This window comes from Scomber scombrus, chromosome 19 (assembly GCF_963691925.1).
Source record: "Scomber scombrus chromosome 19, fScoSco1.1, whole genome shotgun sequence".
Lineage (NCBI taxonomy): Eukaryota > Metazoa > Chordata > Actinopteri > Scombriformes > Scombridae > Scomber > Scomber scombrus.
In genome coordinates this window covers 24,067,970-24,212,148 of record NC_084988.1, presented here as the reverse complement: position 1 = coordinate 24,212,148, position 144,179 = coordinate 24,067,970, and the positions used below count along the sequence as shown (strand labels likewise).

Genomic DNA, 144,179 nt, shown 5'->3' with positions numbered 1-144,179 from the left:
GTGTGTGTGTGTGTGTGTGTTTGAGAGACAGTATTTACCTCTGGTGATGGGCGTCAGCGCAGGACTCTGGGGTCCCAGGCTTGGGCTGCTGGTGTGGTTGTTATGGTTACTGTGGGCATGGCCGCTGTCTAGGGAGTCGCTTCCTGTCCTCTGTAGCAGCGGGGGCGGGGTTTCAGGGAGGAGGAGAGGAGGCGGGGCGGGTAGGGGGATGTCTGGGGCGCATTTAGCTCGTTCTTTCTCTTTGCCCCCTTCCTTGTCTCGGTCGGGCCCCCTCTCCCTGCTGCTCTCCTTTCTTGGTTTGATGAGTTTGGCTAAAGCTTTGGCTCCGGACCACTGACTCCTCCTGACAACACACAGCAACACTTACTGTACAACTGTCATCACTCTCTGCTACATTAAATCCTCACACTGCACCACATGATGTACTTTTTATCTAAAAAACAATGGAGGTGTTGATAAAAGCATTACTTTTTAGGTGTGGGGTCGTAGAACTTGTACTGGTCCATGATCTTCTCCTCTAGTTTCTCTTTCTGACGACGGAGAGCATTCAGCTTATCACTGAGGCAGAGGGACAAAAAAATATGATGTTATGTATTGCATGTATTTATATGTTATAGATAATCAAATATTAAGGGTGGTGCCAACTCTGTAGCTACATTTCTACCATATAAATACAGGTGGTGTGTGGATACTTACATGTATAGTTTCTGTTCCTGGTGATAGAGCTCTTTGCTCTCCATGCTTCTCTCCAGCAGAGAGTGGTTCTGCTGACTCAGCAGGTTGATCTGACTCAGCAGGTGGTGGTTTTCTTCTTCTAGGTTCCCCTTCAGTCGACTCAACAGCTAAACACACACATGTGTACAGGAAAATGGCAAAGTTAATGATTTTGTTTGACTCCAGCAATAGAGGTTGTAGTGTAAGGAGTCAAAAGAAAGAATGCTATTAAATAAGTTAGTAATAAAACAATTCTTTAGGATTACCTCACAGTGGTTGTCCAGTTTGGTCATGTTCAGATCCAGGCCCTGGTGTTGCTCATTCAGCGCATCGTATCGTGACATCCATCGACTGGCCTCCTGCTGGGAGGAGCTTAACGAGCTCTTTAGTTCAATCAAGCGCTGCTGGAAGCCGTCGCATTGTTCCGACTGCTGTGATTGGTTCTCCTTCAACCTGGAGGGTGAACATGAAAGAATTTAGATAGAATGGAAGACTGTTGGGACAGATCTGAGAAAAATCAAGTGACCACAATACTGGTGATCCTGGATAACTGGTATCATGAAGCCAACTATCAACTGGCTCTGTTAACTCTCCGCTTACTGATCCAGCTACACAAAAATTCATGAGAAAGAGGCAGAGTTGTTGATAAAATAGTGATATTTGCAGGTAAATGTGTAACAGTGACACATAACTTTCAACATAATGGTGAAATGAATACAATATAATTACACAACTAGAATATAATAAGAAGCTGAAGAAACACTGCAATATTTCTGGAATATGTAATTTTCTGAACTTACCAGACTGTTTTAGCTGTTCTGTTATTTACTTTTTACCCACTTTTTCATTATATCCACATTACTGATGATTATTTATGAAAGATTTCATAGTGTAAATATTTTTGTTCTATTTTTATCTCTACAATATTGTTGTAATATCGATATCGAGGTATTTGGTCTAAAATATCGTGATATTTGATTTTGTCCATATCGCCCAGCCCTATTATTATATATGATATTTATTATATACATCTTTAAACAGCCTGATATATGTTTAGTATGTTTTTCTCCAATCAATCGCCCTTCCTAAACTAACATTAACGATTTCTTCTTCTAAACCTTCAAACTGTGTCTTAGATCACAACTAAGATGCTTAGAGAAGTTTAACCTTAATTAGCTTTAGTTTTTATTTATTTTCTCTTTGGTGTTTGACAGTACAACATTTAACATTGTGAGACAATTCCTGTTATACACAGAACATGGACCATCAGTGGCATAAAAAAAAAAATCAAACAAGAATAAAAATAAGAATACAGTATAAATAAATGAAACCCCTCGTATAAAGGGCATGTTGATAGTTACATAACTAGGTAGAATATCCACACAGCAGATTATAATGTTAGATATACTCAGAGGAAAGTAATCACACTACAGGCTCATCAGGCAGTGTGATGTGAGTCCTAAGCAAGTCCCAGATCGGTGCCTTATTCTTGTTTCTATTGTTCATCCGGTCTTAATTAGCATTTCTTTATTAGATAAGAAATTATAGATCAATCTGTCTTTATTACCATAGTCCTTTAAAGTATCTACAATTATTTTTTTCAGGTATTTTAGCCTATTACAGACCAACTGTGTACTTAAAATGCAACTATAGTTATTATTACAGCTGACGCTTAAATCTCCTGGCCTCAGCTTTGGTTTTGTTACTAGAGGATGAATTATGTCCTCTTATTCTGACATGAATCTGTAACTTAGTACATGTTACATTGAGGATTTTTTATTGGGTTAGGGTTAAGTGGTTTTCTTCTTCTACTCTTTGACTGTTCTATATAAAGTACAAAGTTTGCCAGACAGGAATTCTGTGTTCTTCCATACTATTGATTGCTAATCTTTACTTATGTCTTAATATCCAAAGCATAAAGATATCATTAGCATACTTGTAGCAAAATTTGGTAATCTGGAAATCTAAACAAACCATCTCTTTTCCACTGTCTGACGGTGTTTTTCTATACCTGTCCACGTCTGTTTTTAGCTGCAGATTCTCTTGCTGCAGTAGTCGATTCTTCTGGACCTCCTGGTTTAGCTCCTCTTTATCCTTCTGACCACGCTCCTCCTGCTCCTCCCATTTCTCCTTCTGCTGCAGCAAAATGCAATGCCTGCAGACAGAGACGAAGGGTGCAAAAGAATTACTTCTATGTGATAGACATTCCTATTTGAGTGTCACACTGTCATACACCTTTGATACCACACAACTGTGTATTTCTGCTTTCTACCTACTGTTCTACACCTGCAACTGTGAATAATACGTTTCCTGGAATAACAGCATTTATTAGAATTCTAAAATATATAACACAGTAGTCAGTGACAGTATGAACCTGCTGATTAAATGTCAGTGTTTGAGGAAGTGTTACAAATCATTACAGTTAATTGAGTGTGAAGCTGTGGTTGTATGGTGGTGGTGGTTGTGTGTTGGTTGATGTTCCGGTCACTGATCAATGAGACTGTGACCTACTGGTCCTGGTACAATACAGTGTGTGTGTGTGTGAGACGTCAATAATGAACAAAGTGAAACAGAGAACAGACTGTATGTTTCATGTGACCCCCTGCATGTCTTTACATTCAGTGTGTAATGTCTAAGGGAAATTTCTGTTTCAGTCCAAGTGGAAGTGCCTTAAACCTGCATTCTCTCTAAAGGCCAGCAGGGGGCGACTCCACTAGCTCCAAAAAGAAGTTAAAATGTATTGAGGTCTATAAGAAAATGAGCCCACTTCTCACTTGATTTAAGACATCAGTAAACAGTTTCCTAATAACTTTATGGTCTCCATCTCTAGTTTCAAGTCTTTTCCATACAGCATCATTTTCTAATTATGGTCCCATTTATAGTAAAACAGAATATAAAGCAGTGTATGCTTTATGGCGTGGCTGTGTTGTGATTGACAAGTCGCTAGACTGTAGCCTTTAAATCAGGCATATTCAAACTATTCCATTAAAGGCTGTGAGCCTGCAAGTTTTTGTTCCAACCAATCTAGAGCACATGATTCGACCAATCAGCTGTCTGAAGACTGAGAGTTGATTAAATGAGTCAAGCCTGGTGTGCTCCTGCTTGGCTGGAATGAAAACCTGCAGCCACATGAACCTTTATGGAATAGTTTGAACATCCCTGCTGTAAATGCACTGTGCTAGCCCAGCTAGCAGGTAGTGTTATGGAACAGTAGTTCACAAACCTGCAGTGTGTTAGGAAAGGAACATCTTCATCAGTTGATTTGTTATCTTAACACACAATCTCAACCACAGTCAAAGACGAGTAACATTACACGCAGTTTATAAATATCAACCTTTAGCTTATTATCTGCTATATTTTCCTCCCTGACAAGTTTCTGGTCATGAGTTGATCTCTCAGTAGTCTTTGTAATGTTATAAACTTACTTGCTGTGCATCGTCCTGAGCTCGCTCTCTAGCGTCCTCTGCTTGCCTTTCAGCGCAGTTTGCTGACTGATGAGCTGCTCGTATTCGTGCGCTTGCCTCTCATGAACGTTCAGCAAGCGTTCGTGGTCGCTTAGCACGCCTTCTCTGGCTCGCCACTCCTCGTCACGCTGCCGCTGCCACGACTCTACCTCCGTTTCCAAGGCGGTGACTTGGCCCTGCAGCACAGCATTCTGGGCCATGAGAGATGCGCTCTGAGACGAGAGAGTAGAGTTCTCCACCTAAGACACAGAAAGATCCATTAGAATTGAACTTGAAATACTTTTTACATCACCAGGGCAAGAATAATATTACAAAAGTTATCATTCCTGCTAATTAGCACTGTGCACCTGTAATTTAGCAGTCTGTGTGTGTAAGGAGGAATTCTGCTCCTGCAGGGTGTTGGTGTGCCGCTGCAGTGACACCATCTGGTTGTTGAGAGAAGTGTTCTGGTTTTCCATCTTTTGGAGCTGCTCTTTTATTAAACTGCTCTCTGTCTGTAAGGAGGAGTTCTGGAGAAAACAGTGACACCGGAAACTGTTACTAACACAACACTCAGGAAGAGAACATCCAAACATTTGAGTAAAAAATACATTTACAAATAGTCATTTCTGAGGTTGCTGCTCCAGTAACTGAGAGATTAAACATTATTGATCAGTGTAGGAGAAACTGAAACTTTGCTCCAGATTAAAAAGTAAATATAATACAGTTCAAATTAGAATAAATGAGTACGTCAAATGATCTACTTATGTACAAATGCAAAGTATTATAAATACAGTATATGCATGATGTGGGGAAATATTGTACATTACACATTTTATTTGTATTCAGGGGTTCATAAATTAGAAGAAAATCTTACATTCTTCTCTACATCAATGAGATGATCTTTGATGCGGAGCAGCTCAGCAGTGGCTGACCCATGACCATGATTTCCCCCTGACTGCTGCTGCGAGTGGTTTTCTTCCTCCTTTTGCTGACGCAGGGCAGACAGTGTCTGACGAGCCTGCAGCACAAAAAAAGTAGTAGTACATCATTATTTTTATTGCATCCATGTTTCCTTCACTTGTGGAAAAGATGTGAGAAAAAAGACAGTTCTGTATCTTCACTTGGATAAAAACAGCAACAGAGTGTGTTTTTGGTAATAATTTGTGTCGTTACGTTGGTCAGTTCAACACGTAGCATGGTGCTCTGTGTGTTGCTCTCTTCCAGTTTCTTTTCCAGAGTGGAGATTTTCTTCTCTTTAAGCTTCATTGTCTGTTGGACTGTTTCCTCCAGCCGGGACTCAAGCAGCCTGTACCTGCTGACATATATACACAGAAGGGAAATCAGTTCATTTCTACATTCTAAATAAGTTCTGCATATCAAATCATTTAAACCTGATTAGTAACCCTGGAATGGGATTGAAACATCATTTTGCTATGTGAGAGGAAGCTACCTGTCCTCCAGTGTGTGCTCTTGCTGCAGTAGTTTTTCTCTGTTCAGTCCGATCTTCTCCAGTTCTTCATTGAGTGTCTCTAACTCAACGCTCTGCTGCTGAACACTCAGCTTCTCTGACACCAGATCCTGCAAAAACAAAGCTCCATGTTACACAACAACAACAATCTATACACACATCTATACTTTCATACAGGTGATAGACAGTATATCAGGGTAGGTTAGTCTGAATACTGGCTTATGAGTGTTTTTCCTCTCACCTCTCTCAGTGTAGCCAAAGTTTTCTTGTCAATGGTCGCCTGTTTCTGCAGCTCCTTGTTCTCTCTCTCCAGCTCCTTGGCTTTGACTGCCACCTCCTTCAGCCTATCCACCTCCTTACTCACAGCCACGCCTTCCTTCTCCACCGTAGCTAGTGTCGTTGCTTTCTCCTCCAGTTCCGTTTCTTTCCCCTCCAGCAGCGTTCTGATCCTCCAGGTCTCCTTCTCCAGGTGCTTCCTGCCCTTCTCCGACTGCTCCAGGTCCAGTTGGAGCTTCCTCCTCTCCTCGTCACCGTCCTCTCTTCTCCTCCTCTCCTCTTTCAGTTCCTCTACTTCCCTCCTCAGTTCCTCCTCTCTGCTCTGCACCTCATGCCTCTCTCTCTCCAACTCTTCCCTCTCCTCTTTGCTCTTCTCTATCTCCTCCTCTAAACGATGCTTCTCCTGGTTCATGGTGGCTGCGTTCACCTCCAGCCTCTCCACCCTCTTCCTCTCTCCTTGTGCCTCTTCTCTTGTCTCCTCCAGCCTCCTCTGCAGCTCTTGCGTTTTGCTCTGCGCTTCCTGATGCTCCTCCTGCAGGGTGGCGAGGCGGGCGGTCGAGGAGCGCAGGTTTTCCAGGGAGCAGCGGAGGTCTAGGTTCTCCTTGGACAGCAGGCCGTTATCTGCTTCCTGCCTCCCCAGCCGCTGGAGCTCCTGCTGGGCTTCCTCTGTCTCTCTCTTCAGCCTGTGCACCTCCTGCTCAAGGGAGAACACCTGCTTCTCTAGAGCCTCTGACCGCTCGCTGCACGCACGCAGGGATGCCACCTAGAGGCCAGACAGAGAAGTATAAGTATAAGTATAAGAGTCATTTTTATTTGCCATAAACCGCACATCATAAATAAAACCTGCATTACCTCTCTGTTCAGAGCGTCCCTGCTCCTCTCCACCCTCGCGGCCTCCCTCTCCGCCTCCTCGCACCGTCCCGCTCTCTCCCTCAGCCTCTCCGCCTCCTCGCTGGCTTGTTTGAGTTGAGTCTCCAAGCTGACCAATCGGGAGGTGGTGTCGGTGATGTTCTGGTGCATGAGGCGGTTCTCTGCCTCCGTCTCGCGCACCCTCGCCTCGCTGTTGGACTGAGCGCGCTCACGGAGGGACTCCACCGCGTCAGACAGGTGCTGCTTCTCACTCTCCAGCTCTGAGATCTGATTGGAAGGTAGAAGTAGAAGATGATGTCAGGAAAGGCCGCAGTTTGGTGTCTTTATAAGTAGTATTAATGATTTAAGTGTGTGTTTTCTACCTGTCTGTCTTTCTCTGCCCTCAGAGTGTGCAGATCTCTCTCCAGACTCTGTTTTTCCTTCAGTATTTCCTCTCCCAGAGACTCCATGTCCTGATTGGTCAGCCTCTCCTGGTCCAATAAGCCTTGGAGACGCTCCAACTAACAAATAAACAAAACAAAGTGTTATATAAACTTTAAGTCTTCTCTGTAACAATTCAAATATATATTGTATAGAGCCAATTAGATAGTCAAATGGCTCTAATGCATCCTGGTCTCTTGCCTTCTTGCCGAGACCCTGGTTCTCCCTGTCCAGCTCCTGTGTGTGGAGCTGCTTCTCCTGCAGGACGTGACTCTCATCTTTCAGTCTCTCTATAGAGGACTGCAGCTCCCGGTTCTCCTTCTCCAGCTTCAGCACCCGACTGGAAACGCACTCGTTCAGCTCGTGGACAATCGACTTCCGAGCTGCAGCACAGGAGAAATTAATGGGTTGGGGAAACTCGCAGATAATAATAAGACAATAGAATAAACAGAGCAGAAAAGCTAAAAAAAAAAAGAAAAAGAAAAGAAAAGAAAAAAAGTGGGTCTTACTCTCTGTGTTAGTGTTGTCATGGTTCTTGGTCAGCTGTTCCAGTTCCCAGCCCAGATGAGCCGACTCGTTCATGCTCTGTTTCTGTCCGATCTCCAGCAGCATGTTCTCCTCCACCAGCTCTTCCAGCCTCCGACGTTCGTTGTCCCGCTCCTGCACAACACACACACACACACACACACACAAGCTTAGCAAACTCAAAACACACGTCTACAGCTGAAATACATAAGTGGTTAAACAGACATGTACAGGTATAGGTGGCTACCTCAGAATTTTGGTCTTTTTAATGGGAAAAGCCTTTAAAACAGAATAAACATAAAATTCTGTCTTATATAATAATACATTGTTGATATTGAAAAACAAATATATTACTTAATGAACATGATAGGTGTGTAATACCATTTCCAGGTCCTGTATTTTAGCTCGTAGTAACAGGTTGTCTTTCTCGAGCGTGTGCAGTTTATCACAGCGCCCTCTGGAGGCCGACAGCTGCTCCTCCAACAGCACCTTTGTCTCCACCAGAGTCAGGTTGTCCTCGCGGAGCTCCTGAATGACCACACAAACACACACACACACAAACACACATTTTGAGGACTGCCATAAGCAGCTGACAGGTTTGTCTGGCTTCATCGTGCATTTGTTTCTCCTCTATCAGCTGGAAGATTTACGAAGGGGTGTTGTCATGCATATTAGAGTCCTATAATCACCCTTATTATTATGCCTTAATGTAGATTGAAGTAGATAATAACACACAGATAATGAAAAATATGAACTTTAAAATAAAACATGAAAAGCCCTGCAGTAATAAAAATGAATGTGTCTAATACAGTACATACAGCAGTCTCACACAGTCAAATAGTGTCAGAACATGATGGTTAGGTATAAATAGAAGCTGTGTTTGTACCTCCACTCTAGTCTTGTAGAAGTGAACGTCATTGAGCTTCTCTTTACATCGGGTCAGTTCCGTCTCCAGTCGATCGACCCGGGACGCTCTCTCTCTCAGCGAGTCTACCTCGTCCCGGTACGCTCGCACCGACCGAGCCTCACAGGACAGCGACTGGTTCTGAAACACACACACACACACAAATTGCCTTTTCACTTTCAATTTCATTTGTTCCCTAACTCTAACCTCAGCCTAATATTCACTTTAATATTGATGTAATGTTTTCTGATTGAAATGTGAGCAGTTTTGGAGTTAAAATTAAAGTGTAGATTCATGATTTACATCAGTTGATTTCCACGAGACGCAGTGTGTACCCATCTCATTTTAACATCAAAACAATGTCAGCTCTTTGATTTAGATAATAAACGTATGTATGTTAACACTTCTTCTTGTGTGTGCTTTTTTTTGGTACTAATTAACCCTTAGGAAAGTTCTGGCTTTTCAGTTTTATATTGGGCTGTGTTCATGCATATTTTTTTCACCCAAATCACTCAATAAAAAGGTCTATAATACATATGTTGTAACTTAGTCTAACTTCAAAAATGAAGATGAGATAATGATGAGATGTGTGTATGCATGTTCTCTCACATGCATACACTCACACATGTATGTATGTGTGTGCACACACGCAGGTCATCAAACTCAGTAGAATATAATATATAACACTTCAAACGTGCAGTACATTTACTGTTTAAGTTACAGTCAGTTATTGTGCTTTGACTATTTGTTTAAAAACAGTGTAAACAAACTGGCATTTAAAGGGTTAAAATCCTGAAAATGAATGAATAATTGATATTTATCAGGACTGATGTTAAAATAATTCAGTGGAAGTGGAAAATAATATTAATTTATCATATCTTATCATCTTTTAATGTGAACATTTTTGTCTGTAATGAGCCATATGTAAGACTTTATAAAATAAGGCAAAAGGGTTAATAAAATAGTATTAAGATACTGAAATACAATCAGGATTAAAGAAGGACGAGGATCAGGGGCAGCTGAAAACTGTCACTAAATGATGCCAAACCCCGTCTAGATTCTTAGACACCACACAGTCCAATCTGCTTTTTTCCCCCCTCTGATAAAAACACACTAGTAAAACATATCTAACATCACTAATGATAAAGTGGCACTAACCTCTTGTTTCATTCTCTGTAACTCCTGATCCTGACGCTCCACTTCGTGTTTTGAATCCATCAGCTGCTCTGTTTTCTCCTCCCTGCACGCACACACACACACACAAAATTACAGGTCAGCTTCAATTAAAATTTTTTACAATCCATCATTAAGTTACATAATCGGCCCCACACCCTGGTAATGTGTGGATAAGTTGACAGTAATTGAAGAGTTTGACGAGTTTGATCATAACGAGGTTGGAGAAAGGTAGCGTAGACTTTGTTGTACGGTACAGTTTATCTAGATAAACAAATCTAGACAGTAAATTGAGTAAAATGACTTTCAGTTGTTGTGTGTGCAGTAGGTGTTTATAGTTAATCTCCAAATAGATGGATCCTCTATGTGATTTGACTGTAGATTCATCTGAAGTAGACAGCATAAAAGGCTGAGCTGGTTGTATAATGACTTCCAGCTGCAGCTTGTATCGCCACAGTTCAGCCTTTTACCAGCAATACCCACAGAAACATTTTGGGCAACACTAACCGGGCAACAGTAGGTTTACAGTAAGTTGTAAAAGACTCACAGTTCCTGTCTGTATCTACGGAGCTTGGCTTTGGTATCAGCGAGCTCTACAGACAGATGCTGCTTCTCCTCTTTGGTCAGCCCGGCGACGTTCAAAGTCGATCCTCCGTTATTCAGCGCCACACCTCCAGAGGTCTGCCCACGCTCCGGGCTGCTCATGCTCAGGGACCTGCACCCTTCCTGGGGCTGCTGACTGGACAGGTAGTCCCTCTCCTGGGTCAGATCTACAATCACCTGGAAGGCAATACAAAAAATACAGTGTGTATTCTCTGTTTGGTGCTTTATCATCCTTACATTTTGCTCTTAACAATTCTATCAACAGAGAATATTTAATATCCTTCAAATTCATCCATTTATAGGCAAAAATGTCACATATTCATTCAGTACTTCCAACAGAATGATGTGTTAGTTTAAAACAACATCACAAATCTGCATATATAACATCCTATTATCTGAATTATCAAACATATGTGACCAAACCAACTGCATCAGACAGGAAACAGACAAGTGGATGGGCTTTTATTTGTTTATAGGTATTATGAGCCAAAATGTCCCTGGTTTACGGTCAGTCCGAAATAAAGGCACAAAACTGCCCCTAAAAAACCCAAAACAAAGACTAAAAGTGGATATGTCATACTGAAAACCCCCCCCAAAAAGTGTACATTAAAGCTGGAGTGCTGGACATTTGTCTCCTCCTTCTGGCAGCTAGAGTAATTGCAAAAACACAGTTGACACATGCTCACATCATAGTCTCAGCTGTAGCCTACTCTTTCACTACTGTTGTGGCTGTAAAACAGTGGATATGTTGTTTTGAGGTTCAAATAACATGAAATCACTTGTTTCATGATCTGAATTTGATCCATTCAGTCCAATAACATCTGGAAAGTCTAGAAGAGCAGCATTATGAAATTATTTTATGCTTATTCAAGTTAGCAGAGAGCTAATTGTAAGTTATCCAGCACGGCTGGAGCAAGTCTTTATTGTGTCAGTATGCGTTCATCCAGCTGACACCACATTATAAACTCTGGTATACTGTGCAATAAAGAGATTGATCTGGTGGTGAAAGGCTTAATCAGCATTGTGTGAACTCATTTGGCGAGGGCGGGCCTTCATTTATATGTACAAGTTCCATATTGCAGGTTTTGTGGGTTTAGTGACATGACAGTATCAGCCACATTAATTGGGGAAGTGGTTGTCGTGGAGTCCCAGTACCTCGCCTGCTTTGTCTCTCTGGTCAATCAGTTGCCGTAGCGACACAGCCATGCTGCGGGACAAAGGTTCCAGGTCGTCCTGTGCGAGCTCGGCTCCTTCCTCCAACCAGGACAGGTCAAGAACGTTCATCTGGTTATGAGTCACCTGAGAGCACACACACAAACACACACACACTAAATATAATGGTATCAAATGTGGGACACATTAAATATAACAGTTGGGCTACATACATGTCATGTTACCTACTCTATATGCTAATTTTACCCCCTTCTGTCTATGAGTGAACTATTAAAACCAGAGAAGTTAAATAAGATGTAACAGTTTAAGTAACTGTCATGTTTACACTCATTATTCTATAATTCAGCTTGACTTATTTGACATATTTGGAAACCCCGGGATCTTTCCAGCAAGTTAAAATAATTAAGTTCTGTGAATTTGAACAATGCTGGTCCACATAGTGAGTAGTGATGGATTCTTTAAAGTGTCAGTGACCTTAAAGAAGTTAACTAGCACGGTGACACCATTAACCTGATGGATGCTTTCAAATAAATAAGCTTTGTGAAAATAGGAAGTAGCTTTATTAACTGTCACATTCACAATGCATGGCCCTTAAATTGATTACTGCTGACCAAGCTGTTGTTGTTCTCTGATATATGTCAGCTGATGACAAAAGCATTACGCTTTTCAAAGAGTTTTCAACCATGTTTCACAGTCTTCATGTGCTGATTAAGTTTTGACCAAGGTACATGACCTAAATATGGAACTGGTGACATGTGATAACAAGTGACACTACAGGGTATCTGCACATTTTTTTAACTACAAATGTAATGACTTTTAAGACCTCTTTAAAACCTCTTTAAGGAAAAAAATAACACCACTGTGTCCACAAAAGAATACGACAAATTGCTGCTGTATACACAGTAATAAGCTCTCGTATTAAAATGACTTGGTAAACAGTGGTGGAGGGTTTCAATTAAGTACTCAATGCAGAAAAGTGTCACATGTGATTGTTGTGCTCATATATAATATATAATGAGACATATAATAATGCAAAAGCAGGACTTTACTGTTTACTCATTTCCAAGTCATTTATATAGTACTGTTACTCATGATTAGTTTCATTAGTTTTAATAGTCTAACTGATGATTATTTTTACTTTGATTAATAAGTTGATTGGTTGGTTATGTAAAATAATCAGAAAATAATGATAAATAACATAAACTGAACAAATATAATTAAACTCAAATCAAATGTAATGTATTAACTCCTATAATTCCACACATTTTAACACATTTTTACACCTTGAATATCAAAAACTACATTTCAGAGGAGTCTTGATTAACTTGTACATGGAACAGCTGGTATCAGTGGGGGTCTGGTGGACAGCTACCATATATCAAGCCCACAGGTGTACAGGAAGAGGATGTTTAGCTGCCACAGTACGCAGGAAACACACAAATAGAGAGACATAAACTAACAGATAGCAGTGGTGATGAGCCTCCTACACAAAGCAGGTATAAGGAGCTGTGATTTAAGGAAGGACACTGATTAATCAACAGGGACCTTATTAATTTAATTAAATGAAATGAAAGGCAGTTTAAGATTATTTTAATACCACACAGGATGCTATTTTATACCATTTTCATGGTCCTATTAGCCAAAAGATGATGGACAGCAACGAGAGACAATTATCAATACATGAATTTATTGATATAAATGTCGCATTTCTGTCACTGCTTCTATATACAGTACCCTACCATATAACCACCTGTTATAATAAGACACCAGTTCCATATTTAGGTCATGTCGTGACAAGTGAACGATCTCTATTACATCTGAACAAACTGTAATTGCTGATGAAGACCACAGGATGCGGTTGACGGCCCCAAAAAAGCACGCAAGAGTGCCTTGAATTGAGATTATTCAGTTAAATTACTGCCAGCCTTTCAGTTTAGATCAGAGTTGAGGTTGAATGCAAAGTGAAGGATATTCATCATCATATACGATGCCCATACTGATATTATGGAATTTAAAAATTCTGATATCAATATAATCCGCCGATAATCTTATACATACAGAATATATACATTTTACATTATAGTTTTCCAAATGTGGTTACCAAACACTTGTGACAAAGACATGTATTAGAAGCATGATATTTTACAGTTTAAGAATAACCTTAATTTTTATTTTAAAAAGTGTGTTCTGTAACAGTAAACTTCACTGGGAGTTTAATATGTATATATTAGTTTAATATGTATATATTAAACTTGAATAAGAAATAAGGATTAAATATATAATAAATAATCAAATGTGGCCTATATATCTATAAAAAAATATCAGCACATATCGGACGGTATAATCACTGATACCGATATGTCTGTGATAGGCCAATATCGGCCAATAATATCAGTTGACAGATATACGGTCGGGCTCTAATATCTGTTTATTTCTATCATAGATTATACTGGCAGTGTGTTCTACTGACCTCCTGGATGTGAGAGACAATGGCTGCCTGTGTCTCAATGTCCAGCAGCTTGATCTTCTCTATCATCTCCTCCTTACGCTCACACTGAACACACACACACACACACACACAAATAAATAAAGGAGGAAATTAAAAAAAAGTCACAAAAATGTTTTTTCAAAATAAAGATAAAGCATAAATGTGCAAGTTGTTCACGTATCAGGATTTTTTCATTCTGCTGATGTCAGCAGAACAAGATAATGAGAAAAGAAGCAGTGTGATATAAAAAATGTGAGTTTGATTGGCAAATGTTTATCTGGCCGTTACTGGAGTGGAGACAGAGTTATTTTCAACATCAACAATATTATCATGTGGCTCTATCCACCACTCCCTCCCTCCCTCCCTCTATCTCTCCCTCCCTCTCTCTTTCAGTTCATCCCTCCCTCATGACCTTCCTTTTTTCCTGAAACCAGTCGAACCAGAACAGGTAAGGGAGTCAGACAAAAGAAGGAATGGAGGGGAGAGAGGGAGAGAGGGAGAGAGGGAGGGAAATGAGGAAGGATAAAGTGAGGAAGGGAGTAACAGAGCAGCCGTGGGCGACAGTGAGATGAAAAAAGTGTTTGGTGGGTTCAGACAGAGACATGAGACAAACAACAAACAGAGAGAGAGAGAGAGAGAGAGAGAGAGAGAGAGGGGGGGGGGGGGGGGGGGGGGGAGCACCTGCGCCCCCACCTCCCACATGATTGGCCCCTCCTTTTTCATTCCTACAGGTAACCTTATTAACTCTTTAACTACCACATCTGACCAAATCTCAATTGCTCCTGAACATTTCCATAAGTCAAAGTGTGTTTGAGATCTAACTGGTTGGCTCACATCCTGAACTCCGCCTCATTTACTTGTACAAATATTTAAACTATTGTTCCAGAGCTTTAAATCTTACACTGAGGTGTTCAACATTTGCTACATTTTCATTATTTAGAGCCATAAACCTGTTGGCTGTTATTGTTGTTTGATTCCACAGTTGTTTCCAGTCCCACCCTGCACCGCATCAGCAGGCCAACTGAGCAGCTGTGCTCAGACATGCAAAATTAAACAGACATGAACACACTTCCTGGGACAGACTGGGTGGTACAGTTCGCTCGCGTGTTTGGGTGTGTGAGTGTGCATGTGTGTGAATGTGTGTTACCTGGACAGCACAGCCTAGTACCAGCAACAATAGTCTTTTCAGCTCCTCCATGCTTTTAGCTGTGGGGGGTGACAACAAAACACACACACTTTAAAAAAAAATTGTTTAGTAACCATGACACCATTAATGGCGGTAAACCTACAAGGTACAACAAGATTGAAAGTTAGACACAAGGCCAATTATCACACCTCAGGGAGTGTTACAGTATATTATGCAATAGCTAACCTTTCACTGCTGACTAAACAGGCTTTTTGTTATTCACTGAACTACATTTCAACTTTGGTTAAACTCTGCAAAGATACACATACAACTGTACAGTAAAGACTAAACTATTAAACTATTACTACAAAGACACACTAAATATAGACCTAGTATTATTACACATTTATACTTCATGCATGTACTAATATGGAAAATTTGAAGCAATTTCCTCCTTCAGTTGTTTATCTAGTTTCTGGTTAGGAAAGCATGATAACATTTTAACTTGGGTTGAAGATATCTGAAACATTACACAACTATATAAGGGTCAGTGACTAATAAGGGTTGGCGAGATGAACAATTCAAAATTATGTTAAAACTAGTTTTAAAAGCAGCATCGGGTTTGTTAAAATGTACATTTATTTTTGTTGGTTTTGTGTCATTTGAAATGAAATTTGCATCATTTTTTACCAAAAGTAAGACTGAATGCTCCTGAAAATGTCAAATGGTGTAACCACAAAAGAATGTTAATATTTAAGTGGACTTATACTAATAATGACTTCATTTAAATATAAACTGAAATGGTTCCTGATTGACATGATTCACCAGATTAAATGTAATATTTAGAATAATTGTATTCCATTACATGTTTAATTATTTAGGACAAAGTTTTTATGGTTACACCACTTAGACATTTTTGGCATAATTCTCTAATATATTCAAAAAACCTCATTGACAAAATCTAACTCTAGTTACACTGTTTAATCGCTGCTTTCTTCACTTTAACAGGAAAACTGACTGATGTTAATAGTGCGTATCTTTCAAAGAGGGTAGTGGAACTATATGGGCTTGATCAACAGCAGGGCGTGTGTGTGTGGGGAGTGTGTGTGTGTGTGTGTTACCTGATATGGGATCCTTGGCGATGCAGAGAATGTTTGGAAGGGGCATGACTATTAACTGCTGTAATGTGTCCTGTAACAGAACAGAAGAGATGAGGGGGAGAAAAGACTTTAAAACAAGATACATAGATACACCGGCCAATATTTACACATCTACTTTTATTTGTGTCACTTTGAGGAACAGTTCCTCCTCATGTGACTAAGCGTAGTCATAATATGTGTAGTTGTGTTGTTCTGGCTGCTCAGTGTTGATCTAAACACATTCTGTAAAAAGGACTCAAAGTCCGGTTTCGGGCTGACCCAGACCCGTGTGTGCCTATGTGTTGTGTCTGCGCATGTGTGTGTAGGCAGGAGGCCAACAGGAAACACACGACAAAGACAAAGAGAGTGTGTGAGTGTTCTGTGCGAGTCAGGAAAGAAACCGGGCCCGCTAGGAGGGCATACTTTCCATTCCTGAATATCCTCTCCTGCTGCCTCCCAAAGAAAACCCCACACCTGATTGTCCAGAGGGGACGAGAAAATTCTACTTTTAATAAACTAAAACATTTGACTAAATCACACACACACACACACACACACACACACACACACAGAGAGACAGTGCTGGGGAGGCAGAGGTGCTGTGTCACTTGTTGTTTTGAGATGAGGGAACATGAGGGGATTAAGGTCACATAGGAAGACATTAGGTTTAGAGAAAGCACACATGGGAGGTGACATGATGGTTACCTCTTGCTGAGGAGAAGGGAAATGTACTGATGGAGGTGTGTGGAGTGTGTGTGTGTGTGTGTGTGTGCTGACTCTGTGTGTTTTGGGAGCAGGGAAGTGACTGTCAGCAGGGAAGGGCGGGCTGGAATAATGCTCATACACACCTTCCTAACATCCACACATGACCTGTAATAGTGGTATTTGGTCAGTTCAGCCATAGCTTCATGAGGTATGCTCTGTCTTTCTTTCTTTCTCTTTCTCTCTCTGGTCGAGCGTCACCTGCTAACCAGGCAAATAAACGCAGGCATCAGCTTACACCACCGTTACAGCTGAGCTGAGCTGCAGGGACAAATGTTCAGGTAGTGCAATACCTGCAGATACTGTTACACCGGTCTATACAGCAGCAGGTAAGCTGATAGCCCACCAGTCTGTCCCACACACACACACACACACACACACACACACACACACACACACACACACACACACACACACACACACACACACACACACACACACACACACACACACACACACACACACACACACACACACACACACACACACACTGTACGGTGTGAATAAAACATGTGAGCTGACTACCAGATGTCTTTAAGCCAGAGCAAGACTTCAGCTGAGACCCACGATCAGTCTGGAAGCACTGACATGAAGTTTAAGTTTATTTTCATGCAAAAATACGAGAGAGGATGAAAGAAACAGCTCTAATAGAGCAAGTGAGAGTGGAGTCTTTAGATTTGAAGCTCGAGTTGGACAAAAAGTTTAACATTTGGCCTAAAAAGAGACGCCATGTTGTAGTCCAATCAGCTTTTAGCTTGTCAGGCTCAACTCTACAGTGTCAGACTTGGTTCAAATATTTTAAGTCTTAGTTGTGTATCAACTTTAATGTTATTATAATCATGCAAATGTTGGTCATTAGTTTGAAAAGGTGCCTGCCATTAAAAGGTGGAGTAGAGTTTTGTTTGCATTATGTTTGCATATATTTTCCTTCTTCATAAAACATTTGTAAAACTGATTTTTAAACTATTTTATTTCCTTGGTAGTCAAGTAGTTACCACACATGCCACATAATAACAACATCCCTGGTTCCATTCAGGCAAGGGACTTTTGCTTCAAGTCATTCATCTCTCTCTCCCTGTTTCCTGTCGGCCTCTATGCCAGCTACTTTCAAATAGAGCCAAAAATAAATCTTAGTATTATTAGTAAGTATTTTATTTCCATATACTAGCTCACATGCTTCTATCACCAGTCATTTAATATGTATCCTCTGAGGAGCATCAAGTGTTGATTATTATTATTATTATTATTATTAATTCAAGCTTGCAACAATTAAACAGTGTTCCTACTGTTGGCTTCAGTGGTGCTGTTACCTACATATCACTCACTGGCATGGGCAGAACATTTCTGTGGTTTTCTGTCAGCTTTGTCAGCAGAGGCTGCACAGCAGGAGAGTGTTATAGAACACAGCTGCTGTAGATGCTGCAGCAAAGTTAACTGTCCTGAGGGAAACACGAGGCAGCAGGATGCACAGCAGGTTTGTGAGCAGTTAATAGTGGTAGAGGAGACTCGTAAATGACTGAACAATGGAGGAGATGTTTTTTCCCCCAGAGGATCATCTTTAACTCCTGCTGGTTAGACAATGATGTCGCCTTTAAAAATCGATGCTGCTCTACTTTATGTCGACAATAGACTTCCTAAATGTACTGTAGTTTTACTTTTAGAAACTCTTTCACCGGATGTCAACAGTGCTAAACTACTGCAAACTCAAATCGAGTATCACATCTGGAAATACACTTTGACATGTGGGGCTGGGTACCGTTTAAAAAATGACAATACCAGTACCAATCCAAGTATTAACTGGTTTTGGGGCTGCTGTGGCCCAGGAGGTAGAGCGGGTCATCCACTCATTAGGAAGATCGGCAGTTCGATTCCCGGCTCCTTCAGTCCATTGATTCGTCCTTGGGCAAGATACTTAACCCTATATGTGTGTGTGTGAATGGATGAATATGACATGTAGTGTAAAAGTGCTTGGAGTGGTCAGAAGACTAGAAAACTACTATATAGTCCAATATCCATAAGTGGTTGTTTTGACAGGCAGACTTCAACAACATTACATAATAATGATAGCGGTCAGCTGTTTCACACTGTCAATTAAACATTACATTTAAAACGTAACGAGTTTCTGAACCAAAAAGGATTCAAATCTAAATAATACTTTCCTCATTTACTGTGAGAAACCTGCACACATGCTTTGTAGTGATTGTATGACAGTCATGTTGTGTTTTTAAAGCCAGAGTTGCGTGTGGACTTTAACCAGCTCTGCTGATCTCTGAACCACATCAAAGGATCATTTTGGTGTACACTTTATTTTTCAGTCTACACGAACTAAACAAACACTTTCTCTCTTTTAACTGAGAGCGTGTAAGTGTGTATATGTGTGTGTGTGTGTGTGTGTGTGTGCGTGTGTATACAGCTTTGATCTATGGATATTCTCCTGCAGCAACATCACCAGCAGGATCTAACACTTAAAACTGACAAGAGATCAATATGTGCTGCTATGCTGACCCATTTACACACACGCATACACACGAATACACACGCACACACACAGCCTAATTCCACGGCCCACTAACACACTGGGCTCACATTTCTAATCCAAGATCAATAAAATGGTGGCAGCTAACATGAGATGTGACTTTGAGCTGCTGAGCTCCACAACTTTCTCTCTACTGGAACTGCTTTACAATTCTAATCAAACACTGCTCCTCTCCTCTTAAGAAGCCTTTTACTAGTTAACTACTTTTGATACATTTAAAAGTTCATTCTGGTTAACTCAAGAACAACTTAGAGTAGTAGTCAGAAGAGACGGTGTTCCTGATCCAGCCCAACGTCTCTGACCAGGAAGCACTTGTAGTATTTATATTTGGATAACAACAGACAGCAACTGGATTGCAACACACTGAAGAAGAAAAGCTGGAGGAAACATGTTCTTTAAAGTGAACTTTCACAGCTGTCAGGGATCCTGATGATCATGTGATCTAAGATACAGACTGTTGGACTGATACAACCCCTTTTTCATTCTGGACTGAGACCTTTATCACGTCTCTTTCCACCTTTTTTCTCTTCCCTTGTTTTTCTGTAACCATGCAGTCAAATAAAGACTTAACAGGCCAACCTACTAGATAGATACATCTGTTATTTTAGATGAAGTTTTTATTCTTAGGATCAACATCTCTTTCAAAGTATACAGTGACTGACACTGATCAGCCAACACAAGTGCATAATATTGATTATCTTATTAAAATGGCAGCTGTGAAGGGGAGGGATATATTTAGGCACCAAGTGAACAGTCAGCTCTTGACACTGATGTGTTGGAAGATGGACAAATGGGCGAGTGTAAGGATCTGAGCAAAATTGACAAGGGACCAATTGTGATAGCGTCATGACTCGGTCAGAGCATCTCCAAAACAGTAGGTTTTGAGGGGTCTTTCTGGTCTACGGTGGTCAGTACCTGCCAAAAGTAGTCAAAGAAAGGTCAACTGATGAACCTGTGACAAAGTCATGGGTGCTCATTGATGCACATGGAACTGAAGGTTATCTCGTCTGGTCAGATCCCTCAGAAGAGTTGCAGTAGCACTAACTGCAGTAGCACTAACTGAGAAAGTTCCTGCTCTGAGCGATGTTGTGCTGAGAAACGTTGGGTCCTGACATCCATGTGGATGTTACTCTGACAAGCACTACCCACCTAAACATTGTTGCACACCAAGTACATCCCTCCATGTCAACAGTATTTCCTGATGGCCTCTTTCAGCAGGAGAAACACCGGATAGATACCGCAGAAACTTTTCAAGAACGGTTTTAGGAACGTGACAAAGAGTTCAAGGTGTTGCCTTCGCCTCCAAATTCTCCAGGTCTCAGTGTAATCGAGTATCTTTGGGATGTGTTATAAAAACCAGTTGGATCCATGGAGACCCTACCTCACAACTTACAGTGCTTAAAGAACCTGCTGCTAACATCTTGGTGCCAGATACCAGAGGACACCTTCAGAGGTCTTTTGGAGTCCATGCATAAATGGGTCACAGCTGTTTTGGTAGCACGAGGGGGATCTACACAACATCAGGTAGGTGGGTTTAATGTTATTCAGGTAGAAGAAGGAGTGGTAATTACTGATGGATGAACGAAAAGGTGCTTTTACTTGCTTCACATTTCAGGAGTCAGGAGCAAATAAAGTGGTACAACTGCATGAGAGTGTTACAACTAATAACTTCTTACTTAGCTTGCATCAGATTTTATTCAATTTAGTTTTTAAAAAATGACTCCACTAACTAACAGGCAGACATGTGGGACTGAAATCAAAAATCCTTGATGGAGGTAACAATATGAAATTTATAGTTGCGACGATTAGTTGATTAGTCAATAAGTTGCCAATTAACATCTAACTAACTGACTGAAGACACTTGAAAACGTCCTCCTGGGCTTTCGGAAAGAGTGATCAACATTTTTCACCATTTCCTGACATTTTACAGACCAAGCAACTAATCAGTTAATCAATTAAATAATTACCTTCACATTCACATTATGAATCAATAATGAAAATAAGTGTTAGTTGCTGCCATAATTCCAATAGTGGTTGAATGTTAATGAAGAACAAATGAAAAGTAGCACTGGTTTGCTAGACTTAACTCAGTTTTCCTCCAGCTAAAAATAACAGTTAAAACAACAATTGAACTAATAGCTTCTTGAAGGACTGCTGTGTGTGTGTGTGTGTGTGTGTGTGTGTGTGTGTGTGTGTGTGTGTGTGTGTGTGTGTGTGTGTGTGTGTGTGTGTGTGTGTGTGTGTGTGTGTGTGTGGAAGTAGAGTTAATGCAGGTTGAATGACAGCTGCTGACACAAGTCCTGTCTGTACAGCGCTGTGCTGGGAAACAGTTAGTGAACTGTTCAGAGAGCTCCGAGTTTTCAAAGGAAGTCAGACAGAAACACGGAGACAAAGTGAAGCCTCATTCCTTCCTCCATAGTAACACCTCTTCTTTCCTTTCTTTCTTTTTTTCTCTCTTTACACAAAGAACATTAGCTCTCTGTCTCTACCCTGGAAGGCAGTTGTTGCCCTCTAACAGTCAAAGAGGTGATGACGCACACACACACACACACACACACGATACAATAAGTTAGATCAAGCCAAAAGGTAATCTCATGGTCAAGCCTCACCCTTCCAATAAACACACACACACACACACACACACACACACACACACACACACACACACACACACACACACACACACACACACACACACACACACACACACACACACACACACACACACACACACACACACACACACACACACACACACACACACACACACACACACACACACACACACACACACAGCGGCAGTCCTTCCTGACAGTAAGTTGAAGCAATAAAACACCGTCATTGAGTTTGAACAGGGTTAGTGTCCACACATTCAATATTACAGCCCACCTTGCCACCAGGGTGTGTCTGTGTGTGTGTATATGTATGTATGTATGTATGTATGTATGTATATATGTATGTATGTGTGTGTGTGTGTGTGTTGTGTGTACAAAGTAGGCCAGAGGATATGGAGTTCAAAACATCCCATGTAGGCTTGAGGCTTTGTTCCGCCGTTCCCACGGTAACCAAGGAGGCGTAAAGTGAGAGGGGGGAAAAAAGAGGGGCGAGCAAAGGAGAGAGAGAGAGAGAGAGGGGGGGAATTGTGCTCGAGTTACTACACAACAAGACAATGTGTTTCACACGAGCTTCACACACTCACACACACTCTCACTTAATAAAATACAAGTCCTGCCTCACTATTGTTGTGTGAGGTACTGGGACTGTATTAGAGCTGGAGAGCATTCCCCAAAAATGTCTCATATTCACACATATTTCTTTTTGATAAAATAAATAAAAGTGTTGCACACAGTAGAGTGGTGGGAACTAAAAACGATGGTACTTTTTAATTATGTGTTTAATTCCTGCTTTAATAATAGTGTCAGAGTGGGTACATGCAGGGCTGCAACTGACACCTTTCCTTTATCTGTGAATATACTCCATTTTTAACCCTTACATGCTGTTCAGGGTCAAATTTGACCCATTTTTACATTTAAGAGCTGTAAAAACACCATATACACATTTCTTTAAATCTGAATCTTCTTAATGTGACCCACAGTATACAAAAATGGAAATCTTTTTTTTTTTTTTTTTCATTTTTGTGAAGCTGATACACAAAAATAGCTGCTTTTTTTCTTTAATGTGACTGTAAATAAAGCAACAAAAATATAATCAATCACTGAACCCATAATGAAAATGATTGCTAGTTGCAGCGCTGTTTAAATACATGGTGATATTTAACTAAGAAAAGACAAGAAGCTGCAACCAGCAAATGTTTTTTTTAGCTGTTTAAATTAAAAGTCTGATTCATTTTCGGTTAATCAACTGATCAGCTGATTGTTACAGCTACACTGTGTCAACAGTTTAGAATTATTCAGAGAGTGATATCAGGTTACTGTGTTCTGTACAATAGAGAGGCAACAGACGGGAGGTGACTCTGACCCCCCCCCCCCTCACACACACACACACACACGGTTAGTGCTTTGTCACTGGGGAGAGTGGGAGGATTCACTGGACCGGCCTGTGTGTCTGCTGGGACATCATCTAATTAGGAGAAAGCCAACGCCTAGTGCTGTATGAACAGCTGGGTATAGTGTCTGTGTGATGAATGTGTGTGTGTGCTCTATCATAGGCTACTTTTGGGGACAGATCTCAGACTTGGGACCAGTTAATTGGTGATGGCTTGTCCAATTGGGGACAAAAGTCAAGTCCCCAGTTGGGAAAAAGCAGATTTTTGAGGTCAGTGGTTAAAGCTTAAGTTAGATTTAGGTAAGTTGTGGTTAAGGTTAGGGTTAAGGTTAGTCACCAGGAAATGAAAGTGAGTCTATGTAATGTCCCTAGAAGTGACCATGGCTTGATGTGTGTGTGTATGTGTGTGCGTGTATTTTGAGCTTAAACCTACTCACATTCTAAAGCTCATAACTCACTGACTTAATGTTATACTAAGGTGTGTATATGCACGTGTGTGTGTGTGTGTGCGTGCGTATGGGGGTGTGTTAAGGCCAGAGTATTTGACTGTGGTTAGAGATTAACCATCATGGACAGATTAACCCCAAACTGCCCAGAATGACCCACTTCACAGAGCACACACACACACACACACACACACACACACACACACACACACACACACACACACACACACACACACACACACACACACACACACACACACACACACACACACACACACACAGTAGAGGAGCAGCAGATGTGGTGTGTATTGTGTCTGACCTGCATGGTATCCATACATGATCAATGTTACACTGCAGTATTCTGTGTTATGTGGGACACTATGAACAATAATGACACTCTTTGTTTTGGTAGGACTAGAGAGATCCAGAGAAAATATCATATTGTCTTTCTAACCAATTAATACTGAGATGATTTTCTATATTATTCGTTATCATTAATAATGATCAAAAATAAAAGCATTGTACCAGTCACGCACCAAGCATAATTACAAATTGAGACCTGAGAGCTGGTTGAAAGCTCCATAAATTCATAATAAGATATTCTGTTACTATGAGTGGATACACCTCTGGTAATATTAGATCAAGCTGAATGATATCTGACTGACATTAAACTGAATAACACTATGATGCTGACAGCTCTGCACTGTAGCTGCAGTTTATTGAATGGAGTGATGGTCATTTACAGCAGACACACTGTTCATACATACTGCTAACATACTATTTCCTTCAATTAAAGCTTCATTTGAAAAGCTCTGCACACCCACACAGGTGTTTCCACCCACTTTCTGATTTGACCTCAACTCAGGATGAAGGTGGGAGGAGTTACTCTGGATAACATGTGTCTGGTGATCTGATAATGAATGTACAGCAAAGTGTCTCGAGCTGTCCACTTGTGTCCAGATGCCAGATTTGTTGTTAGTGTAATAAAAATGTTTCATGAATTAACATACATACACAAGCTATTCCAACTGTTCAGATTTCTCCTCTCCATTCTTTCATTTATTTACCAAAACAAGCACCACTTCCTGTATTGATGTATTTTCAGTTCAGTTACATCCTGGCTGGGAACGCATCAGGACACATTAGAGTTTACACTACAAGAAATATGTGGTCAGATACATCCCAGGCTACCTCGGCAAGTGGTTTAAGTGTCCACTTGTGATTGGATCACCTGAGACGCATGTTAATGTTAGGTGTAAACAGGGTCATTATGCTGAAGTCCATGGGTACATCTCCAGTCTCTTAATTGATGTTTCCTCGCTCCTTAATCCTCGCCTGAACTGGAATTTTCGCGAACCATCACTTTGACGGCCGTCCCGAGTCTCTTATTTCGAACAAGGATCAAGGAGCGAGACATATCAACAAAGTCCAGAGAAGATGTCCAGGACTTCAGTATGTCCTGTATGTATGTATGTATGCATAAGCTTAGAACAAAGGGCTTGGGTGGGTTACTTTCACAGCACGACCTAAATAAATTGGATTAATGTGCGATCGCATAGGTTAAAAATAGCAGTTTGAACTTCTATTTTTAAAGGTGCTGCACGTACGTTTTGCATCTATTCTAACTGATGAGACTGAGGTTACCAATAATGTTATTGCAACAGATGTAAACAGCTAATATTGGGTGCACAGTGTTATTTTAGCTGCCACATTAACTGCATTCAACTCCAGCTAACTGACACACATTCTACAGAAACTCGCTATCAAATTATCTTCCTCCAGATTCAAATCATCAACAACTACATGAAAGCAATATGCTCTCGGCGCTGTGTGGAGCTTAGAGGAAGTGTGTGTGTGAGCAGGACATGTCTACGAACTCTGCCAAATCAGCTGCATCTGAGCTCCTTATTGCTGATTTGTGTTGTTGCGCATTGATGCACGCAGGATTTATGCATGTGGATGAAAGGCTGTAATTAGGTGTGTGAGGACGCTCACGTTACATCACTGTTTGGCATCGGTACACACGCAAAAAACTACAAACACACACACACACATGCTACTCAGTGTCTAATCTACATGACAAGTTTTCCTGTTGTGAAAAATAACAGTACACACAGCTGGGTAATTGATTAAAGTGACATTCCACCTAAAATTTACTTTAAAAAAAACAAAAAAAAACCTCTCCCTTTTTGATGTTAATCTTTCCTGACACAGTGGAAACGACCTCTGATTTCACTCATTTACTGGCATCCTCAAACAGAAGTGCTGAACTGTATCAAACTTGATAATAATAGATGCAGGTCTCTCTAACGCATGTTTTTGCAGTGGAGAAACCACTAAAAGTAGCTCATATATCTCAGTGTGCTTCTCCTCCTGCTCGCTGTGTTTCAGTCACATTCTAAGCAGCTGATACAGCTCATACTTCATCGTTTTGGCAGGAGGATCACCAAATGATGTGCCTCTAAAGTTTCCCCACATCTACAGGCTGGCTGATAATTCTGGAAAACTGCTACTCTCTCCTCTGACTTTGTGTGTGATGACTTTTAGGATAAAATGAGACATGGAAAAATAGTTTCCGTGGAGCCCAAGATGTGAAACTGAACCCTCAATTTTAAAACAGAGACCTGAACAGAGCTAAAAATGTATTAAAGGAAGTTGGTACCAGACTTACCAGCTTGAAATGCAAAATATATGCAAAGTTATTTACAAATATAAAAACAAATCATGTCTTTTTTTATTTCTCCTGACCCACTGAGTTAAAGTACTTTAACAGAGCAGTTATTATGTTACTGGAGCTATGTTACTTCACACAACCTTCTAGAATTACAGCTCCACTTAAAAAGGAGAGCAGTGAGGGACTTTTGTAGTCTTTCAACATAAGAACAAAGTTTCAAAATGTGTCACTGAATGCCGCCTTATCTTACTACGTCTTCCTGTGTCAGCAGCTTTCATTACTGCTGCACAGAGGCTGCTTATTCTGTGCTGCTATAATCCTAAAATCTCTTTATTGGTAGAAAGCAGCATTTTCATAACTGCTTTTAGATGAAGTTAGTTAGTATCTTAATGAACCTAGATTGACACGGTTAAACTGACTTACTTCCTGGTAATATTGAGCAATGCACATGATTGGTTGTAAAGCAATTATTAAAAATGATTGGCCAGCAAGTGCAAAGCTGATCAATACTGATGTATGTCATAATCAATACAGCTGTGACTGACATGCACACAGTTATATGATTTAGGAATGTGTATGCGTGTTTGTGTGCGTGTTTGTGTTTGTGTGTGTGTGTGTGTGTGTGTGTGTGTGATTGGCTTTAGGAATATGTATGTATGTGTTGTTCTATGTATAGTTTGTTGTGTGTGTTTGCCTGCAGGGTTTGTTCAAGTATCGAACATCAAACACATGACAAGGCTACAAACAACACCCCCCTCCCCTCCACCCATCCCCCCAGGCAAAGCAAATCAGCTTAGGGATCGATGACAGTAGCATTTCCAACAGAAAGAGACAGAGATTATAAATTGTCTAACATTAAAATACCACACATCTATGAACTATGTGTGCTGGTGGGATCAATAAGTAGTGTAGTTTGACCCGTGAACGCTGCTGTAGTTTGTGAGCACACTGTTGGCACCATCTGTGTGTGTGTGTGTGTGTGTGTGTGTGTGTGTGTGTGTGTGTGTGTGTGTGTGTGTGTGTGTGTGTGTGTGTGTGTGTGTGTGTGTGTGTGTGTGTGTGTGTGTGTGTGTGTGTACCTGGTAGTACATCCTGATGTGTCTAATGAGCACAGTCAGGTTGTGAAGGCGAACCGCCATGTCATTGTTCATATTCTTGTTCAGCCTCTGATTGGTTGGGCTGGGGTCGCTATGGAGGCAAAAACACAGACGTTATTAGTGGATGTTTAAGACAAAGATCATCAAACCCCCCCCCCCCAAGTGCAGGGCAACTATTGTGCTACAGAAGGATTTACGTTCACATCCACATGTCAGCCGGTGCCACACTGATTTGCATATGAACAGAGGAGGAGGAGGAGGAGGGGGGGGCAACACTGTCTGTGTGACCTACTATGACTGTGATGACGTCAGTGTGATGTTAGAGCTCAATTCACCTCTGATGGAAAGTACTGCACATGTACAAAGGCTGGGAACCAGTAAACAGACTGTTACACCAGCAACTCAAAGTCTGTTTACAAGCCTCTTATTAACTTTATGCATCAATATATTAATAAAAGTAAAGTTCATCCTATAAATCAGCTGTCCAATCAACTATGTTAACAGTAAGTTGCACCAATCCTTTGTAACTATTGGTATTGCTTATGTTGTGTTATTCTAGTGAGCTGTCATCATTAACAGCATTTTAATTAGGAGTCATTATTTCTAGGCCTGTCACAATAATTATTGACTTATCGTACAATAACGCAATTATCAACAACATCATGTCTATATATGGACTTATCGTATGATACATGGACATGACCTTGATCATTTTTTTTACCTCAATATTGCCACACTTCACATTAGCAGCTAAGAGGCTATTCATGTCACATTGGCTAAGCAAGTAGTGTCCTCCATTCATCACTGTGTACGTCCTGGGTGAAGACTGTAGAATTTAAATGAGCAGATCAAGTGTTCTTATTTTAAAGGAACAAAACTAAAGTAAACATGTATGGAGGCCAAAAACAGTTTAATTAAATTATAAAGTCTATTAAACTTAGTGAAAAAGTATTTTAAAACATAATAACAGCATCAGGTGGGTGGAGCACCAGCTGTGTGGAAATTCAAACCTAACCTACTTATGATTTATGTTGGGTTTTTTCTGGAGGAGTTTTACATGTCAGTGAAACAGCTGCAACACACAAAGTAGTTCTCACATAGAGAGAACTGTCAGGCATAGAAGTTGTATAGATAACTGAACCAACTAACATAAGTTTGCTTTTAAGTGCACATAGACCTGTCATGATAACTACTTTTGTTAGACGATATATTGTCTCATAAATAATCGCGATAAACGATATTATTGTCATTTAAAGATCATTTCATACCACGGATATACTATATATGATAAGTTGATCATTATTGTGACAGGTGTAGTCTGAGACAGTGAGAGGGTTACAGACTGACTTTCATCTCCTGCTCTTCACATGACAATCAGCTGCTCTTCTTTGTTAACCCGTTTAATTTGTTTCATTGATTACACTAAACTAAACTAGTTCTGCTCTTTTAACTTCAGCTTTTTAATACATGATGCACTTCAACTGCTTTCAACAGCTTCCAGCTTTCACCTCAAATGATCTACCTTCACTCTGTGTCAGCTTGTTTCACTGGTTTCATTTTCACTGTCAGTTCAGCTTCTTCCATAAAAGCTGTGTAACAATACTGCTATGTGTTTACAGACTGGCTGATTTAACAGCTGACTGCTCCTCTGACTGACTGGTCTGCCAACTGTCTCTGAGTGCTTTTCCTTTAATATATCGCTCACACAGCTAGCAGCTCTTCCATCCGGGGCCCTCCTCCCTCCTTCTCTCTAACCCAATTTCTCATAAACCCCTACCAAGTCCTAATCACCCCCCACTCCCCACACACCCCCCACCAGTCAACCCCAGCCTACATTCAGTGTGCGGAGAACAATAGCATGCTTATAATTGTTTCTGAAGACAATAACTGACATATGAACATGTGGTGTGATTAGGGACAGTAGAAGGAGGAGGGGGAGGGGGGGGTCTCTGGATTGGGGTACGCAACAAGATCCAGATTGGACACATGTAGGTATGATTCATTATTATTATTATTATTATTAATATTATGGGGTTGTGTCTCAGCTCTAAAAGGGGTCTGTCACATATCTCCATCTCAAACTCTACCCGGCTCTTCTCGCTGCAGACTCGAGCGGCACATCTGGCTGAGACGTTTACGACCCGAAACCAGCGAGTCAGGATGTGGTCGCTCGAGCACGCTGACAGGCATGCACAGGAAACGCTGGATTAACTCACGTACCAGTCATACACCAGTCCACATACACTTAAGGACATTTCTGATTTACTCATGCTTGTAAAAAAAAAAAAAAACGTGGAGCTCACATGGGGACTACCTACATGTGTGTCATGATCTTGTGCAGGAAGACGCCGTCCGCCAGCTCCATGAACATGTTGACCCGCTCCTCTGAGCCCACGTCCTCGCACGGGCCCAGCGGACCCAGCGTCCTCACCTGGAGACAGAGACAGAGAGAGGAGCTGTTAATCACACCTGGAAATATACTGTTGATGTGTTTACTTTCATCTTAATATGCTGGTGACATCATGCGTTTTTAGGTAATGATATTTATAGTCATGTATTATTATTATTCAGATGTTTTTATTGGGTTTTTTATTTTTTTATTATATACTTGTCTTTCAGGTTGGCAGAGCTCAAAGGTTACTATTATATCATGTGTGATTCAGCAGTGTAACACATGGGTGTATACAGAGAGCTGGGTACAGGGTTCAGTCCTATGACAGTTGATCAGTGGTGCATGAAAAAAAAAAAAAGCCCACTTCCTACACAGTCTTCACACTATATGAGCCTCTGACAGACAACCGCTTACTCCTGGCTAACTTGAATTTGGTGAAAACAATGCAGTTGTATTAAACACATTTTGCTGGCATGGTTTAGGTCCACTTGTCCCCGTAGAGGGAAGAGTCACTGCAAATCAATACAAAGTAGTTGTGAGTGATCACCTTTATCCTATGATGGAATATTTCTATCCTGGAGTGCTCTCTTCCAGGATAACAATGCCTGCAACCATAGAGCGCGAGAGCTCACTGAATGCTTTGATGAGTATGGAAATGATGAGAATCATATGCTGTCTCAACCCAGCTCAACACCTATGGGAGATTTTGGACTGACGTGTTAGACAGCGATCTCCACCTCCATCACCTAAACACTAAATAAGGGAGTATCTTTTGGTAGAATGGTGTTCACAGACTGTAGAAACAATGCCACGGTGCATTCAAGCTATTCTGCTGCTTTCTCATCCAATCACACAGCTCTAGTACAAAGCCATAGAAGCACAACCTTAAAGGCTAAATAGTGACGGTGTAGGTTTTCTAAACAAAGACCATACTGACATCAAGTAGATGATGTCATTCAGAGGGTTTCTCTGGTCAAGTGGTTCAGGCTGCTACCATAAAACCACACTGTCCTCTATGTGATTCTGTCCACAGACTGTTTTTAGTAGGTTATAACTAGAGCCTGACTGATATGTTGGTCAGTCAATATTGGGCTTTCATAGATATTTTTAAGCTATATGGGCAGCATATATAATCCTTTTTCTTCATTCACGTTAAATATATATGTGCATGGGGTTTTTTTTTTTAATCACAGTGAGTTTCCATTACATAACTTTGTCACAAGTGTCTGATAGCCACATTTGAGGAATCACTGCAAACATTTGCATTTTATTCATTATTCTTTATATAAGATTATCAAGATATATTGATTTTTTTTGTACTTCCTAATATCGGCATCGGCCCCAAAAGTCCAGTATCAGTCAGGTCCTATTTAGTAGCTTAACTGCAGCATAGAAACATTTAAAAGAAGCTTCACAGTCACAGATAACTGCTGCCTGTTTGCAGCTGTGTTGATCTGCACAAATCAACATTATAGCCATTCAATATATATATACACGCAGCACATTAGATGTTTAAAGTTTGGACTCATTCAGAGAGCTGTAGCTGAGAGCAGTGCTCTCTTTTTCAGGAACGCCCTGCACACACTCACACAGCTGGAAGCTGCCCAGTACAACCACAGTCTGATCTGCTGGCCACTGAGCAGCTCCACTGGAGCAGTGGAGGATTAAGGGCCTTGCTAAAGGAAAGCACTGCTCTTTCATTTTCCCCAACCAGATATATCCCAAAATCCAGTACAGGGATCAAATGTGGTCCAGGGACTGTACTGGTGACCTTCAGGTCTCCAGTCTGCTTCTCTGAACCATGAACACTGAGATAAAACACACAGTCTGAGAAGGTGAAAGTTGCCCTGTGTGGCCTTTCTTGTCTGGGCCTTGTTGACTGTGTCCAACAAAGACGGGAAAAGTAGGTGGCTGACCGCTCAGGTCAACAGGATGTGAGGTCACGGGGAAACAGGAAGTACCACAGGGTTAACAACCTGTTGACTGCTCTGCTGGGTGTCACAGTCTGGGCTAACAGCCTAAACTGAGCTACAGAGATTTGAACACAAACACTGTTATCTATAACAAAGTGTGTTAGGGCTTTAAAGCTGCCTGTAAAACAAATGGAACACACCACACAGTGATAAAGGTGCATGAGGAACTGCTGCAGTCTAAAAAGTAATTAGAGGTTTACACTCCCTGCTTTAACTGTGCTGTGTCAGTGAATGCAGCACAGACTCAGAGCCTCAGTGGCAGGTGATTCTTCAGTGAACACATTGATCATCAGCAGATCTGTGCAGACACATTCATGAATAACATCAACATGTTCATGTCCAGAAGTGATGGAAAGGCACAGAATGATGAGCTGAGCTGCAGCACATGCATTCAGTGAAGCAGGAAAAACAGTTCAGCTTTTTTTCTGTTTGACAAAGTGAGAATTAAATATGGAAAGTCCCACAGATACCAACAGAAGCCTTTCTACTGGTCACTAGGAAGAATGTCACTCTCACTGCACACACAGAATGAAAACACAGTGATTGCATTAAAGCTGCAGAAGAGAAACTTATTAAAGAATGATGCATTCAGGGTCAAAGTGCTTGGTTAGTTATGACACTGAACATGTGTGTAAATGTATGGAAATTGAAAGCAGCAGAAAAAAAAGACCCCCACTCACCCAAACCACGAGAGGTGACTCCATGAAAGAAGCCAGTAACTCGGACACAGTCACATCCATGGCTGCTCGAATGGCTTCCGATCAATCAATCAATCAATCGATATCCGCAGCAGGCTCGCGGTAGGTCTCCACACCGGACAGAACAAAGCCCCCGCGAGGCATCGATCCCCCCCCAGCACGAGCTCTCTCTCTCTCTCGCTCTCACTATTGTCTCGCGCTGCCCCGTTTCCCTAAACACTGGGTTTAAAATAAATAAAAAAACTATTTTAAAATGAACTAAACTTATTCTAGAAACTTCCAAAAGTAGCCATATGCACCCAAGGGTGAGTTCCAGTCCGTTAAAGCGGGTAAATATCCAGTTCGTTTCTCGGCTGAAGGTAAAAACACTTGATCCAAACTTCGCAGGACAGTTGTTCACGTTGCCAAGGATACAATGCCTCGGACCGTAAAGTAGCAAGGGCGACGTGAAAATAAAACAAAAAAATAAACAAAGTGTTAAAAAGTCAAATGCACGATAGAATAAAAAAGTAAAACTTTCAATTGTTAGCTGCTACATCTCCATGTCTCTTTTTTTACCTCTCTCCTCTCCGTCTCTGCATCAACCTGACTGTGAGACCAGAGGAGGAGGAGGAGGAGGCGGGGGGGATTGACTGACAGGCGTGCCGACCAATCCGCTACTGCAAGAAGTGTGATTCCCGCCCTTTCCCAATAAATTAACCAATTAAAGTTCTCCAATTTGGAAGCGTTTCTATGAGGCTGACGTCACCGTCAGACTGATTCAGGCAGCCAAAGAGTATTAACGGAGCAAGACAGTTACCGTCCTAGCGAGGGGTCTCCAAAATACAGTTTATGGCTTCTTTTTGTGGAGTTTTGTGAGCTAAGTGTTGGAGTCGGTGTACTAATGTTACTCCGTAATAGTAACGTTATTAAAGAATCGTCTTATAAAACGGACTTTTTTTGAATTGTTTATCTTCAGAACTGAGCTTCTATAGGCAGGATACAAAAAATGACCATAGCAAACCATAGTGCATCATAACATTGGTGCAAAACTATTGACAGTCACTGCAAGAGAAAATATTTCTCTATTAATGAATAAATACCAAAATATCTATAATCTGTGCTTTTGTACGTTACCTTACTAGTACGTCAATTTCGCAAATTGGCTATTTGACAATACAACAACCAGCAGCTGCTCAGGCTTCTGCTTTGTATATTAAATATGAATAGTGTATTACGTTAGCTTGCCAAATGCGTAGTTTATTTGCCTGTAAAACACTTTCCTTATTGGAGGTCATTAGCTTAAACTTAATATTTATATTAATATAATGTTTCTGTAACAATTTATTTTATCAAACTTTTAGCCCCATTAAAACATTTCTAAATTATGTTTGAAGGTGTTTTAAAAAATAAATAAATGAATGGCAATATTAGAACAGAATAGGCCCAGAAATACATCTTTGTTATTCGTATTGTTTATAAGTGTTTGAAATATTTCCGTTAGTCGACACAGATGTGAATTGGGGGGTAATGATCTTGCTTTGACTTAACACTCTCTGATCGCTCTTAGAACAGGTTGAAAGGAAACCAAAGATCAACTCTGATCTAAGGACACAAAGGCCAAATGCAAAGTAGCTTGTAACTGATGACATGAAATACTAGAGCTGAGGAAGTTGCACAAAAGAAAAAAATAGATAATGATGATAAAGTTGTACTTCATCAAATATTATTTTATGAAGCTTGTAACTGTTTATGAAGGCTGCTGGCTACCGTGAAGATTGAATTTGCTGGTGAAAATGTTCCTGACTCTTCACAGAGGAATTTAACAGGAAAGTGAAGGCAGGTGTTTTGATGCCGATCCCAGTGCAGTTTGGCTTCATCTCATGTGGAGGAGTTTGCAGTGAAGTCTGGGTCATTTCTTTGGAAGATTTCAAATCCAAAGTGTACTTTTGGTTTGGCGTGATCAGACAGGAAACAGTCTTTACATCACCATATCAAGAACCAGACCAAACATGTAGCACGCAAACAAAAGTTGCAAAATACAAGTAACGCTTCGGTGCATAAAGGTTGTTGCCTTTGGGGCGAAAGTGCATGAGTACAGTGTTAGTGTGGTTTCTTTGGAAGTATTGGAGATGAGTAACAGAAGCATGGCACTGCACATAGTAAGTGTACAGTGCTCATTCAATATGTGCCTGTTCAGAGGCAGCTGCAGGGCTCAAGACTATGAAGGAGAAATGTTGCACTTCAGGTTTGTCACATCACCTGATCATTTCAATTTTGGATGACGAGTTGTTGGATGGTAACAGTTTGTCTTTAATCAGGAGGTCACTTTGAAGACAGACAGAGGGAAGGCACAGAGGAAAAAGCAAGAAAATAAATCTAAGAAGGAAACAGAAAAGAGGCTGAGGAAGGAGAGGGAGTGGAAGGATGAGAGAGAGAAAGAGAGGAAGAATCTGAGGAGAGGAAGGAAAAGGAGATGAAAGAGCCAGGAGAGAAGAAAGAGAAGAAGAGGGAGGAGTAACATCCTTTAAACCCTTACCCTCTCACTCCTTTACCCCCTTACTTCTTACCACCTTCACCCATCCCTTTATACTGATCTATGTCTGTCTTTGTGGCAGCTGGGGGCGGCTGTGGCTCAGGAGGTAGAGCGGTCATCCTCCTAATTGGAAGATTGGCGGTTCGATTCCCAGCTCCTCCAGTCTACATGTCGATGTGTCCTTGGGCAAGACACTTAACCCCTAATTGCTCCCGTTGCTGTGCCAACGGTGTATGAATGCGAGTGAATGGGTAGTTTCCTCCTGATGTGCAGGTTGGCACCCTGCGTGGTAGCTGCCTGCCATCAGTGTATGAATGTGTGTGAATGAGTTGTAGTGAAAAGACTAGAAAGGCGCTATATAAGTACAGTCCATTTACCATTTGTGTAAAACTGTCATAACATAATTAAACCTGTTACTATGACAACTTGACTGCAATGTTCCATCTATTTACCCTGTTTAATTTTCTGTTAACTGACCCTTCATCTTTACTTTACCACACTAAGAGATCATGGAGCCTGGAGGCTTTATTACAGCTTTACTGCATATAGTAGAGACACACCGCCCTCTGCTGGTTAAGACTTAGTACTGCATCAAAGAAGATACATATTATACTGCAAAATGTGCATGCTCAGGACATTGAAAAATGAATAGAGTTGATGTGAGGTGTGATTGAGTTAATACACCAACAATATGACAGAAACTAACATGCTATTATAAACAGATGATGTAAATAAAAGGCTAACTACTCCACAGATTTGTGTTTGGTCTGTAGTGGCGCTTCACAATTAAATAATATATATTTATAACAGGAAATAAAAACCCTTCAAATTCTGAAAATGATCATCATAGACCAATAACCCCAATGTATTTTGAAGAGAAAAAAAGAGAATACATATATTCATAAATCAAATGTACTATTAATTAATTTAATATTCTATTTGTTTTTTGCTGATTTTACTTGTACTTTGAAAGGTGCTTACAAATAAAATTATTTGGTATAATATATTAATAATAATAATAATAATAATAATAATAATAATAATAATAATAATAATAATAATAATAATAATAATAATAATAATAAAAAAAATAGAATCATAAAGAGGCAGATGATCAATATTACAAAACTAATATTAGCGGAACATTACAGTTACAATATATCTAAATAATAATGATAGTAGTAGTGATAATGACTGTTCATAGCAATGGTGGTAATAAAAAATAAGTTTTTTAATAGTTTTTAATTACCAACATAACATAAATATATATATATTTCTCATCTCATTTTAAACCAACAACATCATAAAAATCTTAGTTATTTATCTATATTCTATCTTACTGTATTTTCTATGATTCCTTTTAAATGAAGTTTTAAAACTAAAATCATTAGAGGCATTTTCCATGTTCTGATTTATAACAGCAAGAGAAGCATTGAAACAGGTGTTACTAATAATATTAACAAATCCACTGAAATGTTCCAGTAGAGCCAGTAAACAGAGCAGAGAAATAGGAAGACCTGAATGGAATGCTGCATCATTAATCTTATTAGTTACAGCTCTGCTTTTCCTACTATGACTAATACGTCTGTTGTGAAAAGGTTTATTGAATGTTAGCAGCGTGTCGTGTTGGCAACTAAACAGTGACTGAAGCTTTTAAAAGGTCAGAGGTGACAGTGAGAAACATATATAAAAAGTGAGAAAAGAAGATAAACATGAAGCAGAAGGCCAGTCATTTTTCTATCAATCATCTATTTATTTATTTATTCATTCATTGTGAATATTCATACAAAAAAATGCAGATTTTCTCAGGAAGAAGTGATGATAAACAGGAAGTGGTATCAATTAACTTTACATTCAATACAGTTAATTCCACTTAGCCCCGCCCGCCCGCCCGACCCCCCTCCCTTCTTACTCCTGGACCAATGGCACGGAGGCGAGGAGGGGGTGAAACCTGCAATCCTATTGGTGCATTCCAGACTTCATAAATCTATTTTTCAATATTACAAATATATAAATCCTCTACACAGTGATAACAGTGATATGGTGTCAGGTCTACTTCAGGTCATAATAATACTTCACTGTCTTCAAAGACAGACACACACACACACACACACACACACATACATGTCCACTCACATATACACAAGCGCACACACACGCACACACACACGCACACTAAATATATAATAAATTCAGCATCACGTGCCGATCAGGTACTAAAAACTACAACTTTCACGTTTTCTTTACCCACGCGCCCCTCGGGGGTCAGGCTCAGAGATCATTTCTACTAAAAATGTGATCAGACAGGACAGAAAGAGTCAAAAACAGGCAGTAAATAAAACAATCAGCCGGTAAAAGAGATATCAAGTGCTGTGTCTTTTTCTTTTAGTGTTTATTGCAATAGTGTGCATTTTTTTTAACAGGCGAGCCGGTCAGAAACCAGCTGTTTAAACAGTCAGTCAGTCAGTCAGTCAGTCAGTCAGTCAGTGAGTCAGTGTCTAGAAGGCTGCAGCCTCAGAGCATCAATCGCTGGACTCCTCAGTACAGAGGACAGTGAGCAGTTAATGCACTGTTGTAGTGTGTGTACTCATCATAGTGATAGATGCAGTGGCTCAGTGTGTGTATTTAAACTTGTACTAAATGTCAGTGTGTGTGTGTGTGTGTGTGTGTGTGTGTGTGTGTGTGTGTTTGTTAAGAGATCTCAGCACAGTGATTTTCCCATTTGCTCCTTCCAAGAGGCCACATTATAGGTCAGTTATTTAAAAAGAACAACCAAAAGAAAAAAGAAAACAAAATAAAAGGTTGAATTCAATATCTGATGCTTATGTTGATTTTCTGCACTGCAAGAACTAAAAATCATAATTTAAATAGATTTCTTTTTAATCGTAATGGTTGAAATGATCACAGGATTTAGTCAAAGGATGCATCATAAAAGACAAACATTAAAACAAACAAAAAATAAATCTCAGTATTCCAGGTCCATGTTTGGGTCTCATCAGGAAGTATGATGATGACAGTTATATAAATGTTGCATCATGGATCAGTTAGGCACTATCCACAATCAGTTTAGTGTTTGTTTCATGACACATGTCACTCTATGTGTGTTTCTACTTGATCTATGTATTATTATCAACCCCACCAGCTGTTAAAGCCACTGTTAGGAAAAATCAATTATGAGAGTTACTTTAAAAAAAAGTTACTTTGAGAAAAAGTTGCAGTGTTGTGAAAAATGGGAATAATTCTGATACAATCATCATAATATTTGAATGGTAACGTTTTTCAAGTAAAACTAAATCTTATCATGTATATCAACTTTATCTGTCTTATTATGTATAGATAAAAGTCACACATGTATATAATAATATTAACCTTACTAATAAAATCACATTTTCTAATAAAATTACAACTTTTTACTATCTTTCTTGTACAATTATTATCAATTAATCTCATAATATTTAAACCTCTCTAGTAAATTTTAAATGTAATATAATGATGTTTTCTCATAAAGTTCTGCCTGGGTTTTTTTTCTTCTAACAGTGGCTTTAATACTCAGTTGCAACTCTCACCATAGCAACACTGAGTAAAAACACAAGTGTGGGCTCTGTATGTCTACTCTGTGAATGGTGTGAGTGTGTGAGTGTGTGAGTGTGTGTGTGTGTGTGTGTGTGTGTGTGTGTGTGTGTGTGTGTGTGTGTGTGTGTGTGTGTTTAGCGCAGCCAGGAGCAGGGCACCCACTGGGGTTCAGTGTCCAGTTTGTTGATGAGTCGTAGCAGCTCTGTGTAAGCTTTGTCCTGGTCCGTGTTGACGATGATGGCGTCGAACAGGTGACCGCAGCTCTGCTCCATCTCCCGAGCTTTCTCGATGGTGTCCCGCAGCTCCTCGGGCTGTCAGAAACACACACACACACACATTATTGAAGCAGACATTTTTGAAGGTGTCAACAGCAGTTCTATTCATCTTTGTCTGATGTAAACAGACAGTACAGACAGTCAGACCGGTACCTTTGGGTTCTTGTTGTCTTTAGCCAACAGGGCTCGGAGTCTTTCCTGGGAGGGCGGAGCTATGAAGATGATGTAAGGTTTCAGGTCTGAACTCCTGAGCACCTTTAGAGCCTGTGCACACACACAAATACATTAAATCTCCAACACCACCTTTAGAAACCTTCCTACAACAAAATTCACTAAGTTGACATTAAGATACAAACTCTTTCTCTCTTCCCACTTCGCCCTGCTAAACCTGACTTTGTGTGTGTGTGTGTGTGTGTGTGTGTGTGTGTGTGTGTGTGTGTGTGTGTGTGTGTGTGTGTGTGTTACACAAACCTGCGTGTGTAGACAGAGCACACAGATTTTGCCAGTGTTGATGACCTGTCTCACAGAGTCTGTACTGGTCCCGTACAGGTTCTTCTCAAAGTCTCCAGACTCTATCAGCTTCCCTGAGAACACAAGAGGAAACATGTCATTAGTGACGTCTGCTTATTAATATGGAATCATTTCTACAGGCTGGGACAGGGCCGGACGCCCAAATAATGACATGATGTGTATTTACTTGCTCTGTAATTGAATTGATGTGCACCACACTCTCCACCTCTATCTTGTGCTACATATCACACCCTCTTCACTTTGCACTGAAGTCCTTTGAGAGATTTACAATGTATTACCAAGTCAAGAGGCTGCATTCCTGCATTTGCATGGTGACGTCTGCTGTACAAGGAACTGCTCTACTGAGAGTCAAAATCTGATGGATGTTCCAGTGCAGTGGTGTGACTCAATGTGGTGTTTACATTAAGTTTAGGACAATAATGGAGGTCTATGGCACAGAGGAATTGTAAGTAGTTTGTTTGCTACAAAAGAGATTTCAATATTATCTATATATAATAATATTATAAAATAATAATATATATCATTCAATTGCTAGCCTTGTCTTTTAAGGTGGTTGGAATATATTCTCTAAGGACTTTCAATATCTGTTGTAAATGTCATGGCAATCCATTTCGTGGCCTGAACCACAAATGTCAACCTCATGGTGGCGCTAGAGGAAAAGTCAAAGAATCACCAGAGCTCATGAATGACTGTAGAAAAGTTTCATAGCAATCCATCTAATAACTGTGGGATGTGATCTGGGGCAAAGTTGTGGGCCAATCGACAGACATCGCCAGCCTTAAAACCATGGCAACACACAAACTGAAGGTTGTAATAGACGGTTATCAGTTTATTATATTAAAATAATAAGATAAGTCCTACCAGCTGACAGCTCTGCCTCAAACGTCTGACGAGAAACAAAGTGGTAGTCTCTTCCACTCAGCTCGCCATCTCTGCGGCTCCGTGTGGTGTCTACAACACACACACACAATCACAGGTTAGTACATCCACAAACACACGAGAGACAATGTGTGTGTGTGTGTGTGTGCGTGTGTGTTGAGGTCTTACGAGGCACGGCTCCGGCGAAGCGTTCCGGCTGGTTGTTGAGCAGTCTCTGCCTGAGCTCCGCCTGCCCGCAGCTGGTCGGCCCGATCAACGCGATGGGCCGCTTCCTATTGGCCGGCTGGTGGTACAGAGCCATCTCCTCATAGGTGAGAATCTCCTCGTTATCGATATCTGGGCCAGCGGAAAGAGAGAAGAGGAAATTTTTTTTAATAATGCGGTGCGAAGGAGACGCAGCAAGGAGACGGATGAAAAGAGACAAATTGAGGACATCAAAGAAGAAAGTGGAGGAAGAGATGACAGGTTGACTCATATCTGGAGTTTCTTCGATGGAAGCTGGCGAGACATTCATGCATAATTGAGGTCATTGATTTTGGAAAAACAACTTCTTTCATTCAGTTAGATATTACATTATATGGTGTATATTAGAAAATCATTTGTATCATATCAATAAGCCTATATTCTAAATATTAAGCATTGAATTTCATGAATATACTCAAGACTTAGTATGGAAGTGTATTCTGGCCGTAAACTATCACTACAAATAAGGGGGAAAATGTTTTTTCTCCTCAAACAACAAAAGCGCAATAGAAGAAAACAAAAAAATGAGGCTAAATCTCGTCGTCTTCTTATTGGGTCTGACTTCATCCACATCACAGTATAGTGCTTGAGCTCTGATTATCTAAACATGCGTCAGTGTGGAAAAACAACTGGCAAAATAGTGTAACAATGTAGAGACCAATGTAGCCACCCAATTTTCCCCCCCTATCTTTCCCCTAGTTGTCATGCATGACTACACCTCCATGTAGATGCTTGACTAAATGTACAGTATCAGCAGTTTTATATGGAGGCCGGAGGCCTTTTGATTATATTAATGACGTTTGGGTCGTACCATCGTTCCTGTGAGCGTTGTACAGCAGTTTCTTTCTCTTCCTCTTGTTCTTCTTTGCGCACCACAGCTTCCCTGTGAAGAAACAGATACCTTAAAAAACACACCAGGACTGTATTTACTCTACTCTATCGTTTTAATTCTAACTACACGATAAACTTTAAACTGTTTATTCTCAGGAACTAACCAGACTTCTCAGGCTCCTTGTCTTCTTCTATGGTCTGTTTCATGGCTTCTCTCTGCTGCTGGAAACTCTTCCCTGTGGAAAAAACAGTAAGAAAAATATGAGCGCAATGCAGAGTAGTCATTATATAACCAACTATGTGTTTAACTAATTCTCTCCACGTAGTACCTGGTACCAGTCCAGCGAGAGGTTGGTTATCCTCGTCTCCGTCCCTGTAAGCCTGCCACCAGTTGGGGTCTGCCTGGCTGATGATGTGGAGGATGTCTCCTTTCTGGAAGGACAGGCCCAGCTCTCTGCACGGCACGTACGGGTCGTCTGAGGGGTCGTAGTCGAAATGTGCCTTCACGTGGACCTGAAAGAGATTTCCTTTTAATTTTCATTTAAACTGCATCATCCCTGTCCAATCAAATTCAGACAATAAAGAAACTAGTTTTCGGTCTTTTGCTCTTTTGTGGTTGTTAAAGACTCACCACAGACTCTTTGACAGGAAGAGGTTTGCTCTGAGTGTTGGGGATGAGCACAAAGGTCAGGAGGCCGTGCATGTCCGCCTAAAACACAAACATACACACAAAGAGAGAGAGAGAGAAATGCCATCAATATAGAGTTTGAGTAGGATGGAGGCACAATTTACATTTTAGACAGTTAAACTTTAATGTAACATATAGAAACGCTAAAAATTAATCTAAACACATCTGATCAGCAAATGAAATAATTACAAAAAACTGAAAAACAAACTGATTGAAGAACTAACTGTGTTTAATATGTGCATGTGGGTGTACTTACAAGAATATCAAAGACTTGGTTGACATCTTTCCCTCTGATCTCTATGCCGTTTATCTCCAATATTTCGTCTCCTTCTGATAAAAGTCCGCTACGTTCGGCTGCTCCGCCTCGAACGATGCGACTGATCACGACGCTCTCCATTTCATTACGAACAGTCGCTCCCTGAAGGAAACACAGACATGGATACAAAAGTTAGTCGCTGGACGAACATGGACATGACTGCATGACTGTGTTATCAGGCCTGTGTGTTATTTATAATGTACTGTATAGAGTATAATGGAAAGAAAGATAAAGAAAAAAGCTAAGTAAAAGATGTGTGTGAGTGAGTGTGAGTGTGTTTTTGCACTTTTTTAAAAATGGCAATGCACTCATATTGTATGACATGATGGAATTAACTGCACGTTTCTTTGTTTGCTCTGTATTGTGACTACTGATTTTTTTTAAATGTACCAGCTCTTCTTCATCTGCACCCGTGCCCCCAGCTGCAGTTTCTCAAACATTTAAGTTGTTTTCTAGTATGTATCCTCTTATCTAATGCAGGGGGTGAGGGTCTGTTGATCCCAGCTCATATGAGGTAAGAGGCAGATGGACATATGGGCGGTCTGCCAGTCTTCCACAGGGCTGACAGATTGACTACCATTAAAACCAAACCTGATTAATGTAATGTGAGGAATCTGGAGCGCTTCCAGCCCTCTGTGAGGAAAATTACACCGATCAATTCAAGCTTATGGAACAGAAGCTAAACTAGAAGTTGGTTAGGATGTTAGATCTCTTGATTTGGGTGAGACGGTGTATTTGTCTTACCAGTGGTATGTCCTGGGCCTTCTCTATGCGAACTATCTTCACAGTCTCTCCTCCCCACTGGGTCAGCGTCTCTCCCTGGGTGGGCAGCGGTTCAGGCTCCATTTCTGTCTCTGCTATGCTGTCATGTGCCAGAAGCAATGACTGCAAAACACACACACACACACACACACACACCACACATAACTCAGTCACAGGGTTCAAGCAGTGACAGTAAAATGAGTCTACAGCTCTAAAGGTGTGTGATTGTCTGTACCTGGATGTGTGTGTCTGACAGCAGGCTGTGGAGTTCGAGTCCCTCTTTGTTCTGACTTGACTGGATGACATTCCTGACCTGAAACAAGAAAATATATCAATGGTATCAAATATTATCACAGCTATGACACAGTTTATTATCACATTAATGGATAAGTCCACAGTTTCTGCCCATGTGAACAGTGAAATACATGAATAAGTTTGATGAAGTTTGATGAAGTTTGATGAAGTTTGTGAAATTGTGAACTTGTCCTTTAACAGCTGTACTTATTTCTGAATCATTCTGCAGTAAGAGAGACACTTAAACAAAGACAGAGAAATGAGAGGACTTTTGAAATGACAACACAGTATATCAGTAGAGATGGAGGGAAAGCTTATCATGTGGCACATCCTAATGACATGCTGCATTTTCTGCCATTTTCAAATAAAAAGTGATTAGAGAAAAAGAATGTGTGAAACTATAAGAGGAGAAGTCATTAGCTTGACTTGAACTAAAAGGTATTTTGAGTAGTTAAAACTGTCCTGCCCACTGTGACGGTTTTCATTTCCATCATTTCTTTTCCGCTTCATTCACAAGTACAGTGTTAAACTCAGCTTTGCTTTTTTTTTTTTAAAGCCAAATACAGGGCAGGGGGGCGGAGATGCCAACATGAAGCAGAAATAATGAGATTCCACTGAAATGACCCATGAATAGCTCTGACAGCTCGCCAACTCAACACTGTAGCAAGAGAAGAAGTGCAAAAAGTGATCGTACCAGCATCCTGAATATTCACTTTCACTTTAAACTCACTTTAACTGGATACAGCCATCTGATAGCTTTCACCAGCAGCTGCTTACAAACTATCCAACCCATATTATTCTTTACAAAATAATGTATATATGTATAAGTGTGTGTGTGTGTGTGTGTATGTATGTGTACATGTACATACTGCAAGCACTTGTTTCTCTAATTGATGCTGAACAGAGCTGCTCTGTTTCCAACCTTGTTATAACACACTCGCTGACCTTAGCTTTCTCTGTCTGTCCCTCATAGGCTACTTTCAGGGACACATTTCAGACTGAAGACCAGTTAATTGGGGACAGCTTGTCCAATTGGGGACAAAAGCTGTGGCCTCAATTGGGGAAAAAGCTGATTTTTGGGTCAGTGGTTAAGGTTAGTGTTAGGGTAGGTCTCCACGAAATGAATGGAAATGTATGTAATGTCCCCAAAAGTGACCACAACCTGAAATGTGTGTGACCCAGTAAATTAAACAGGGCGTACAAGGATTGTAATGGAATATTTAAAATTGTATTAATGTGTATAAGCATGAGTTACCTCCATTGCCAGCTGCAGCGCCTGTTGTGTGTGTGGGTATGGAGGGGAGGGCCGGTGCATGCTGCTGGCCACGGCATTATGGATCTTCAGCGCTGACTGGAAGTCAGACTAGAAAGGAAAAAAGGGCACCAGCATTTAGTGTCACATGTTTCTTTCACATCACTATACCTGTGATTACTTTAATTGCAGTTCAGACATCATAATCAGTGAAATTATGACACTTTTGGTACTATTTATCACACTGTTAAAGAAAACTGTTTTTGCAGTTCACTTGGAAAAAACAGAAGAAGTGGATAGTTAACAGAAGCATAGATAACTGACCAAACGCGACTGAACAGACAAAGAAATGCTGCCGACTGAAAATTCAGAAAAAAAAAAAAACGTAACTATGACTTCAAACTTCCCTAGAAGAACATGAAGAATTACCATCACTACACTAAGCCGCCTGAGTCTGAAAATGAGTTTGTAAGTATGTGTCGGTCAGATTTATAGGTCTGGTAAGCAGTGAGACACAGTCGGACACGGGAAGTTCTGACTAATAACAGTACTGTGTTAGTACAGCAATTTGCTGTCTTGGTGGGAGTGTATTGTAATGAAATATAATACAGAAAGGCCAGCTGGAGTATGTATAAAGGTTTATTATGTGTCAAAACACTGCACAGCTGTTTATTATACTTTGACAAAGGATTTTATTACCACAGCAGCAACATTCTATCCTCTATTATAATGACTACTATAGACTAGGTGCAAGCCAAAAGTAACAATTTATGGTTTACCTTCTCAATATCAAAATGACAACTCAGCCAAACACTTGTGTCAAATACAATGGTGTTTAGTTGCAGTTTGAAGACCAATAATATGTTTGTGATAAAGTACATACATCTATTATTTTTCATGTCTGACTAGTCAGCAACATTTAGCAGTGCTAACTCCACCCAGAGAGTTCAAGAACCATCAGTATGGTAGGATTCAGGGGAAGGAATAACACCTCAGGAACCCAAATTAATGTAAAATACATTTTAAAAATCAATTAAAAAGCTACTATCACACAATATCATGTCCTATTTTACCTAAGACATGAAAATATAACATAGCAATAATGATGTTAATGTATTTTTATAACTTTATGGAAGTGTGGGGTTTATTGTATAACCATTAGAGCCACCAGTCTTCACTGCTACATCATAAAAACTACTATCTAACTATAAACTATAAACTAAGACATGTGTTTAACTAAAACACATGTCAATAGATACAGCTCAAATTTGACCCAGAAAAGCCTCAATGGACAATAATTTGTAGCACCTATAAAAAGTATAACATTTAAAAATATTTTCATTTTGGGGCCACTTCAGGAAAAGTCAGAGAAAAAGACATTTGGGGTGTTTTTACAGCTGTTAAATGTCAAAACGTGTCAAATTTGCCCGAACAGTATGTAAGGGTTAAGAACATCTAAAAGTAGCAGATAAGTGCGCATAGCAGTAGCTTTAATTCTATAAATACTGGAGTTGTTATAGTACTCCCCAGTCTTCTCTCCACACGCTGAATCATCATTCATACTGTGGACATTTCATGTAGTGATGGATGCTGCAGCTCAGACATCACAAAGACTTTTAAAACCTCACGATTACAGTAGATATTCACTCTAATCCCCTTTATATTACCTTGTTTAGTAGTGCAAGAACCAGCTCTATGTCATTCTGACTCTGCTGGTCGGACAGACAGCCGCGGACCTGCTTCAGTGACAGCAGCAGCTCCTCCAACTCTGCAATAAAACACACACACACACACACACGCAGTCACGTTAATAAGCTTTCACACAAATCCTGAGGTTTACAAATCAACCACGAGAGAGTGAAAAACCCTAACTTCTTTCTAATGACCAGAGAATGATGGTAGAAGACAGCTTGCTTGTCCTGGCTTCAGATTAATGTGTGTGTAAGAGGTGGTGTTTCATTTCTTAGTGGAGACTTGTGTGTGTTTGTGTGTGTGTGTGTGTGTGTCAACATCACCGTCCCTAACAAAGTTTTAATTAAGTCGCCCTCGAGAGTCTCTCGTGTCTCGCTCTCCCTCCCTGAGGAATTCCCTCCCTGAACGGTACACACATCTTCCTTCCTTACATTCCTTTCCCTCCCAGTTTCTCCCTCCATCCCTTTTATATTTCCTCTCCTCCGATCTAAATCATCTCTCTGTTCGTTTCTGCTCTGCCTTTTAACATCCCTATTATATCTACCTCTTTAATCTTTCCTCTTGGTTTTGTGAGTGCGTGTTTGCATGTGCGCGTGTTTTTTTTTTACCCAGCAGCGCGTGTGTGTGCTGGCTGCCGAGCGGAGGCTGCTGCGGTGAGTACGTGTCCTGCAGGAATGTGGGGTTGTCGATGCCGATGTGGGGATTCTGGGAGAGCTTCTTGAGCCGGAGCGAGGCGTTCAGGTCCATCTGCCGCCCTTCTTCCTCTCTGCGGCGACGAAGGTCCTCCTAATACACACAAACAAGTAAATGCATCACGGACAACAATACAGCTCATTCCAAGGGATAGGGTTGGGGTTTCATAGTGTTAATAACATTGAGAATGTTCCACTAAGTCATGACAGTAAACCAACATACCAAGACCCTTAAAATGAAGCAGCACCCAATGTATTATTCACACCTTTGATTTGACCTACTGTAAGAAGCCAAAATGCCTCTGTAAAAAAACAACTATAATTGTGTCTTTTTGACAGATTAAGACTCATTCATTCTTGTTGTGACTTGTGGCCTACAAGATGAGGAAGATGAGGAGGAGGAGGTGTCAGGCACTGATTTCACTGTTCCAGCACACAGTAGTGATTTAGGGGAGTAGAGCTCAAAAGTAACATAACATGGACATGCTCAAGATAAGGTAAGTACCTCAGATCTGCTTTTAAGTTACAGTAAGTCTTTAGTAATGCTCTTATGAAATCAGCAAGTGCAAAAATAAGCAGACATAGTGAATCATACTGATCTATAATTTGTGTTTTTGCACTTTTTGTACAGCTATTTGTTTGATTCTGCTTGTTTTTAAACGTACTTCATATAGAAACTTGCTTGTTGCAGCCAAATAAGTTAAATAATTACACGGTGCTGATATAACTTAATAAAAATAATTTTTCCCTCAAGGTTTTTTTCACATTCTGTAAAAGTCTGTCCATGTGGGATTAGAATTTGATGTCAGTATAGATGTTCAACGTATCTGTTTGGTTTTAAGTGCTTCAGTGATTGTAATCTCTCCAGTGAGTATGGATTTGGTACGGAAGTCCTGATAGGCAAGTGAGAACTTTTTTGCTTTTCTGGAGATGCAATTTAGAAGTCTGATCTAAATGTTTTTATTTATTTTTGATGAAAACAGGTGAGAAAAAAAAAGTTATGCCAGGATCATTTTTCATCTTTTTATTTTTTCAGATTTTGTTTTTGTGTGAACACAGGTGATTTTTTTTAATTGGCCAGGTGAAAAAACTTTTTTTTTCTTAATCTTTTTATTTTTCTTCTTGATTTTTTTGAAAACGGGGAAAAAGGTTTGCCAGGGCTTTTCTTTTTTTTTGTGAAAACAGGTAGAGTACTTGCCACTTTTCACTTACCTTTCAGGGCTTCCATAGTTTCCATGGGTCCATTTACAGGTGAAAAGATGTCTAGGCATTACACTCAGGCTCAATTAGATTTGACATCCGATTTAATCTGTGAGTGTGAGTGTGAGTGTGTGTGTGTGTGTGTGTGTGAGTGCGAGTGTGTGTACCTGATGCTGTCGTATCCTCTCCAGCTGTGCGGATCGTCTGACGGGCAGCGTCCGGCTCCCCAGCTCTCCCGGACAGTCGACGGCCATTTCCCGGTGTTGCTGTCCTCCCCTCAGCTCTTCATCTCCTCCTCCTCCTCCTCCTCCTCCCTCTCCAGCAACATGGCCGTTCAGATGGGAGGTTGTCATGAGAGCAGATAGTGTGTGTGTGTTTGTAATGGCTCAATGGGGGGCGTGCAGGTATGTGTATCTGTGTGTGGGCGGAGTCTAGGAGGGGAGCTCGGTAAACATGGCAGCCATGATACCTTCACCTGTGGAGAGAGCGGGAAAATGATGTCATTACTCTTCTTCATCCCTACATTCCTCTAACATGTAAGCTAGATAGTAACAGTAGATGTCTTTATGTGTTGTCAGCGTTGATGTTTACTGAACTACACTTTGAGATATCAGGTATTTACTCACCTGTGACTACCAGTCTGCTGTGACTGGTCAAACACAGGCTTAACAAGAGTTCTATACAACACTTAAATCAAAAAGTAGTTCATCAACTGACTGCCTTGAATATTTTAGAAATAACACATTTCAGCATAGGCAGACACAACTCCTCTTTAATAGTCTAATCAAAGCCCGAGACATTTTTTACTCGTGCTGGAAGATAAAGGAGGTCCCTAATTACAGAGTTAATTACCTTACAGTGTTAAAGAGTATTCCTCTTATTAAAGGGATTTGTACTGTTTAACAAGAAGTGGCAAGGTAAGGTGATGGGGAACAGTTCTTCAATGTTGATGTTTCTAAAAGTAATCTAGTATAACATAATAAACTTTCATGTAAAAACAGTTTAAATGTCATAACATTTTCAGCCATTATCAGATTTTATAATGGGTGTATATAGCACAGGATGTTCAGACCTACAGAGATGATGGTGATATATAAATGACTACAGCTCCTTTATTTTGAAATCATACACACATTTATACATCAGTCTCACACTCAAACTGACACTTTTTCCCCTAAATTGACTTTTAATTGTTGAGTTGTAAGAAGTTGTTTGACTCATTTTTTTGCCACAGGGTTGCACTGTCACCATAGCAACTGTGAGTCTCTGTGCAGAAACACATCTGTGTCATAGAGACTGCAATTCCAAATGTTCAAAATAAAAGCCCAAGATGATCATTTTATCATAACAGGGATAGTTGGGATGAGACAGGCTTTTCAAAAATAAAAGATCGACTATCTTCTAGATTTTCAAAATAAAAGTGCTTCTAGTTGAGCTCTTGTCAGGGCTTAGACTTCAGCTGGTGTTTTATCTTTATTCCAGCTAAGACAATTAAAGGAAACCTCAGCTCCTTCTCAGTACACTTAAGCTCATTTAAGTCTCTGCTCTTAAACTCCCATTTGAACTGCTTTGCTAAATCTATACTGTGCATTCCCTTCCCCACTTTTCCAACTCCTTCAGCCTCTTTGTCATGCTTTTTCCTCTATTATTTACTGATTCATACTTCATTCAAACCTTTACAAAATATTTCAGAACTTCCATACATTACGCGCTTTACTCAACTTTTAAATCCCATTCATTCTAATTAGACCCTTTCCCACTTTTCCAAATCATTCATACTCCTTCAGCTGCTTCTTCGTCCAAATTAAAGCCAGGAATCCAGTTCCAAATTTAAATTCTGATAGAAATGTCAGAGTCAGAGCTATAACATTTAAAACCCAGGTTGTAATAATCCAGAATCATACCTTAATGGTTGTCTAACTGGTAGACCAGCATAACACGACAAGGAGCTGCCTGGGTCACTGAGTAACTGGTCTGCTGCTTAACTGACTGGTTTAGTGACTGTTACATTGGATTAAGTGGTTAACCGACTGACCGACTAGTTTAACAGCCCAACACAAGTAGAAACACAGTCACTTTCTCTCTAACTCAGTCACCTCTACCTCTCTCTCTCTCTCTTCAGTTATTTTCAGATACCACGTCATGACAGCCCCCCACTTTCCACGTATAACCATGACAACGGCTTTGTCAGCAGCAGGGTGGTCCCCCTGCCTCTCACACACACACACACAAACACACACGCACACACTATTATGTCTGGAGGTGGTGGGAGGATAGAGTGGATGGATGAGAAAATAGAGGGAGTGACGGACGGAGCGGGGCGAACGAGGTAGAGATGAATGCGGAGATGAAGGTCTTATCTTTCAATGCCACAATAACAACAGCAGCATGTGTGATATGTTATCTCTTACCAGCAGGACTGCAGAGGCAAACACACACACACACACAAGTGCACTCACACACACACACACGAACTGCAGAGGTCCCATGATGCAGCAGCGAGGAATGCCAGGCAGCCCTGGGAACAAAATTCCACTGATGGGGGAAGGGAGTTTGTATGTATGAGTGACCAAAACACTATAGCCTTGCATTATTTCAGTATGTTTAAACTGATCACATTGAACTGTTAGGAAACTGTGATAAAAATGGGATGATGTTAAGTCAGGTGCACCAATCCCACTTCACCAATTTAACATCTGGGTGGAACATCATTCTCCTACATGAGGCTGAAACTCCACATCACATCTTTACTTTACGCGTATGAAAATCAGACACTAATAATATCTTTACACTTAAAAAACAAATTAAACCAAGCACTAAAATGGTTTAGAGATGATAGAGAGGGAAAATGAAGCCGCTACTGAACATTTAGTCCATAAAACTACTTCAAGACATCTCATCTTGTCCTTTATAATCATACTGTCTTCAAATATCAGTATAAACAACAATCCTGCCCAACAGGCCTTTTTCTCAAAGCCTTAAATCCAGCGAGACAGATATGTATGTCCAACCTACCGGGACAGCAACATAATCACATCCCAATCCTTCCGGAAATTCACATCGGACTCATTTTACCTCCATATTGCTCCCACTAAGCAGGCTGGAATATTTGTCTTTGGCTATTAAAAAAATGGGACTTCAAGTAGAGTCTATTCTCATATGCTTGTCAGATTACCTTTGTGCAGTATTAATATGGTCAGAACTGACAATCCAGATCAATACATAAAAACAATACTCTTGTGAGCGCAAATACTTGGAAGTCTTGTCCGTCTGGAAATTTTAAGTTTCATATGAGCTCAAAAGATAAATATTTTCCAGCTTGAGTCTCCAAAAATAGCACGATTGGGTAAAAAGTAAAAAGGCCCGCATTAAAGTGAGCAGCAGGTGAATGAAGGCGAAGCACGCCTCTGATAAGGTTTCTGTGTGAGAGCCAGCGGAGCCATAAAATAGTGATAAAGGGGCCGCCGGTGTGAGTAGTCGGTGTCTGATGTGCAGACATCAGTGAGTGGAGAGGTAAGTGCAGGAGGATTAGAGCAGCTCATCTGGACGGCTGGACTTCCTCCTACAACAACACACGTTAAGCTGCTGCCATCGCTAAGACGAATATAAAACACAGCGGGTAGGGGAGAAAAAACAAAAAAAACAACAAGACTGGAACTCATTCAGAGACCTCGAGCAAGGAAAACAAAAAGCACTGGAAATCATCATGATGGATTACTGCTCATTAAAATAAAAGCATGTGATTATAACTGATGATGAGGTTTGCCTGTTAGGAGCAATACAACTCTTTCATCTTAAGCTGCATTCAACTGAGCAAAAGTAGATTCATTTAAGCACACAGGAATAAAAAAGGACATTTAATGCTGCTCTGAAATTTAAGTGAAGTTGAAAAAACCTTCGCCAAAATAAAATTGAACAAACTGGTGGAAGAATGGCCAGAAAAAGCAGAAAATTCCAGCAGACAGCTACAACCAATGACTGTTTGTTCAGCTTATCTTTTAAAACTCAAATGTAGTCAATTCAAATGATGTAAACAGAGAGAAGCAGCATGTCAGGTTTTTTCACAGCAGACGTTTGGACATGTCGCAGCAGGACAAGCAATGGTATAAATAATAAGTTAATTATGGCTTAGTTCCATGTAGCTGCTTCACGATTAGGGTCGTGATATTATGCATGCTGGCTCACTGTCACACTGTCATGACTTACTGGGACACTTGAATAGAACAGAGTCACTTTATTAAGAACACCTGTGCTTTATACGTGTTATAAAAAATGGCAGATGCTCACATTTAAGAGGCAGGATACAGCAAGCTTAGCATGATTCATCAAACTACACTGTTGACAACTTCACTAATCTGATTTATCAACTGACGATTTCAGCCCTGAAGTCTTAAAAGTTGAAATGAATAGCACATGTACACACCCATTGTCCACCCACATAGGTGTGTTCACATATTTTGGTTGATATGATCTTTAGTCGGGACTGAGTGTATAATTCTACACTACAAACTAACTGTAAGCACATTTATAGACTGTAGTGTTCATAATGGAAAAGTGATGAAAGTCAATTTACAGACTAAAGAATGCAGAATGTTTGAGTTGCTGTTGATTGGTTGCACATTATTGTCCTATAATGAATTGCCCAAAGGAAGGTAGTGCTACACCCAGCTGCATAACAATTCACTGCATCGTTTAAGGTGGTAAAACGCCTCCAGCTCAATTTGATTTTATTTATATAGCGCTAAATCTGAACAAAAGTTATCTCCAGGCACTTTGTTGGCTCCTGTAATACTGTGCTGTTTCCATATTATCACAGTAACCAGCTTAATAAGAGACTATCTTAAAGCTATAACTAGAATATGAGATCTCCTTTATGATGTTACATGGGCTGTTACCTTGGTAACCTGGTCAGCGTCTGAAATTAACACTAATTACATTTACATGATAAGAGAATGGTCTAGCTATATAGAGCCTTTTTATTCCTGTTATATCACATCGAACACAACAACAGCATCTGATTGGCTGCCTGATACACTGCTATATAAAGTGGTGGTGATACAGCATTTAAAGCTCATATTTTAAACTGTGTGTGTATATGTGTATATGTAAGCTTCACTACAGCACAAGACAACAGCGATAATGACCTGAATGACTTCTATAAAAGCACACATTAATCGTGCTGTTATAGTTCTCTCTCTATCTATACATATAATAAATGGAGCCACTTAGCCTAATATCTAAATGACTGTAGAGTATTTTCTCCTCAGAGTCAGCCTCATTAAAACACACTGTCACTCTAATCATGTGGAAAGCAGGCAGGAGCAGGAGCATGACCTACTTTGAGTACTGATCCATACAGTCTGACTGAAGGCTGTCTTTTGAATCAGCGTTGCAAAGGCTGAATGTGGTGTAAATGTAGGGTGGTGGTGGTGGTGGTGGTGGTGGTGGTGGTGGAGGGGTTGGGGGTGGGATATTGAGGAAGGGTTTTGGTTTTGACACCCAGTTGGGCTGGAAAAGCCTGTTTTATGGCTGATGGAGACCTGCAGCTGTTTCCTACTGGACCGCTGCCCTCAGAACGGCCACTTAGTTCAATAAGCCTTTATCTGTTGACCTGCTAGAGCGCACACTGCTGCAGGAACACAAACAAGATGGATAAGCTAAGACCTAACATGAGGACCACCCCCCCACCCCCCCCCCCACCCCCCCACTCCCTAACACACACACATACACACACACACACACACACATATAAACACCATCTGCCGCCTCAGCTTTACCCCCTGGTGTGCATGCATGAATGTGTGTATGCATGTGTGTCCTGCTGAGGCAACAGTTCAAGGCTAAGCTATGATGGGAAACAGAGGGATCTTCCAACACTGGGGTTAAGAATGTGGCAACAGCTCTATTGATTCAAGCTACAGTTCATCTCTATGAGCTATCAGTATGTTTACTGGCCGGCCTGCTCAAAAATATTAAAAGAAAAATATATTTGGTTTTCCATTTACCTTTAATAGCTTTAATCTGAAGCAGCAGTTTCCATCACTGCTGAATAGCTAACTGGCTAAAGCGACTATTTTGCAGAAATTGACGACAAATGTGACAGTATGACTAAACTAAACTAAGCAAATCTCAATGTTGGTTAAAACTGGGTGGCAAAAGTGCTGACAGTCTGTGTACAAGCCATTTAAAGGACAAAGTTATTTAAACACTGTTCACACTTTCCTTCTTCCTTCTGTATTCCTTTATCACTGAAACGTGTCTAAGTGCAGGTATTTTAATTCATTCAATGCCAGTTAAACAATGCTACAGAACTGGTTTGTAGGTAATGGTGTCCAAAAAAAAAGCTAGTACAAGTACTTTTGTGTCAGTTTTGAATAATTTTGTGCCAATTTTGAGTCTATAGAATCTATAACCATAATCGATGTCAGAGGTAAAATCTCATTACAACTTCCTATCTCTAGCTTATGTTTCAAAACATGTTGCAATGTTTATCATCTGTATCATTCTAGCCCAAATCTAAGGAAATGAATCCGTAGCTATTTTAATAAATGAATAATTCTTTTAGTCACTTTTGTGTCAAAACATTTGCTGGTTGCAGTTTCTCAGCCAGCTTTAGTTTTTATGAGTTAATTAAATACAACAATCTATTTGAATACATCACCATAACAGGCATTTTTCTCCATTATCTGATATTTTACTGACAAAATGATTCATTGAGATAATAATCAAAAGATGTGACGGATTTATTTTTCCATTTACTAATTTGTCAAGGTTAGTAATGGACACATTTTATGGTGTCCAACTTAACACCTGCTGCATTGTGGTAAACCGATTAATTACTGTAGGAGACTTCCACTTCCTCCTGTGGTTGTCAGGTGAGTAACAGGAAGCGGAGCGTAACATGCAGCACTGACATATAATTGTAGGAAATGATAACAGGCATTTTTCGTGAAGAATAATTGAGAAAATGATCGGCAGATGTATTTTTTTGTAGAAATTACGGTTGAAAAAGTGGGATCATATAATATTTGAGGACTAGACAAATACTGTACATATTCACAACATCAGATGTTATTTTTGAACAAAGAGTGTTGCATTGTGGGTCATTTTTTAGCCTCAATCTCGTCAAGCTGCTGTGAATTACATATAGAGACACAAAATATAGACCTGTGGCAGTGTGATAAACCAATTATTAACTGTAGGAGATTTCCTCTTCCTCCTGTGGGTGTAGTAGGTGAGTAACAGGAAGTGGTAACATAATGCAGGACATGTAAATTCCAGGCTTGACGTTTACCATAGAGGATTATCTCAAGAGTGGAATTTGCTCCTTTATGCTGAGTAAGAATGACTCCTTAAAGACTGGGAAAAAAACCCGGTTAAGTGGAACTTCAACAGCAGGTACAGGTACTGGAATGCAGAGGGACAATGTGGATGATGGGAATAAACTTAAGGCATTATACTGAGTCCTGATAAAAAAAAAAAAGCAGTAGCAACAACAACAACAGTACAGTATGGTTTAGATGCTGTTGCTTTAAACATAAGAAATAGTCAACAAATAAAGTGATTGTCATAATTCTAATGAAGAAAAGAAGCACATTAGATCTTCTCAGGATGGGCAGTTTTAACTATCCCAAAAAATTGTACATAACTCGACTATGAAAGTAATGATTGGTTGCGGCGTTACCTGCAACAACTACTGAAAACTAACCAGTATCATGTGACGCAAAGTGTGAGTAAAGCTCAGTGTGTGTGTGTGTGTACTGTGAATGTCATTGAGAGCAGAAGCAGAGCCGACTCTTATCTTGTGTTCAACAGTACACACTTACGCACACTCACACACATTCTGAAAGGGGCTGTACCACCCTGTACCAGACAAAAGCGAAAAAAGCCAAAAAGAGAGAGTGAAAGAAAGAGAGAGAGAGGATAGAGACATGAGCTTGGTTTCCTTTTTAAATATCGTATCAATTATGATGTACTGAGTTAGAAAATATAAATAAAGATTGTATATTAATATATACATAATAATACAATGTATGTTAATAATGTGTCTTTAAAAAAAAACTTCTTTCAGTGGGAAAATAAAGTGGGAAAGGTTTCAGTGATGAGGTAATGGGGCAGTAAGTAGTGATGGAAACATATTTGTGGAATTATTTATGACAGATATTTGTGAAAAATGTGTCCACCACACCCTTTAAGGAGTATCATACTGCATCATATATAAATGCTGTTTCTAACGTGGCAGCACATACACATATTTCACTCTATTAGAAGCCAGACGGAGCAGCTCCTTAAGAAGATGTGACTGTGCAATCCACATCTACATATTTCACACTGACACTTGTTTATTAGTCTGAAAACACTCCAGGGAGGAAACCTGGATCATATCTGAGGAGGACTACATGATCGTCAGTCCCGACTCTGATTTTTGTGACACATTTTGAATTTTGGCTGCAGCCTCGCTTTGGGTCCCAATCAGGTCATGGAGACTTGAGTGAGAGAGGGAGCGAGAGAGCATTCCAGAGAACAGAGGACTTCTGTGTTTGGCTGGCCTGTGGCCCAGCGTGCCCATCTTTACCTCTCCGCTTCACTAGCTCACTCTGTACGTGCGTCCGTAAAAGTCGGCCTTCGCCCCGTCACCATGGCGATGTGACCTCATACCTGGGAGAAGAGCCTATGTAAAGGTCAGGTTAGAGTTTTAGAGTGGCTGGGGTTCGCACACTGACTTACATATAGGGTGCACTACACAGCTTTAGACTGATGAACAGCATGCACCTGCAGCTGAGAGGCTGGAACACAGCTCATAAATGAAAAGAAAGTGCCTTCAGTTTGTTAGCTACACATTCCCCCAACAGCTCCTAGTTTCATCATTTTGTAACACCAGATAATCAATTAAATGTTCAAAACTTGAACTGCAACACATGAAAAAGGCTCTTTGGCTAGTGTTCAAAGCACTGGGGAATATCAAAAGGGAGCTAACTCCCAAATCCTTAATTAAGTTTGTTAGTGAATCAAGTCCCGACCTGTCAGTAACATTTCAACCACTAATTTTTCTGACAAAATGCCAGCAACAGAAAAAACCCCACCTTCTTCCCACAGAGACACACGCAACAACACACAATCACACTGCGATTAATTGAAAGATACATTCATGCCACAAGTTTGAGCCAATATCGACAAAATGTGAAGATTTGAATTGTGAGTGATGAACACACACCACAAAGTTCCCAAAGAGTTCCCATTGTAGCCGATTGGTTGCTGCGCCTGCCGCATAAACCACAATGTCCCCGGTTCAATTCTAGCCAGGGGACCCTCGTTGCAAGTCATACCCATCTCTTTCTTTCCTCTTGTTTCAAGTCTGCCCACCATCCAAACGGAGGCGAAAACACCCCACCCCACCCTACAAAAAAAATACTGTAGCAGCAAAAGCATGCAGGACAGGTTTGACATGTGACAGGCCCAGTTTCATTAGGAGTTTTTTTAGCGTTAGTCATTTTCTAATGTCGGCAGCAGAGAGGCACATTTAAAACTTTGACAGCTTCGAAGACACCGACCGGAATTAAACTCAAGACCTACCATCAAAATGACGGATTCTGGTAGGAGGAGAGTAGTATCTGAAAACCGGTTTTTATCAGTTCTCTGTTTTTAACTGTGTAAATTTACTAGTACCGCTTGTTCCCTGAATTCAATACGTTATAAAGAAATCTCTACAGCTCAATAGAAGTGTATAAATACTTGTGTTTAAGTGGATAAGGTAACAAGTCTGGGTAAAGTCTGTTTAGTACACCTCAGCTGTGATGGGTAACACTTCACTCCTGAATCCTACAGTTTCGGCAGGTATTCACTGTGCTGACCCACAACATTATACCTGACTGTGCTGGAGAACAGGACCACTGTGTGACACATTCACTCTTATATCCATGTTCACACGCTCATCTTTTGTTCCTTTCTCCAAGGGCGCTTGTTTAATGGAGGTGGGGTGGGGGGGGGCAGAGAATGTAACACCCCCCCCCCCCCCCCAAACGCAGCATACAACCTGGCTTAACCGGCAGTTAAACCGTGACAATGTGTCAGATGAACTTACAAAGCAGAATAGTGTTATCATCAAATCGGCTGTGACGGATCCCAGGCGCACAGCCGAGGGGCAATCACTCACTGACATTAGCTGATTTCAGTGTTGTGGAACACGGCAGGATGGGACTGATAATATAGTCATTAAAGCATCTGTATCCGCCTTCACATCATCCACAAAAAAAGTAACCCCCCCACCCCCAAAAAAACACAACATAGGCTTTTTACCTTGAGTCACCTGCTGTGTGATACTAATCACATTTTGCTATATGGTGGCAGTTTGAATTTAGATGTAAAACACAGAACTGCCACTCATTCTGCCCCTCAGTAGTTTAGGTGTATTGTTATGCTGGTACACACAATACATACTGTTCTATTGCAGAGATAAGACGGAAGCTTACACCATTTAAAAAATGTGGCTGAACATATTTGACACAGCAGGTTAAACATTTCCCTGACGCTGTCCATCACATTTTTTCATGTAGAGCAAATCTTCAAACGCTTAATTCTTTATTCATTAACAGACTTTGGTCTTATTTAGAGGCGAGCAGTGTCTGATAGTATTGAAATCGAAACACCAGGCAGGAAACTGGTTGACAAAACTAGCATTCTATATAAGAGCGATATAAAGTTAGTAATATGATTAAAAGACTGTAATATCTGCTAATGAAAACTACACATTAACTTATCCTGACAACACAAACCAAACACAGGCCTCTAATGTAATTATAAACCATTAACACAATGTCAGAATGTAACTTCATTTATCTAACGCTGGAAGAGTTTCTTTCTGTATTTGACAGCTAACTTAGCTCGGTAACTCACTGAGAGAAATGACTGTTTTGGTTAGCCAGTATCAAAGTAACAGAAGTAGCTGCTCTAAAAGCTAATTAAACTTCATTCTCAGTTCAAATAAACTGCCTTTGTTACTGTGAACTTTTTCTATCACTCCGAGGAGAAGCCACCCTCTCACAGTCTTTACTTTATTTAGTAAGCGTGTGTTTATTTAACTTGACGTTATCAGGCTAGTGTTAGCAGCTAACTAGCCACAGCACCTGTTGATAACAAAGCCAGTCCGGAGCGACAACATTCAAATACTCACTGTGTCTCTGAGCCGCCCGCCTTCTCCGTTAGCTAATACACTCTTAGCTTGTCGGTTCACTGTTAGTTTAAATCCAACCAGTCGCAGTTCGGCTTTTAATTTTCTAATTCTCAGTTTCACTCTGACAAGCTTGTTGCTCGTTTGTCCGACACAGCAACAGCAGCAGCAGCAGCAGCAGACCTCTCCTTCCTCCTCCTCCTCCTCCTCCTCCTCTCAGACTGTCATTTCCAACGCCACACAGCGGGAGGAGAGACCGCAAGAAAAAATGACGATGATTGGATACTACGATGAAAGGAATCTCGTCTGAACCAATCAAAGATGTTGTTACATCGGCGGACTGAAACACTACAGTGGTATTATAATAGTAGCAGCTCAGCCCACATACTAAACAACCGTGGACTGTATTGTTATCCAATGTATTTCTTTCATATCTGAATGTATAAATAACACAGCTGTTGAAAGGTTTAAGCACTAGAAGCTCCACAATAGATGTATTTTATAATATGTTTCATATTTTTTGTCTTCATTATGAACGTTTTGCCCACCTGGCATGTTTGTGATTGTAAACACAAGCTTTATATACAGTGTACTGGGAGTTGTTCTAATAAAGCTGCTTAATAATAAATGACAATAAAAGAAAGAAAGAAATTCATGATATAAAAGTCTAACTTAACAACACATATGAGTGGAAACAATGAAAAAGCATCTAAAATGGCATTTGAACATTTTTGTATTGATAAGATTTAGATGTATTTAATTTAAATATTATAATTTATAAATGTACTGATATGCTTATTAAAGGTGGGTGTATTTAAACATTTAAAATAGTTCACTACTTTTTGAATCATTGTATTAACACTTTATGTAACTATAGTTGTACCAGTGGTCTTTTGGGATATTTGGAGTATTTGAAACAAAAATGTACAGGGTCTGTACCTGTGCAGGCTACACTTCATACTGAAAGAAATAAGAAAAAAAAAAGGCTCCTAAGGGCGTTTAAAACAAATCTTCAAAAAGTATTTTTTAATATAGATATTTATTTGTAATGCTGTGTCATTGTTACTATGTCATTACTTTACTCGATTCCATTAAACCCTAACCTACATATATATGGGGGCCTGAATTAAACTTTTTTTTATAAGTTATTCTTTATTTAATGTTCAGAAACGTGAAAAAACCTTTTGATTAAACAGATCTCACAATATTCAACGCATAACAACAGACAGTATTATAATATAAGTATAAGTAAGTATATATAAGTATATAGTGATGACAACATAATAAGAGGCCTGTTTGTGATCTTGGGAATTGAGTTTGAATCCCAGAGGAGCCCCCCTTTGTCAACCTGAGACCATATAGAGCATTTGTCTTTCTTACAATATGAAAAACAAGAGCTAATTTGTCACACATGCACACATATCAGGAATGATAAAAACAAATGCAAATATGCTGCCAAATCTAATGAACCAAGATGGATTCATTCATAGCCTTAAACCTTTAAATGGGATTCAACCTATATTCAAAATAATCCCCCTATTAAAGGGGAAAGTAATCTCATGAAAGAGATGCAAAATTATGAAAAAGATTATTCAAATTTCAAAATGAAGGAATAACCTATTTGGATAACGTTGAGAGTCCTGTCTTGCATGGTAGTTGTATCCAGACTCCTGTAGTTATTAATACAAAAATGGCCACTAAATATATCACTGCATATAGCTGCAGTGTTTTTAGGCTTGCTCATGGTTTCATTTCAGTTTCCAGCCTGAATAAAGGAGTGACTGAGCTGAGCTATAAATCTATAAATGACCACGGCAAAATCAGATAACAGCATGGACTATCTAATCTGCTACAATCCTTCTGTCAACATGTCTCTAATGATCATCATCCAACTCTTTGCTCACCCTGTATCATCGCTTTCCCTTCTCAATGAAACCTCCAGAGATTAAATAAAAATAAATAAAAAAAGAACTAGTCCAAAAAGAAAGTACAGAATAATCAGGATTATTTTTATTAATTCATCTTCAGTTTCAATAATATCATTACAGAAAAAAACATCCTTTTTTTCATTATATTTTATACAGTAGTAGTAGAATGCTGTGTCATTGCTTCATTACAAGTGCTGGTCATAGTTTATAGTGTGTGCAGTGTGACACTGAGTTTAAGTCCAGTGTTACGAATCACTCAGTACAAAGGCAGTTTATCAATAACCTGCTTCTTCTTACTCAAATGAATCTATCTGGGTTTGATTAGTCCTCCTTGGGCAGGTGCCAGGATTTTGCTCTGATGCTGTGTTCACGGGAAATACGAGCTGCCGAAAACTTGTGGTGTTTTAATTTTGTTGTCTTTTTTAAATTTAGATGAAGTCCTTCCAGTTACTGTCCAAACTCCCTATTCCTGTTCTTCCACTTTGCTCCTGCATGAACACAGCACGAGCCGCTGATAGATAAATGGTGCGTTTGAGGTAACTGGGAAGTTTCTGACCTCAAAGCTAGAGAGGAATAAAATGAGAAGACGGTGTTGGTAACCAGAGACTGGACTTCATTTTTTTTTTTTTAAACTCTTTTTACGCACCGACTGTTGCGTAAAAAAAAACAACTGGCAGAAACTGAAACCTTTTTTTTTTTTTATAGCCGGGGTCAGAAGTACCGCCCAGATGCTGCACCCTGGTCTCGCACCTGAAATCAAACCTGCCCAAAGAGAAAAAGACAAGCCCCTCCCCCCACATTATGGGCATGCAAGTGTAAAGGAGGGTTGGGGGGGAGGAAAAGAGGAAGATGAGGGAGGAAGGAAGGAAGGAAGGAAGGAGGGAGTTGGAGGAAGACTGCGTCAGCCTGTCGGGAAAAGAGGGGTCAAAGCTCAGAAACGCTGACTAGTGCTGCCTTCATGTCATACAGAAAGATGGTAAATGTGAGCTTCCACTTTATATTTCAAACTGACACAAGAAAATCAGCAGCAGCAGCAGCAACACCTACAAAACACATCAATCATGTCATCCTGGTGTCTTTAAGTACCATTAAATTCACACAAGTATCTGCGCCAGTTATTCCAATACGACCTGAATGCAGCATTAGACTTTGACCATGTGGGCTTGTTTGGCACTGATCACACTGATAGGAAGAATCAGAGGAACTATAGAAGTTTAAGGTATGGCGTTCTGGTGAATGCAGGGGTCTCACAGATTGCATATGATGCATTTAAATGGTCCTTGTTAATTAGTAAACAATTTAAAGTCAGTGTTTAAATCAGCAAGACACTGCTCTACTATTCTGTTCTACGCTAGAAGTAAACGGAGCTTGTAGTGGGCTAAATATCAAACGTTTATGAAACAGCAGGCCAAATATCACACGAATCTGTGTTTCCTCAGCGTTGCTCGGACTACATACAGTACATTGAGAGAAAAAGCGGTCAGACTACTCGGACGCTTTTGACTTTTAACAAGCACCTTAACACACCGTCAGTGGTAGTAAATTCACCAGTTGTGTCATTTTACGAGCACCTGAATGCGACACCCCGCTTTCACGTGATGTCGGCTCGAGCGTTTCCTCGGAGTCGGGAATACTGTACGTCACAACTCGCTGAAGCAGCTGTTTTTTTGTTACTGTTCGTGTGGTTTTAAAGGCAGAAAATTAAAAAAAAAAAAAAAAAGATGGAAGGGCCTGATTAGCCAATAAAAAGCCTGCCTTTCTGACTGGCTGTCAACTGGACAGTTCTATTTACTGATTGGCCACTTAAGAGTTTTAAAAGGTCTACTGTGGTGATATGTTAAAAAAAGGAACGGTCAAAATTAAAGCAGCAAAAGTTGAGTTAAAACACTGGATCCTACATTTCCCATAACGCAACTTAAAAGCTAAGGTACCCTGTGCAGTTTTTTAAAATAGTGGATCCTCTTTTTTTTTTTTTTTGGTTGTTTGTGAGGACACAGGACGCGATATGCAGTCGCACTAGTTAAGGTAAGTCACATGACTCGACGGTAACACGCCGAGAAACACAGTAATACTCCAACAAAGGCAGGGAAGAAGCTAACTGCTAAAACACGGATATAAACAGGTTTCAAAACATTACAAAGAAACGTGATGTATGAAAAAAAAACATCCGCCAGTCCTCGAGGATTGACACGACGCAATTTGGCGCATAACATGTATGTAAACTTAACTTTTGTATATTTGTTTATAAGACTCCACAGGGCCCTTTAACAGCGTCATTAGGTTTGTTTTTTAAGCTAAATCTTTAAAAAGCGCTAACTTTAGAGCCATAGGGAATTCCCCCCCCCCCCCAAGGCTAAGTAGTACGCTACATGACAAGTAACTTATGACTTCATGATTTAAATCAGTAGAGTGCCCTTTAAAAAAAAAAAAAACTGTACTGTACCTTTAAGGCGTACACTTTAAACTTGTGTAAATCACTACTTGAATGCAGATTTTGGGTTATACTGAATATCAGCGTGCGTGGCCCACATGACTACACATCATAAATTATGTATTTATTAATATGTTTATATTTGGAAGGATTTAACCCCGTGAGTCCTGCTTCACGCTGCTTTTACGCTGAGCCACCTCAAAGAGTTTCATGGCTTTCGCTCAGAGTCAAGATGAGCGTTAATGTCTCAGTATGATCTGAATGCTTTGATATCTTGACAAAAAAAATGTAATAAAGAAATAAATAAGAATCCTTGGATTTTTGTTCCTCTTTTTTTTCCTGCAAAAAAAGTCGTATTTAGTGTACTGGCACAAACTATATCAGCAGCTTCAACTCAATAATAAATATATATTAAAATCAGCCTTCAGTTCATATATCTGTCAAAGTCTGATGTTAGGGTCAGTGTGAGGCAGAAGGAAGTGTAGTGATACTGCAGGGAGGGGTTAATAAGGAAGTTTCTATATCTGGATAGAGGACGCAATAGCAGAAAAGAAGAAGAATAAGAGAAAAAAGGGGATAAAAGGACAGGAGGAGTGGAGGAAGGAGGGAAAAGAGTCTATATCTCTATAACTACCAGGGAAAAATGTGGAACGCACAAAGCAAATGAACAGGAGAGAAGAGGGCATGATTACTACTAAGATGATAATATTCAATCAGAACCATGATAATAATAATAAATAGAATATTAATTAAGAATATTAATAATCATTATCATCAGGATAATAATAATAATAATAATAATAATATTACAGAATAAATCTCATATTTCATATATTTTTTTCACATTTTTTTTCTCTCATTGAAATACAGTGATCTCCTCAGAGCAGACCAATGAGGATTCAGCCTCCGCTGGCTCCGATTGGCTGTTGCATATGACATCACAGCTAATGGCGACCAGGTCGACATGCATCGCTTCCTGCCCCCACGCCCGTTTCCTGTCCAGACAGGAAGTCCTGGCACTGCCATGGTAATCGGTAGCGAGTGACATTGAAGTCTGAAGAGGGAGAGAAAAAAAAGTTTTGGTTGATTTTTTTTTCTTCTTCTTTTCTTTTTCTCTGTCTTCATTGCGGAGTGTAAAACGAGTGTGAGTGCTTGACTTACCTGCATCATAGCCGTCCGATGACCATGACGTCCACGACCTCTCCCTTGTGCAGCTCCACGTACTGCTCTGTTTTAGGAGGTAACATCAGCAGGCCGTTGGCGCTACGCATTGACATGAGCCTGCTGGATACCTGGTTACCTGGAGACAGAGGGTCAGAGGTCATGATGCTCATCTGTCAGTGCTAGTGCTTGTAAAATAGATAGAAGCTATTTTAGTCATTTTTTATTCCATTCAAATAACACAAGTCCAATTACATCACCTTATACTTACAATAAAGTCCCTGCTGAACTGACACCGTCCAATTTAGGTTGATTTATAAAGTATTTCTACAGTTCTGTTGATGAATTCTGCTAACTTTCTGGGGTGTAATGGTGGAACTTGAAAAAAGTTATGTAGTAGACGTGCACATCTGGAATAAAAAGACAGGTGCTGGACACAATTTCAGTCTGCACACAATCTCATATTTGACATGTTTTATAGTATAGTGGTAGAACTGAAATAGGGTTTTTTTGGCTTTACTTTAATTTATGATGCTGTATTTATGTAATTTGTCTTGTCCTATCCTGTCTATTGCATGTCTCTCTGTCCTGTCTATCCTCTGTTGCTCTGCCTGAGGTTTCTTCCATTTTTCCTCTGTTAAAAATGTATTTTTAGGAGGTTTTTCCTTATTAGTGGATGTTGTATTACTGTATAGACTGTAAAGCTCACTGAGGCAAATTTGAAATTTGTGATATTGGGCAATACAAATAAAATTGACTTGATTTTATAACACCACAAGATTCTGATGGAGAGCCTCAAGTGAAAACTGAAAAGTAGAGCCTGTGAGCTAAACCGACTCTTGTAATGTGAGCTACGGGTCAGATTTCTGATAACTGATCTGATGTTGACACTGATAGGCTGGGGAAGATCATGTATATTAAAGCCACCTGCATGTTTACTGAATAATTCTAATAAATATGTCTTTATTGACGGTAACTGACCTGTGAAAAACACCTGTGAAACTTGATCTTTCAGTCATTTCAAACCACTCTACACTAATATCACTTGACAATACATTTATATTTATTTTTCACTGGCAGCTGGTGTGCTACCAGTGGTGGAGGTTTGTGTGTACCTGTGCTTTGTGCCCAGGGCAGTGGCTCCTGGTGGTGCCAGGTGAGAATACAGCGGTGGTACTCTGGTCTGGGATCCAGCTTCACATCACAGGAAAGCTGAAATATGTACACACATACAAACACACACATTTCAGGGTTATACTGCGTACATAACATTGTTCAGTAGTACTGCTTTACACTTGTTTCACAGCGGTTAAAGCACAAAATAAACACACCAGCTCTCTGCTCTGCGCGTGTGTGTGTCGGTCAAACAGAGAGACGCGACAAAAACAGAGAAGCACTGAATCAAATAAAAACACAGGAATGTAACCTGTTAGCTCGACCTCACACCCTGCGAGCTGTAACTGGCTGGGGGGCTACACACCCACTGCCCAAACAGTGAAGCACAAAAACAAACATACCAGTATGTATTTTAACGTAGAAGTGGAAATGTTAACTTGGTTATTGGAACAGCGACACTGGAACATGTACATATGCAGTTAGTATTTTCAAACAGCTGTTTTGCTTTTTTGGGGTATCAAAGTTAATGTATTGTGATGTAATTATGTGATATATTATTAGATAGCCTTGGATGTGTGTGTGTGTGTGTGTGTGTGTGTGTGTGTGTGTGTGTGTGTGTGTGTGTCTGTGTGTGTGTGTATGTTACCCTAGCTTTAATAATGGTAGGTCTGGGGTCCAGAATGCCTTGCATCTTCCTCAGAGCAGGAATCACAAACAGATTACACGTCACCACAGCAGACACTGGGTTCCCTAAAAAAATAACACAATGCTGAGTTACTCCAGAGGAAAACATCTGTAAACCATTGAATACACAGTCAGATAATTAGTAGATAATAAACAAAATTTATATTAGTGCATACATACAGCGCAAAGTGTCTGAACTACTATAAATGTCTGGTGTGTGTTTTATTATACTCAGTGAATACATTTATGTTGATGTTATTGTCATAACAAACACTTCGACTTACATGAAGACACACAGTTCCATCTCCTCAACCATACACACACACACACACATACATACACACATTACACGCTGCCCTATTCCTTAAAGCGGCTACGCTACTGTTGGAGCAGCAGCTTTCACGTAGATGAACTTTGAAGAATGAGGACAGGGAGGATTCTGGGATTTGACGCACTAGTCCATGACTCACGTAATTCCATGGCAACGTAGGGTGTCATCATGCTCGCACAGTGTGTGTGAGTGAAAATCATTAGTAGCCCAGTGATATTAATGATTGAAATTTTAGGACCGGCGCTCAGAATACTACAGTGGCGAAAAGTGAGTCCAAATTGAATGAATAAATGGTTTCTGGTGCGTGTACGGCCTCCTTCTACACTCATACACACACACATACACATACACACACACTACGTTATATAGACATAATACAATATGGTACCTGGTAGAGCAAAGATGAGTTTCCGTGCTCCATCAATGTCAGCTGTGGCAAAGGTAGTAGGAAGACTGAGGGACAGAAAAACACAGGTCATTATTTTCACTTTAGTGGTCCTGACAGTATCAGAGACAGTACTAGTAGTATAAGTAGTACTACTACTGCTTATACTACTAGTACTACTACTACTGCTTATACTACTAGTACTACTACTACTACCACTACTGCTACTGCTTATACTACTAGTAGTAGTACTAGTAGTATAAGCAGTAGTAATAGTAATAGTAGTATAAGCAGTAGTATTGTAGTAGTAATAGTATAAGCAGTAGTAGTACTACTTATACTACTAGTAGTAGTACTAGTAGTATAAGCAGTAGTAGTAATAGTAGTATAAGCAGTAGTATTGTAGTAGTAATAGTATAAGCAGTAGTAGTAGTAATAGTAGTAATAGTATTATAAGCAGTATTAGTAGTAATAGTAGTAGTACTAGTAGTATAAGTAGTAGTAGTAGTAATAGTAGTATAAGCAGTAGTAGTAATAGTAGTATAAGTAGTAGTAGTAGTAATAGTAGTATAAGCAGTAGTAGTATTGTAGTAGTAATAGTAGTATAAGCAGTATTAGTAGTAATAGTAGTAGTACTAGTAGTATAAGCAGTAGTAGTAGTAAAAGCAGTAGTAGTATTGTAGTAGTAATAGTAGTATAAGCAGTAGTAGTACTAGTAGTATAAGTAGTAGTAGTAGTAATAGTAGTATAAGCAGTAGTAGTAATAGTAGTAGTACTAGTAGTATAAGTAGTAGTAGTAGTAATAGTAGTATAAGCAGTTGTAGTATTGTAGTAGTAATAGTAGCATAAGCAGTTGTAGTATTGTAGTAGTAATAGTAGTATAAGCAGTAGTAGTATTGTAGTAGTAATAGTAGTATAAGCAGTAGTAGTATTGTAGTAGTAATAGTAGTATAAGCAGTATTAGTAGTAATAGTAGTAGTACTAGTAGTATAAGTAGTAGTAGTAGTAATAGTAGTATAAGCAGTTGTAGTATTGTAGTAGTAATAGTAGTATAAGCAGTAGTAGTATTGTAGTAGTAATAGTAGTATAAGCAGTAGTAGTAATAGTAGTATAAGCAGTTGTAGTATTGTAGTAGTAATAGTAGTATAAGCAGTAGTAGTATTGTAGTAGTAATAGTAGTATAAGCAGTAGTAGTAATAGCAGCAGCAGTGAGGTTAATATGAACAGTGAATGAGTTATTTCTTAGCAGGGGTCAATAATAAAGACCCCCCCTCCCCTCCATCTTACCCTGGCTTCATAAAGACTCGTCCAAAGTGGATCTGAGCATGAAGGTCAATGTCCAGCACCTGCTTTAGGTAGTCCTGATGGAGAGAGACACAAGTGGCGTGAAAAGATTGATGATTAAAGATCAGAAAATATTTCAAGGAATTCATTTGTTGGTTAGTGGAGGCTGAGTCAGAAGTCAGGGGTTACCTTCTCTCCCATGGACACGCCCCCTGAGGTGATGATGACATCAGCGCGACTGATTCCCTCATGGAGAGCTGACAGCAGGTCGTCAGGGCTGCAAAAAACAATCACATCATACTCGTTTTACTAATGAGTTGGATGTTTTCTTGAGCTTTTTAAAGTGAGAATATAACATCATAGCAGTCATCTCTTAAAACAGCAAGACTCTCAGTCACTTTGTGTATCTTGTGTTAAGTTAGAATGCTCCTACTTGTCTCCAACGATGCCCAGGTTGATGGTGGGGTATCCGTGCTCCTGGATGGTGGCCAGCAGGGTGGAGCGGTTGGAGTCTCTGATCTTCCCTGGGTTCAGGTCGTCCTCTGGATTCAACAGCTGCACGTCCAAACACGCAAACATGAATTCAGGTGGAGTCTTGATTTAGTGCAAAAGTGTGTTTGCATGTGTGTGTGTGTGTGTACCTCGTTTCCAGTGGACATGACAGCCACCACGGGGAACTTGTGCACGCTGACCTCGGTCACTCCCACTGTAGCCAGCAGGCCGATCTCTGACGGGCCCATGTGTGTTCCTTTAGCCAACACACACTCCCCTCGCCTGATGTCGTGACCTATTGGCCTGTGAAGACACGCAAACACGTTACACTCACAATTAACCGTCGGATTAATTAGCTCCCACTTAGTCCCATTAGCATATAGGATTTTTTTAAAACATTTTTTTACCTGATGTCCTGTCCGGGCCTGGCCTGGACCATAATCCTCACCTCCAACTCCTCTGTGCCCTGAAACACACCAGACAGACAGTGAATATCACCGTTACCAGCCATTGTCTCATATGTCGTCCCGCCAACCGGCCGGCCAATGATGTAAAGTTATCCTGACGTGGGGCACTCACATCCTCAGACTCCCTCAGTAGCTCTGTGTCTTCCACTTGGACCACAGCATCAGCTCCGCAAGGAATGGGAGCCCCGGTCGTCACCCTCATCACCTGACCTGGCATCACTGTATGGGTAGGCTGTACACACACACACACACAACATAAAAGGGATAAAAAAAACCTGGCAACATTAGCGGAATAACACAATCCGACTAAACAAACATAAACGCAACTTTTTAAGTCACCATCTGGCTGCAGATGTGTGCTGCTGTGTTCACACTCAGAAACCATACAGGCAACGATATGATTTCCTGGAGAACTCTATTTTCCATTTGAGCTCATCACATGCCTCACTGTGATCGACACAGCTGGTTCAGAGCTATGAAAGCAGCGATGTGACTGGCTTAGACTGTATTTATAAAATCGCCACACCTTCCATTATTCCACTTCACTCAGCCTTTTTTTCTCTTTATGCTGCTACACACAACACAACAAGTGTGCTTGGAAACGCCCATAATTCCTACCTCATTATGATGTTGTTGTGCTCCCAGCGTTAAAATAAGCTTCATAGTATAACAGTAGCAGCACAATAACTAGCAGTTTGGATAGGTAGAAGTGCTCATACTGTAGCAGTTTTTAACAGCAGTAGTAGCTGCATTGCTAAAAGTGCTACTAATAGTATTTAGTTGAATGCTATGTCTAAAATCAGGTACTTATACTGCACTGCATTTTTCCATACTTCTCAGTGTGAACGCACTTACGCACACACGCAATATTAAGTGTAAGTACAGAAGTATGATATTTGAGACACAGCAGAAGGTTCTATCATTACAGTAGTGTTAGTGTATTAGAGCTGACCTGTTGTCCAGCCTGTGATTCTCCCATGATGAAGCGATCTCCAGGGCCGTCAGCAGCTACAGGTCAATGATAATGATGTTAGTCATGTTATCTATGGATATCACACCACCTCTCACAAACCTCACCTGTTTTTTTGTTTATTTTTTTTAAGATTCAAGTGACAGCTAAGAGAGACAATTTAAACACTGTGAATAAATAAATGCATGTTAACTGAGTCACCCGTCACATTCACGTCTTTCACATCATTTTTAACCTGGTCTTGTCTAATATGGGGCGGTGTTATTGCTCTCACCTCGTACAGCATAGCCGTCTTTAACGGAGGCGGGGAATGGAGGAAGGTTGTCTTTGGCATAGATGTCCTGAGCGAGCACTCGACCCAAACCGTCTGCGGAGAAAGCGGTGTGAGCCGCTTCTATTATACAATAATGACAATATGCATGTGTAGCGGATCGCTTGGGAGCCAATATACTTTATATTATATTCTTCAGCATACTTAAAATAGTCCTAAACACACACACGCACGCGCACACACGTCTGAAGCCTCACCTCTGTAGTTAATGACTTCAATTCCCAGAATAGGCGTCATCTCCAGAACAGTGATGAAGGCTTTGTCCATTGACGTCAACGGGAACGGGGACATGCGATGACGACGCGCCACTTTACTGATGTCCACCGCGCTGTGGCCTACGCACACGCACACACACAAACAGAATTAAAATGAACAGGTAAATGTGCTACTATAAACAACACCGTTAAGTTTTCCATGTTGATGCAAGTTGCTGTTGAAGTGCTGGCATGTTAATGAGACGCGCGCACACACACACACACACACACACACACACACACACACACACAGAACTTACTGGCTCTCAGAATGTTCTCATTACTGCCACATCGTGACTGAACCTGCAGAGAGATAGACAGATATTCTATATTTGGTCATTGTTTGATGCAAACATATGTACAGAGTGATTCAAATCCCTCTCCTCCTTAACAGGACAGTCTGGCAATGCTTTATTCATGTTGATGTGTCTATGAATAGTGTTTAATACACAGGACACAGAGATGTAAATGCCATCATTTATAGCAGAACACTCAAGCTGCAGCTACACAACTGACTTTCTGCTTTTTAATCACGTATCTGACGAGTGATGGAGGTTCCTCTCATAACACAGCTTCATCAAAACAGTTTGTAAAACCTGTGATGACATTTTACTTTCTTCATGAGTCATATTTGCTGATAACGTTGTGCTTTTTCTGCATTATTTATCAATTTAAAAGCTGTGACATATCCAGTGTAGCAACAGCTGCCCAGGTGGGCTGTTGTTGGTTGGTTCATTTAAAAATGCAGCATCCTCCAGTTTTATTTAAACACACTTTTTCTCAGGCTGTGTGTCAGTCTTGAAAATGAATACTGTCAATTTTCATATAAGAGCTGGCATGAACAAATAAAGGCTGATCGCTAATAAAGGCCATGTAAAAAAAAAAAAACACTGGGGAAAGGTTGAATTACCTGAGCTGTAATGGCAAATTTAGCATAATGTACATTTCCACAACACTTCTTTAATAGCACATTCACAATCACCACTTTGCTAGATTCCACTTGCTGGCCATTTATTATTTGATAGATATTAAGTTATCATCGGCGAAACTTAACACTTTCTGCATGTTTCAAATTAAAAGTCTAAAGAGGAAATCAGAGGTAGTCTGCACACTGATTTCTGCACGTCATGTTTCACATCATAACTCTCTCTGTACTTTCCTCTTTCTCTTTGCACTGTTATCGATTAAGTAAAAGCAAAAAGGAGGTTGTAAAATATGAATTACTTCTCTATTAGACGCTATTTTAACCTGCACAGGTACTTGGGTTTCATGTGCTCCGTATCCATCCTCTTTGCTTAAGTTGACAAAGAACAGAAGTGATTATGCGCTCAGAGCCACAGAAAGGTTTTTAATGTGAAACATCTATGCAGGAAGTGTTGAGTTTTACTGAGCGCAGCTTAACAGCGATCAAAAAAATAAAAGCTAAACGGAAAAAAGTGAGAAACTAAGCTGCAGAGTGGTAATTATGTTGGTTTTTTGTAGTGTGTGTCAAGTTCCTTCAAGTTTGTACATTATACTGAATTCATCAAGAGATAAATGTGAGAGACATTAACTGGAAACAGCATCAACAGCCAATTAAAAACAGGGAACACATTAGTTAACAGGGAGGTGATCAAACATACTTATTTAACAGGGAGAATTAGAAATAAACATAAACTTTGAGGTCATTCCACTATGATTGGACTTTCTCCCCTCCATTTCCAATGCTATAACATGCATGAATTGGGACAATTATTACTTGATTGCATCACAACTAAAGGTATTTATATTTTCCTCACAGTCTCATTCACTCCCATTCAGTTCCAAACAGCACACCAGTCCCGAGACTTTTGAGTCCATTAAGTAAAAGTAATCCATCACTGCGAGCGAGAGGCCGACAGTCATGTTCTGCGAGGTTGAATCAAACTTTGACATTTTGGTTTCATGTTGATGAAGCCGTCTGAGGGCCGATTAATGGAGTTAAACTGGCAACCTCTTCTTAACTGGGAGTAGTGGTGAAAACATCGAGAGACAGTTTAAAAGTTGGGAAAATAGAAGACAGAAAAATATCCAATCATGCAAAAATTTGATGGGAGTTACGGTAACGCTACATTCAGTATCTTGGCATGCTTTAGGAGTCTTTCTCAAGCACATGCAAGGAACTTAAAATTTCAGATTATTTGTCCGTGTGTGTGCGTGTGTGAGTGTTTGTGTGTACCTTGGGTGTCGGGCATGAGGCGGTGGAAAGGCGGGAGGTAGCCTGTGTTGCCCGCGGTGACTCGGAAGGGGTGGAGCTTAAAGAGGCCGAATCTCGAGGAAGCACCTGAACGCCTCGAGAAATGATCGAGTCCGGGATCTACACACACACACGCACATACAAACAAACACGGGCACACACACACACACACACACACACACACTTAATGCTTATTTTGATGTCAGTGTTATTGTCACTGATCTTGACACAATTTAGGAAATAAATGATTATTAAATGAATTATTTTAAAAGATACATCAACTTTTTTCTTCTCTTCTGTAAAGTAAATAGCCATCACACCTACAAACTGCTGCTTTCTACCACCAACATTACCACATCGTTCAATGTTTCAGGCCCCGTTCTTCATACATGGTTCAACTAACCCAGCAACATGATACTAACCAGCTGATGAAGATGATCCTATTAACTCTCTCTCTCTTAACAACATGGTTCTTTAACAGCAGTTAGAGAAGTGGTGTCAAACTCATTTTAGTTCAGGGGCCAGGTCAGACCAGTAAAACCATTGCATAATAACTTATAAATAATATATGATATACAGTACCAGTCAAAAGTTTGGACACACATTCCCATTCGCATCAATGAGAAAGTGTGCTAACAGATAGGGCCTACTGATAAAATGTGTCCAAGCTAGGACTGGGCAATAAATCGATATTATATCGATATCGTGACATTTTATAGATATCGTCTTAGACTGTGAATATGGTAATATGGTGATATGTAATATATGTAATCTTTTCCTGCTTTTAAAGGCTGCATTACAGTAAGCAGTGAGCTTAACAGATTGTTCTATTATCTGCCTTTATCCACTAAGTCATTATATCCAAATTACAGATTTTTTCAGATTATGTATCAAAAATCTCGTCGCCATCCCTACAATATTGTCAAAATATCGACATCAAGGTATTAGTCAAAAATATCATGATATTTGATTGAGCCCATATCGCCCAGCCCCAGTCCAAAAATCTGACTTGCAATGTGATTCAGATTTGAAGGACAATTATCTCAAGCTGGACGTCCACTGGAAGATCACAAGTCTTGACTGTGAATGACGAGTGAAAATCAGCAGGAATAGCAGTTATCCAGTGGGCCAGATTGGACCCCTCGATGGGCCAATTCTGGCTCACAGGCTCTATGTATGACAACCCTGGAGTAAAATGAGCTAATATTGTAATATTGGCCATTCCTATGAATTGGTTACCATCAGTAATAACAATGGGCTGTGATGTCTACTTCTATTATTTAAATTAATTCTGACATTTCAAAACAGACAAGTTTTTTCAGTTCATTTTTGGACATGGCTCACTTGTTTAGTGACAATCACTTCCTCTAACTCACATCCCTGAGTTAGAGGATTGGCCAACTACAGCGCCTCACCAGATGGTGCTGCATGATGTGGTCCAGCATGAGCTGAGCTGTTTTCATTTCTTTTGCCAGACAACCCTGTGTTTTTTTTTAAACTAAAAACAGCAGCTGGAAACTACACTGATTCAAAGCAAAAAACAGTGAGCTGAAAGAAGCCAATTAATTATATTTTCTATCTATAACAAATAATGATCTGATAAGTGAAGCCTTAATGACACATTTCTATCAATTTTCCATAATCAAATATCATGTTTTCATTGGTATCATAACAGTCAAATAAGCTTAATTGTATAATATTAAAGGTGCAGTGTGTAGGATCAAGTGGCATCTAGTGGTGAAGCTGCAGATTGCAACCCTTCCCCTCACCCTCTCCTTCATGGTAGTAGACCGTACGGTGCCCGCAAAACCAACAAAAACACAAAACGCGCTCTCTAGAGCCAGTGTTTAGTTTGTCCCTTGTGGGCTACCGTAGAAACATGGCAGACTCTGTGGAGCAGGACCCGCTCCTTGTGTCCATATAAAGGGCTCATTGTGAGGTAACAAAAGCACTAAGCAAGTCTTATTTTCATGGGATTATACACTAAATAAAACATACTTATGAATGTTATATTCTGTTTCTGCCTAGTCAGTTCTGCTGGATACCACTAAATTCTACACACTGCACCTTTAAGTTAAATATACCAAACTATGGCACATTTGAAACCACTAAGGCATCAACAATCAAAATGACGAATATTCAGTTATCCGTGTATGAAGAACAGGAGCCAGCAGTGTGTGTGACTGACAGGCATGATGAGCTGACCAATGAGAGGAGAGGAGAAGAAGGGGGTGTGTGTGCGAGTGAGTGTCTCACCTGATGGTCATGGCTACAGGTGAAATGAGTGGGAGGGGCGGGTGTGTTGCCGGGCAGGTAGGGAGCCCCTTTAGCCATGAACAAAGCATGGCTCGTCTGATGGATACACATACACATGCACGTGCGCGCGCGCACACACACACACACACACACACACACACACACACACACACACACACACACACACACACACACACACAACACACAGACACATGTCGGCACACACAGACAGGTGAATGACATGAAATGGTTTCCACTGAGTTCATGAATGATACAAAAAGTTGACATTTGAATGAAATAGCAGCTGATTCTATTCTAAACTGTAGATTTAAATGATTTAATCAAGTGTACATGTCAATGCTTTTAAAATCCAATCATGTCATGTTGGCTTGTGTGAGTGAAGACCCCATCCCCAATTAGTATACGTACACAATCTGTATCTGAATATGTCCCGTGGATAAAAGAATCTGACTGAAGGTTCTTTGTATTCACATCTAGTATTAATAACCACAGTTGTTATCTTGATTCTGTTGAATTGTGATCAGATTTCAATAGAGTTGGAAAGTGGGAGGAACTATTTTGTGTTCCTCTGGAGGTAAAAGTCCTATTCATTATCCCCATTAACAGTGCTATATTACTCCAATTTGGAGTTAAAAGACTTTGCACCTTGAGTTGAGAAATCAACTATGTCTCCTCAGGTTCATTTTGGCAGCTAACGACGCGCAAAAGCTTAAGATTACACTATTGGCAGGTCTGTCACGATGACTGCTTTTATTGGATTATATATAGTCTAAGAAATGATCTCGATAAACGTTATTATTGTCATTTGGGATTTGAGACTGGGTGATACACTTGTGTAAAAACACAGACTGTCATTATGGTTGGGGACAGAGTTATTTACCTTTAATTCTTCTACAGTCTCCACTCAGGACGTACACAGTGAGGAATGGAGGACACCACTTGCTTAACCAATGTGACATGAATAGCTTCTTAGCTGCTAATGTGAAGTGTGGCAATACTGAGGTCAAAAAATGATCAAGGTCATGTCCATGTATCATATGATAAGTCCATATATAGACATGATGATGTTGATAATGACGCTATTGTACATCCGCAGGACTCTTTTCTTTTCCTTTCATGTTACTTATAAGAAAGTAATCAAAGCTGTGCGTTGCTATGACGTCGTAGCGGTGCATCAAGAGTCTCCTGAGGCATTTGCTGCTGTATGGGCTCTACTTTGCTGAGGAAGCATTTATCTGCAGGAAGCTTAAGAAAGCAGTGAGGAGAACTTCTTGGGCAGATTTAGATGAACATATTAACACTTCCTTCTGTCTGAGTCCTGATCACAATGCAGGTCATACCACCTCCAGATGTGGTCCAGCTGATCTGATAACATATACAGATCACGTGCTAATGCCAGGTGTAAATGAGGTCTATGTTGAGGGACTGGGACTACTTTTTCATCCCTTTCCTAGGCTCGAGCTAGACTGGTGAGATTTTTATGTGCGATGTGAAAATAGACATTCTGAAATCTCCTGCTGATGATGTGATTTTTTTTAACTGCTTATATGTGGGGGGGGGGTTAGGGTTAGGGTTTTGGCTTGGAAACCTGCAGCAGCCTATAGTATGTGAGCATTGGTTGTCTATAGTACAGTATCCTGCTGCTGCAATGACCCAATTTCCCCACAGGGATCATTAAACTTTCATCAATCCAGTTTCCAGCAGGCAGCGCTGGTCCTGGTGCGTGTCCTGTGTGCGTCCTGTCTGACCAGGTTTACCTTGGCAGCGATGGCGGCCGCCGTGATGTGGGAGGAGGCGTGCTGGTGGTGGTGGTGGTGGTGGTTGTGCACGTGTCGGCCTCCTCTCCTCCTCTCTTCCTCCTCCTCGTCCTCGTCCTCGTCCTCGCACTGGGTGCCGCGCTCCATGGTGTGCGTGTTGCTGAGCGTGTTGGTGTGCGTGTTGCCCAGCAGGGCGGAAGGGGAGGGCAGCTGCTCCAGGGCGGCGTGCGTGGATTTGACCTGGACCAAGGCCTCGCGCAGCAGGTCGATGGCGTGGGGCAGAGCGGGCAGGATGAACTGGAAACACTCCTGCAGAAGTGACAGTATGATTTACTTTAAATAAGTCAGCTATATAATGTGAAAGCTCTGATATGCTGTGATGAGCTGTAGTGTCTTATGAAGCTTTTTCATCATTGCATCGAGTCAGTATTTAACCAGAAACACATGTGACGGTAATAGTTCCATACTTTATTTCTAATTTAATTGTGTTCATTAACATACACTAACAGATACTTAAAGGAGCATTCATTCATTTTGTTTCACCACTTGGGGGCAGCAGCACAAGTTTCAAACATAACATTTATGTCAGCAAACAGGTGCCTATTTACACATCCAGCACACTCAGTTAGTTCATTTAAAGCTGAACTCATTTGATTTATTAACATTAGACTGTGTGTAATGTGAAAGGGGTCACGTCTGGAGCTTTACAGCCTCTTTTAGCTCACATTTTTGGTTTTCCAGCCTCGTCTAAAACAGCAGCAGCTGTTTTTAGCAAGAAAACGCTCATAAGAGAGGAGACCAAATCAGAGCTAAAAAGGAGAGTGACTATTACTAAAGGTAACAACATTGGCCTAGAGCTAAGTCCCTTTAAACCTGGTATTTATGAATGGAGTCTGGCTGGATGACTGGTGGAAAACTACTTTATCTCGTAGGTTAAATGGCAGCTTGCTCAGTCGTGCGGGGACCTGGGATAGTTTAAACATTTAACCGAGACAAAATGTTTAACTACTGAGTATCAGCACTGACCCTTGGTCAGCTCAACCCGAGGCCGCCTCTGTTACGAGGTCTGGGTGCTCAGTGCGGGATCCTCAGCTGTTGCTGGACTAGAACGTGGGGGCAATTTACATGCATTTAAGGGTAAAACAAGAGAAAAGAAAAACCTGAACATAGCAGTTGTGGTTGCTTGCCGTCTACTTGTCTATAGCGCAGAATTGCAATATCGCGGTCACTTGCAAAAGTCCTAATTTCAATAGCAATAAATGAAAAACAGTATGACTTACTACTTTGTCAAGTGAAGTCACTATTTATCCAAGTCCTGTGACTCTATCTGGATCAGCACATTCTAACAGCGTATAGAGGCAGTCGAGTAAACAGAATCTTACCTGAGAGCCCTTCTTGCTCCCTGGCAGGTTGATGATCAGAGTTTTACCACGGATGCCGCACACTGGCCTGGAAACAACACAGCACAAATCAGGTTAAAGCAGGAGAGGATAGCACACACGCTAATCTGGTTTGAATAAAACAGATTAGCAGATTAGTGGTGAACCTGCTCATTTAGACAGCACGGCTCACTGACTGACAGTAAACAAACAGAGCAGAATAAGAGAATAAGTCCTCACCTGGACAGCATGCCTAATGGTGTAACGTTGAGTGATCCCATCAGCATGGCCAGAGCCATACCCGGAGCCTCTCTCTCTATCACCTCTCTGGTGGCCTGCAACACAAACACCAACACTCATTCAGTCAATAGATTTAAACATTTATTACTAACAAACAGATCTAGGTGAGCACTGTTGCTATTAACAATACTAATAATAACATTTTACATTCAATTATAATAATGTCTATTGTTTAATCAAGAGTGGACATGTCCACCTCAAATCTTGTTTTGTCTCCTTGACTAACATGTCTCCACAGTGTTCTCTTACTGTCCAGCTGCCAAAAGCCAGGTTGCCTAACTGTGAATTAGGTTATTCTTTCCCTGAGTTTTGCCTCTCAGGGATTGTATTCCAAAAGTACACTGAAATTCTAATTTGTATTTTTAATGATCAATTTCATCAAAATGGGTTATTTGCTATATTCATACAAATGTACATATATTCAGGAAATACCAAAAAAAAGGAAATTCCATTGAAATACTTTCAATGAACTCTTGGACTTTATTCTGTCCCCCAGTCAAACCTTCAACCCATGTATTAAATATATTTATACTTACTCATCAGTTCATTTTTTGAATGATCTGGTTGATACTATCACTGCTGAGTTAAAGATATCTACAGACAAACGTACGACACTGACAAACATTTTATGAGGATCTTTTAAACTTGGTTATTAAACAGTTTTGACCAAAATATGTAAATATATAAAAACTGGGACATTTTTCAGTTAAAAAATGAACTTGTCAGCACTCACTGGAGTATAAACTAAACTATGGCAACACCATTTCTAAATGAATTCACATAATGAATGTCTGACATTCTATATTGTAATAACTTGTTACTTATCAGCATGCTGACACATATACCTGTGACAGCTAAAATTAGCTTATACTGTAATATATGTCATGCAAATGAATTGGTTACCATTGGCTATTGGCAAATGGGTAGTCTTACTATTTTTATATTTGAAATAAATTTTGACTTTCAAACTTTCAATACAGAGACCATTTTTTTCAGTGAATTTTCTATTCACTACTCTTTAGTGACTAACATTGTTATCAGCTTGTTCCCTTTCGATATTCAAATTCCGGTGCCTGCATGTGTGTTTACCTCAGGTGTAACATCTCGTGGTGCAAATCCAGTTCCTCCAGTAGTCAGAATGAGATTCAGCTCCTGTTCGTCACACCAGTCCAAAAGAGTGTCCTGCACACACGTAAACACACACACACACACAAAGATCACTACATCATGAATTTTCCTCACCAGGAACACTATGGCCGGATGCATGGTCCCTGCTTAATGAACTAAATTGGGCGCCTCTGTCAGTGTTGTTGTGCTTGTATCTCAGTCATCAAGTGTGTCATCTTCTATGACGTGACTTTGAGACGTCTCTGAATGCCACCAGCAAAGTGTGAAAGGTCCAGACTGTCTCTCAGCATCTGGCTGAGCGTCTGACAGTCTGAGTGATGTGGTTACTAGCGAGCTTAAAGCAGAGACACGTACCTTAATTTCATCAATCTCATCTGGAACGATCTTGTAGGCTGCGATGACTCCTCCTAGCCTGCAGTAGGTGACAGAGACACAGTTAGTGTGTACAGTGTATGTGTATGTGTGGACTTATCAGGGTGTGTTAGTATGTGTTAGTATGTGTTAGTATGTGTTAGTGTGTGTGTGTGTGTGTGTGTGTGTGTGTGTGTGTGTGTGTGTGTGTGTGTGTGTGTGTGTGTGTGTGTGTGTGTGTGTGTGTGTGTGTGTGGACTCACAGTGAGGGATCATGGACCAGGTCTTTCAGGTTGACTCCACTCCTGTCCTCAGCCAAGTTCTTGTAACAGCTGTCACTGACTGAAGAAGAGAGAGAGAGAGGAGCAGTTTACACAGGTGCTCAGGTGTGTGTGTTATGAAGTGTGTGTGGCATTTATTTATTCACTTTTGTCCAGAAGTAAGTTGGGACAAAACCTCATGATGAAACACCTCTGATGTAGTTTTACTGATCACATAGAGTAAATAGACCTGTCACGACACTTTTATTGGACGATATATTGTGTCAGAAATAATCGCGATGAACTATATTATTGTCATTTGAAGATCATTTTATACCACTGATATAATGATCATATAATAATATAATAAAGCAATGTGGGGGCAGATTGGGATTACAGACTGGGTGCTACACTTGTGTAAAAACACAGACTGCCATTATGGTTGGGGACAGAGTTATTTACCTTTAATTCTTCTACAGTCTCCACTCAGGATGTACACAGTGAGGAATGGAGGACACTACTTGCTTAGCCAATGAGACATGAATAGCCTCTTAGCTGCTAATGTGAAGTGTGGCAATACTGAGGTCAAAAAAATTATCAAGGTCATGTCCGTGTATCATACGATAAATCCATATACAGACATGATGATGCTGATAATTACGTTATTGAATGATAAGTCGATAATTATTGTGACAGGCCTAACGGTAAGACTGTTCTATATCTCTTACAGAACATGTGTATCATGGCTTTAAAGGCCTGTCTGGCAAATTTAAATATACATTTAATGACATTTGAAGACTGCAGACACTGCTGCCTGTCACTGCAGCCCTCTGACACATGGATGTATGAAATGTGGCTTATTTTGAAGCTTTGGCACACTGATATCATGGACAAAAATATCTAGAGGTCAATCAGTCTAGCTGTCTAACTTTTTTGTGTGAAGGTTGGTCAGGTGAAACCTCAGATTTGGTAAAAATGCATCTCTATCACTCTTTATGCATGATGATTTCTCTTATTTCTCCTGCTCTCTGTATCATCGGACACACTTCAACCCTTTAAAGTGCGTTTTCTGTTGTCTGTCTTGCCAACAAGCAGCGCTGAATTAAACAGAAAGTGATGCCTGTATGTTAGCAACTTACTGCATCAATATGCAGTTGGGACAGATTTCACCTCTCCAAAAACTCAGATTACAAATGTCAACAGCTGATATACTACATATATAAGAAAACCATCAGTTGAGTTCTGTATACAAAGGCAGCTCCATCCTTAAATGTATTCATGAACTCATTTAGAAGAAAACACTACTTCCACATAAATGTATAGAACATTTCCTATAATCTAATTATACATTTAAGAGGCAATTATCCCCTGACAGTAAGTCGTTATGGATTTGCTGCACCTTGAGTGACACCTCTGGCCAGTCTAGTCTGTAAACAGGGTTTCTGCTCTAATCTGCAACCTCTTTAAAACCACATAGAATCCAATTTAATACAAGTCCAAGAATAATTAACAATAAGACTTACAAATATGTATTAAGACTGAAACCGTATCCCTGTTCTAAAGATATTTCCAGAGTCCTTAAAACTCTTTAATTTGGCTGAAAAAAAAACTCATTATCAGTTACCTAGACAGGAAACAGAATTCCAAACTAGGAACCAGGTAAAACAATCAGAATTCATCCAGATGTTTAAAGGAGACTTTGAGTATTGTGGAAATCACTCTAAAACACTGCCAATAAAGCGTTAATAAACAATAATAAACAGAAACCTATGTTTAGCTCTGTGACCCAAATGTGAAGGTGACACACGTCAAACCCGTGGTTACCCTAAATTTATCTGTTCCTCCTGTAGACACACATCTTTACAAATGAATGAGCAGTGTAGTTTATTTAGTAGTTGACCATTTGGATTTGGATTTTTCAACCACTGATTAGAACACATTTGGTGCTCCTGCGAGTATTTACTGCAGCAGGACGGTGTGTGTGTGTGTGTGTGTGTGTGATTAAAAAAAAAAAAAAAAAAATAGTGTGTGTGTGTCCATGATACTGAAGGAGCATGTCAGCCAGTGCAACAGTGTGACTCACTGATGTGTTTTTAATAGTTTTCGGACAACAATTCATCGTCGGCTTAATGTAGAATATCTCCAGCCTTATGTTTGCCTTTTCCACACGCACACCTTTGTTTGATGTATTCCAGCTTAATATGCTACACCTGGGAGATGTAATAGCTCATATCAGGCTCCTTCTGCCCAGTCATCACAATCTCCTATCATTGGCTTTCCTAACATTGTTCCAACAATCAGAATAACACACACTGGCCAGCTGTGCTCATGCATTTTCCATATTTCACACTGTGTCAAATTTGAATCCTAAACCCATATTTGACCCTAAACTTGACCCATCAGCTCAGTCAAAATGTCTTCCACATACTTACACATGTACAAGACAACACACACACACACACACACACACACACACACACACACACACACACACACACACACACACACACACACACACACACACACACACACGGCGCATGGATGGGTAAGGAACGTGCGTTAACATGTGACAGGAGGTTGTGGTTGTCAGCTGGAAGGACAGCAGGGTGAGCTGCTGTTAGATGCCAGCTGCTGGCGTGCATCCTCTTTTTTAACATTACTCTCACGTCTCTCCACCGCCTTGGCGAGGAGGAGGCAACGGGGCTAACCGGTGTGACTGTATGCATACTGGTCCCGGTTCTCCTGTGCAGGCACGACTCAAGATCTGATCCAACATCAGCTGAGCTCATTAGAAACAACCTGCAGAAACAGGTTTCATCTATGGCTGCACCGCGCCTTCTAACCAAACTGCACGATTTATATGATTCACATATGTCTACGATTGTGCGTTGCATTAAAATTACACACACACACACGTTACGATTAAATGCACTGACTGTCATTTCATAATGAAATGCATGTGAGCGAGAAGCTGCCTCAACAGCGGCCAACACGTCGGATCTGCAAAGGGACATGAATAATGCAGCTGAAGTAGGCTCGGTAACGCTGCACCGCTACAAAATATATATAACCTTCCTTTTCGTTAAGTTGCAAACATTCGGTAGACGCGAACAGGAAGAACGTGCTTTTATTTCAGAATAAAAGCAGCCCCTCGTTATAGCTCGTGCTCAGCACTCTAATTTTGAAAGTATTCACCAGGCGGTTTTTGCTCGTTTTGTGTCGCTTGACGGTGATTAAAATATTTCACTACAGTAGTACAACACCGAATATGACAACCATTCACTCACATGTCAATAAACGTTACAGAGTCCGGTACAGACGACGCTTCCCGCCTCTGTCCGGTCGCTCCGAGAGCAGCCAGCTAACGTTAGCGCTACACCGATGACCGGTTAGCATGCAGGCTAACGTTAGCTAGCTCTGCAGCGGAGACAGCTCGTATCGTGACACCGACGAGCGCGGGCAACCGACGGCGAAACGACACACAGGTGAACCGTGAAGAAGCATTTTATCACATTTTATCAAACGCTCTCCTCACCTGTCAGTATCCCCACTCGAGTCTGATGGTCGTGGTTGGTGAGCACCATCCCGTCCGCCGCCATGTTTACAACCTCTGTCTGCACTGTGACGGCACATACATAGAAACAGTGTGTGTGTGTGTGTGTGTGTGTGTGTGTGTGTGTGTGTGTGTGTGTGTGTGTGCAGGGGGGGGGGGGGGTGCAGGTATTCCTCATGTTGTGTGGACTCCCTTATTGGCACAAAAAGGAATTCCCCTTAGCGTAAATCATTAATTTTGGGGTGAAGACTTTGTTTAAAGTTAATGTTAGTTTAAGGTTGGTTAAGAGTTAGACAGGCAGTGCTTATGGTTAATGTTAGGATAATGAATGTAAGTCAATGTAATGTCCTCATATGTGATGAAAACATAACTGTGTGTGCCGCACCTCCGGAGGACAACTGTATGTGTGTGTGTCTGCTTGTACTTGTGTCCTTTGGTTGTAAATGTCTTCTCCACAAACACACACACACACACACACACACACACACACTCACACACACACACACACACACACACACACACACACACACACACACACACACACACACACACACATCCCAAAAAACAGAGCAGTGCATGCGACAGCCCCAGATAGGTGACCTATATGAGAAATATATATGACATTGGCCCCAAATGTGGTCAGTGCTCCATTGTGTAGGGTTACAGTTAGTGGTTACCAAATTTAGTCTATTGGAGCAAATTTAGGAGGGAAACTTGGACAAGCTGGGCCAACAACAGCTGCAGAATGTCTTCACGGGCTAAAAAGATGTCTCCCTAAGTCATATTCAAATACAGCAAAGCAGTAAGGCAACTGGCCCTAGACCCTCAGGGGCCCCGTTTGTGGTCATTTAAGTAATTGCAGATTTCTTTGGTTGGATATGAACTGAATACATATTATTGGCCTTTAAAGTTTATGGTAGACAGTTGTTATAAGCAGTTGCACATTCATGCAGCCACACACATTTGGATATTAAAGAGTGACAGTAAGTGACAAACTCTCAACATTGTCAGCTGTTTGTTGATGGGTACAGTAGGTAGTGTAACAGTGGGATTTGATAGTTTTTTTGGGGATGGGGCTGGTGTTCTGAAAACAGCTGTATACTGTGTCTACAAAGAACACAGTGAGAGTGAACCAAAACCTCAAGCTGTGGCTCTGAAAGCCAAAACAAAGAGCTGTCATGTTCATTTCAACCATTGTTGAAAATAGAAAAAAATAGACTATAGCAGCTTTAATACACATCTGTTTAATCAAAATATCCTAAACTAACAGACATTCTGTACCCCCAACCAACAGAAGGTGATATTCCAGTTGCACTCTTTACTAATGTAACAGGATACAATACAGATAAAGTAGTAGGAAGGGGTGGTCAATAGGGGTCCACAGCTAATTTTTGTCCCCGGGGCCAGCAGGGTAATCTGGCCATGACACACACATAAGTGAACATGTGACAGGAGGTTATGGTTTTAAGTGGGATGTTAAGTCATCACCTCCTTTTATTCTTTTCATTTTTTAAAACCTTACTCTGAAAAAACAAAGGGGGACATAGGGGGTCATCTGCTCTCCAAACACCCCCCTGTGGGCTGAGATGGGGCTGGAAAAGTGGTGTCACAGTGGTGTCACATGCCTTGTGAAGAGGAACTACAGTTTGTCTCACATGATTGGTGTGTGACAGAAGATGTGAAATCAGTGTGCTGAGTTGAACACTAAATACCTTCATCACCACTGCTGAAAATAATTGATAAGCAGGCATGTGAAGGAGATTGACACTCTTCCTCTGACACTCATCCTCCTTTTGGCCTGTAAGGTCTGAATGACAACATCATTATAAGCCAAATATAACTTTTCTTTTATTAAAGCTAACTTCAATATGTGATTTCTCTTAATTAAACAAAGATTATATATGAACGTGTATGATTAGGTTGTTCATACACCCCAGGAGAGGAGAGCATATAGTTAAGATAGTAAAAAATGAATAGCAAAGTAGTTAAATAAAGTAGATCTGCTCAGCCATGTGCCCTCTGGTCCGGTTGGCCTATGTGCCCCTGTGATCTGCATCAAGTGTTCCTCTTGTTAAGTTAAGAGCCCCTCTCATCATTACAAGTGCCCCTCTGCTCTAGCCCAAGTGTCCCTTTTTGGTTCAAGTGCTCCTCACGTCGGCCCATTACTCTTTGGTCTGCCTGAGTGTCCTTCTGGGTTGTCCATGTTCCCCTCTGGTCAGACCAAATGTCTCTGTGGTCAGTGCATGTACTCCTGTGGTGAGCCTAAGTGGCCCCCAAGATCTTCTGTGCTTTTCCAATGTTCCCTTTTTGTTGTCTGAAGTGCCCCTCTCTTCTTAATATGTGCATTATTTAAACAATCTATGTTGATTAAAACGCTTAGTGTATCCATGTATCTTATATCTGGCAGTGTTTTAAGATGTCTGTGTTAGTTTAGTGATATAATAAGGTATTTAAAATAATTATACATGTGAATGAGCATGATTTGTGACATCACAACTAATTCGTCAATCGTGGTCAAATATGCAAATTTACAAATGTGTGACTTTACCTTTTAAAATGAAAAATGTTTCCGTATTAATAGATTTTTTTGACGAGAGAGAAGGAGTAGGGGTCATCTTAAAGAGTTTAACAAGGCAATTTAACTTTTTGGTGGAAAAACTATATTAGACAAATTATGTATGTATATTCCAAGACATATATTTAGGGGATCTTAAAGAACATGAAATTGTAGCTATGGTTTCTGGTTTGCACAGTTGATCAAATTCTACAATTATTTAGTAAAACGGCTCTAGATAAAATAAAAGTTAAAGATAACATGCAATTTCAAATAAAAATTGAGTAAGTCAAAACAAAAAAGGAGTGGGTATTTTTAGGCTTACGTAATAAAATTTGTAAACCTACATCCCAGTAAGTGCTTTGTGTCATATACTTGATGCCTGTCCTTGAGGTTGCAGGAGTGTGCAACATTTAGGTTAATGAACTGACAGTCATCACCCCAACCGGGCTGCCCAGAGTTAACACAGGGCAGAAAAACCAAGACAAGTATTGGCCACTGTCCCATGGGTGTTGCCCTCAGCCCTGCAGCCACCTTGTAACAGGTAATATCTACACTGTCAAAAATATGTCTTATCAAATACATTAATGCTACAGTTAATGTACGTCTTCATTTTACAGACTGGTAATCTGGCCTAATGGGGAAAAACTACATGATTTTTAATGTCAGCAAGTTCTTCAACTCAACTCACTGGTTGTCAACCCTTAGTTTAATGAAGTAATATAATGAGACTGTAGTTGAGACTGACTGATTGCTTTACATCCCAAAACTGTCTGTTATTTCAGCACAAACAGAAGCTGGAACTTAAGTTTTTTTTTGTTGTTTAGCAGATGGTGGAAGTAATGTACAGCCAATTAAATATCACCTCCACTGTGTTTATCCTCTGCAGTAAATAAAAGGGGGAAAAAACACATTTTCATGCACTGAAGAGAGGAACATGAACATCTATAACACGCAACGATTGGGCTTTGCACGTGTTGAAAACTGATACCAGTCATAACACTCAGAGCTTGAAATTCATTAAGAAAAAGTTTATCCTGAGAAGAGAAAACCTGGAATATAGCCAATGATGACCTCATTGGTCAAGGTTTGTACATTCTGATTTTACTCACATTAATATCTGTGCGATTGCAAGCATGCATCAATAATTATACCTAAGTGTAAAAGTTCATTCTTGATCATGGAAAAAGTTGATGAAATGATCTTGAGTCAAGATACACTTACTAGTTTTTCTCTATATACTTAATAATGATGAGCAAACTGGAAATAACAACTCTAGTATGTCGGTTTAATCTCCAGTGTATATGATCTTTATGGTCGCCACGTCTTGCTCCTCTGCAGGTTTTGAGCTTTTCATCTCATCGTTTCCTGTTGAGAAGAGGCTGGAGTTGACTTTAAGGACCCATTCTGCGATCCTCTGATCTGTGTAGTACTCATCATCACTGTCCTCCATCAACCTCTCTGGATGACCTTTGTCCTCAGAAACCCCAGATTCTGTTTCAATAGCTGAGTCATCGGAGCAGAAATCTCTTTGTTGCCTTGCTTTGCAGAGACTGGCATCATGTTTAACCCTGACTGGCATCATCATGCTGCTGTCATTGGCACCGGCATCACTAGCGTCATTTTTCTTTTGTCGCACTGGAGGGTCCAACGGTGCTTGAGTCAATGATGCGCCTGGCTGAGCATCAAAAGTCTGTTTAATCAGTCTGCTGGTAGTCTCTGAACTCTGGACGGCTGCTTTGTCTCCCCCTGCAAAAGCAACACTGATTTGATTATATTTCTTAGACTCCTGATTTGCCTTTCTGGATGGTGTAACTATCATGTGAAACACAGTGTTCCTCATCATGTTACCAGTTGGTAAACGGGTGCTATATCCTTTTGGTTTGGCCGACTCCTTTCTGTGTATTAGTGGAGCAACTGTGTGTTCCACTTTGCCAGAGGTGCATCTTGATCCCGTGATAGGTGGCAGAGGGATGTCACTGTGAGTTGCAGCAGGCACAGTATGTCTTGTTTTTGACCTGGTCAAGATGTGTCCATGGTAAGCAGATTTTGCGGTTTCATGGAGATTGTAGGATGATCGCGTTGGCCTGTCGATCCGATGGACACTGATCTCCAAGCTTCGACTTTTCCTTTCAGTAACATTCAACCTCCATCCTCCAGACCTTCTGCTCCTGTTTAAATCTGGCTGATCCTGTTTGTTGTGATCAGCTGTGTGGGAACTTCTCATATCTTCGGTAGCTTGTGGCATCTTCCATCAGACAAACTGCTCCATCTTTGACACGCATGGACCAGCTTGGCTCTTGGCTGTCCACTTTCTTTTATACTGCCTGCCTGTGCCTTCAAGACGCCGCCCACTCCACACACACACACACACACACACACATTCAAAACCCTGAGCAGTCACTCGATCTGTAACACTACCCTTTATAGGTTACCTGTAAGGACAGAAACCATTTTCAAGTCTTTCAAACCACTTCTAAATGCTGATATGTTTGGAGAGGTCAATCATTAATGGTTAGATGACTTTGAGTTCCCACCTTTGACGACTGTTTGGACCTACCTGCTGGCATGAACTGATAATGATGGCCATGGGTCCCGTCCTGGGCCAGAATTGCAAAGGGTGCACAATAGCATAGTGTTAAGTAATATACCTACAAGAAGTACCGTTTTTGTATTATTATGTTATATGTTAGTTCTGTTTTGCCATATGCATATTATGCACATCATACATTATGTATATCGTCAGGGGAGAAAACAAAAACCATATGTGAAGTGTAAGTGTAATCCCCACTGTAAAAGATCAAGAGTCAAGTGTGCAGAACACATAAGACATCACAGCATTACACGATTGCATTTAAAACTTTACGAAATACACATACAGGCATATAATTATATTGCATATTATTTACATGTAGGCCTATTTACGTTAAATACATATTTCTACACTTGAAAAAATCTTTAAATCCAACGGTCCTTCTTGGCTGCATGACCCTGGACCCATGCCCACCTTATCATGCGATAACCCATCTATGCCTACTGGACAATCAGTCTACTAAAAGTCCCCTTTCCCCTATTTCTCCTAAATAAATCCAACACTTCAATACACTAGCAGTTTTCTTTATGAGAGTGAGATGAGAAGAACAATATTAGTCTCATGTCACTGCATTAAAAAAAGTACACAGGTGGAGCCAGGAGACATGGGGTAACTGACTCAGGTAGAGTGGGATGTCCACTAATCAGAAGGTCAATGGTTTGATCCCCAGCTCCTTCAGTCCACATGTCGAAGTGTCCTAGGGGGAGATCCTGAACCCCAAATTGCTCCAGATGGCTGGACCATTGATGTGCATCTGTGTGTGTGTGTGTGTGAATGGGTGAGCATAGGACCATTGCAGGGTGGTATAATAAATGCTGTATCACTGGTTGGCACCTTGCATGGCAGTCTCTGCTATCAGTGTATGAATGTGTGTGATTGGGGGAACGTTGACATGAGTTGTAGAACTCTTTGAGTGGTCAATAAGAGTAGAGAAGCACTTGAAGACTATGTCATGAAGAAACAGGGGATGAAAGCAACCCTGTCCCTGTCCAAAGTTCACCTATCAACACAGCTGATGCTTACTGATTAACATTTTGTGTTTGTTTAATCTGTACATGAAGAAAAAGTATACAAAGAGAGTTACATACTGGTACTTATTCTTGACAAACAAGTCTGTTTTTTTTCTGTCCAGCACTTCTGTGACTGTAGCACAGCAAGTTTTGGTTTTGGTCTCCAAACCTGGCAACTTCTGACTCCAGGAAGATGCACAGTTACTGAGCCCAGCTTTTGTTTGTCAATTAATAGTTCCAGCCAGGGTGCAAAATTAACTTCTTTTTTCATGAGCCAAATGGCTTGTGAATGTTCAAATTTTACCAAGAACTCAATAGATTACCATTGTTCTTTTGGCTGGTGAGTAAAGCAAATCTACCAGCCTCTTGCATATTTTACCAGCATTTGGCATTTTATTGAAAGGACATAAGTGTTCCCCCAAAAATGTTGAGCTAATCTTTGAATGTAATATATTGTAAGCTTTCACCTGTGGTAGGCCTGGCCAGCACTAGGCTATCCCACACGTCTCCCACATGAACCGTCCTGTGAAATATTCACCACTAAGGGGTATCCGATCTGCCACAGTGGATATATGGGACGAGATCTTTAGAGCAGGAAATAACTAGTGTGTACTGCGAACCTAAACCTGAGGTTTCAGTTTCAAGTCACGTTCCTGGTTGAAGAGCCCCTCTGCTGCTGCATCTAAATCCACTTCCTGGTCATTTAATTAAAGCTCCATTCAAATGGGGAAAGGGAAGAGGCTGTTATTTAGCAGCTGTGTCAGACACTGCACAGATAATGCTGTGTACACTGGTTATGGTGAATGAAAGAAATGGTCAAATATAAATTTGAAGTGTCCCAATTTTGAAAAAAATTTACCAAATGTAATCAGCCTCAAACTGACAAGTAGGCCCGCTGTGCACCTCTAAATGAATGGCCGCCATTCAATCAAGATAATATCTCTCCCCTTCAGTTTGTTTAGATGTGCACGTCACTAAACATGTTAACGCTCTACACAACAATGCGCCCGGGATCGACATCAGCTATAGAGTTGCAGTGGATGTATTGTGAGCTGTGTGTTTGGGTTGGTGACACTGTACACCGCCTGCATGGGCCGGCCTGTCATGGTGAGCTCACTTCTTCCACTGACGGGTGTGTTACAAATATTCACGGTTTTCTTCCAAAATATATTTGTCAGACATATGTTTAAATCACTATTACAAATATGTAGGCACTATCAAACTGTATATCATAAGTGTCTGTCCATTCACCTTCTTCTTTCCCCATATCATTTATAATGTATAGATAATGTGTAATGTAGTGACTCATTACGTGAGTCACTGTCACTCCAAACTGTTCCTTTTCCTTCTTTGGTCTTTGAAGGTCAGTGACTCCAAACATTTAGCATGATTCATGAAACTGTTGGGGCTCACAGTGGCATTTGGGCAATTCTCATTCAAACATATAGAATTATCATTAATGGAGTAACTTTAACAAGACATAAAACAAAGATGCTCCCTTTCTGAATACAATGACATGATCTAATAGGTCAGATTTTATTGCTTTAATAGAGGCCATCATGCGGATAGATTATGTGCTGGATAAGGTTCATTATAAGAGTATAGGTTCTTGTTGAATATAGTAGTTTAAAAGGTCAGAGTTATTTTTAGCACTATCTTCTGGATGTAGTGAGTCTTCATCACAAGAATATAGTAAGCTACCTTTAGCACTGCTTCTACCTCAGTGTCCCATTGGAGAGATAGCAACAAAAAAGATTATATTGTCAAATGCTTGCTGGCATACGTATTTTACATATATTACATAGATAATTATCCTGTGGAAAATTGAGATAATCCCAGTGAGAACTGGTGTGCATGTGTTATTTTCAGCACTATCATCATGGTGTCCCGGGGTTGGAACCATGGGGTGATATTATTTGTGTGCATTGGTGTCTATCACATCTACTGTTTTTACTGATACTGCTACAGGGCGGCACCAATTTTGATTTAAACTATTAATTACTATGCAGCAACTTTAATGATCCCCTGAGATATGTTTTAGTACATATTATATAATTTCATTGATTATATAGCAGGCTATTAGATTTTTTTGCCATAATTATCTTTTCTATCTAGGAAGTGAATTACTGTATTTTCACTATATAATGAAATGGAATGAGTGTGGAATGTCCACAGTTGATTCAAGGTCAGAGTCAAGGCTTACTGTCAACAGACTGATGCAATACTCAAGTTTTATCACTGGAGGGCAGTATCGCAAAGCTATATAAAGAGGTATCAGCTGCAGCAAAGCACAAGCGCGCGCACGCACACACACACACACACACACACACACACACACACACACACACACACACACACAAACACACACACACACAAACAAATCTTTGTCCATATCTAAAGCAAAATTTGACCAGAATCACATCACATTGTGTTGGTACTGAAAGTCAAAGAAGTAATTGTAACCTTGGCTGTCAAGTTGTCAGTATAGCAGGGGATGATCCAGCTGTGAAACAGAAAGGAGTTGAACTTTAAAACACTTAAACACTAAATAACAGTATTTTATCACAGCTAAGGGAACGGTATAATATGTCCAATTAATATCATCCACATGATGAAGGCAGACAGAAACATAGCAGAGGTACATGTGACTCTTTCACCTGAAGGGGCTGCCTAGTTGCACACTTACTCAAGGAAGGTATTTCCTATAATTGTGCAGCATGCATGACAATAACACCAGCTGGGGTGGGTAGCTCCTTATAGAGAGTGGGTGCACCAGTTGTCATTATTATGGGGGAGGATTTTAAAAATATATTATTATTAACAGCAGATATAGACACATGATTATAGTAGCCTAGTACCATAAGTACGCATATCTTCTTCATCTGCAATTAAATATGTATTTTTTACTGGGTCAAACAAACCCAATCACAGCTACACCGCGCGTGCGCAGCTTGTAGGCTGCCTGTCAGTGCCATAGCAACCGGAGCAGACCATCAACATGGTGAGTGTTTGTGTTGTCGGCTCTTTTTTCGTTGCTCTTTTCAGCTTTATTTCAGCTCATATATACATTTCTTACTGTAACCAGAATTCAGAACATGCATGTGGCTTCGTATCTGGTAGCTTGGCCGACGTTACATGCGACGTTGGCGTAGCTGTGGAGCTAACACGGGCTAACTTTAATTAGCTAGATGTCAGTTAGCGTTAAATAACAGGATAATATCTGCTCTGTTGTAAACGCGTCCGGTCGTTTCTGTTACACCGTTTATCTTAAAACTATATTGTAGAAGGTGAAAGAGAAATATGTCCGACTGTCCGTGAAGTCACCCTGGTTAAGAATACCAGTCTTATCCTTAAAATAAGAAATGTAATACATGTTCACAACATATGTAGCATTGTATAATGTGTGTTTAATCATTCAGCTTCTCTCTGTTAACTGAATGTCCTGTTATGTCTCCAGGCCGCCAAAGCAACGACTGTCAGAGAAGCACTGGCAAAATGGGTGAGTGGCATGTACACATAGCTGGAAAAAAACTAAAGGACATCATTAAGGTCATGATTACTTCAATTATCAAGATAGTTGCTAATTAATTGGCAACTATGTTTTCATATGACTGTAAATAGGATTTTTTTTTTTTTTGGGGGGGGGGGGTTGGACTGAAGACATCACAGTGGTCTATGGTGTTAAACTCATTTTAGTTCAAGGGCCAGAAATAGCCCAATTCATTCTCAAGTGGAAAAAAAACTGGAATTACTTTTGTACAATTTTCATACTGCAAAATTATCCAGTAGGCCAGATTGGACCTCTTGGTGGTCTGGTTCTAGCCCGTGGGCCATATGTTTTACACCCCTGGACTAAACGATTGATCGAGACAATAATCGATAATGAAAATAATCGTTAGTTGCAGCTTTAGTTCAGTGTTACATAATAACTTTATTATCTGTTTATATAAGTATGTAGAAGTTTAGTTCACTGTGTAGTTCATTGCATCTTTTGATCTCTCTCTCTCACTCTCACTCTCTCTCTCTCTCTCTCTCTCTCTCTCTCTCTCTCTCTCTCTCTCTCTCTCTCTCTCTCTCTCTCTCTCTCTCTCTGTGTGTGTGTGTGTGTGTGTGTGTGTGTGCGTGCAGGAGGAGAAGACGGGAGAGAAGGCGAGCGAGGCCACAGCCATAAAACTGTACGGTCAGGTTCCTGCTGTAGAGAAGATGGACGCTTCTCTCTCCACACTCGCCAAATGCGAGTGAGTCCTGTAGAGATTCAGCTGCTTATTTCAACAAGTTACAGTTATACAGGGGTTGATATGTTGAGTGTGTAGTTAGAAAATATTTGAAGGCAACTTTGAACTGATTCAGCATGAAAAAACAAGTGGTGCAGTAGGAAACTACCTACATGTAAAAGGTATGGTAGGAGGCTAGCTGTATTATATTTGTTAATCTCATGCAAAATGTTTGAAACAATCATTTAGAGTTTGTCAGCTTAAAAAAATAACAGAAGTTTGTATAGATCATATTTCCTCACGTGTGCAATTGTTTTTTCCTTTTTGAGGGTCTAGAGAAATTAAACTTTATACTTCTCCTAACTTCCATTCCTGTAACTTGAATACGGCAAATGTTTCTCCTGAAGAAATAATATCATATACACACCCCAATTTTTCCAGTTTTTTATTGACATTCAAGCAGTTCAAGTCCAATGAATAGCTTGAAATGGTACAAAGGTAAGTGGTGAACTGCCAGAGGTAAAAAAAAAAAAAAAAGGTAAGGTGAAAATGATACAAAAATGTAGGTGTTTCCTACAGAGAAATTGCGAAGAAAGTCAAGTTGTCAGTGAGGACAGTTTCCTTCAACAACCACTCAGAAACTGGGGGAAACTCTGAAAGGAAGAGGTCTGGCAGACCCAACGCCACAACAGAGTCAGAAGACAAGTTTCTGAGAGTCAACAGCTTGCGTGATAGGCGGCTCACAGGACAACAGCTTCAAGCACAGCTTCATAGTGGTCGTAGTAAGCAAGTCTCAGTTTCAGTCTCGGTTTGACAGGTCGAGTTGCAGCAAGAAAGCCATTGCTAAGACGTCAGAATACGAAGAAGAGGCTTGTCTGGGCCATGAAACACCACCAATGGACTACTGAAGACTGGAAGAAGGTGTTATGGACTGATGAATCAAAATTTAAAATATTCTGTTCATCACGCAGGAGTTTTGTACGCCGTCGAGTAGAAAGGATGGTTCCTCAGTGTGTGACGTTAACTGTCAAACATGGAGGAGGAAGCATGATGGTTTGGGGCTGTTTTTCTGGATCCAGGGTCGGCTACCACAGCATTCTGCAGCACCATGCAGTACCCTCTGGTATGCACGTAGTTGGTCAGGGGTTCATCCTACAGCAAGATAATGACCCAAAACATAAGTCCAAGCTATGCCACAACTACCTTAGGAAAAAAGACCAAGATGGTAAGCTTGAAAACTTTTTTTTTCAATAAAAAACTGGAAAAATTGGGGTGTTCTAAAACTTTTGACCGGTAGTGTATATTCAGGGGTTGAACTTTCATCCAATCATTTCTGCTTTAATTTGATCAAAAGTCCTGTTTATATGTACTATGGCAGAGAAACAGTAGATACGTTTTCCCCCTTAAATGTATAGAAAAGGTTCATGATGTTTTCTCAGTCTTGGTAAATTCTGCAGAAACAGAACTTACACTTAACAAAAAGTTTTTTTTAGTTTTTTTATAGCCTGCATTCTGTCTACATTTCAGAGTGATGACACTTCATTGTTTTGTTTCCCAGAAATGTTCACACAATCAGCAGCAGCATAATTGCCTAAATTGCGAACAAATCCTCTCATCTATTGAGTGACATCAAGTGAACCAAAATAACTGCATATGCATCAGTTGACTTCTCACTGTCAAATCTAATTAGCAAGCTGTCTCTAATATGCATAATTGCCTACAGTTTAAACATAATAAACACCAGAGCCCAGATGTTTCACATATAAAACTGCACATAATTCTTTTTTTTTTGTTGTTGCCAAGAGCATGTTGAAAAAATATCTAAACGATTAATACAGACATTGTGTGTATGTATATTTTGAACCAGATCTTCCTTCAAATACCTGATATGTGATTGTGCTTTATCCCCCACAGGAAACTGTCTCTGTCTACAAACTGCATTGAGAAAATAACCAACCTTAATGGCCTGAGTGAGTATTTACTGCATGAATACACTTCAGTGAAAACCACACACAGACACACTATTCAGGGTTTCTCATGTGGTTCTGTGTTGTGTCCTTCCAGAAAACCTGAGGATATTGTCACTAGGAAGAAATAATATCAAGGCACTAACTGGGCTGGTGAGTAACATTTACACATGAAACAGCCTTTCATTCTTTCTGTCTTCCTTTATTTTTAAAGGACAGTTTTTAATCACACTTTAGATCACAATCAGGTTTATTGCCAAGCAAGTTTACACATATAAGGAATTTGTTCGATTTCAAAAATATACACAAAATGGAGTAATCTTAAATAATAAGAACACATTTACAATATAAAACATATATATAATATAAAAGATATTCTATAGTGAGAATATAATATATTTAATATAAAATATATTCTATTGTGAGAAAAGCTGCTACATGTTTTAATTTTAAATAAATATTATTGTTTTGTGTGTGTGTGTGTGTGTGTGTGTGTGTGTGTGTGTGTGTGTGTGTGTGTGTGTGTGTGTGTGTGTGTGTGATGCAGGAGGCAGTAGGAGACACATTAGAAGAGTTGTGGATCTCTTATAACCTGATTGAGAAGCTGAAGGGAATCCAGTGCATGAAGAACCTGAAAATCCTTTACATGTCCAACAACCTGGTCAAAGAATGGGGTGAGTCAAGTTGCTTTGGTCAGCCTATATTGTGTTTATTCATAGAACATGAATTGCTGATGAAATCGTCTGTATAACTTCTGTGTTGTGCAGGAGAGTTTTCGAGGCTAGCCGACCTGCCGTGCCTGTCAGACCTTGTGTTTGTTGGAAACCCTCTAGAGGAGAAGTGTTCCTCTGAGGGAACGTGGATGGATGAAGCCTCTAAAAGACTACCTAATCTGAGGAAACTAGATGGTACGTTTCTTCCTCTTTGAAATCAAAATGACATCATCGGTTTTTAAGGCACATATTTCACTTCCAAGGTAGATCATGTTAATTCAGTCCTTACTCTGTAGATATGATTGATGATCTGTTTTTCTGTTGTTTCCAGGAACCCCCGTCATCAAACAGGAAGAGGATGAAGGAGAAGGAGAGAGCTGAGAATCGTGGCTGTCTGTGAAACTGCACCCTCTTTCCCCAAGAGTCCTCTCTTTTTTAAAGGGTTCTATAGATGTTTTTTTTCTTTATATAAAATATTTTTTTACAGCAACACAATCCTGTGTTGTAGATTGACAAGCACAACGTAACAAAATACACATAGTGTGTATGGTTCATAGTTAGACTGATTAAATACTTCAAGCCTGGTGAGTTTGATACCAGAAAGATAAAAGTGACTCATAGCACATTTCCAAATGCTGTTTACAGCAATATGTTTTTCGTTGTTGTCACAATATGAAGAATATTGAAGCTAATACTAATTGACTGTGGAAATTGGTGATATGGTACCATTGAGACACCAAAACCACCACTTAGTATGTGAATTTACAATGTTTCTTATAGAACATCTTTAAGTGTATATGCATCCTTCTTCTAGGCGTAGTGTAGAGCACACACCAGTGACCAGAAACACTTGTATGGACCAGAGTTTGACCAGGTAATACTATTAACTCCACTCCTAGTCTAGTCTAATAGGAGTTGGCTGTTAATACTTAAACACTGTCTTTCCCTCCATAGCGTCACCATGGAGACATGGCGAGCCTGCTAAAGATTAGCTGGGTTGTAAATTGACACTGCATTGAACTAAGCAGTGAGACAACTTGACTTTAAAAAAAAGTGATTCAGAAGTGTTCACAATTAGTTTGAAACCCTGAAGAAATTGTGAATTTATATCTGTAGCTTTTTGCAATTGCGTATTTGTATGAATCATAAATTTCAGTGTCAACCACAAAAAAAAAAATCCAGCAATTAGTTGCATCCTGCCATGGTACCTGGACAACAAACTCTCATTCCTAGTTGTTTTCAGAATTCAGGAAACAGCTGAAATGAAGGTCTTTCACCAAGCTCTGACTTCTCAGGTAGTAAGATAACAGCAGTATGTTTAAAATGTGTTGTCTACCATACTTGTAATGGAACATGAAGGGACCACAACCAACACAACAATCTACTTTGCAAGGCACTAAAAAGCGACTGTGGGATTACTGAACAAAATATATCCACAGCTCTGTTTGGTGCTGTGTTGGTTCAAATTTTCCGTACAATATGGTCATGTAGTATAGTGCTACACTTTATTACATTCAGATCGTACATGAATTAGCATTGTAAAAAGGTGTCCTTTTTATCGTTTAAAGGGAACACACTTATCTACTGTATTTTCTTGTCGGTTTTAGGCTTATTTAGGATCCAAAGTTTCCACAATGTTCTTGTTCTTACATACCTGATACCAATGTTAATGTATGTAGCATGTTTTAATTAATTACCTATTTTAAAAGTGACTTTCAAGTTTTAAATTATTTAAGGAACGTTTGTACATAAAGTTCTGACATGTTTATGTTTTGTTTTTTTTAAATGATTTTGATAATTGAAATAAATAATATTGGAACATGGGTGTCTTATACTAGTTATTTTTATTAATTTGGCAACACATCATTTGTAAATTAGAAACTAATACTAACAGGAGTTAGTTTATTATTTTTTGTATTTTGGTTATTTATTTATTTCATGCGTCACTTTTGGGCCTCCATACAAGTATCATCGCATCTACAACACTTTTTGTACGTTTATTGCGTTTATTTAGAAACACAATATAATTGGTCAACGTAGACGTCAATCATTTTTCTATCTATTCGCTTCCTTGGCAACGGCCCGGTACCCGGAAGTTGTTGTCTTCGCCGCGAAATATCAACAGGTCCGACTTGAGAGCGGTAGAAATGTCGCCTGTTACTGACGACGTGACGTTAGAGTATTAAAGGAATTAAAAGTGAAGTGAGTGCAGTGCTCGCTGGTTGTCATGCAGCGTGGTAAAGCGGCTGTGAGTGTGGAGGTGAAGCAGGTGATAGCGGCTCTCTGTAAACTGCTAGCGGCCACCGGGCTACACGCTGTCCCCGCTCCGGAGACCTTCAGACGGGCTAAGTTCGGTGGTGAAGTCCAGGTGGTACGTTCAACACTTCCACATTTTGACTGCACTAGTTAATATCATGAGGATTTGCTGGTACATAATAGTGAAACAAGTCCGACTGGGATCGTATTGTATTCTTGTCATGTCAGTGTATTAGATGATGTACATGAAAAAGTGCCTCATTGAAGAGTCAGACACTGGGATGAAAGATTTGTCCTATAAAATGATCAAAAAAGTTATTAAAATAGTTGGCAATTCATTTTCTATTGAGTGATGAATCTATGACTTGTATGAACTTATTGTTGCTGCTCTTGTTCAGATCATATTGGATTGAGAAGTAGAATATGTTTCTATCATTCTTTTACAGCTATAGCCAAAAAGAAGAAGTGTGGCAAACTAAAAGCATGCATTTTTGGTCATGTTTTGAGGCTAAATGACTGTCCTACATTCACACTATTATACCTACAGCTGTTAAAATGTGAAGATTTGATGTTTTTGAGTCTGGTAATGACATAAGTAATGTAATTAACGATAATTTAAAAAAAGATATTGTCACACTGTGTCATGTCAGTCATCTCTCTGTTTTTTTTGCAGGAGCATCAGTTGTGGCAGTTGCTCGCTGACATGTTTCACACAACCAGCAGTGTTTCCTCTGCAGCCAGCACACAGCTGAAAGAGGGTCAGCGTCACTCTTTGTCACAATATTAATACAAGATTATGTTTTATTTATCATTTTAATATACAATAATGAAATTCATGTTCAATGTACTGAACTGTGCTCCACTGTTATTTATTATTCCACTGATAATTAATATGTGATAATACTTAATAATTGCCCATCCCTGTCATGATGACTGCTCCATCAAATTTCTAGATTATGCAATGAGCTATCTCTTGTATTATGCATTTAAATTAGTGTAAGTTAGAAATTGGTACTAGGAAAATAGGCTCAGAAGGATGCAAAAGGCTCATTATACAATACACAAGATGAATAGTCTCACATGAACTTTGCTTCATACATCATTTGATGTAATTCATACATACTCAACCTGACCTGGGCTTTCTTTTGTTTCTCCACACAATATGAGTCTGCAATGCACCATGGGACATGTGTGGTTATAAAAAACATATTTTCAGCTTTTACTCTGTGTTGGACCATCATGTCCAAACTTTCATATGTATGCATATTTAGTTCCACTGACTTTTCTTTACTGTGTTTTTAGTAAAACTGAGTGAATCAGCTCATCAGCATTACGTACTGACAGCCCTTTGCTCCCACGTGCAGGGATAACAATAGTTCAAGTGTTTTTTCCTCTGTCTGTGTGCAGCCTCTGAACACAGGAAGCTGGTGGCTGCAGGTCTATGGCAGTCTGGCTACCACGCTGACTGGATGTACGTGAGGGAGGGAGGAGAAGGAGCGGAGGAGGTGGGGTGCTCCAGCAGAGACCTCCTCCTGGCGTTAGGCTGGCTGCTCGCTATGGGGACCCTGGAAAAACTGCTGACTCAGCGAGTCCAGCAGCTGGACAGAACACTACTCACACCTACACCTGTAAGGCTGGTAGCATGTCTACCCTGCTGCACTACTGACAATCCTAATTGAGTCATTTCATATTTTTAATCCTAATCTCTGTGTTTCAGGTTGACCCTCACATTTCCCATGAGGTCCAGTTAGACTCTGCTTCCCTCAGGAGACTTCAGTGGCTCATTGGCTGTCTGAGACACCAGGGGCGGACAATGCTGTCCATGCAGGAAGAGAGAGCTGGGCTGCTTCACGCTGTGAGGAAATCCCCTATTTCTTACTCGCTTAAAGGGAAACTGTATTGTGGGTAATGTAGGCAGAAGGTTTTGATAAGGACTACATGCATGAACTACAGAAGATGATATCTGTGGTTCTGCTGTATTGATTTTGATACCTTTTGTTTCCCAAACTGTCCAACAGTGTTATAGGAGTGCAGTGCTAAAGTGGTTGAATACTCTTTTAATGCAGAAATTACAGCTCTACAACCTGACTAAGTTTTGGAGTGTATTCGAGTGCAGGATGATTGCAAATGACATTTCAGATGAGGTGCACACTAGACTTTTTTTCACTAAATGTGAACCCCACATTGAAATTAGCACATGCATCCTCCTCTACTACAGAGATGTTTCCCACAAAAATGCTCAGTTAGAGTTCTTAATTAATATACTCCTTGACTAAATGTTGATATTCAAGTCTAACCGAGAAATCAATATTTTTCTCAGGTTTTTTCTGCCAGCCTCCCCTCCTCTGCATCCTCCTCCTCTGATCAAAGCTCTGCAGTGCTGAGGGAAGTAAGTAAGTGTGTGTGTGTGTGTGTGTGTGTGTGTGTGTGTGTGTGTGTGTGTGTGTGTGTGTGTGTGTGTGTGTTAAACCATCTGTTTACCATTGAGTGTTAAGCATCCTCTAGTTTGCTTTCAGGCCACACAATCATTTTGGTTTTCACTTTCTTTTTTTACTAGTTTTAATTCTGTATTTTTGTATGAGAGATTTTTTTTAAATATAGAAAAGTGTCAATATTTCATTGTGTGTGTGTGTGTTTTAGGACTGTGCACGTATGAGGGAGCTCTGTGACCTCCTTGAAGCTTACCTGAACTGGAAACAGGTGGAGAAAGTCTTCTGGACCTGGATGGTGAGTTAGGCGCACACACACACACACACACACACACACGCGCGCACACACACACACACGAAACTGTTCAACACACCAGTGATTACAAACACTTCTCATTCATTTTTCTCTCACTCTGTGTTGTCTCTCACAATGTGTCATTAACACATTTAGACTTACATCACAGTGTGTGTTTGTGTGTGTGTGCTTGCAGGATAGTGTAGTGGATTGCCATTTGAAAGAACCTGTTGTTGGGAGGCCTACACACAGAGCCAATAGGAAAGCCGCAGTTTGTCACCACGGAAACCGGGGTTTAGAGAGACTGGAGGACATGCTGTTGAAACTGCCCACATTACAGGTTAGTAACACACACAGAAACACTCAGGGTGTTCTTCCCACACAGATGATTACATAATTGATTCACATGAGGACAAATGTAGTTAAAACCCCCCTCCCTGTTAATTACACCCTCCCTATGTTTTAGGAAGTGCATATTTTTTTGCTTTCTTAACAAGAATGAGATAAGGAGATCATGACAACTCTGAGAACATGGGGGGAAACAGCTAACTTGGTTCCGCCTAAAGTTCTAACATGCTTGTACCTCGTATCATTCTAACACCTCGCAACCTCACAAACTAACACTCTGTATCTTGTTTCTTTCATCTGCACACAAACAGAGGTGTCAAAAACAACATGCTGTGGTTTTGGCAACATAATAAGCTTGCACTTGATGAGCCGTCTAATACTCTTGCAGCATCTCTGGTTATCGCATAGGCCTAGCTATTTCTTTTAATAGAAACAATTCATTAACAAGATTAGACCAAGTAGTAGTTTACTTAATATATCTATAGTATAATGTCTATAAGTGTATAAAGATAGAAGGTGTAGTATAATGTACAGATTGTACACTCTGTTCTATTTATGTGTGTTTGTCATTTTTAGTTGTATGAAAGTCTAAATAAAATTTGATTGAGTTGATATTAGTTGGCACATGTGTGAAACAAGTCACCAACACAGTAAAGGCTAAAACTAACAGTTATTGAGGAAGTGCTAGTAGGATTCATGCTTGTAGTGTGCCTTAATCTCTTTAATCTAATGTCCCAGAAAGGACAGAGGAGAGGCAGAAGGGATGCTGAAGACAGAGGAGAGAGAGGAGTGAGTTTGCAAGGTGGATCGGACACCTCCTCCCTCCCTCCTCTCCTCTCTTCTCTCCCCTCCCCGACCTCCCTGCCCCTCCTCTCCCAGGCCTACCGAGCCAGGCTCCACACCGAGAGGCCGGTCAGACACCGCAGCCGCGGCGGGGACGAGGATCCGGACGAGCTGTCGGCTTCTCAGGCTGCACAGATGCTTCTTCGCACAGAGGCCAGGCTGCTGGAGAGGAGGGACAGGCAGAGACTGGCTAATAAGACACAGCTGCAGGAGATGACCGGCAGGCTGGATGAACTGGTGTTGATACCACCGTAGAATAGACTTTCCTTTTATTCTTCATAGTAACTTATACAATATGAATGAGTTGATCGTGTCAATGTGAAAAGGACTTGTTTTTCTTACAGTTGTTCACAACATAAGAATGTGATCTGATATGCTGCTGGTTCATTAAAATATGAACTGTATCTTTGATTTTCTTTGGTCCTCAGGCAGCATGGGATATGTCTGATATGTTTGTTCAACACACATACACACACACACAAAACATTTCTTAATTATTCATTTAAACATCTTTTGAAAATCCACAACTTTATTACAGTTTTGAGCAGAATAGCAGGATATAAAAGCAGGAAATTACAACAGTTAAATACATCAGAACAATAAATGGACTTTTTATTTCAGAGACTAGACTTAAGCATTATAAATACAGCAGGTGAGAATGATTTTACATGTCCACAGTGTTTTCTTGTGTCATTATATTGAACCGACCCAGAGACTCAGTGTATCCCTTTTAAAAGGCTTTGTGGCAGTGCTGGATGTAGATAATTGTTTAAAGACTAAGTTATCATGAAGATTTGACCACCAGTAGCTTCTGCATGTAGGAGTTGAGCCACTTCTGTCTCTCCATGGAGGTGAGCAGCTTACTCTTCTCTCTGAAAGCGGCGTCGTCAGCCACCACCATGTTCCTCTTCACCATGCCTGCATCCTGAGAGGACCACTCAGCGGGCCACACCCTCTCCATGCTACGGATACACCACAGACAGACCAATGAAATCACTCAGTCTGACAGTGAGCAGGAAACCATCCAGGTACCAGAGGTCAACACTTACATTAAATATACCTGAATTACAAGAACATACAACTCACATTTATTAGTTTATTTTCCACCTGAACTCAATCTGTTGACTGTATGAGCTGATCAGACACTTGAAAGTCATGTAGTCCAATCTTTTCTTGTTTAAAGATGTTCTGCATGTTTTTATAGCTGCTATTAGCATCATAAATGCCCAAATTTCACTTTATCTAAATTACACTCATGTACTTGTGTAAGTGTGTTAGCATGCTAACATTTGCTAATTAGTTTCAAACATGTAGTGCAAGAACAGTATAGGGTTATGTCATTAGTTTTACACGTTTTTAGTTGTTTTTTTAAAAGATTTTTTTCAGGCACAGACACCTTTTATTGACAGTGAATAGGCAGGAAATCATGGGAGAGAAGGGGGGGGGGGAGGGTGTAACATGCAGCAAAGTACGTACGTGGCATGCGCTCTTAACCACTTGACCACCTGCACGCACACATTTTTAGTTATAGTCCAAAACTACTGGACACATTTTAAACTGTTGGTGGCGTTATATTAAAATTCAGGTGATGACCAAAGACTTTAGGTTTCAGCCTCTGGGCACCATGGATGTGTGTACTAAATGTGATGGCAGTTCATTCAGTAGTTACTACAAATACATTTAGTACATGTATCCATTACATTGGTTCGCAAGTCTGAGCAGGTCATGAGGTAAGAAGAGAAAGAATTTAAAAAAAAAAATGTTTACAAACTAAATTCAGTTTATTCTTTCCAGACTTTTGTCAATCTTAGCCTTTTCTTATGAAACACTGAAGAGTTCGTAACGGATCTATTTAAATGAAACAATATGCTGTAGTTGTATATTAAAGCATGCACTTGTATGCAACTTAATAATAATAATTATTATTATTAATATTATTATTATTATTATTGACAGAGAGTTTGGTTTTGCAAATATCTAAAAATAAACATGTAATAACATAAGAAAAACATTATTGTGGCTCCTTTTTTTTTTTTTTTTTTTTACAGCCATTTTCAACTCAATCAAATATTATATTTCATGTGATTAGGACTTCATACTACAGTAGCATTTTCCCTCAAGGTGTAGTTACCTTGCCTCTGCACTCTCTGGGGAAAAGAGCCAAGCCTCTCTCATCAGTCCTGTCTTGCTATTGGCTGCCGCTCCGAGGCTGGGCGCCGACATCATTTGAATGCTCCAATCACGTAGAGAGATCGAGGGAAAGACAACACCCCAGTCGTCTCGCGTACGCTCTTCTGAATCATCAGGACTACTGAAATCAGACATATAGAAAATATTACATATATTCTATATTACCATATTAAATACTGTTATGTAGAAATGTCTAAATAAATAAATAATTGTAAGAAGAGATGAATAAAATGTGTTAGTCTCTCAGTTAAATAATTCATGAATCTACCTGAGAGGTAGTCGAGCCTGAGGGAAGCCAGATGTCACCAAGGTCATACCCAGAATGCAAAGCAATAGGAGGGATGTACGGTGGAAAGCAGGCAGCTCAGACATCCTAAAATGATTTTTTTTAAAGAACAAAAGAAGAGGAAACAGTGAAAACATGTTAGCTGAGTCAAAGCTTTGTAATCTTCAAACCGAGTACGAATATTTACATAAAATGCCGGGGTCCATCTTAATCATTTTCTTGTTGTTTTCTCAATATCATTTTCAACTTTGGTCATCCAGTCACAACCTCATGGTTACAATTAATCAATAATAATAATTTTTAAAAAACTGCAGTTTGCATGCAGTGATGGGAAACACTGAGTATCTGTAGTTAGCATTTTAGATTATGTGTGTACTTGTGCAGCTCATTTTATTTTATTCTATACATAAGTACATTTAACTATAATGAAAATGCTGATAATGTTTTACAATAACAAAAATGCATAAACACTTTATTTTTAATTTGTGTAAATCATTAATATTATTTTGCCATTTTAGTGCATAAGCCAGAAAAATATCATTCAGTTTTTTGCCAACTTTAAATGCAATACATCTGTACAAACTCAAACTGAACTTATTACTAAGTAAAGTATAGTCAAAAAAATCTACACAATCAATATAAACTGCAAATGATTGTAGTCGTGACAACACACTCAGCTCATAGAACTATATAATCAAGGCTCTTATATTAACACTGACTGGAATAATACTTTTCAGTCAGTGCTACAGCAAGCAAAGGTCTCAATCAGAATATAAAAGCAACACTCATTTACACTGAAAAAGACGAGGTCATGACCATAATATTACAGACTCAATGTGACCATGCTGATGGCTGCCACATACACTATCATACTTGGATGTACAAAAATAATTCTTTACACTAGAGCAGATTTTGTTAGGCTCAATTCACAGCAGAATATTTTTTGTCTGATGTTTCTGACTGTTGCAAATACACATGTGATACGAAGTAAATTCAATAGGTTTGCAATATATCATAGAAATGATGCATTTGGAGCAAAAGGAAACAATATATGCCTTACTAACATCCACATAACTTGGCAACTCTAAATCAAGTTAACTAAAATCCCTCTTCTAGCAATAATAACAATCATAATCATAAGTATATAAAAATATATCATATTTAAAATATAAAATATCACATGAAGAGATCTTAACAAAACCTACCAAAATTTGAAAACCATTGTCTGTATTTATTCTAGTTCAACTGCAGCCAAATTCTTGCAATCAATGCTATAATTCAATCATTTTTCGTGACTAAGTTTAAACAAAATTAGCCCCATGCAAAAGTTTTGGTTACAAGATTTTTTGAAAGTTATTAGTAACAGATAGTTGGTTTATATTATTTACCTGCTTGTCAGCCTCTCAGTGTCGAACCTGATGGGTCAAAGGTCAGCCGTCACACAGGCAGAGAAATGCTGCAGAAAGAAAACCACCAAAGGAAGAAACCAACCACAGTGTTAGAAACTGTGACTTTATCACAAAACTTTCCACCCGTGCTTTTTTGTATTTGCGTCTGCCTCTTTGGACGTCTGTGTGCAGGTCTATGGTGGTTAAAAACTATCAGTCTGTCGTCTTACATACTTATATACCCTGGAGTGGAGAGCTTTAACCCACCACCATCCCCCTATCCCACCCACTCATATACACAAGCATGCACACCCTTCTCCAGATCAAACCAACTTTGACTTCAGCGTGCAAGAGGACGGTTCTAGTGGAAGTGCCGTTAGCTTGTTAGTGTCCCGTTTCAAAGACACTTAGTCATGATGCTGTCGTGGAGAGCGCTGTATCTTATTACTGAAAATCATTATAGTGCCTATATATATCTGGGTGTGTATGTGTTCATTCATACACTGTGGCAGATAATCCAACAATGGGCGTTTCTTTCCAAGACAAAGGCATTACTCTCTCTCTCTAAAAAAAAAAGAAGAAAAACGTGGACTTGGAAAAATAATTGAACCTGATATTTACTCTAGAATATTAACACAAAACAAAATTATGTGAAATTGCCTGTAAATTCTACAATATTTAATGATTAGTCTTATCTTCATACCACCAAACATTTTGTCAGTGTAAGCATCACATTTTTACAAATGCAGAACATCTCATTTGTCTCTTTTTGGGTTTTTGTTAAAGAACAATGGAAATCTAGTCATATCTTTCTGCTGTCTAAGCAAGCAGTATGTCTCAAGAATGCCTGTCCAACTATTGCATAGACTGCCATTGAATTTGGTACAGATATCCAAGGTGCTCAGCAGATCAAATGTTTAACTTGTCTTGTGAAATGGCAAAACATCTACTGGATGGATTGACACAAAATTTGGTAGAGATCCATTGGCGATATGTAATCCTCCAGCATGTTCTGAGTCTGCCATGGGGTCTCCTGCCAGTTGGACATGCCCTGAACACCTGGATACTTCTTTGGTGCAGGTGGCACCTGACAATGTCCCCAGTCAAAATTGAGCAGTTATCCTCCCTGCTTAAAATAGCCTGGGCTAACCCCTGCTTTTCTTTAGTCATGTGACAGTTTGCCTGGGCGTCTTTGGGGCCAACCAAAAGTCCATGGTCTCCCCAAATTCTTTCAAACATCTGGGTGTTTGCTTCAGCAACCACTGATGATGCTGCCCTTTTGGCACTCTAGTAATGTCTGCTTCTTCAGAAGACCTGTGGGCCAGTCAAGCTCTGAAGACCTCTTTCTTCAGCTTGACAGCCTTCAGCAGGTTCTCCACAACAGACACCAATAACCCTCTGGCCGCAACTTAGAGAGACCACCTTCACAATTGAGGTGCTGAATATGGTCCACTCAGACTTCAAGTCTCCAAACTTCAGCAGGAGAAATTCCTCTGGAAGTAGGATTTTAAGACTTCACAAACAAGGGCTTCTTCTAGACATCCTGCTATGATCACAGAAGTCCAATAAAAATGTGCCACTCCCGTTTAGATCATGCAGGCTGTTCCTCTCAGTTAACCCCTGCCAGGTTTCTCTGTCACTATCCACGTAAGCAGAACTATGGAGTCATCAGGCTGCATCCTATCCAGTGACTCCAAGAAAGCCAGATACTCTGAACTGCCATTTGGTGCATTTGTAGAGAATCCAGCCACTCTCCGGGAGTTTGGTTCCAAAATTGATGCTGTGCATAGAAGTCTCAGAAGTGGATAAAAGTGGCCCAGCTATATCTAGTTGGTCCTTCCCCACCAGGGAGGTGGTCCCTAGAACCAAGTTATGATGCTCATGGCCAGCACACCTACTTCCCTGCCTCTGCCTTCCACCCATTTGGCAATGCATCCAACCCAAATGTCTATCCCTGCAGGTGGTGGGTCCACAGAGCCTACCTGCAAAATGAATGAGATTCCAATATTTCAAATAATAGGATGATAACATGTTGAAGTAAGATATGTTACCATTTGGTCTTCAGGACCACTCTGCCTAAGTAAAGCCTAACAGAGCCACTAGCATGACTATGTAAACTCTTTGTCTTGTTTTATTATGAAAAGGAATAAAAAAGGTCTTTGAAGAAATATGATAAAGGCTCCTTTACTATCTAAGCCTCTGAGAGCAGGATCTCTAAACAGCCTTGCTTTTGTAACCGCAACTTAAAAGATAAGGACACTGTTTGTAAGAATAAGGCCAATTTAAGAATTGTTATTTCTGTCGAGTTACAACCTGTAACGTTGTGTTAACATCCAAGTTTGGTGCTATTTTGTGGCTATTGTTCTCTCACCATATTTCTAGACCACGTCCCCATTCTTAATCTATCCTACAAGCACAACATCAGCACTATCGGAATCACAGATAAAACTGCAGTGATTCAGAGGTGCTGAACCAGCTAGCAGTCCATGACTTAATTGCACATTAAAAAACTTTGTCGCAGCTCTAGTAGACAACATTTCACTCCAGTTTACTCTCCATTCTCGTGGATAAAACATTCATTCACGTAAGAAATTCTGTCAAACCAGTTTAAAAAAAGGTTCTATGACTAATTTTGGTGGAAAGCCATCACAAGTGTATGAAGTCACCTTGTTAGTACGTCAGTATCGAGAAACCTTCCATCTCTAAATGTCATCTTTACAAGACATGATAAAAAACAAAAATCCACTGACACCTGTCTGTACATATTTTAACCTTGGATCGTGAAACATTTTCAACACATGGGTTACCACTGCAGTTGAAACGAGACAAGAGGTGAAATGGTGGAGACTGTGCAGAATTTATTTTCATACAGAAAGCTTGTCACCATTTAAGGACCTCGTTATAGACCTTCTTGGAAATAATGACCTGCAGACAGGAAGCAGCTGGCCTTAACAATGGCTCTACAACATATTGATTTTACCCAGGATAACAAGCATTAAGCTCAAAGATTCAGTCACCTACTGCTGTGCTCATTGGAAACACAACAACTCCCATCTCTGTCCTCATCTTCCAAGCGCAACTATTGATTTATGTGGTAAACCAGTCAGAAAAGAAACATTTAACCAACAATCAAATTCTGGAGATATTTGAGTAAATTATGATTTTTGGTTGTTTTTGAACTTATTTATAAATTACAAATTAGATACGTTAAAGCTTGTTGACTACCCTGACATCAGCATATGGACCATTAATACAGTTCAATGCTGCCTGATCTCTAGTAGATAGTACAGTAGTGAGCAATCAGGAAAAGGCTGAATTTTGCAGTGCAGAGATAATCTGCTAAGTAAAAGCTTTCCAGTCACTTACCACAGTCTAATGTGAGCTGGACTGTATTACAGTATGTTTCAAAGGAGGTAAGGTACGTAAGGTGTGAACAAAAGCCAACATCCCTCTCACAAAACTAGTGCCAAGCAGGGCACAAAAAACAGTAAATTAAATAACCTCATTCTAACAGATATCTATACACATAGCATGCACTGGGATCTGTGATGTGAGTCCATAAGCTGTAATGGAAATTGGATTGTGGGCTGTCTGAATAGGTGTCCCTTTGGACCATAGGCATATGTTCTGGTTTGTCCTTTAGGTTAAGCTAACAAAGCCACAAATAAAAATAATAAAGGATGTATAAAATCACTTTCCAGGACAATGGCAATGAAACCAATGAATGAGATCTCTAAGATTGCCCATTCCATTATGTTCCACTAAAATATTACACACTGGTAGTTTAAGAAACACAAACAAGAAACAGCATTTGCAAATTGTAAAAGCCACTTTATTTACATTACAGATCAGATAAGATCCAGTATATAGAAAACAAAATGTGAAATTCAACTTTTTAAGGTTTACTTGGGATTTGTTGGAATAAAAAGTAAAACTTTTGGTCCATATAGCTGCTAATATTACTTGTGCTTTAAATACAAAATAGTCACAATGGTCTTTCCCCTCAAAACGTGTTCTTGCAGCTATTCTTCTCAAAGTCATATTGATCAAAATGCTGTGGGATTACAGACATTGCAGTTTTATCAGGTCACTATAATCCTGAACCCAATTAATCAGTTACTTACAGTCTGCCCCTGTTTTTTAACATCAGAGACAGATCATAGAGTATAAACAATATAAACATGATCATACATGTGCATGGTAGAATTATACGTACTTTTACATTCTATGAAAAAACCCCAGGGGTTCCAGACCCCATGTTGAGATACAAAACCAGTTTTTTATGCCTCGTTTTATTTAGTTACTGCTCTCTTTGATAACATGCATAACATCATATCAATCTGAGCCTTAAGCTTGTATAAAATTAATACAAAAGGAGAAGGCCATGGCATGGCATGGCATGAACCTGATCTGACTGATGTGGATTTTTTTTATCCAAAGGCAGAACGGAAAGCTGCAAATGAGATCAGTTCAGTTATATATTTTTTCCACCTTCATTTAAGTCTCAATTCGATTCATATTTCAAGAGACCTGAGAATAAAACAAGTTCCTTCATTTCTTCCCCTTCTCCTTTTGAATCAGTTCTATGCTGATGTAGTCACCACGGTTACGCTGTGACCACAGTGTTGTAGTTACCATAGAGATTCAGCAGCTGCCACTGTGTTGCTGGACCAGTTACAAGCTAATCAGGCTCTTCTCTTCCGCTTCTGGCTCCACGGTATCAGCAGCTGCTGTGACAGCTTGGGAACAGACTTCTGGAGGTGGAGCTGGAGGTGGAACTGGAGGTGGAGCTGGAGGTGCAGTTGGAGGTGGAGCTGGAGGTGCAGCTGGAGGTGGAGCTGGAGGTGGAGCTGGATGTGGAGCTGGAGGCGGAGCTGGAGGTGGGTCAGTGGGGCAGCTGCGGACAGGCGGGTTGTTGGGTCGGTCGATACTGTGATAGACGAAGCAGTAGGCTCCTGGTTGGCAATTGTTCTTAACACTGAGGGCCAGTTCTGTAGGGGCCAGGGGCATGTGAACGTCATCCATATACACACTGAGGATGTAGGAGTCTGGGGGGAGAGAAACAAAGAGGCATGGTGTTACCCTGATAATTATAATAATGTAGCAATCATATAATAACAGTGCATTAATTACTGTAAACAGTAATTATGATACCAAAAATGAACCCTAGCAGAAGTTGTGACTTCTGCTAGGAACACTTTTAAGGAACACATTTTTGTGTGAGAATTTTTGTGCAATACTAAATCACTGGAGTATCCCTTGAAACAGTCATAAAGTTACTTTCAGTGTGAGAGTAAGGCTGTAGAAAACGTGCTCATTTCATTGTAGTTTATACAAAAATACCAAGTCAAAGACTAAAAACCCAGTGCTGACAATAACGTGACAGAAGTCTTGCAGAAGTTGACCTTGTTCAAAGCGTGCAGCACACTGTTCAGCCAGATCCTGGATTGTGGTGGTGGGGAGGACACCCAGAGTTTTGGGGTTTTCTCCGATCTCAGGACAGCACACTGTCAGGAAGTCCTAAGAAAAAAGGACGAACACAAAAATTAAGTTACACCAAGATAACCGAGATAACGTTACTAATTTACATTATATAATTACACACTTGCATACATTTTTGAATTTTTGAAATTATGCACTGAATCTATTATCCATGATTAGCTGAATTACAATTTTTAAAGTTGCATGCATTGAGTTTTTGGACCACTTGGTGGCTGAAAATACAACATTGACATATTATCACTTTCACTATCACACAAGTACACTTTATAATGAATGTGTTAGCAAAAAAATGGCTTTTGACACATCCAGCAGACAAGGAGCCTATAGGAGTCATGTTACTGACCACTTCAATAATTTTGGTTTGTATTGTGTGTGTGTGTGTGTGTGTGTGTGTGTGTGTGTGTGTGTGTGTGTGTGTGTGTGTGTGTGTGTGTGTGTGTGTGCGTGTGTGTGTGTGTACCCGGATAGATCCTTGGTTCGTGCGCTCCTGGTTGAGCGTGCGTCGTCTCTCCCAGCGGTGGATGGAGTCCTGAACTTCTCTGCTGAGCTGCCGTGTTGCTGACCTCTGCTGGTCAAAAGTCTTAATGTGCTCTAGGGCCCCGTAAGTGGTCGTCAGATAATAGGACCCTAAACACACACACACACACACACACACACACACACACACACACACACACGCACACATTAATGAACAGGGAAAAAAATGTTTCCTACAGTTGAGGAATTTTCTGCGGTTGAACTGCATGCCTGTGTGTGTGTGTGTGTGTGCGTGTGTTTGTGTGTTTGTGTGTGTTTACCTTCTCCCAGTGTCAGCGCTGGGTCCATCAGCTCCATCATATATTCCACATCCAGCTGCAAATTGCACAGATTGGATCTAGCCAGGACGTACATCATTACAGGCAGGAAGTCATCAGCACCGTGGGTCCGCCCTAAACACACACACACACACACACACACACACACACACACACACACACACACACACACACACACACACACACACACACACACACACACACACACACACACACACACATTTTGAGGGAAACTCCAGAGAAGAGTTTATATAATAAATTCTGTCCTGTAATCTGGTTAAATTTGTGCCTGTCTGCCTCTGTTTGTAGACTGAGGTTTGAAGCAGCAGAAATGTTAATTAGCTTCTTTCAGAATTTCAGGGGTAGAAAATCCTCAGTAATAGGAAAAGAAAACTCTTTTGTGGTTGGAAGGTTGTTCTTTAATCTCTAAACCATAATAAAGTCTTCATGCAATCTGAAGTTTTCTAATTAGTGTTAATAAATTAATATTAATATGTTATGTAACCATAGGATTACTGCACATTGATTTTTCCTTCATTTCACAAGATTCACTTGAATCAGTAGTTTTAATACTGCATGATGAGGTGACCTGACTGAGGTCTAGTTTAATGGGACCAAAGTAAGGTCCCTAAAATCAGTGCTGGGCAAAAATACGATTTTTTTTGCGCAGTGGCCACAGTTGGAACTGCAGGTCACATGACACCCACTGCATAAAAATGACCAAAAAACAGCTGTAAAACCAGGAATACATTTCACTGAGTGTTAAAAACATGCAGTTAGGCCCAATTACATTAAAGCAGAGAAAGAGAGCAATTTTCATAAATTGAATGCCATCTTGGAACATTGTATCCAGTTAATACATCAATGGACAAAAACATGTCTCTTAGTGAGGTACAGCGTTGTTAATACTTGTTTTACTTTTGTGACAAAACCATAACTGTAATGTTAATCTGTGACATGCTATAATATAGTGTAACAGTACACTATTTAAAGGTTGCTAACATTAGCCACAATAAGGAAGTGGTCATACTAAAGCAAGAAGGACTGTAGCAGGAAAACCCCTGAGTGCACTGAATTGGTCAAGGGTGTATTTTATTGCTTATGAATTCAGATTTTTATATGTAATAGCAAGTTTACAAAAGTTATACACTCACACATTATAGGTTAACAGAATATTATGTGTTCTGACCTGGACAGCTAACAGACATGCAGTCATAGATGATCTTGCAGGACTTCAGCAGCAGCTCGATCTTTCTCTGAGGCGAATACTCCAGATGGAGATTATTCAGTTTGATGCTGATCTTCTCCATAGCAGGGGCCTCAGGGACAGCAGTGGTTATCCCTAACGCTGTGGTGGTGCTGCCTAGAACAGCAGACTGACACACATAACAGACAATACACACACCATTAGCATCATCATCTACTACTATTAATATAAGTCTGTAACAGCTGCTGTACACTTCTAATGATATAATAATGCTGTTTTTACTTTTAATTTCTATCATCACTGTTACAGTAAAAATGTCCTGTCGTACCTGGTTATGGGCCAGTTGTTTCATGGTGTCGTTGTTGGCGTGAAGTTTCTCCAGACTCTGGTAAATGGGCTCCCTCAGTGGCTTCAGTACACTCTTACATAGAGCTGCTTCTACTATGTTCTCTGCGTGGACATACACATGCATAAAGCACAACATGATTTTTTTTAGCACCAGAACAAGCTGTTAAATGATATGGCTAACATGTTAGCAAATGATTTACTATTTATTACACATCCAGCAGACACAGAGCAACATTAGCATTCATCTAGAGTCGTGTTTCTAGTGTATAGTATAGTATAGTATAGTTTATTATAGTATAGTATAGTATAGTTTATTATAGTATAGTATAGTATATTATAGTATAGTATAGTATAGTATAGTATAGTTTATTATAGTATAGTATAGTATAGTATAGTATAGTATAGTATAGTTTATTATAGTATAGTATAGTGTATTATAATATAGTATAGTTTATTATAGTATAGTATAGTATAGTGTATTATAATATAGTATAGTTTATTATAGTATAGTATAGTATAGTATAGTGTATTATAATATAGTATAGTGTATTATAATATAGTATAGTTTATTATAGTATAGTATATTATAGTATAGTATAGTATAGTGTATTATAATATAGTATAGTTTATTATAGTATAGTATATTATAGTATAGTATAGTGTATTATAATATAGTATAGTTTATTATAGTATAGTTTATTATAGTATAGTATAGTATAGTGTATTATAATATAGTATAGTTTATTATAGTATAGTTTATTATAGTATAGTATAGTATAGTGTATTATAATATAGTATAGTTTATTATAGTATAGTATAGTGTATTATAATATAGTATAGCTTATTATAGTATAGTATAGCATAGTGTATTATAATATAGTATAGTTTATTATAGTATAGTATAGTATATTATAATATAGTATAGTATAATAAATGTACTATAAAAGCTCAGTTGAACTAAGGAGGACTGTAGAGCTTTGGCATAATCTTCTGTGAATTCATTATTATGACATTTTTCACATTACAAATAGTCGTTTTATCATTTTATCCATTGCTTACACACATATTTATAAGTGCAGCTTTAAATGCAGCAATTTTGTAGCGATTTTCATGATGTAAAAAGTAAAGTAAAGTTCCATGCATTCATGATTTCCCCCAAAATGTGTGTTAGCCATTGCATTACACCAAAAAGCCTCATCACAACACAGGCTAACTACCCACCTTTTAAATAAAAGCAAACAAACAAACCAAAACTCAGCTACTGAATAAAAAAAGTACAATTTACAAAGAAAAATACAGTTGATAATCCCGACAGCAAGAACTCAGCTGAAAACTGTGCAGTTACAGAGATAGCTGTAAAGTTACCTAGTTTGTCTTGTGCATACTGATGTTGTGGCTCCAGCAGGGCTTGCAGCTCAGTACTCTGCAGCAGGTAACTCTTCAATTGAGTCATCATCTGTCTTATCTCCTGTAATAACTCAGTGGAGGTGGAGTGGTTCGACATGGTCTCCAGGGTGAATGCACGGTGCTCTTTCACCTAAAACACCAAACATGAAAACTAAACTTGATTCTATTGAGGTTTTTATGAACTTTTATCAGCTGTATGATCTTCATCCAATCAAAACCAAGACAGTTGAGGATATTTCTCATTTGTACTCACCAGGTTACCAAAATAGGTCAGAGGGTCCCTAGCCATCTCCACGATGCGCTGCGTGAGACGGCGGTCGTGGCTGATGAGGCCGGTGAGGACGGTGGACAGGCGGTAGCGGGCTCGGTCCAACATAATTGTAGTGGGGGTTCGCTTTACCTTGGGGCTGCGGCTCCCTGCAGGGCGACTGGAAAGTAATGTACAGCAAGTCCTTATTTTTTTTACATTGACAACTAACCGTCTATGCAATTTATGTCACACGTGACGCTTCAAGAAACAAAGATAGAAACTTTCTGTAGAGTAAAACTCGTGACTTTGAATTTCCTTTGACTAACATAGTGGCGCCAATTGATTATGAGGTCTAGTCATGGTATCATATAGAGAGACATTCTGAATAGCTGGTAACCTTTTGATGGTTTGAACTCTGTATAGAGTTCCTCTCTGTAGTTGTGTTGTCAATAGCAACGGGCAACCTTGTACTTTCTGATAGGCAGCTACAACCCTCATGTTACTGACAATGTATTGTGGTCTCTGGTCTGAAAATGCAGTTTCCCTTCTGCTCTAGCAGGAATTGAAATCTTTTGATTGATCTTTACAAGTGAGTTTGCTTCCAAAAAGTTTAACAGTAGAACTTTGTAGAACTGTTAAAAGAGATGTTGTACTATTAAACTCTATACGGAATATTTTTGGTTTTACTAACATAATTGACTCTGTCACAAAAACTCTCCCATACAGCGTTTTTTTCTGGTAATATTTTTTGGCTGTAACTCAATATGTTTGTTAACCTCTTCTACTAGAACCTCTTATTCAATGGGATCACATTTCAGTTTTTGCTTATGGGCTTCCTGCTCGTCCAAACTCTCCTCATTTAAATACTGCTGTCTCCACCCTGTCGTAATTAGCAAAACGCACGCTAACTAAAGATGCAATCTGTTGCACTGCACGCGCAATTTAGTACATTTTATTTGGGATCTTAGAAAATCAGACCTTTAAACTGTTATCTTTACACAAGGTCAGGAGATAACTCCCAGCCCTTCATGTCCTCGCAATAATGAACTTTATGAACATGAACATCCTTTTAATTATGACTATTTAAAATCATGACTTTTATGCAGGCCTATTCATTTTAGATTGCCGTTTACTAATTAAAATTTGTTTCTTGTCTTTTTTAAAGATTTATTTTTGGAAACACAGAGACAGGAAACAGAGAGAGAGAGAGAGGGCAATGAATGTCCCTGGTAGATTCGAACCAGGTACGCTGTCCTTATGTGGCACACACTTTAACCAATCAACTACCTAAGCGTTCCCTTCTTGTCTTTTTAAGGTATACAATATTTAGTTTTCTTATGTATGAAAGTGCATAATGAAAATGACAATGAAGGAATTCTTGATCTTGAGTTGGACTAAAAGCTGATATAATGCAATACATTGTGACTGTGTAATTGATAGATTTTAAAAGAATTGGTGTATCTTCCATTTACCAAAAATACTATAACCATTTTAATACATGATTGTTATGTGTGTGTTAAAAGGTGTGAGACTTTGATGGAAAGCCTCATGCAGACAGTGTGTCTTGTGTGTTTCCTTTTAAAGACCTTTATAGTATCATTCTGAGGCTGATTTACTGTGAGATCATAATCTTGCTTACTCATCAGAGGTAAAACCCTTTTTTGATTTTCTCCGGCCAAACTTTTCATTATTTCAATGTATTACTTCTCAGAAACAGTGTAGCGGTAAGTGTTAGACTGGCTTGAGATAATATCGGTGTGTCTTCCTCTGTCACTGTGTGTCATCCTCTGCTATATTTGGTGTACCACAAATGTCTATTTTGGAACCCCCTCTCTTCCTCTTAATGTGCTTACATGCATAAACAGTCAAAAACCAGGCCGGTTAGATTCAGTGTTCTACATTTAGTTTACAGGAATGAATGTGGTCTAATCATCTAAATCTGACTGATATTAAAAAGATATATATTATTTTATGTGTCAGCTATCTTTTCTCCACTAAACGGAGTGCAAATCTACAGCTAAGAACTTCTAAACACGTTTTTATCTCACATTCGCAGATGACATCACTGTTTACGTGATTAGAAACCTGGTTCACACCCACCTGTGGTTTTGCTCCTGCTCCTGGTTCAGATCTCCCTCTTCCTCCGTGCTGCTGGTCGAGCAGGAATCCGGGTCTGTTCCAAGCGCTGCGCCCCCCTGCGGAGAGTACAGTGACACATCCGGCCGCCGTGCAGGGGAGGGAGGGACAGCTTTCACACTAGCGCTCTGACCAATTAAACTAGCCTGGTTGGGGAACACGGGTGCACCTGGAGCACATGGTTTCCTCCTCGGTGGAGGGACCGGACGGGACGGCTTCTTCTGGGAGCTTGATTTTTCTTTGTCTTCCTCTTTCACCTCTTTTTCCTCTTTCTCATCCTCCTTATTTGTCTTTTCTCCTTCTTTTTTCACCTCCTCCTCTTGAGTTTTACTACTGTTCTCTAGTTCAGCATCCTCTGGTTTAATTGCTGCTTTCTCCTCCCCCTTCTCTCCTACCCCCTCTTTCTCAGTTTTCTTCGCAGGATTTTGTCCCTTCTCTCTCTCCGTCCCCTCTCCTCCCTCTCGGTCAGTGCTTTTCCTGGAGGAGGTGCGATGAAGAGGAGCAGGAGGCACACGGGGAGCGGCTCGGCCCTGCAAGGGGATGGGAGGCCTCGACGGAGGAGGTGATGTTGACACCGACTTCCTCTCTTCTCTTTCTCCACCTCCTCCCCTTCCTTCCTCTTTGCTGTCAGCTGAGGATGAATTGTGAACAGGGGGGGGTGAAGTGAAGAGCAGGCCCATCCCTGCGCCTGAGCTCAGGCTCGGGGGTCGTGGTGGGGGTCGCTTGTATTTCATTTCCTGGTTGGATGTGGGCTTAGTCTGACCTTTGACCTCTGGGGTGACCTGCTGTGGGGTTTCTCCGTTCTGCAGGGAGGAGCTGATATTTTGAGGGACGGTTTCCAGTTTGGAGGTGGAGGAGTTTTTCAAGTCTTTGTTGGGGGTGGGAGTGGGGGTTTCCTCCACAGTCACTGGATTAACATACAGGTACAGACTGCTGTGGGTCTGATCCAAAACTGGGTCCTGGCTCTTTGACTGCTGGTGCAAATCGGACGTCCAGAAATCTGCAACATATGCAGTCAGTGAAGGGAAATGTTGCTATGAACTCAACTTGTTTATTTTTCATATATTTTTCATTACTTCCTGTAATAGTCTGACGTCATAAGATAAGATATTAGTCACTACAGTGGGGAAATTTACACTATTGTAGCAGCAAGAGGATAATAAAAAATAAAAAGAGCATCAATAGAAAGAATAAAGAACAATACGTTATAAGTACACAAGCAATAAAAACAATAGTAGCAAAGAATATAGAAAAATAGTAACAGTACAGAATAATATTGGTGTTGAATGATAATATACCAGAGTTTGATATTGTTATTGCACAGGCTGTAAAGTGAAAAAAATAAAAGAAATACATATATTATGTAGTTAAAGAATGTTGTCAGACAATGTCAAGATAAGGCTCTTCAAGGCATTTAGTACTCCTTTATATAAAGCTCCCTTATGGATGAAATTTAAAAAGGTGAGCATGCAGAAGCTACAGGTTGCTTAATAATGATTGTATAAGGATTTTACTCAAGAAGCCAGGGTGCTGTAGTGCAAGTGACCTGTTCTGTAGAGCATGGGTCAACACTTCCAAGGCATTCCAATGTACTAATGTTTTTGTTCTGAAAGTTTCTCAGAACAACATTGTTAGGCTGTTGTCAGATCCAAAGTATAGTTCCGTATGTTACCAGTCACTTATATGGAAACACTGGTATGAATGTCTTTTATAACTAGTGCAATGCTTTTATTTTTCTTATATGTCTTTTTTTATATATTGCGTCTGTATCATCAGTGTGTTCTTATTAATTATTGAGCTTTAAAGGTGCAGTTCACCAAGGAGATCTGCACCCGTCTTCTCATCTAACTATTGACAAGAGAGCAAATAAGCATTACCACTATTGTATATATTAAAATGAAAGGTTAAGTATTAAGTGGGGGGGAGTATGATTCAGATGAATATCAGATGACAAACAGCCTCTAAATCAGACATTTTCCGATGACAACTTTTCTAAAACTGACAATCTGTCAAGCTCGCCCACATCACACAGTTATTGCAGAGGTGTGTGGAGATGAGATGAGAAAGATTTATACTATACAACTGTCACTATTTGCACAACCCCAGGAATACCTTGGGAAGGAAGACTGTCCAAAAGTGTCACTGATGTGTCCATTTTCTATGTTTTCTGTATAGTCTGTTTTTCATACTGTTTCCCCGTCCTTTCCCACAGAAATGTCCCAACATCACCACACTAATGGAATGCAGATTTATCTACCTGTGCCCATAGCAGAGACGACGTCCAACTCCTCTCTCTTAGTTGCCGTGGTAATGGCCAGGGGTAACCTCAGTGGGACAGCCAGGATGTCCCTGATTGGTGGATTTGACAATAAAAAGCCGGCATTAATAGCAAACACATGTGAGTAAGTGAGTTAAATATTACGACATAATACGCTCTGTGTTTGTGGTCAGTCTATTTGTGTGTTAATGTACGTGTGTGCACAAATGATATGAGTTTTACGGTGTAAATTCATACAAGGATGGACAGCGCTTATTATAGTGGTTATGTGGTCTGAAAAATAAGCGTGTGTGTGTACAGTGTGTATGCTTGCCTATTTGTGCTGCACTGAATATGCATGATTTTGTTTTATTAGTGTATAGATCTACAGTCTACTGTGCTACTGTCAACCAGTGTGTGTCTGTGCATACTCTATGTGGACATTTATGTGCATACACATATAGGTACGTGTATATATGTGTTACCTGCTGGCACAGTAGAAGGAGATCATTTTGAAGATGTCATCAAAAACCAGAGAGGAACCCTCTAAGTGAAGAACTGAGACAGGAAACAGTTTTAAAATCAATCACTTACTAATATGCCATAGCGTCCGTGTGGACCTGGGCATATATTGCATTTTGTATTTCTGCTATGTGAAGGTAAAATAGCAACAGGAGCAGCATTACAGTCATGCATGGTGGTCAGTGTAGTACATACATGTCTTGTGTTGTTTGACCAGCAGGTCTTGTACAACAGGCATCCCCAGTTCTTCAGGCAGCCGTACTGTTAGCATCATGCCCTTCTCCTCTGTGCTGAGAACCAGGAACGCCTGCAGATGTCAATACGGGAGGTTACAACTCTGAGGTCAGTATGGAGAACGTGTACGGTAAAATGCTGAATGAGATTTTAGAAATAAAGTTTGTCTTCTATCAGAATATCTGGACTTTATTTTACAGGTTTCATAGTATCCATAGTATGGACAGTTTAAACACATCTAAATTGATGTAGCTGAAATAGAGATATTAACTTTTTTATTCCATACATTCTTTTTCCCTGTCCACAGCTGGCCATTGTTGACAGTTTGGCTAGAGATTAGAGCAGTTAATGTAGCTTGGAAGATTTTCCAAATGTGTAGTCTTCAGCTTCAACAGACAATTTATTAGACTTTATACAGGCCCCTCTGGAGCCACAAAAGACTCACATATGCAGTTGTTCCCAACACATAAAGAGACTTACAAAGTGGTCAGAGCTTCCCTGTAAGTACAGAGCTGAAGCCAAGATGTGATTAGCTTAGTTTATATACTATAGCATGACATCTGGAGGAACTGCTTGTTTGGTTCTGTCCAAAAATGTTAAAGTCCACCTACCAATACTTTTAAAACTCACTATTTATCACATATTTCATTTGTTTGTACACAAACGGAAATGTGAAAATGTGTTTCAAAGTAGTTACATGGTATAACTATCTCTTGCTCCCCCAGTCAATCTGTATGGAAACTTGTGCTGTGTAAGTGTGAAAAGGCCTGTTTGGTGTGATTGCAGCTGTGTGATTCTTTTCTGTGTAATGATGTGGATGGAAGTGTGCTGTTACACTGGACATTAAAGTGAATTGAAATTGAGTTGATGAAAAACAGTTTGGTATCCATCAGCTCAGTACTTCTGTGTAGTCTCTGCTGGTTGCCTGGCAACCTCACTGTGATGAGCCTTAACAGGAATTTAACATGAAAAGCTATGTGTGCATGTCCTGTGGCTAAAACCATAAACTACGGCTATAGCTGACATGTGACTCCTTGAAAATGTGACTACATGTTGGGATGCTGACAGTAAAAACAACATGAAATACTCTTATTCAGTAACACACCTAGCAAAGCTATCTCTACTGTAAACCTGCTTGTATCTTCCCCCTGTCACTCATATGGCAAAGTCAATTTAATTACAATTTAAATGCAATTAGTTTTACTGATATCACTGGGAGAATACCAAGACTGAACTATAAATCAAAACCTACTTACAGCAAGTAAAATAAAGCAAAAATAAAGTGTAATTCAAAAATGTATGTTCTTCTCACCCCAGCCTTCTCTTTTTCCAGTATACTTGAGGTCTGGTCTTGGCTGAGTCCTTTGAGCTGCCATATGGGGGCGCTCACCACCAGCCGATCTATAGGGCTCAATGGAGATTGTGTTGGAGAAGATGGGGGGATCAAAGGGGAGGGAGGAGGAGGAGGTGAGGAGCAGGTTGGGGATGCGACTGTCGGGGATAAAGGTGAAGGAAGAGGAGGAGGAGAAAAAACAGGAGTAACCTCGGAGGAGACGGTTGGCTGGAGAGAGAGCAAGGGAGCAGGAGAGATGGGAGTAGGGGAAAGAGGGGGTGGAAGAGTTGGAGGAGGGTTGAAGAGAGCATGGGAAGGAGGAGGGTTGGAAGAGAGAGGTTTGGTAATGGGAGGGAGAGGAGGAGGGAGGGACGGAGGAGTGGATGGAGGTAGAGGAGGTCGAGAAGGGAGGTGAGAGGACTTCAATGTAGGAGGTGGTGGTTTGGGTCTACGTGGTCGGACGGGAGGGTTGGAGGAGGGCAGGGAAGGGGGTGAGAGGGGAGAAGATGGAGGGACGGATTCAGGAGAGGGGGTAGATGAAGTGTTGAGGGCTCCTGTCAGAGGGGTTGTGTTGCTGTAAAGACAAAAGAAAAGGTTAAGAGTCAGCGATGGAAATAACACAGAGAATTTGTTTATATCTGGTTTTAACTTCGACTTAAGCCTCAAGGAAGAAGCATCTGCTCACCAGGACCTGACTCATGTTCTGTGAATTGAGAGACACTGACTGGAATTCAAGTTTACTCTGTGTAACGCCTGTGTTTTGTAACACATGATGTGTATAATGACTGCGAATCATTGTTTCACATCAGTTCGCAGTAACCAGTTAGCTTTAGGTAGTCTGCGAGGTTGTTCCACAAAAAACAGATGTTCTTTTATGGTCCAAACAGAAAGACAGTCTGTTCTTGATGTGCACAATCTTTGATAGAAACTGGGTTAAAGTTGGTGTTAATCTATGTTTTTGCAATGTCTCTTCTGGGGAAATTCTAGGAAAAGACAAACAATGACTTAGTCCATCTCTAAGTACGTCACAACTTCTCTACCTTGTCTGTGGTACTCATTCCAACCCCACACTTTCCTACAGAAGAATGAACATTTTAAAGCTGCATTGATTGGGTTTTTGGTTGTTTGGGTGTTTTTTTGGCCACTTTTGGGCAGCAGACTGAGCTGTAAACACGACTAGGACATATATTACCGTATAAGGTTGTTGTGGCGAACATGTAAATGGTAAATGGACTGTACTTATATAGCGCCTTTCTAGTCTTTTCGACCACTCAAAGCGCTTTACACTACAACTCATTCACCCAATTCACACACATTCATACACTGATGGCAGGAGCTACCACGCAGGGTGCCAACCTGCACATCAGGAGAAAGCTAACCATTTACACACATTCATACACCGTTGGCACAGCAACGGGAGCAATTTGAGGTTAAGTGTCTTGCCCAAGGACACATTGACATGTGGACTGGAGGAGCCGGGAATCGAACCCCCAATCTTCCAATTGAAGGACGACCACTCTACCTCCTGAGCCACAGTCACATGTGGCCCAGTCGCCAGAAACAGACGGCAGTACGTTGAATCTCTGCGTATCAATACCATATCATATCAACATGTAAAGTGATGTAGCTAAGATGATATCTATTATGAGATGATTCTCTTGTTAGTAGTCGGAGTGGTGGGGTGGTTGATTAGAAACCAAGCCAAGCATCAAAGCAGCAGAGAGCACTGTTTGAGACCACCTCGAGACCACTGCCCGCTTCCTGTTTCAACTTTCAATGCCAGGTGTGTTTAGCGAAATGTAGGGACATTGGTCAGCTGTTTTCTGTCAACAAAACCAGGTTTGTTTGCTTTTTCTTTTTTTTTTTTTATCTTAACCCAAAGGATAATCTTTTCCTAATCCTAACCAAGCGGTTTTTGTGCCTAAACCTGACATGACTTTAACTACAGCGTTGGTAACATAAAACATATTAAACCACAATCAATCAAACATAGACATTCGACATATGGTTTGCAGAAACGTACAATGCCAACGTTTCATTCATGGAGATTAGGTTGGAACATAGCAACAGTTGCCTCTTCCTTTTAGCTCTGTTTTGGTCTCCACTAGGCTTCTTAGACAAAGATCTATGACACAGGAATAATATATGTCAATGCTTTGGATACACAAACAATACTTGTTTGTTGTATCAACTGGTTTTGAATATTTTACAAGATTTAACACCAAGAAAAATACAGGAGTCCAGCCTTATGACTTGACTCCTTGACTTTAGATAGAGGCTACATTGTCATATAGTTGGTTCCCCTAACCCTAACCAGCTAAACAGTGTTGAGATGGCAGAGAACACCCCTGTTGTGGTTTGGTGGTTTTACTTCAAATAGCTCAGAGACATGATGACATAGGTCTGTATTTGTTTGATCTGTGGCACTTTACTGAAGATGCCAACAGCACATAGAGCACTGTCGGTATCAAGTTGAAACCTGTATCAGTTGAAATGCTGTGTTTTTTTAAGTAGGTTCAAAGTACAGAAACATTTGCAGAACTTGAATCTTTACTTTCTTTTTGGAATGGACCATATGAGAAGTATCTTCACACTAATTTCCATAGACCAGATGTGGAATCCAGTCATGCAGATAGTTTTGGTTGTTTTTTTCCGTGTTTTGATATCTTTCTCAGAGATTTCTGAATGTGAGTTTAGTGGTTTGAACCGCTCTTGTGTCTCTTAGTGTCTTTCCAGAAACAGTTCCACTAATCCATTGATGCTCTAAAAAGATAAATTGGCATCATATTTGTCCTTTTTTTTAAAAATGCACCTACACCAGTTGTAACTTAAATCACTCAATCACTGCAGTTCAAAAGTTTACACACTTAGAACCCAGTTTGGAGTGAGGTCACTCACATTTGAAAGGAAATCAAGGAAATCACATGACTGCAGAACACACCCCAAGAGTCCTGTTTATGTCTAACATGTCACGCTGGCTCGCAGGAAAAGGAGTTGAATAACTGTTTAGTCAGCTAGATTTTGAAATTGAAGAAAAATGCAGTTGTCAGGAAAACAGTCTGCACAGAAATGCTGGAAAGTACTCCGTCTGACTGTTATTATAATAGACATTTGGAAAAAATCATGCACTTATATTTACTTCATGGTATAATAGCTCAGCAAGGAAAACGTGTTATGTTTACGTAGTTCCAAAAATGTGGTTTAATTGTGTGGTGTGAACATTCTTAGCAGCCTCACAGACAGCACACCAACTGTTTGCATGACCCAGCAAGACCTTTACGATGATCAAAGCCTAACACGAGTAGAAGAAAGAGCAACATATTCATGGGACTGGCTTAAAATGAATCTTTATTCACTCTTTCATTTGTCTTTAAGGGAGAGAATGTAAGTCTCAACCACACAGAACAATAAAACCCAAACAAAGTGAATTTAGATACTTCTGTTGGTCAAAAGTAAAACATTAAGGAAGTTATGCTGTTATAACTGAAATAGTCATCTGACGTGTACAATCAAAAGTTATAGTACATGCTTTCTAATACCTTATAAATGTCTGATCAGCTTTTTCAAGTGTTCATTGGCAACATGAGCAGTTGTGCTCACTTTATTCGATACAAGTTGGATCAAACATACTTTTTAAACTGATTATCACTCTCCTGCTGCAGTTCATGTGTTAGAATTCTGATTTGGTGAGACGACATCAACATCTGATAGCTCAAAAACTCTTGAGTAGCCATTGACCTATATATTACTCAGTGAGTCACCACATCTGTTTTTCCTGCGTTGGCTCTCTGACTTTCGACCCCCTGCCTCCCCCTCTCTCCCCTGCATGACAGTTACAACACCCCGCAGCCTCGACTGAATACAGTTCCTGCACTGTATTCTCACCCGGCTCCACGGTCCCCCCCCCCCCTTCCCCAAAACTCACCCTGAGTCCTGGGAAACAACGCTGGCTTCCATCATATTTCCACAGATTGAGTGTGCGACTGCTCTCTGTCACTCCGTCTCTCTCTCAGCTCCATCGAGAAAAAAAAACAACCCCACCTCCTCTCTGCTCTCTTTCTCTCTCTCTCTCCCCCCCCACCTCCCTCTTTTCTTTCCTCCTGCTGATCGGAGCAGGACTGAATAAGGAAAAACTAAAGGCAAAGAGGAAAATCTCTTTCTGTGTGTCACAGCCCTACCCTCTGCGTCTGCCTTAACTTCCTGAGCTGATCGTCAGGCAGGAAGAGGCCGAACACTGTGGTCAGACTTCCCCTGCTCTCTCTCTCTCTCTTTCTCTCTCTCTGTCTTTTTTCTTTTTCTTTTTTTGGTCTGTAAAATACTATCATACAAAATCTCTCATGAAATCTTGCTTTCTTCTTCAGCTGCTGATGTTCCTGTCTATACTTGCACTTGTGAGCAGTAAAGCTCGCAAAGTTTTCAAATTACTTAATCAAATCCTCTAAATTTGCTCATTTTTTGCATATTAAAGCTGGTTTTTAATCTCATAGAAATACGACCCCTGCTCACATCCCGTATGTGTGGCCTAAATATTCAGCAGATGCTCCTATAGCCTCCTCCTCCTCTCCCTCCTTGTCCCCTCCTCTCTTTCTCCTTTAAAGATTTCCAGATGCTCCCCCACTCACACTGTGGAATGTACAACTTCATGTTTCTCGCAAGCTTTTTCTTCCCCCCCTCCTCCCCTCTTTTTTCTCTCCTCTCTTCTCTTCCTGCGTCCTTCCACCTCCCCCTTCTGCTTTCATGTTAAATCTCACTGTTTTTTTGGATCTAGTCTTTGCCACCGCCTCTCCTTCGCTTATCTCATCTCTCCAGTGACCCTCTGTTTTCAGATGCTGTTCCACCCTGAGGAACAAGAAGTTCAATCAGACTGAATGTTTGCAGGTTTATGGGGCATGAAAATGGTTAAAACTAAAGATAACATGAGAATGTTGTTGCAAACACAGTTAAACTCTAACACAGTTAACACAAGCTTGGTCTAAAGGTCAGTAGTCTTTTTGGTTAGTTTATCCACGTATTTCATCATTCACAAGCAAAATAAAATCCCCCCCATTCTGCTCTAAAATCTCACTATCAGAGCTCTCTGGCCTCATTTACTGTTAGACGTACAGACAGTGGAGCGTGGACATGCAAATGTGGTCAAATGAAACACATACACACACATGCATTCACAACACAGTCAGGCGTGATGAATGTGCACCTGCTTCCTGTGCAAACACTGGTTGATCATACATGTTTTCACTCTGCCGACTCACCCTGTCACCCTGCTCGGCCGAACGTGACGATTAGGTATGAAGTTCATTCATGTCGTTTCACCTGCTATGAGCCGCCACCGGAGGGAGCTGTGATACAGAGCATTGCACAGCTTAGTAACAGTAAAGGTAGATAAAGTGGGTGCCTTGTATAGAAGAGAGAACACCATTACACACCATAGAACATGGTGAGTGCCTTTTTCTAGACACCATGCCATCACTAGCCGTGGCTTTAGGAGGGATGGAGAGTCAGAGTTTGGATCAAATGATGTGATAGAAGGCGTGTGTTGAACAAATGTAGCATGGGAATTCCCTATGGTAACAACTGTAGGCAGAAATGCCCACCTATGCTGCATCATAACACATGTGTGGGTTCTAATGTTGCAGCTATGATCTCATTCATCACCCAACCAAAGCTTAACTTTCATGATAAAAGCTGCGTTTGTTACATTTTGGACACTTGGTGGCAGTGGAACATGCAGTTGCTAATTTACACATCCAGCAGACAAGAAACTTTAGTTTTTGTTCGTTTCTGGCTGCCTGACAAATTCAAGTCCAATATTTACTCTCCTTTTAGTTCTGCTTTTAGTCTCCACCAACTCCTGAGAAAAAATGTGTCTTTTAGCTGCTTGGTCGCAGATACAGGACTCTGAGATGGAGACGGGCACGCTTCAGCAAGAGCCTGGTCCCGTCTGCCATCTCAGCACTCAATAACCTCCCCCAATAACCTCATATAGACCCAGCCCTCCTGAGTGTGCTATATATATGTGTCGGTTGTTCAATGTCTGGTGGTGTTTGTGTAGTATGTGTGTACTTACATGTTGCTCAATGTTTAGTGGTGTCGTACAGTGTGTGTATGTATGTATATTGTTCAATGTTTGGTGGGGTTTCTTCAACCCATCAGTTTGTAGTTGACAGTTTGTGAAAAAGAATTTCCCTCTGGGGATAATAAATGGCTATCTATCTATCTAAATGATCCACCAACTGAGCGACTGCTGTTTAGTGCTGAGCAGGTAGTGTAGAGTCTGTTTAGCAGAGCTTTTTTTTTTTCTCATAGAAACCAGCTGCCTGCTGCGGCTGGAAACAAGGTTGATGAGAGCAGAGTTTGTGGGCAGAAAAACAAAACCAACAAACTAAAAGAGATTGAAGTGCTTTGTATAGTTCTGGGGAAATGCAGAGGTAGTGATAATGCTCTGTGGGTTCACCATTATGAGCAGTTCTGTTCACATTACACATATACTGTAGCTAAAGTTGTATATTTCACAAGACATTTCTGCTGGATTTCTGCTCTACTTGGCAAGCTCACTGTTCTTACTATGAAAATGTGATCCATGGTATTCGTGTCAGTTACAGGCCACCATATGCTGCGCCAGAAGCCTAATGCGCTGCTTTCTGAGTGTTTCCGACCAGTATTTTATCATTTGTCTGTGTTCTGTGAGCAAAGACTCAACCAGTCCTTTTCTCTTTCTGTTGAAATAGAGGCTGAGCATTTGTTTTAGGTGATTCATTTGTTTACCAGGAGCCGGCTGCAGGATTTGACTGTCGACATTTCTTACTGATGACAATAAATGAGGAGCGATGAATGAGGAGAGCAGCTGTCTGATCGTGCAGCATGAGTTAGTTTCTGATGGAGATTATATAAAAGTGATGAGGCACCACAGGCTGTTTATCTCTCACAGAGACATGTAATAATATAATGTAAACCATTTAACATATACTGTGAAATGCTTTTCACAGCACAATTACCTACACCACTGAAAATCTCCACCTACAGTACACTAATGAGATGTGTATTCCAAAAAATACATCTTTATTCAACCTATTTCTTTGTTTTTATGTCTTCATTTTTACTCTGAGGTAAAGAGGGGTTTAAAGGCTTAATGAAGTCCAGGAATAAAAAATGTTATCATGTACACTAAACAAAACTACTAGTCCACAGACATGTTAGCAGTTCTGTGAAGCTGTGGTTTGTAGCGCTGAACTAAATGATACGTTAGCATGCAAACATACTCACAATGTTGATGCTAACATGCTTATATTTAGCTGATAAAATGTTTACCATGTTTACAATATTAGTCGAGCATGGCAACACGCTAACACTTGCTAATTAGCATTAAACAAAGTCAAGCTATCGCTGGTAGGAGTGTTAGTTTGTAGGTGTTTGGTCATAAGTAGCTACTGGACAAATTGAAACTCAAACTTGCTGGAGGCGTAAACCAAAAGTCAAGATAACTAAAGTCAGTAAGATTCAATCCTGTGGGGAACATGAATGGTCATATAAAATGTCAATGTCAATGCTAATATGCTGATATTTAGCTGATATAATGTTTACCATGTTCATCACTTTATATTAGCCTCGCAACATGCTAACCCTTGCTAATTAGCACCAAACAAAGTCAAGCTAATGCTTTCAGAACTGTTAGTTTGTAGGTATTTGGTCATAAACCAAAGTACTTGACGGATTGAAAGTCCAACTTGCTGGTGGCACGAAACTAAAGTCAAGATAACTAAAGTCAGCAAGATTTATCCTGTGGTGAGCATGAATGGTCATATAAAATGTCAATGTCAATGCTAACATGCTGATATAATGTTTACCATGTTCACTTTATTTAGTGTTGCAGCATGCTAACCCTTGATAATTAGCACTAAACAAAGTTAAGCTAATGCTGGTACTGTTAGTTTGTAGGTGTTTGCTCATTAAAAAAGTACTGATTGAAATTCAAGCTTGCTGGTGGTGCTAAGCTAAAGTCAGTAAGATTCATCCTGTGGGGCTACTTGGATACAGTAGCACACTGGTGCATAGTACAGCTTTCCAAATATTTGGTAATTTTTGGTCCAAACACTTTTGGTAAGTCAAATTTGAGTCATGCACGTTAGAGCAATGAAAAGCTGTCAAACACAAAACCAGAGAAACAACGGCATTAGTCATTTGCAAAGGTTCACGAGGGAGGTTGGTTAGGCACGTAATGTTGTCAACTTTGACACCTGAAGCCACTAGAAGGTGACACATCCTGCGTCTCTCCAGAAGACAACTTTTTTTCTTCTTTTTTTTTTTTTACCCATGACCTCGATTTTCTTCTAAGCACTGATAAACAATGCTGTCCTGTCTACTGGGATGCCAGGTCAGAAAACATTCAAACACAGTTGTCTGTTGATGATATTAAAAAACGTTAACATATCCTTCCAGGAACAATGTCTGCAAGGTCCATGGATTATCCAGGAGTAACAGGGACATTGCTGCTGGAAAGACACATTGCTTTTATTTTGTATATCTACTTTCCCAATGATCAGGAGAGGAAAATGTGAACTTTTCAAAGCAGTCATGTTCAACCACATCAGCTTTTTCTGGGTGTGCAACTGCAGCAGTTCGGCACCAAGGTCTTCTTAAATCCCTAAAGTCCTGACCCTGTCCTGCAGATGGAGACCACTGCTTCTAGCTTTGGATCACAAGCTGAAGCTCATGACCTTAGACTACTGCAATGACAAAACTTTTATCCTCATTAGCAAGTAAGACTCCAGGAAACATGAAGAAATATAAACACAAGTTTAAACTTAGTACCGTCAGGCCTCATGCTCTCACAGCTGTTGGTGTAATCAAACACAGCACACTCAGCTGTCCAGTATAGACACAGCAGGCTATGCAGTCTGAATAAACAAAGCCAACCATTTCCAGATTCACTCTATTTTCCAGAAATGGTATTTTTCTCACTGTGTTGACTGTGAGATCTTTCTTCCTGTCTCCGCTTGCCTCACTGTGTCTTCTGTCTCTGTCTTTCTCTCCAACACATACACACACCGAGTCAACACCACTTGAGCTCTCATATATATGAACAAGCACAAGAAAGGAGAGCGTGAGTCAGTCTTTGTCTCTGTCAATCACAAAACTATCTCGGAAACGACTTGCCCAATTTTAACGAGACAGCGGTGAATGGTGCAGCATACAATTGAAACTCTGGACTCACATTGAATTTTCATGCTTTTTCACCGTTTATTCAGAATTATTTGAACTCATTTTAATGCGTATTGACTGCACCGCCTTGGTGTAAAGTGAACCGCTTATATAACAAAGTGCAGGCTCACTAGCTTAGCTCATTGTCATATAACTGTCTCCACCACTGTAATATGGGGTGAGTTTGATGTGTCTCGCTGGAATAATTAATTCAAGAGGACTCTTTGTTTCATTGATCAATGAATGTCAAAATGAAATTTTTTTCTTCTTTTTTTCAGATTTCATCCAAAGTTGCCTGAAGCGAGTCCCTTGTAGGAAAATAGTGGAGTTGGTAGTAGTGGTCCCTCGCTGTCAGTTATATGTCTCATCATCATCATCATCATCATCATCATCATCATCATCCGTTTTGGTTTTGCTTTGGATTCTAATTTGTTGTTACTTCTGTGGAAGTATGTAAATTTTCTTTTTCTTTTCTTTTTTTCTTTTTTGGCACATTTAATTGGTATTGAAAACTTAGGTCATAGATGATGGATGCAATAATGCCACCATGTGGCCACTTTATATTTTGGCCTGTTTTGGTTGAGTCCTAAACACTGAGACGTGCAAATTCACACTTATTTCCACAAAACAAATTTTATTTCATGATGTTGAAACTTTTTCCAGCTAAAAATGTATTTCCAGTCTATACCAGATTGTAATATATTTGGATGGCATGTTTGGAGCATAACATTTAAAAACTAAAAAGCAATTCATTTGTTCAAAGGGTTTGCACCTCTGTAGAATGTTCCCTCCCTAATGAAATTAATGACATATTTCTATGTATTGCATTTAAACATTCTACTTTTTCTAAATGCAATAAAATGATTTCTAATATTTCTGAAAAGTAGCATTTAACAGTGCTGGGAAGGCCTCCAAAGGCAGAATTTACAGTTTACAGTCCAGTTCTTTTTGGACTGAGCACTAATACAAGAAACGTGTTCTGCACACTGACTGTCACTGAACATTTATTGTGATAATGCTTGACACTTTGTGCAATTGCACCCAAACTGAGAAAAAACACAAATGATCAACTCTGAGCAATCATGCAAAAATAAATAAAAGAATAATGAAAATGTGTGGTAACAACAACCCTACAGTTAACTCAACAGCAACATGATCTATTTGCATGTTGTAACTCAAGTGCTCTTGAGTAATCTCTTATATGTCATGTTTGTCCAAGAGCCTTTTATTCCCACTCAGGATTCAGAGACAATATATAATATACTAGATGCTAACTAATGTTACTTTGCAGTAGAAAATGTGTTTGCTCAGTACATATCTTGATCAATATTCTGTAATATGCAGATTTAAGGGTTTATGTAGAAGATAATCAGTAAAGGCTGATATATCAATATCATCTTAAATATTGATATTGCCTCATAAATCCTGTTCTGGCCTTGGTAGTTTCTAATGTTGATGCGGCTCTAGATCCAAATGCAGATGAGAAATTTCTAAATATCTTATTCTATTATTAAGACAGAATGATGAATTGAAACAATTTTCGAGGACGGCGCTTGTCAATGAAACAATGCGGACAGCACTCTAACATCTCCTTCCCTGTTTTGAAGTTGTTTTTCTTGTGGGTGGCACTGATTTCTATGTCCAAACTCAGGGGCTGCTGCTGCTGTTGCTGCTGCTCATGCAAACTACCCAGCTCGTCCTTTTCTGTTGATTTCCACACAAACATTAAAAACACGACTGTCTGTACACTAGAGACAGTGATGTGCCGTTACATCATTCTAGAGCTGTTATATCATTCATTTAGAAAGGTGCCAAAAAGACAAAGTATGATGCTGCAGATCATAGTTTAACACCTTTTAGTCATTTAAAAAAAATAGACCCTGTGCTTCCATGTGCACGCAGCTGTGTATAGTGAAATGATGATGTTGCTGCTGCCGATGCTTTTAAACTGCACTGTACAGTATATGAGTATCCATTGTTGCGTTTTCTTTCTCTATGTCTCTCTCACTCTCCCTGCCGCCTCCACAGTGATGCGTGTGCATTAACGCTGAGGTGAAGAGTGGGAGTTAGAGGGCAAACTGACAGGGTTACAAGAGGGATGGAGAGAACCAGAGAAGAAAAGAGTGTGTGGGAGACTGAAACATACATATGTGGGATAGATAGATAGATAGATAGATAGATAGATAGATAGATAGATAGATAGATAGATAGATAGATAGATAGATAGATAGATAGATAGATGAGGTGTGTCCTTCTTTTTCTCTTCTCCTTTGTTACCTCATTTCTAAAACGTCTGGTGGTGCTGATTTCCCAAGGGTAAACCACTCAGGTCAAACTAAATCTAGAAGGGAATGAGAGAATGGGGTAGAGAGAAAGATGGCAATAAGATAGAGGGATGACGGGTGAGAGATGGAGGAAGAGAGAAAAGAGAGGCAGATGGAGAGAAGTTGGTCTCTTTGCAGCTCCAAAGCTCTTAAAGCCCCGAAGCTGTGTGGAGTGTAAATGGGAGGGAGAGAGAGAGAGAGAAAGAGAAGGAGAGAGTGAGGGAAGGAGAGAGTGAGAGGTAGAGGGAGGCTGAATTGAGGAGAAGAAAAATTAGAAGGGAGAGAGAGTGAAAGGGAGAGGAGGAGGAGGGTTTGCGTTGGTGTGTTGGTTGGCAGAGAGAGCGCTTCTCAAAAAAAAAAAAAACCTCGCTCTGACAGAAGGCATGATTCACAGCAGAGAGAGAGAAGGGAGAGAGGGAGAGAGGGAAACAAGCGACAGAGAAAGAGAAAAACGGCAGAGATAAAGAAAGAGAGAGAGAGGGAGAGAGAAAGAGAGAGAGAGAGAGAGAGAGAGAGAGAGAGACGACAGGGGCAGAGATGCCGGTAAGGAAAACAAATGAGGATGCTGATTTGAGGCAGAATGACAACACATTACCGGGATGGGACTGAGATCGATGGACTGGATTGACTGATGCTTTTTAATGACTGTGACCATGTAGATAAGGTTCTGGCTTTTTCTATTGATCGTGGGGAAAAATAGAGCAGGTGGCAGTGATGACGGAGAGAAAGAAGAGAGAGAAGGAGAGAGGATGCTTAGAGACGCACTGAATAGATAGAGACCAGGAATGATTCTCAACTATCAATAGGCTCCTTTGATGGACCTTAACTAATTTGTGAGGAAGGCATCACTAATACATGCAAATTAGACAGTTAGAATCTTTAATATGACATTGTAGATGGATATTACTATGGGTACTTCAGGACTTACAGAATGTGGCAAGCTTTCTTAACATGTTTTTGTAAGCGTTCAATTTGTTCTTTTCTTTCTGTGAGAGTGGCTCTAAAGAGTTTTCGCATCGCTAAATGATTTTCATTTCCTCTTAACTTTTCCTTTCCTGCTTCAAATGTGGTGAAATGATCCACTCTTAACAGATTTTCTCAGTAGGTTGGGTGGTTGCCACACTTCTGCGGTCAGTTCTGTGGCGATGTTGGTGACTTCCTGTGAGCTAATGTTTAGTGCTAATCACCACACTAAGTACTGTTGTTATCTCCCACAGAGCTGGAGTTATAGTTGGCTCGCCGGTGTGGATGAAGCCGTTCTGTAAATTAGCGAAGGCGGGAACACCGACCTCAAACCTGAATTCACAGTCATTATGTGACATATTACAAATTCAGCTTGTGATTTTTTTTATTAATAGAGGGAACAGCGTCGAACGGTTATATTGACATCAACTCAGACTTTAATCTTTCCAACTTCAAAAAATGCTTGCTGGGTGGTTGGCTGTTGGCTGTTGGCTGTTGGCTGTTGGCTGTGAAGAGTGTTTCACCTTTTGGGTATTGAGAACTGTTGGTATGTTAAATGTGCTAAGATATAACCTCTAAAATTTGACCAAAGGAATTAGCCAATAAGGTGTGGAGCCTTTAGCTTAATGTTTAGTCCTTTATATAGAGAAAACAAAGTTCTACTTGAAGTATATTTTAGGTTTTGGTCCTTTGTTGTTCTGGCTGTGGGGAGTTTTTCATCTGAAAGATTGTGAAGACTCTTAGTATCTTATATGTTTTAAGATAATAACTTACATAAAATTGACCAGTGAGGGATTAGCCTACTACAGCTTTAGTAGCTCTGTACCTAAACATTAAAGTTCTACATACTTAAAGTAATGTTACATTTTATGTTTTGTCTTTTTGTGACGGTTTTTAACTCTTTGAATCATGAAGGCTGTTGGTATGTATTATGTTCGAAGATATAACTTTTTGATCAAATGGATTAGCCAACAAGGGCTTCTGTATTTATCATAAAATATTCTACATTAGAATATTTTATTGTTTGTTGTCTTGGCTGTGTTTCAGTTTTTAGGTGGTAAATACTGCTGGTATGTTGTGTGTTCTAAGATATAACTTATTTAGAAAAAATTAGCCATTGGATTAGCCCTCAAGGACAATGCTGTAGTTTTTAGTTCAGTATTCAGCCTGTCATTTGGATAAAAACATAAAGTTCTATATACAGTGCATTTGTCCTGACAGTGTTTCAAAGCCATGTCTTGACTTCCAAATTAAAAGTGAAGACCTTTTGAGAAGCCAGTGTCAAAGAATGTTTAAAAACCAAATCTGAAAGGTTCTAATGCTAGGAGAGGGCTTCTACCTACTTCTAATCTACTAAAGGATACCTTGCGTTGGTGTTCTTTGACCTGAGTAGAAAATGTAACATTAGTGATTCTAATATTCTAATCAATTCACTGAGGAAATGTTTGCTGTCCCTGAGACAGCAGTGAGCCACTTTTTCTTTCAAATATTTGTGAAGTGCTCAGTGGGTTCTGTTGGATTGGAGTTTAAGAGACACTTCAGTGATATAGCATTGTTCCTTCATCAAGTTGGACTTAAAAGAAAATTGAAGCAGTAGAGTCTATGATATCCTGAGGTTTAGTCCCCAGTATTGGTCAAGCTCCAGAAACAATAGGCCTTACAATTCCCAGAAGGCAACTTTTTCAAACCTCACATCTCAAGTTTTAAATACAGGCTCTAAATTAAAAGATTTTAAATCTCAAGCGTAATCCGATATAGCAAATGACATCATCAGGGTCATTTTCTCCTCAGACTTTAGAAAGCTCCATTGAGAGCCACACTCTTATGACCTGAATGGAAAATTTAACAATAGTGATTCTATGCTCTTTATGGCAAGAGTGGAGTGCCCCTCTTGGACAAGCAACAATAGCAGAGATTATTAATTTTGTTTTAATTTTGAATATGCTAATATCCATTCACTTTGATATTTGTAGAGAGATTTCTTCTAGCTGTCTTCTGTTCATATCTTCTTTGTTGTTTGCTTTGTTTCCACAGACAGATGACAGTAAGCAACAAACACAGCCAGAAGGAGAGAAGAAGCTTTCACTGGATTCAATCTTTCATCGACTTGGCTCTTTCTTTCTGTCGCTCTGTGTCTGACTGAATAGCGCGCCACTGGATAAAGACTTAATTGGCTCTGAACAGACAGTAGCACAATAAACAAGCTGAATAAATACAAATGCAGTCATGCTGGATAGATATTCGGGGAGAGGATGAGCTAAGAACATTAACCTTGTGGACATAAAAAACTGGACGTATTTTATCTTTTCTTTTTTGTCTCTTAAAAGTCTGGTTGGAATATTTCTCAAAGTAGGATCAATTTCCAAAGTTCATTTGGACCTATATTGTTTTTATGTCATGGAGCTTTTGACAGAATGATTGTTTTGCAGCATAGCAGTCCTTTTATCATGAGATTGGCTTTGCTGCTCATTAAAACATAGGGATTATGGTTCAACAGGAATTCTGAATTTGACATTTCCCTATTTGTTTTATTTTTCCATGGCTCTGCCAATGCCAGCTGCCGTGTGTCTTGCATTTTTTAAAAGCAACATTCTTCAGATTTAGTCACATCCACGACTTCACAATTCACTCTTCAAGCTTCACACGTTGCTCCCACCAACCCCTCCCACCGTCAGTCATCCGACCTGTCATGGGCAAGCCTCTTAGCCGTCCCGGGTGTTTCAGGAAGAGTTCCTGCTGCCTGGAGAAGCATGGAGCTGGGGATGTGGGAGTGGGACGGCGCGATGGGGGAATGGAGGGGGGATACGGAGACGGCTACGTGCCCCAGAGGTCCATCTACGATACTATGTGCATCAATCAACAAATAGACAGCCATCATCACCACCACCACCACCACGGAGGGTCCATACGGCGAGATGATGGAGGTGAAGGGAGTTTTAGCTACTCTGCAAGTGGCTCCCTCAGGGTTAGCAGGTCCCCAGCTGACATGTTTGACACTCAACCTCGTTCATTAACACCAAACCCTTCGTTTGTGCGCCGTCTGGATGAAAGGGCCATCTATGATTCACTGAAACTTGAGGCTCAGGATGCAGATGGCAGTGGATGCCATTCGCCAGGACGTTTCACTCGGTCAGTCTCTCCCTCTGTTTCCTCATTCTCAGCGCCAGGAGTGTCCTCATCATCATCAAAGAAACACCACCATCACCATCACCATCACCATGGAGACAGCACAAAGAGCAGAGATGGCCGACATTCCTGGAAAGTTTTGCCACCTCCAAAACACATGGAGTGTATGGAGCTTACTACAACTGAAATGATGGACAGAGGAGGGGGATATCTGAATCCGGGGCAATACCCTCCCCCTGGGGGCCAGACTTCGTCTCTTACCTCCCCCCTTATCTCCCCCTTCTCTGGCTCACCTCTCTCCTCAGGATACCACACGCCAGTCTTTTTCTCACCAGCCAAACCTCGCCCCAGTCAGAGTCAGAGTTTGCGTTGTTCCCCTCCACAAGTCATCCAGCCGAGGCATTACTCCCAAACACAGAGCCTAAGGCTGTCCCCACCCCAGGAGCTTAGACGGTCCCCCTACCGAGCCCCGCTGGTTCAACTGTCCGCTCATGACCTCGAGCAGGATATGAGGGATCGAGGAGGATGGGGCCGGAACGAGCGAGAGAGGGAGTGGGAGAGGGAAAGAGAGAGGGAGATGGAGAGAGGGTGGGCACAGCGAGAGTGGGAAAGAGAGAGGGAGAGGGGGAGGATAGAAAGAGAGAGAGCAAGAGAAAGGGAAAGGAGGGAAACATCTTTTGGGACCTTTGGATATGGTCGACAAGTTCCTCTGCGTTCAGAGAGAGACTCTGTCTTTTTAGAGTCTGACCAAGTTCTAGACACAACACCCCTGTTGCTCCCCCAGCCCTCTCCTTCACCCTCCCCGAATAATGCCCCAAGAATGGGCACTGGCGCTGTGGGTAGGAATAGAGCTGGGTCAAGAGTAGGCCCTGACTCTGTTGGTGGGGGTATAGTTTCTAAATTTGACAATGGGAGTGTCGGTTTGGTATTGGTTGACAGCAAAACTGGTTGTGGACCAAGGTTAGTTAGTGAAGTTGGAATGGGAAACATGTCAGAGTCTGAAATTAGGGCTGCTATACAAGAACAAAATAGAGCTGAAAGTTGGAACAAATATGACAATACCAGGGCTAGCATTAAAAATGGATCTGAAACAAGAATGGGATCCCAGGTGAAAACAAGAGTAGGAGGACGGGATTTGGAAGGAAAAGTGCAATCTGGGCATATAGAAAATGTGCCTCCTGCTGTGCATAAGGAAGGACACAGGGGAGGGTCAAGGAGTGGAGAAAAAAGTGCAAGAAGTATGGCTAAACCAGAACCTATTGCTGAGGCTATACCATCAGAAGTGACTGACAATGAGAACAGGGTTGTGCCTGAAGATAAAGTTGTGATTGGAGTGGGACATGGTCTGGGGATGAAGCCAGAGACTGAAGCGGGGATTGAGAATAAAGCTATTTCAAGACAGGTGGAGAACAGGACTGGAACAGAAACTGAAGGTGTAGTTAAAGTTAATAAAGAGCTTGGTTCAGCATTAGAGTCCAGAATAGAGGCTAAAGTTGAGACAGAAGTTAAGACTGCTCCTACATCTGAGCCTGAGAATGTACCAGACAGTGGTGGTTATGAGACAGGGACTAAGATTGAGACTGAGACTGGGCTTGTCAGTGAATCCCAGAACATCTCCAAGACTTCTAATCAAGCTCAGACAAAAGTTGGGGCTGGGGATAAAACTGAAAGTACCCCTGCAGATCAGACTGAGAAAAAGCCTTTGGACATTGATAAAACTGTGTCCAGCAACATAGATAAAGGTTCTAGGTCCCAGAAGTCCAAATCATCCAAGTCCAGCTCCAGGACTCGACCTGGCACAGCCACAGGGCTGCGACCAGGTGTGGTCAGCCCTCGGCTTAGCAGAGGGCTTGCAGACCTTGAGTCAGCAGGCCCTGCTGAGGGTATTGAGTCCACCTGGCCTCGTCGAATCATGGTCAGAAAGAGGACTGTTCGGCAGGGTGGGGCACTCCACAACCTGCCCATCCTCCCCCCTCTCCCCTCTGTCCTCTCAGCGTTGGAGAAGAGGCGTCCACATTCCCACCTACATTCCCGTCAAGGCCATTACTCAGAGAACCCACTATCAAACGCAATGGACTGTACAAGTATCGTAGGACGATGCTCACTTAAAGAGCCGTCCCATCATGATCCAGGACAGGCAGGCAGTGTGGTAGGAAGAGCTTCCCTGAAGGAGCAGAACTTAGAACACTGGAGGGTCTGCAGAGAACAAGAAGAACACAAGAGATCCAGGAGCAGGGAGAAACCAGGAGAGCAGAGTAAGGAGCAGACTGAGAGAGAAGAGAGTAAGGGGAAGGAAGATAAGAGAGAAAAAGAGAGGAAAAAAGAGAAAGACAGAATGGAGGAGAAAGTGGGTAAGGAGGTTACTGTTGGTGAGGAACTAGTGGAAGAAACCAAACAAGAAAAACTTGAGAGAAAGATGGAAGAAAACGTCAAAGAAAATGGAAACAAGATCAATGAAGTGAAAAGAGAAAAGGATGGAGAAATAAAGTGTGAACATGTTGAAATTAGATGTATTGAGATTAAGGATGGAATACAAGATCAGAAAGCACAACAGTTGGAGGAGGTGGTGGTGACATTAAATAAAGAAGAAGGTGAAATGGAGGGAGGAGAAGGTGGAACATTTGGAGAGGACCGGGGGATGGAGAGTTGGGATTCTGTGCTGGATATGGTCAACACTCTGTGGGATGATGGCTGGGAGAAAGGGGGAGAAGGAGCAGGAGAAGGAGGTGATACAGATTCCTTTTCAGGCTCTCTGCAACGTTGGCCTCTCCTCCGACCCCCGGTGGGCTTTGGGGGCTCTCACCCTCCCTCCTCGGCTGCCTCGGAGCTCAGCCTGACAGAGTTAGAGAGGAGAGCAAGGGAGCTTGACTCTGACCTAGAGCACCTAGATCTGTCTCAGCCCCAGAGGGAGAGCCAGGATTTATACCAGACACTTCTGGAGCCACAGAGGGAACGAGCTGACATGTACCAAACACACCCTGGGCCTCAGCGAGAGAAAGCTGCTATATCGACAGGTAGATATTAATTGTCTTTCCTGTTTCGTTTTCTTTCTTCCCAATTACCTCCTTCATATACCTACAATGATATACTATCATTGGGAATTTCCATTAACAATTTATTATGTTTAAGAGTCTCTCCATTGATTTTACACATGAATGTCAGTTTCCACATGGAGACTGCGACTCAACCTATAAAAAGCAGTTGGGTAATGTCTGGGGCTCCAGCACAGCATTGTCATACTCAAAAATTATTAGTTCTAATGATGTCATCAGGGTTATCTTGGCTTATGCTTGGAGACTTCAAATTTATAACAGAACGCTGTGGGCTTGTACTGCTCTGGGAGAGAAGATGCTGGTGGTTGCATTATTGAAAATGTAAGATCTAGGGTTTTAGTGGAGCTAGACGCATTGTAGGGGCTAAAAAAAAAGTCAGTATATCTCGGCCTCTGCTGCTTCTATTTTTAAACCATTGTTTTCTTGTTATTCTCTAATCTGTTTTTTGTAAATCCCCCAGCTGTGGCGAAAGTCTCTCAACTCAGGGCAAGAAATTTGGTGTCAGGTCTCATCAACCCCACTACCTCCTACCCTCTGAGCATTGCATATTCCCTGTCCTCACCAAGGTCCCAAGTACAGACTACACTACAGCTTTATTATTTTCCCAGAGACTCATTTGCTAAAATAATGATAATGCCCCAGAATTCTATGTGTAAATTAGATGTAGCTGTTTTGGATTGTTGTAATTTAATCCAACACAGTTTGGCAACATGGTCCACTGAGTAATATACTTACAAATAAATAGTAAATGTCTTCTAACAAAATGTTACCCTGTTCTCCAAATCAGCTAGCAATGAAAAGCCCATCTTAATTTCTTAATTGATATTTGACTTTCGTGGTGCAAATTTGTACAATTTGTAAAAAATGTGCAAGCAACCAAATTACCAAAAACCAACTGATATGCAGTGAATTTAGGGTTTTGGGGCCTCCTGGAGGTCTGCGGCCCTTGGGCAGATGCCCACTTTGTGTGATTGGGAATCAAGCCTTACCCCCAATTCTATGAATACTCTTATTACATATATCAATGACCATATCATCTTAATCATAAACAGATACTTTTTATTGTAATTACATTAAAGTGCAAGGATAAAAATTCATTATCAGACGTAAGTTCATTCAGAAATAACTGATATTTATAGATAAAGTAAAAAAGAAAAGTAGTCATTTAAAGCTACTAATATTTTAGATGATGTCATTATAATTTTTGCTCTTTGTAACAATGAAGTGCTGTCTTTTTAATGGGTGTAATATTCATTCAGATTTTTGCAAATATTTTTGATGCTTGTTATATCATGTGACTAAACTAGTAATATTATTATACTATATCCACTGAACAACAGTTGCTCTGTACTGTTTTGTGTCTGAGAGTTCAGTTTGGAAGTTGGCTGTGAATTATTTCATCATTACACATGAACAAAAATAACAGGTGGTGAGTTAGTGCTAGTAAAGTGCAACCGTTCATTGTTCTAAACGGATGTATTAATCAGTTGCCAGCCATAGATGCTGTTTCCAGAATTTTTTCTCCTCATTAATATCAGGACATTGCTGT

General features: G+C 40.2%; 7 protein-coding genes across 9 annotated transcripts in view; 2 read left to right on the top strand and 5 right to left on the bottom strand.

The window, feature by feature from the left end:
- ccdc88c (coiled-coil domain containing 88C) overlaps positions 1 to 33,470 on the bottom strand; it is a 51,697-nt gene extending 18,227 nt beyond the window's left edge. Inside the window, exons 1-26 of the mRNA XM_062439829.1 lie at positions 32,891 to 33,470; positions 30,164 to 30,276; positions 27,828 to 27,936; positions 16,308 to 16,377; positions 15,208 to 15,266; positions 14,043 to 14,126; positions 11,555 to 11,698; positions 10,344 to 10,576; positions 9,782 to 9,863; positions 8,606 to 8,764; positions 8,101 to 8,247; positions 7,704 to 7,854; positions 7,396 to 7,577; positions 7,137 to 7,274; positions 6,757 to 7,041; positions 5,870 to 6,667; positions 5,611 to 5,738; positions 5,334 to 5,475; positions 5,035 to 5,178; positions 4,526 to 4,687; positions 4,140 to 4,417; positions 2,726 to 2,869; positions 981 to 1,167; positions 697 to 842; positions 469 to 558; positions 39 to 343 (exon numbers count right to left, since the gene is read on the bottom strand). Of these exons, the coding sequence (XP_062295813.1) occupies positions 39 to 343; positions 469 to 558; positions 697 to 842; positions 981 to 1,167; positions 2,726 to 2,869; positions 4,140 to 4,417; positions 4,526 to 4,687; positions 5,035 to 5,178; positions 5,334 to 5,475; positions 5,611 to 5,738; positions 5,870 to 6,667; positions 6,757 to 7,041; positions 7,137 to 7,274; positions 7,396 to 7,577; positions 7,704 to 7,854; positions 8,101 to 8,247; positions 8,606 to 8,764; positions 9,782 to 9,863; positions 10,344 to 10,576; positions 11,555 to 11,698; positions 14,043 to 14,126; positions 15,208 to 15,266; positions 16,308 to 16,377; positions 27,828 to 27,936; positions 30,164 to 30,276; positions 32,891 to 32,950 (4,540 nt within the window). The 5' untranslated portion in view covers positions 32,951 to 33,470. The remainder of the gene's footprint in view (positions 1 to 38; positions 344 to 468; positions 559 to 696; positions 843 to 980; positions 1,168 to 2,725; positions 2,870 to 4,139; positions 4,418 to 4,525; positions 4,688 to 5,034; positions 5,179 to 5,333; positions 5,476 to 5,610; positions 5,739 to 5,869; positions 6,668 to 6,756; positions 7,042 to 7,136; positions 7,275 to 7,395; positions 7,578 to 7,703; positions 7,855 to 8,100; positions 8,248 to 8,605; positions 8,765 to 9,781; positions 9,864 to 10,343; positions 10,577 to 11,554; positions 11,699 to 14,042; positions 14,127 to 15,207; positions 15,267 to 16,307; positions 16,378 to 27,827; positions 27,937 to 30,163; positions 30,277 to 32,890) is intronic.
- A 3,740-nt stretch (positions 33,471 to 37,210) lies between these two features.
- pals1a (protein associated with LIN7 1, MAGUK p55 family member a) lies at positions 37,211 to 60,001 on the bottom strand. 2 transcript variants are annotated; one of them, XM_062440413.1, is made up of 17 exons: positions 59,822 to 60,001; positions 48,819 to 49,126; positions 47,368 to 47,545; positions 46,735 to 46,835; positions 45,071 to 45,178; positions 43,757 to 43,834; positions 43,504 to 43,644; positions 42,700 to 42,861; positions 42,387 to 42,464; positions 42,085 to 42,268; positions 41,920 to 41,991; positions 41,736 to 41,807; positions 40,850 to 41,017; positions 40,664 to 40,753; positions 39,743 to 39,855; positions 39,425 to 39,535; positions 37,211 to 39,307 (listed from the first exon to the last, which is right to left on the bottom strand). In XM_062440413.1, the coding sequence occupies exons 2-17, from the start codon at positions 49,002 to 49,004 to the stop codon at positions 39,131 to 39,133; spliced, it is 2,019 nt and encodes a 672-aa protein (XP_062296397.1). In that variant the 5' UTR covers positions 49,005 to 49,126; positions 59,822 to 60,001; the 3' UTR covers positions 37,211 to 39,130. The 2 variants fall into 2 exon arrangements, with proteins under 2 accessions (XP_062296397.1, XP_062296399.1); XM_062440415.1 differs by lacking the exon at positions 40,664 to 40,753.
- A 1,805-nt stretch (positions 60,002 to 61,806) lies between these two features.
- On the bottom strand, positions 61,807 to 84,953 carry gphna (gephyrin a). Of its 2 annotated transcripts, none has more exons than XM_062439866.1 (24): positions 84,855 to 84,953; positions 81,323 to 81,401; positions 81,063 to 81,120; positions 80,670 to 80,762; positions 79,521 to 79,615; positions 79,284 to 79,350; positions 77,902 to 78,210; positions 76,124 to 76,219; positions 73,850 to 73,987; positions 71,913 to 71,955; positions 71,596 to 71,733; positions 71,342 to 71,461; positions 71,050 to 71,105; positions 70,210 to 70,329; positions 70,038 to 70,096; positions 69,780 to 69,933; positions 69,572 to 69,693; positions 69,328 to 69,415; positions 69,142 to 69,215; positions 67,858 to 67,922; positions 67,101 to 67,204; positions 66,454 to 66,550; positions 65,339 to 65,477; positions 61,807 to 65,231 (listed from the first exon to the last, which is right to left on the bottom strand). In XM_062439866.1, exons 1-23 carry the CDS (start codon positions 84,916 to 84,918, stop codon positions 65,344 to 65,346), a joined length of 2,373 nt encoding a protein of 790 aa, XP_062295850.1. In that variant the 5' UTR covers positions 84,919 to 84,953; the 3' UTR covers positions 61,807 to 65,231; positions 65,339 to 65,343. The 2 variants fall into 2 exon arrangements, with proteins under 2 accessions (XP_062295850.1, XP_062295851.1); XM_062439867.1 differs by having other exon boundaries at positions 71,342 to 71,434.
- A 10,256-nt stretch (positions 84,954 to 95,209) lies between these two features.
- Positions 95,210 to 98,445, top strand: dnal1 (dynein, axonemal, light chain 1). The gene is made up of 6 exons (XM_062440661.1): positions 95,210 to 95,267; positions 97,158 to 97,213; positions 97,308 to 97,363; positions 97,758 to 97,884; positions 97,978 to 98,118; positions 98,255 to 98,445. Exons 1-6 carry the CDS (start codon positions 95,233 to 95,235, stop codon positions 98,302 to 98,304), a joined length of 465 nt encoding a protein of 154 aa, XP_062296645.1. The 5' UTR covers positions 95,210 to 95,232; the 3' UTR covers positions 98,305 to 98,445.
- A 2,412-nt stretch (positions 98,446 to 100,857) lies between these two features.
- On the top strand, positions 100,858 to 104,467 carry tedc1 (tubulin epsilon and delta complex 1). Its single transcript, XM_062440887.1, has 7 exons — positions 100,858 to 100,937; positions 101,587 to 101,807; positions 101,897 to 102,034; positions 102,500 to 102,568; positions 102,820 to 102,906; positions 103,100 to 103,243; positions 103,990 to 104,467. Exons 1-7 carry the CDS (start codon positions 100,883 to 100,885, stop codon positions 104,347 to 104,349), a joined length of 1,074 nt encoding a protein of 357 aa, XP_062296871.1. The 5' UTR covers positions 100,858 to 100,882; the 3' UTR covers positions 104,350 to 104,467.
- Positions 104,468 to 104,878: 411 nt separating this feature from the next.
- Positions 104,879 to 106,656, bottom strand: pth2 (parathyroid hormone 2). The gene is made up of 3 exons (XM_062440764.1): positions 106,553 to 106,656; positions 106,226 to 106,405; positions 104,879 to 105,056 (listed from the first exon to the last, which is right to left on the bottom strand). The coding sequence occupies exons 1-3, from the start codon at positions 106,654 to 106,656 to the stop codon at positions 104,879 to 104,881; spliced, it is 462 nt and encodes a 153-aa protein (XP_062296748.1).
- A 5,118-nt stretch (positions 106,657 to 111,774) lies between these two features.
- Positions 111,775 to 128,769, bottom strand: rin3 (Ras and Rab interactor 3). Its single transcript, XM_062439991.1, has 14 exons — positions 127,895 to 128,769; positions 123,949 to 124,543; positions 122,598 to 122,709; positions 122,366 to 122,438; positions 121,881 to 121,972; positions 119,588 to 120,623; positions 117,491 to 117,665; positions 117,196 to 117,367; positions 115,811 to 115,932; positions 115,465 to 115,651; positions 114,258 to 114,389; positions 113,921 to 114,087; positions 113,364 to 113,478; positions 111,775 to 113,006 (listed from the first exon to the last, which is right to left on the bottom strand). The coding sequence occupies exons 1-14, from the start codon at positions 127,927 to 127,929 to the stop codon at positions 112,633 to 112,635; spliced, it is 3,387 nt and encodes a 1,128-aa protein (XP_062295975.1). The 5' UTR covers positions 127,930 to 128,769; the 3' UTR covers positions 111,775 to 112,632.
- Between the last annotated feature and the right edge of the window lie 15,410 nt (positions 128,770 to 144,179).

Excerpts from the sequence above, each read along its gene's own strand:
- pals1a (XM_062440413.1), bottom strand. The coding sequence starts at position 49,004 with ATGACAACCTCCCATCTGAACGGCCATGTTGCTGGAGAGGGAGGAGGA. Across the intron at positions 42,465-42,699 it reads ACCAAGTCTTTGATATTCTT|GCGGACATGCACGGCCTCCT; the intron begins GTAAGTACACCC and ends TTTGTGTTTTAG. Across the intron at positions 39,856-40,663 it reads TGAGGCAGAGCTGTCAGCTG|GGAAGCTGATAGAGTCTGGA; the intron begins GTAGGACTTATC and ends TTGTGTTCTCAG.
- gphna (XM_062439866.1), bottom strand. The coding sequence starts at position 84,918 with ATGGCGGCGGACGGGATGGTGCTCACCAACCACGACCATCAGACTCGA. Across the intron at positions 79,616-80,669 it reads CACGAGATGTTACACCTGAG|GCCACCAGAGAGGTGATAGA; the intron begins GTAAACACACAT and ends TTTGTGTTGCAG. Across the intron at positions 69,934-70,037 it reads AGGCCCGGACAGGACATCAG|GCCAATAGGTCACGACATCA; the intron begins GTAAAAAAATGT and ends GTGTCTTCACAG.
- dnal1 (XM_062440661.1), top strand. The coding sequence starts at position 95,233 with ATGGACGCTTCTCTCTCCACACTCGCCAAATGCGA. Across the intron at positions 97,364-97,757 it reads TCAAGGCACTAACTGGGCTG|GAGGCAGTAGGAGACACATT; the intron begins GTGAGTAACATT and ends TGTGTGATGCAG. Across the intron at positions 98,119-98,254 it reads TAATCTGAGGAAACTAGATG|GAACCCCCGTCATCAAACAG; the intron begins GTACGTTTCTTC and ends TGTTGTTTCCAG.
- tedc1 (XM_062440887.1), top strand. The coding sequence starts at position 100,883 with ATGTTTCACACAACCAGCAGTGTTTCCTCTGCAGCCAGCACACAGCTG. Across the intron at positions 102,569-102,819 it reads GCTCTGCAGTGCTGAGGGAA|GACTGTGCACGTATGAGGGA; the intron begins GTAAGTAAGTGT and ends TGTGTGTTTTAG. Across the intron at positions 102,907-103,099 it reads AAGTCTTCTGGACCTGGATG|GATAGTGTAGTGGATTGCCA; the intron begins GTGAGTTAGGCG and ends GTGTGCTTGCAG.
- pth2 (XM_062440764.1), bottom strand. The coding sequence starts at position 106,656 with ATGTCTGAGCTGCCTGCTTTCCACCGTACATCCCTCCTATTGCTTTGC. Across the intron at positions 106,406-106,552 it reads CAGGCTCGACTACCTCTCAG|TAGTCCTGATGATTCAGAAG; the intron begins GTAGATTCATGA and ends GTCTGATTTCAG. Across the intron at positions 105,057-106,225 it reads CCAGAGAGTGCAGAGGCAAG|CATGGAGAGGGTGTGGCCCG; the intron begins GTAACTACACCT and ends GTGTATCCGTAG.
- rin3 (XM_062439991.1), bottom strand. The coding sequence starts at position 127,929 with ATGATGGAAGCCAGCGTTGTTTCCCAGGACTCAGG. Across the intron at positions 124,544-127,894 it reads GTTGTTTCCCAGGACTCAGG|CAACACAACCCCTCTGACAG; the intron begins GTGAGTTTTGGG and ends TTGTCTTTACAG. Across the intron at positions 113,479-113,920 it reads CGAACCAAGGATCTATCCGG|GACTTCCTGACAGTGTGCTG; the intron begins GTACACACACAC and ends CTTTTTTCTTAG.